This window comes from Arvicanthis niloticus, chromosome 3, assembly GCF_011762505.2.
Source record: "Arvicanthis niloticus isolate mArvNil1 chromosome 3, mArvNil1.pat.X, whole genome shotgun sequence".
Classification (NCBI taxonomy): domain Eukaryota; kingdom Metazoa; phylum Chordata; class Mammalia; order Rodentia; family Muridae; genus Arvicanthis; species Arvicanthis niloticus.
The window spans coordinates 72,907,572-73,039,671 of NC_047660.1; the positions used below are offsets into that span (position 1 = coordinate 72,907,572).

A 132,100-nucleotide genomic window follows, 5' to 3' on the forward strand; every position below is an offset into this window, starting at 1 on the left:
AATAAATAAATGGAGGCTAGTTGTTAGGGCTGGAGGGATGGCACTGCTTTTGCAGAGAACACGAGTTCAGTTCCAAGCAGTCACACTGAGTGGCTCATAAACAACTATAACTGCAGAGTCCTCTCCTGACCTGTGTGGGAACTCACACTCACATGTGTAACACCCCCCCACAACATGCACAATTTATAAATAAATTTTAAAAGGTGTAATTTTTTATTTTAAAAATATGTGTGTGTGTCTCTCTCTCTCTCTCTCTCTCTCTCTCTCTCTCTCTCTCTCTCTCTCTCTGTGTGTGTGTGTGTGTGTGTGTGTGTGTGTCTGTACATGAGTGTAGCTACTCTGGCAGGCAGAAGAGAGTGTAGAATTCCTTGGGGCTGGAGTTACAGGGTGTAAGGTGACCAACATAGATGATAGGAACTAGACTTGGGTCCTCTCCGGGAGCAGTACTCACTGTTTCTGCTCTCTATCTTCCTATTTACCTTTAAATTGATTCCATGGTCATGGCTTTCCTAGTTCTTGCCCCTTGGAAGACTGTTGATTGGTATAATCAGTTAATCTTTGCACCTTATATTTCTAACCAATATCCTTACAGAATTTGTGTTCTAGTGTACAGAAGGTTCAGACTAAACTCCTGTGATACAGGGATTACAGCCATTCCAATGACACGGGGGCCAGGTAGACCTTCTTCAACAACTATAGCAGAATAGGGAGAGCCCTGTGGTTCCTCTCAAGCTGGAACACATCCATGAACATAAAGTCAGTGGTTGTAGGACATCAGATCATCACCCTTCAGCTCCATACCCCAAAAGATTTCTGGGACCAAAGCTCTCAGAACAAATTGAAGTAGCAGGATAAGGTAGAGTGTGAGGTCCAAAGTGCATTTTACAAAGGCTGAAAAATAAGCATACAAAAAAAAAAAAGCTTACTGCCAAAGAAGCGGGCTAGATACCTCAAGACTGAGGCTAAGTAGAACAGTCTGGAGTCACTGGCACAGGTTCAATGACACTGCATTTTCTGTAGGTGACTCACTATGGACTATACATAAGAGAGCATGTATAAGAAAGTCTACACTGTACAAACGATCTCCAAACCTGCACCACGTGACAAGAATGCCCGCAACTGTCCACCTACCCCTCACCCGCCCATGTGTGTACCCATCCTTTGTGCGCTGTTGCCATTGAATTTATAAACATATCTGTGCTTTAGCCCACTTCCTCCCTCAGGAATATAACCTTTCTTCATAAATTCTTTTGGTTTGCCTGCCTCTTTCTTCGTGTCTTCATCCAATTTGCTCCAGAAAACAAATTGGAAATCCCAGTGGGTGCTCACAGAATCCTGATATTAAAATAGCAATTTTCTGCTCAACAGATATCTTGAGAGGGAGAAGGAAGCATACTATTACAGGCAGGCTTGCTGAACAGGCTGGAGCCAAAGGCAGTCTCTAACCTCCAGCAGAATGACGAATTATAGCAATCTTGGCAAGCGCCATGCTTGCAGCTGGGCTCTGCATGAGCTGTGGACTACAGAGAGCTGAAAGCTGTAATAGTCAGCAATACTTGGAGTGGAGGTATCCGGGTTGCTAATTGAAGTCAGATTCATATGTTTGGACAGTCAGCGGAGCCGAGGGCAAGAGTCTTCAGTACTCTGTTACTGAAATAAAGAGGCTAACCAGCTTAACTCCTTGAGTGGACAGGTGTCATACCTCCACATGACAAATCTAAAGTTATCCTAAATCACTGTTTCTGGTTTGCCCCAACATTGCCCTCAGAGTTAGCTGAGAGGGAAGTCTACACTGAAAAATTGCCTAAGTCATATTAGCCTGAGGACATGTCAGTTCAGGACTGTTTGATTTAGTAACTGATGCAGGAGGGCCCAGCTTACTGTGGGTGGTGCTATCCCTAGGCAGGTGGGCATGAACTGAATAATAAAGCTAGCCAGGCATGATCCTAGGAGTGAGCCAACAAGCAGCATTCCTCGTGGTTTCTGCTTCAAGTTCCTGCCTTGATTCTCTCGATGTATTGTAACCTAGCCAAACAAACCCTTTCTTCCTCTTAATTCCTCTTAGTCATGTTTGTTGCAGAAACAAAATGAAACTAGAATATCCAATTCACAGACATGTGAGAACCCTGATTCCATGACTCAAAAGAACAAATTTTTAAATTATTGTTATTATTATTATTATTATTATTATTATTATTATTATTATTATATTACTGGTTTTGTGAGACAGGATCTCACTATGTAGCCCTGTCAATCCTAGAACTTGTTACGTAAACAAGACTGGCTTCAAACTCACAGAGATTCACTTGACTACCTCCAGACTACTGGGATTAAAGGCATGTCCCCCCACATGCCTGGTGAGAACAGATCATTTAGACTGAAACGTTTTGTTTTGTTTTGTTTTGTTTTGTTTTGTTTTGTTTTTCGAGACAGGGTTTCTCTGTGTAGCCCTGGCTGTCCTGGAACTCACTCTGTAGACCAGGCTGGCCTCGAACTCAGAAATCCGCCTGTCTTGCCTCCCAAGTGCTGGGATTAAAGGCGTGCGCCACCACCGCCCGGCTTAGACTGAAGCTTTTGAAGGCATAAAAATTAGAAACAAAATTCCTGCAGGACTTCTAACTTTAAGAAATGTATCTTCTTGGTGTGTTTGACTGCATAAATTTATTGGAAAGTGTATTCTAAAGTAAACCATTTACTGTACCTGCTATATAAGGCTTCAACTATGAGTAACCAAGATCCTGATTCAACTGACCCAAGCAATAAGGGATGATTATCCGAATTACCAGTGCATCTGTAAGGTTTTTAGTGTCTAAAAGACATCAACAAGAGTTCATGAGTTTCTCTGCTTTCTACCACACTGTATCAATCACAGCTTCAGGCTGACCCTTCTAAGGACTGGAAAGAGACCTCAGTGGTTAAGATCACTGGCTACTCTTTTAGAGGATCTAGGTTCAATCCCAGCACCCACAAGGCAGCTCACAACTATCTATAACATCAGTCTCATGGAATCCAGCTCCCTTTTCTGGCCCCCTGGGCAACAAACATGCACATGGCACAAATATAAATGCAGACAAAAAAACAAAAAAAAAAACAATGCACATAAAAATTAAATACAAAAAAATTTTCCAGTATTCATTGTCATTTAGTCATCATTGGTAATAAAGTCATTTCTTCGTTTTTGATTACCTTAGGATCAAGCATGACCTCTTCCCAGAACCACACAGCCACCTACTTCTTTATAGCTCACTGACGGAGAAAGTGACTATGTCCAACTCAAACAAACAACTATCAAAGTGAATGGGGCCAGTGTACGGAGGGTGTTTTGAGGCATGGCCACATGCTCTAGCCTAGGCACACCTGCAACTCACTATGGATCCCAGACTGCAATTCCAGGTATCGTTCTCTCTCGGGGTTTTATTGTTGTGAAGAAACACCATGGCCAAGGCAACTCTTATAAAGGCAAAAATTGGGGCTGGTTTACAGTTTCAGAGGTTTAGTTCAGTATCATCATGGTGGGAAGCACAGCAATGTGCAGGCAGACATGGTGCTGGAGGAGCTGAGGCATCCAGGAGACTCTCTTCTTGTAAGCAGCCAGGAGGATGCTCTCTTCTGCACTGGGCAGAGCTTGAGCACTAGGAGGAGACCTCAAATTCTGCCCCTACAGGGACACACTTCCTCTAAAAAGGCCACACCTCCTACTAGTGCCACTTCCCATGGGCCAAGAATATTCAAACCACCACACCCTCTACTTCCTCCTCCTCCCCGTTGTTGAGATTATAGATATGAACCGCCACCGCTGACTAAGATTCACCCTTAAACCATCCTTGTAAATTTTTATTAGCAGGGCTCATCTTTTCAGAGAGAATTCCTAGTACACTGCAGTAAAACCATATCCTTTGGACAGAGAATCTGTGTTTTCATTTTAAATAGGTGATGTTGGCACAGATGAAAAATGGAAGGACAGGGTCTTTACTGACTGTGACTGTGGTTCTAGGTTAGTCTAGGGATGCAGGATTCACAAAGTGAAGTTGGAGAAGGAGAACTGAAGTTTAAGAACTTGCAGGTGAACAGGGAACATTGCATTTGAAAAGAAGTGGAACCACCCAAGCCCTAGATGCACCACCATTAGTAAATTCCCCAACTTCCAAAGAAGGATTTCACTGTGTGGAATCATGTGGATGGAACAGAGTGAAATGATTTTGCATAATTCTTAGCTTCTACAGTAATGGAGTAGTGTGGTAATGCTACAGGTTTGTGCTGTGTGACAAAACTTTTCCTGGGGGCATGCAACACATATCTACTCAAGCTATATAGGGAACCCACAACAGACCAAAGTACAGATACCACTGTAGGGCAAAAGGTCCAAGCTCAGTTCAAGTTTGAAAGCTCACCAAAACCTACCAATGCCTGAGATAAAAACCATCAGTCCTTGAGCTTGAAAACCCAGCAATCCCTGAGCTCAAAATCCCACCAATCCCTGGGTCTGCATTGAGATCCCAATCCCTACTCTGGAAATCTTCACCTTGGAAAACTCTGCCCCCTAAAACCCTATATAAATCCTGCCTGTCAGTTTCCTGCTGCTTCTCATCCAAGCAGAGGCAGCCACCCTCTTGTGTCTCTCCCAATTCATCTCTTGTGTGAGGTTTGTTGTGCAGTGTGACTTTGTGGTATTCCCTGGTTCCCCACTGCTAGGATACCTTTCCCCTCAGAGCTGCAACACTTCCACTGGGGAAACGTTTCCCCCTTAGAGCTACACCACCAAAGTCCAATGTGAACCAATGAGTTTTCCTGGGGTTACTTACAGGAATATTGGTTAAGGGTTACTTACAGGAGCCGAAATGACTCAAAGACAGTTGCATCACCAAGGCCCACCCCAGCATGTCTAACAGTTCACAAAATTGGGAAACCTGGAACAAGCTCAAAAGGTTGCAGAGTGTCCTTTCCAAAGGGCTCTAGTCTTGACCTATTCCAGGCAGCTCAGCTGGTTTCTGCTTCTTCCAGGCAGCTAGGCTGGTCTTGGAGTCTTCTTTGCAGTTTTTCTCCTCTCAGAATACTCTTGGTTACCTTCCTTCATCTGAGAGAGACTCTCAGCTTTTAATGCTTACTCTGCTAGGGAGAGGGAGAGACCTAATGAGTCTGCTCAGTTTTAGGGACTTCCTAAAACTTTTTTGAGTTGTTTACCTACATTCCAGATAAACAAAATAGGAAACTATTATACAATAGTGTACCAGAAAAATTCTGAAGACTAGAGGCTTAGTGTCTTAGTTAGGGTTTTACTGCTGTGAAGAGACAGCATAATCATGGTAATTCTTACTAAAAACAAAACAAAGCAAAAAAAAAAAAAAAAACCATTTAATTGGAGTAACTTACAGTTTCAAAGGTTTAGTCTATTATCATCATGGCAGGAAGCGTGGCAGTGTGCATGCAGACACGGTGCTGAAGAAGGAGCTGAGAGTTCTACATCGTTATCTGCAAGCAGCAGGAGACTGTGTCCACACTGGGCATGGACATAGCTTGAGCTTAGCCTGAGCATCAGAGACCTCAAAGCCTGCCCCACAGTGGCATACTGTTTCCAACAAGGCCACATCTACTCGAACAAGGCCACCCCTCCTAATAGTTCCACTTCAAGTGGGTCAAATATTCAAACACATGAGTCTATGGGGCCATTCCTACTCAGACCACCACACTTAGCCTGTAAAGTGTCTGCTGCACAAACATGGGGACCCTAGTTCAGATCCCCAGCATGCATTTTAAAAGCAGGGCATACTCATATACATCAGTAACTTCAGCACAAGGAGGCAGAGATAGGCAGATGCCCAAAGCTGACTGGTCAGGCAGTCTAGTCAATCTGTGAGCGCTGGGTTCTTCAAGAGACCCTATCTCAAAAGATAAAGTAAAAAGTGATCAGTGAAGACAGCTGACATCCACTTTGGCCTCTATATACACACATACATAAAATGCACTCACACGCTCACGCGCACACACACATATATACTGGTGCTAGTATGTCACACACACACAGACACACACACACACACACACACACACACACACACACACACACACACACACACACGCTGGTGCTAGTATGTGACTAGACTAGGGTGATACACTGAGCATTCCAGGCTCCTAGCAGCCTTGCCAACAAAAGGAGGCAGGCAGCAGTAACAAAGAGGAAGTATTAGAACTTCTCTAACACTGGAGGGCCTTCCAGAAGCTTCCTGTCTGCCTCCTTCCTTCCCCAGCCCATGAGGTGTGGTTTCCGGAGCTTCACCAATGTCTAGAATCAGTCTTTCCTCTTCTGTTTCTGCCACTCCCTCTGCATGCTTTATAGCAACAGAGAGCAAGGGATTCCATGGCCATCCCAGAGCTGCCCAACTGGATAGTCTTGTGCTCCTACAAGGGTCAAGGATTCCATCAGGGGTGAGACCTTGCTGCTCTCTGCATGAGGAATGAACTGAAGGGGAAGCTTGGAGAGTTGGACAGGAAGCCAGTTGTGCAGTTGTCTGGGCTCTTCCTACCACAAAGCAAGAGTACTGCAGTGGTCTTCCAGTGCAGTTTTCCTATGCCAGTATTCCCTTCACCCCAGTCTGTTACATTTCAAGGTCTTAGATACTTTTGTTTTTAAGGAGAAAGGATGAAAGCCTTAAGACATTTGCAAGATCCTATTCTTGGCACTGTATCACATTCTGGGGGAGGATGACCGTGGAGACAGGGTGGGGTGAGTTCAAAACGTTTCTAACATGTTCTGGCTCTGGGCCCAACATTGTTGAAGACTGCTCAGAGGAGACCCAGAGCACTTGGATTTGGGGCTTTAAGACTATCTTTGTTTAGATGTTCAAATTTGTTTAAATAGTTTCTCCAACAGAAACAAGGAAAGAACTTGAATAGAATTTTGCCCCCACAAAACAAATCCTTTCCCAAGCCTGGCCAACCAATTTACTCCAGCATGGTATTCTTATCTTTATTGAATGTTTATCCAAACAAGTAAAAGATGCAAAGTTCAGCTGAGATTTGTATCCTCTGGGTTTTTAACAGGAACTAGCAATTATCATTTTGTTTGCTGATACATTTTAAGTCTTGCATGTATCTTATCTCTTCTTCTTTTTAATGATCCTTTTGGGGGAAGGGAACAGGCTAAGTCCAGTATAAAGTCCAGGCTAGCTTCAAGCTTGGAGTCTTCCTGCATCAGCCTTCCACATGCTGGGATTGCACCCTGACCTCTGGTCTGGCTTTTGAAAGCCCTTTACCTTACATATGTGTTTCTCAAGCACCAGCAAGTAGTTGGAGGCTCAGTTGTCTGAGGAAGCTGTAGGGCAGGGATTCTTTTCTTTCTTTCTTTCTTTCTTTCTTTCTTTCTTTCTTTCTTTCTTTCTTTCAACAATTTATTTCATTTTATGTGTATTGGTGTTTGGTCTGCATGTATGTCTGTGAGATGTCAGATTCTGGAGTTACAGACACTGTTGAGCTGCCATATGGGTGCTGGGAATTGAACCCGGGTCCTCTGGAAGAGCAGTCAGTGCTCTTAACCACTGAGCCATCTCTCGAGCCCAAAAGCAGGGATTCTTAAACTTTCCTACATGCAAGCCTTTTCATTTGAGAAATTTTTACATGAATCTGGACATACAGGTAGATAAAATAGTAATACATGTCAAACATTTACTGATAATGAATCATAATTCATTTTAAAGTGATGCTTTGGTATTGTCACCACTTATTAAAGAAAAAAAACAAATTTGCATGTTAATGAGATAATATGCATATTTATACATAAAGAATTAAATCTTGGGTAAATATTTAATATTGTGGGCTATAGTATTTTTTATTATTTTTAAATTTTCAGAATTGATTGATTTTGACTTTATAATGCTAAGAAAACTGATTTAAATAAATACCTAGCAGACAGTGACAATGGTATATTTACTGCATTTTCAGAAATGGTTGGAAATTCATTGCATGATTGCTAGAGTTCATTGCATGTTTTTTCTTAAGAAAGTTAACTCAGCAATTCAAACAGCAATTTTTGAAACCAACCATTTCAGCATAATGAACCCCAGAGTTGTATGGGTTTGACATTTACGTGCTGAGGCGTAATAGTCAGATAACATTAAAAGTCTTTGTCTTCTGAAATGAGACCACTGTGTTGCTAGGCAAGCAGAGAACTATAGGGGAAGCTCTGTAGTTCATAACACACAATAGCCTTAGCTCTGGGCCCAAGCACTCACTGGACGCTCCTTAGTGTTGCCAGCATGACACATACACAGTACAAAGTGCTCAAATCTTTTATTGTTGCCAAACATTGGGTGATCGCCAGCTCAAGAAGCTGTGGTTTTAAATTTAAGAGCTGATGAGACACAGAGCTGGGATTTACGGGTAGGTGTCTGCTTCCAGCCTGGCAGTGTGCTCTGCTGAGGGTTTATTTGCTGAGGGGCTCTGGAAGGGAAAAGACTGTTTCATAGTGTTTGTGGTTCCCGTGATATCAATATCCCCACCATTGCTAATCTCAAGCTACCAACATGATTGCACTGAACAGACTTGTGAGGAAATGAACCAAATCTATTCTTTCTGGCATTAGCTCCCCAAGCTCACCTTGTATGTGCTAATGCCATCAAATACTCTGAGGAGCCTGGCACACTTGTCTTGTCACCTGACCCTCTGTTCTCTGGTACAGTCACTCCCACAGAGGTCCATCCCAGAATATCCATAGTGAGAACCCAGCCAGGCACTACCCTGGAGGTTTACATGGTGGGTCTAACTCGACTTGCCCATAACCATTTCAAGGAGACACTACTAATTTTCCTTACTTCATTAAAAGGGAATTTAGAGGTCCGGAGAGTTTAAATGGTTCGGTGAAGGTCACACAGAATACAAGTGAAGTGTGTCTAGACTAAGGCTAGACCAGACTCTTGCACCTTGCAGGTGACCTTTAAAGAAGGCAATGAGAAGTTAATGAAGACCGCAAAGAAGCAGTTTTAGTCAAGTGCTATGGGACAGATGTTGTTTTCCCTATATGATAACAAATATTGGTTACCTGTACTGGTGATAGCAAGCATTATAAACATCAGGATATTGGCTCTGTTTACATTTTTTTTTTTCAAATCTGAACTTTCCATGGATGTGGTGGTATACACCATTAATCCCAGCACTTGGGAGGGAAAGTCAAGTAGATCCCTGAGTTTGAGGCCATTGTGATCTACAGAGTAAGTTCTAAGACAGCCAGGGCTACACTGAGAAACCCTGTCTCAACAAAAGCCAAACCAAAATCAAAACCTAACCAAAACTCAAAATCAAACAAAATTTTAGACATTTTAATAAAGCAGTTCTGATGGAGAAACAGTTGTCTAGAACTGAGCCCACAGTCAGCTACCAAAAGTTTCATCTCTGAAAATATGTAATTTTGAGTCTGATGGTTAAAAAAGATGATAACTGAATTTATTATTTCTTAATTAATTAATTTTGAGACAGGGCTTCACTATGTAGCACTGGCTGTCCTGGAACTCACTATATAGATCACACTGACCTCAAACTCACAGAAATCCCCCTGCCTTTGCTTCTAACTGCTGGGATTAAAAGTATGCACTAGCATATCCAGTTTGTGATAACCAATTTTTGAAAAATATTTTTAGATTTATTTATCTTATTTTATGTGTATGAATGTTTTGCCTGTATGTGCATCACATGTGTGCTGGGTCCTGTGGGAGCCCAGAAGGGGGAGTCTAACCCACGGAAACTGGAGTTAGGGATGTTCTAAAACCAAAAGTGTTTTGTTTTTGTTTTGGTTTGGTTTTGTTTTGTTTTTTTTGTAGAACTTCCGTTTTATTTTTCCCAAAGCATCTTTCCTTCTGCCCTTATGAAAGAAACCACCTCTTTACATGGGCTTTGGTCAAGGTCGTGGTACAGGGCCAGCAGGTCTGAATCGTGGTGAGGGTGTTCGGTGTTTCCAGGCTTCATGAGATCGATTCCTGACGACCTTGCTATAAATGGCACAGCTCACACAGCAATGCAGCTTGACTTAAGCTTGGGAAGCATGTAAGCGTTGAAGACGCTTGCTTCAGATATGTCCCTGACAGCAGCAGCTTCTACAATGTTCCGAATGACAAACTTCTTAATGGCCTTATCCTTGGGCACGCACCAGGCTCAGTTCGTGCTGCAAATTGACTGCACATGACTGCGGCCCTTTTTGGCATGATTGTTGTTTCTTCTTTTTTTTGGTCATCTTGGAGCCAAGACTCGAAAGAGGACCACAAGTTTTCTTAACTGCTGAGCCACCTCCCCAGCCCCTACAGCTAATTTTTAAACAAAATTCATGGGCCTTAAAAGCATGTCTAGGGGCTGGGGAGATAGTTAAAACAATCTCCCCCCAACCAATAACTAAATAAATAAGAAAAAGAAAGGAAGGGAGGAAAGCAGGCAGGCATTCAGGCAGGCAGGCAGGCAGACAGACAGACAGACAGACAGACAGGTGTGATGGCCTGTGACTGAAGTTCCAGTACAGAAAAGATAGACCTTGGGGACTCATTGGCAGCCAGCAAGGCTATGAACTCTAGACCAGTGAGAGATCCTTTCTCGGGAGGGGTGTGGAGTTGGGAGGCAGGCTGGCAGTCAGGCACACATACAGTCACCACTCCCCCCCCCACACACACACACACAAAGACAAGGAAGGAAAGGCATGCCTGCAGTTTACAATAGAGGTGTGATGGTGCATTCCTGTAGCCACAGAACTTCAGAGGCTAAAGATGAGAGATAGAGTTTGAGGCTAGCCTAGGCTATATAGCAAGACCTTGTTTGTTTGTTTGTTTGTTTGTTAAAAAACAAGGGTGGGGAGGAAATGTGTCAACTAGTTGTTCCCACAGCACTGAGAGGCCCTGAGCTGCTCATGGGTCTGGCACTCCTGTCCCTCTTCAGCCTTTGATCAAGTTGTTTCTTCTGTTTCTTTGGCTTTTTGATTTCTTCTGACTTTACAAGTTTCAAAAGATGGACTAAATATTATTGCTCAGGCCTCTCTGAGGGTTCCTCACCTAGCATGGAATTGGGTGCACTCAGAAACAGGCCAGAGGAAGTCTTTCCCCTTTATAGCTTCACAGAAACCACAAGAACGCTTAGGTTAAGAACTACTGTTCAAGAAATCAAATCCTCCTCATTCTGCTCTGACCAGAAAGAATGCTGAGAAAGAAGAGCCTGGTTCTGCTTCCCTGTGGATGTGATAGAGTCTGAGACTTGCAAAAGACCTTAAGTCGCACACTTGTGTAAGAATTCCTTGGGTGCACTTACTATAAACAAAGGGTCCTTGGCACGGACAGAAGGCTGAACAGCTGCAGCTGCAAGAGATTTGCTTAGACAACCAAAAACATTAAATACTCTTGAGACAGGACAGAGAGAGAGAGAGAGAGAGAGAGAGAGAGAGAGAGAGAGAGAGAGAGAGAGAGAGAGAGAGGAAGAGGAAGAAGGAGGAAGAGGAGGAGGAGGAGAAAGAGGAGGAGGAGGAGGAGGGAGGGAGGAGGAAGGGAGGGAGGATGTCCATTTTCTTTCTACATCTGTTAGCCCTTCTAGGATTAAGTTTGCCTATCTATGGCTAAAAGGAACATTAAGCATGACTGGATTTTCCCTTTATTTCTTTCAAGTTAAGTAAACACCAGGGTCTGAGGTTAAGTCACTAGACATAAATCAAATAAATAAAAAAGAGGACACTGGTGGGACTTGATCTCCCCTGAGAATATTATACAAGCTAGTGGGAGTGACTGATGCAGAAAGAATTGCTTTTTAATGAGATTATTGTGGGTCCACATTGGAATCAGCTTGCTCAGTGTGGAAAGCCCAGGGAAGCAATAACAGAGTCGTATTTCTTGGTCGTCTTGTTCGCTCTCATGGTGCTTCAGCTATCCAGACCGAGTTTCCTGAGGCATCACCATGAAATCAACTGGACCTTGTTTCATGTCTCTGCAGAATTCAATTAATCACACGTTACTAAAATAACTGCCACATGCTCAAAGCATGAAATGTGTGATTTCATCATTTAGTAGCACAATAAATGTACAATTAACTGTGCCTATCTCTGCGTACAAGGAACCTTTTAAAATGTGACTGGATTTTCTCTTTATTTCTTTCAAGTTAAGCAAACACAGAGGTCTAAAGTTAAGATTACTAGACTATTCTTGTAGATTTAACCCCAAATTTTACTAGTATATGCTATTATTTTGGAACGTGGAACTGTCAAATTTTGACTTTTTAACTTAAAAATAGTAAATTTATGTTCTACTAGAAAATGGGATTATCACAAAGTCACCAGAGGAAAAAAATAGGTTGAATCTCTATGTTCTAATATAAAAAGTTATATGAGATTATTATGAAATGATCTTAAATGTTCTCAAGTAGTATATACAAAATGCCAGCATTAAAGAAAATACTTTTATAAGAAGTATATGCTACTGGGCCTAGAGTGAGGGCTCAGTGGTTAAGGGCACTTACTGTTCCTCCACAGAACCTAATTTCAGTTCCCAGCGGCCACATGGCAGCCCACTACTGTCTGTACCTTTAGTTTTGAGTGGTCTAACTTCCTCTTCTGATCTCCAGGTACACACATAAATACATGCGAGCAAAACAATTATACATGTAAACATAAATAGATAAATAAATAAATAAATAAACTCGTTCAAAAAGTATATGTTAGCATATAAAAAACCAGAGAATCTGTTAACAGTAGCTATAACCAGAAACTAAAGTGGTTATGGAAAATTTATATTTTCTATAAAATATTTCTATAGCATATTTTCATTGAGTTATTGTCTTGGTTTTTGTTTGTTTGTTTGTTTGTTTGGCTGGTTGGTTGTTTTGGTTTTTTTTGTTTTTGTTTTTGTTTTTGAGTTAGGATTTCTTTGTGCAGACCTGGCTGTTCTAGAAATAGCTCTGTAGACCAGGCTGGCCTCCAACTCAAAAAGATATACCTGCCTCTGCTTCTGGAGTGCTGAGATTAAAGAAGTGTACCACCACTACCTGGCTTTTATTTGTTTATTTAAGAAAGTGTCTCCTGAGCCAGTATGAACTCACTATTCAGCCCATGCTGGATTCAAACTCTTAATTCTTGGATCTCAGCTTCCCGAGTGCTGGTATTAAAGGCATGTGTTACCAATCTTGGCAATACATTATCTTTTTATTTTTAATAACAAGCTTGTATCATCTCTGAAATAAAATAATCATTATGTCAAACATCTGGATGTAGAGATAACAGTCATATAGTCTCAACATTAAATAATGATTAATTATTACAATTAGAACAATACAAGTTAAAATCACAATGTAATCCTGTCCCATACCAATCATCCAGATTGCACGACTGCGGGAAGATAAAGCAGTGAACACAGCAAATGCTGGAGCAGATGCAGCAAGAGCAAATCATTTACACACTACTGGAGGCGGCAAGCAGTACAGCCACTCGGGTTTGCAAGTGTTGTCAGTAAGCTAACCATAAACTTAGTAAAAAATAAAAAAAATAAAAATAAAAAAAACAGCAACTCCACTTCTAGGAAAAGGCAGACACTTATTTTCATACAAAAATCACACACAAATATTTGTAGCTGATTTATTCACAACCATTGGCATCTGGAAGCCGCTCTTGTCCTTCAACTCGTGAATGAGTGGATAGCTGTGACACTCCGGTGCGGTGCAACACTTGGCTGCAATAAAGTCAAATGCGCCATGCATATTTGCAACTCTACGAATGAAGGCCAAAGGCATGGTGCTAAGTGAAAGAAGTCAGACGTCAAAGACTCTATCTTCCCATTTACATGATGTGGTAAAAGCAACACTGATGGAGGGTTGGGGAACAGTCTGATGGCGGAGTACGAGGAAAGCGGAAGCCCTAGAGAAGTCATTAGGGATGAACCTGTCTGTGTCTCTTGACTGCAGTACTGCTCACATGTCTCTAAGCATCTGTCACTCTTGGAGATCTGTGCATCAAAATGAATATGACTGTATGTCAATCTAAAAATACTGTTTCAAAAAACGAAACATGCTATCAGAATATACTCAATTCATGTTTTCTTTTTAGAAATCTCTTCACAAGTGAGCTTTTGTTCTGTCATGCTGAGAATGGGATCCAAGGCCACGTGCATGCTGGGAAAGCTCTGCTGACCTGCTACATCGCCAGGCTCCTCACACCTCTGAACCTATCCCATGGCCTTGCTATGTCCAGTCAAGCGAAGCAGCCTTGAAACTGGATTGCTCTACTGAAACCAGAAGGATGGTCGAACTGTGATATTCTTGTTTCTTGAGGGAAGTCTGAGAGTTCACAGTTACAGTTCGGAAAACTCCATACAATTGCAGAATGGGTGAGGCAGAGATCAACACTTCATCAGAGAAGCCAGTCATCGTGAGCACACCCCACATTGTGGATAGTGTATGCCAAGTCTTAACAGCAACCCCTTTCATACCGGAAGAACCCCTTGCCTTGTTCATAGGTTAGTCAGATACTAAGTCAGATTGTCCAGTCATGTCTGACTTAAGTTCCCCAACTTCTTCCATGTACAAACACTGAATAAACAGGTGCTTTACAGCCAGGCAAGGTGCCTCTTGTCTGACAGGTTTCTGGACTGAATTCAGTGTATCTGCTTAAGCTCAGACATGTAACCCTACACTAGGCAGTATTAGAGTATCTGAGGATGATCTCCTCAGTTGTAAGCACTGTAAAGCTAACACTATTGTGTACATACACACACACACACACACTATATATATATATATACACACATATATATGATAACACATTATTATTATTATTCATTATTATTATCGTTATTATTTAGTAAAATAAAACCCTTGTTTTGGGTTGCTTTCCCTTTAAGTTTATGTGGAGAATAGAGGAACAGTAAGAATGAAGCCAGAGCAAGAAAAAGGGGGGAGGTGGAAGGGATCCTAGGTAACAATACAGAAGCAAGGAAAACAGAGAATAGGGAGGGGCCCCGAGGTCAGAGGGATGCAAACCAGACTGAAGCTGCAAAGCTAAACTTCTCTTTGTCACATCCATTTTTTCAGACTCTCTAAGGAAGAACCCTACTCTATACATATGGACTATTAAAGAGTCAGGCCTGAGAAATCAGGCCTCGCAAATAAGAGGCCCAAACAAGCTGCTCTGTGTAAATAAGCCTGCATAATGATTATGGTATATACTAGATTTTCTTAATGAAGTGGCCATTTCACATAACCTCTCACTCAAGGTCCAAGACAATAGGAACTATGGTTCCCAGGTGCTTCCTATTGTTCATGGTCTACCCTTGTAATAGACCACCTCTTTCTTCCTGCCAGGAGCCCAGCAGTTTGGAAGCTCCTGTTTTGCCCCTTTGAGTCTGTAATTGTTTACCATGGCTGCCAAAGGCTTCAAAAGGAGGTCTTTGTAAAGAACCACCATTCCAATGCATCAACTACAGCCACTGACTACCTGGGTGGCTCTGAGCCTGTCACCTGACCTCCCCACTAGGTTGCTGATGCAGATCTCTCTACAGTGTTGGAATGGATTATATAAAATAATACACATGAAAGTGTACATTAGAAATCATTAACTTGCCTAGCAGTGGTGGCTCACAACTTTAATTTCAACACTCAGGAGGCAGAGGCAGGTGGATCTTTGTTAGTTCAAGTCCAGCCTGGTCTACAGAGAGAGTTCTAGGATAGTCAGGGCTACACAGAGAGACCCTGAAAAAGGAAAAGAAATCACTAACACAGGGCTGGAGAGGTAATTCAGTAGTCAAGATCACTTACTGCTCTTGTAAAGCACAGGGGTTGGTTTCCCAGTACCTATATACACATGGCAGCCCATGCTTCTCTGTAACCACAGTTCCAGGGGATAGAATACTCTGTCTCTTCCGGCCTCCAAGGCCTCCAGGATTAAATGTGGTATACAGATATACATGCAGGCTAAAGACTCATACGTATAAAATAAAAAGTAAAGTCATAAATCACAAACTTCTCTGCCAATGCAAGGACTATGATAATTTCACAAGATTTTGAACTAAAATCTTTAGCAGAAGTATGTCTAAAGTGAGACAGCTGCTTCTGGGATGTGCTGAAACACTTTGACTCTTAGAAAGTGATTCTATCAAATGTGCCCACCTATGACGTTTTGCCAACTTTAACTCTCTCTATTTCTCCAGATACTCTGAAAGAGCAGAAACCACCTGACCCCACACTGACCCTGCCTTCTGTTCTTCATAATGGTCACAGACTGGCCTCTGTCCTTTCTTCTCCCAGGCTGTACAATTATTATTTGAAATAGACATGTGGGGGTCTGAATATTTGGCCCAAGGGACATGGCACTATTAGGAGGTGTAGCCTGAGCTATACTAGGATGTAAAGCTCCCAGTTACTGTTCCAGCACTGTTTCCTGTTTGCTTCTGTTTGCCACGAGGATACGTATTGATTTTCTAAAACTGTAAGCAAGCCCCCAATTAAATGTTTTCTTTTACAAGAGTTGCTTTAGTTGTGGTGTCTCCTCATAGCAATAGAATAGTGACTAAGACAGGATTTATTTGACTTACAATTTCAGGTAACAGTCCATCATTGCAGGAAAATCATAGAGGTAGGAATTTGAAGCAGATGGTTGGAAAATATCCACAGTCAAGAGTAAAGAGAACATACATGCATGGATCCTTACTTGGAAGCTTTCTTTGCTTCTATATATAGTTTAGGGCCCAGCCTTGGGAATGGTGCTGCTCACAGTGGCTGGGACTTCCTACTAAGCATTCAAACATATGAGCCTATGGGAGTCATTCTCATTCAAACCACCACAATCCCTTCTTCCCTAAATTGCCCTTTGGCAGCATATGTTATGACAGTAATGCAAATAAGACTAGAACAGAAATTGGTAGCAAGAGTAAGATAGTTGCTGGGTGCTGAGATTTAAAAAAAAATAATAATAATCAAGATACCCACCACCTCCAAAATATGCCTGTAATTCATCATGATCTAAATAATTCTTAATCAAGACTGTCTTCCCAGGTGATTCTATGTTGTGAAAAACTGACAGTCAAAATAGCCAACACAATGACCAAAACAAAAAGGAAAGCAGCCTTGGAACACAGCCCCCTTTTTAATCACTGAGAAGGTGAGAACTCACTACTTAGCCCAGGATAACCTTGACAATAGTATTTCAGTAGGAAGAGACGTGCAGAGTGTGTGACATGAACAGTCTACCACCAGCGAGTGATACCATCCGTATCAGTGGAACCAGGCTCTGTGGGGTTTGGGGTGCTTCAATGCCGCTCTTCATTTAGTATTTTAGATTGTGGTGTAATGTCTGGTGCTCATGCTTGGAGGAATTCTGAGAATTCTGAACTTTGCAGTCATTCTGGATGGCTTACAACCCTGTTTCCTGCTGCCGGATTAATGAGAAATAGCTATGTTTATGAGTGAGGTCGCTTTTGAGGCCATTCAGATTCTCGTTTAGCTACTGCTGGCTGTTTAGCTGAGCAAGCCACCTAAAATTTCCAAATCTCAATTTTCTTATCCATAAGATGCAATGAAGATTGCAAATTCATTGCAAAGTTTATTATGTAATAAATTTTTAACTAACTATGACAACATCATCAACAAATCTAGATTGCAGGCTTTTAACGTGCATGTTGTCAGATTTCCTCAGGCTACAGAATTTATTTAAAGTCTTCTAATTCTAAGAAGTATGTCCAGTTGAGAGAGCATAATTCCAACTTCATGAAAATAGGGGACACAAGAACATTCCTTTACAGGCTGGCAGAATTGGAGGTTCAGCTGATGCCCATGTTTTTGAGGGAGGTCACTGGCCAGATAGCTTGGGCTTGGATTTGGTTTTCACTCTTGCTGAGTGGGTTCTTATAAGTCAGGTAATCCCTCTCCACTCCATTTCTTTGTCTGAAAATGGGGCATATTCACTGGATGGACAAAACAGTGGAAAGAGTCCCCAGCCTGAGCCCTCCTCGTTGTAGATGGCTCAGTTAAGGCTTGCTATTGTTATTACTGGCTTCAGGAACATTGTTCTGACTCAAGTATCAATTTCTAGAGGAAGTGCTGGTGGCCAACAGATCACATGCAACAGAAACAGGTGGTTTGATTTGGTGAAAAGCAGGGCATATCTAGGAAAACGGTACAAAGAAAGCCAAAGACAACTGGAAACATGGCTGCTTTCATTACCCAAAGGAGATAGCTCACACTGATGTTACTTTTGGGCCACCACCCAACTCATCAGAAGTCCACCAGCCCTTATTTACAGAACACTGGGTTAGGGCAGCTATGAAAGTTAAAGGAAGTGGAAAGTAGAACCTCCGAGAAACATTCTGTCTTGAGGACATAGAGACTGATACAATGTAATTAAGTATAATTTGTGTGTGGGTTTGCCTGTTGGTTTTTTTTTTTTTTAACCCCAGTCCCATTTATTTCTAGTAACAATCAAGAATGTAACAAGAATGCAAAGAATCAGGGAGTGGATTATCCAGGAAAAAGTGTGGGAGTTAGGAAAGCCTTCCTAGTAGTATTTTTTCCTATTCATGTCAGCAAGGGTTTACCGAACAGCCCTGTGTACCGGGTCTGTGCTGTGAAAAATAAGATAAAGAGATACCATGTGTCTCTGACCAGGCAGAGTCAGCAAGGAATCATTTGTAAAGCTTTCTCTTGCCCTATGAGCAGAGAAACAAGCATTCTTAAGTGGTGGCGTAAGGTAGATAAGAGCACAGGAGAGAGATGGGGGGGAGGGGGGAGAGACAGAGAGACAGGGAGAGACAGAGACAGACAGAGAGACAGAGACAGAGAAACAGTCAGAGACAAAGTGAGTCAAAGGTGTACCATTACGTGAAAACTACATTCCAAGCCCTGTAGCCTGTAGAAATGACAGACTTAACTAGAGAAATGGATAGTTTAGGTGAAAGGCTAAGGCAGATATGCCCATGTATTAGGCATGCAGAAAGAGCAGGTTCTTTGTAACGTCTGCAGGTGGGTTGGCAAGAAGCAGCATCCACTGAGGTGTACCAGGGTCCAGCTGTTTTTGTGGATGAGGTACTAGATAGAAACAGTTCAGTATTCTGAGGCTGTAAGGCTGGAAAGAACTGAATATAACAGATGAGATACAGAACTGAAGGATAGCATCAGCTTTCCGGGAAGGTGGGGAAGCTCTACCCAAGCATGCAAGACAGAGATATGTCATAGACTTGTTTAAATTTTATGGACAGCACAAGTTTAGGGGTAGAGTGTATTAGTAAGACATGGGAATTTCTACATGTAAGAGTAGCTTAAGCCAGCAGGGGTGTGTTTTCTCTCAAGGCAAGGGAAGGGGTGGTGACAGGCAGTCAGTGACTGAGTCAGATACTATGCTCTCTGAAGTTTAGCATTGTCATGCTTTGCTCTTATAGAGACCATTTCACCATAAGAAGATGGTTGGTTGAGCATAGCACATTGCAATTGTATTTAAGGATACAAGACTGAGATATAAGTCAACAGTTCCTTTATCATCAATGATAAAGGTCCTTCCAGAGACCAACAGCCAGTCAGGTAGATCCCATCTCCAATGGCCACCATTGATTGTAAGAGAAGCTAAGCAAGCAATAAGTCTCCTCTATACAAGGTTTGGGCATGGGAAACTGGGAATAAACAATGAGTAAGTTAAGCTACCATTTCTTCTACCAAGGGAGCAGGTGACATATGATGAGGACCTGTGGCAGGCTAATGGTAAAACAAAACAAAACAGAACAAAAAATGGGTGGCTATTGCCTTTAGAAGAAACTTGGAACTTAGAAACTCTGATCTAGTTCTTGATGTGGAGTCAGGGGTCAACTCAGGGAAAGCTCAGCAAAGGGTTGGGTGTAAGTTCAAAAGCCAAAGGCTCAGGGCTGAGTCTAAGGCTATAGCTGGGAAGAGGGACCAGTAGATGAGTCTGGACACTTCAGGGTGGCATGGATCGGAAAGTGCAGCAGGCCACCATAATGACATGCTTTTAGAGAGTAGAGGCAGAAGACAAAAACAGGAAACTCTAGAAGGAGATGGCCGGAGAAGTCAAGGGAGCAGAGAATTTCTAGAAAGAGGCTCCAGAAGGGCCATAAATACCAAAGAGGTAAAAGACTGGAGAATACATGGAGAATTTTGTCACATGATTTCATAGCTGTGGTCTATGTTCATATGTAGTCTATTGGTGGAGATGGGACAACCCGATTTCCTGTAGTGTAAAGGAAGGCAGGTGGTTAGTTCAAACTCCTTCTCAGTAGAGGCTCTAAAAACCCAGAGGAAGAAAAAGCAGTGCAATAGCAAGTAGAGAAAAAATTAATGGCTTGTTTGGGGTATATTTAGAGGTTAGGACACAGGCCAATAGAAAGGGAAGGGTTGGAGACACAGGAGAGACTCTTGTAGGAAAGAGGAATTCCAGCATCTTCCCTTATCCACAGCTTTGTATTTTATTGTTTCCGTTATTCATGGTCAACTAACTGCAGTCCCAAAATTTCTAGAAATAAATAATGCATACGTTTTTAATGAATCTTATTAAAGCATCTTGTTATAATTGTTCTATTTTGTTATTGTCTTTAGGATTTACTTTTATTATTATTTTTAACTACGTGTAGGTATGATTGTCTGTATGTCTCTGGTCTCCACATTTCCTGGAGCTAGAATAACGGTCATGAGCTGCATAAAGTGGGTCCTGAGTACCAAACAGATGCTCTGAAAGAGCAGCAAATTCTGTTAACTGCTGCGCGGTCTCTGGCCCCTTCTGCTGTACCTAATGAACAACTCAATGCTTTCCTAGGGGTGCATACGAAAAGTCGTAACACACAGTTTCAGACATCCAAGGGATGTGTTCTGCCATGCAGGAGGTGGCAACTGTAATCACGACTGCCTGACCAATTTCAGTTTATCTGTTAGTGTGGTGGCCACCATTCCCAGCTGTGTTGTTGCACTTTGAATCTGAACGATATGAAGTTTCTAAGTCCAAAGGGAAAAAGAGGAAGGCTGTTGGCAAAGAATCTGAATGTCCACCATATCAACTCTCTCTGTATTTAAAATCATAGAAAACCTACGTGTTCAGTAACACAGATGACAAGACTGCAAGATTCACAGTTTATACACTGTACATTTTGCATCAAATACGATCTTATGAATAGTAAGCAGAACTATCTCAGGCTCAACATAATTCTACTTGAGCCTCAGTCTGGTAAGACATGTTAATTTGCCCAATTCTATTTTTTCACAGGCCAACACACCAACCTTGAAACATAATGGATAATAAAGTTATGCAAAGAATCCCTGAGCACTGGGCTGCCCATAGACTGTGCTCATCTGACTATGCATGGAGCACGCTCTTGAGTACTTGCATCTATCTGCACACTGAGGAACAGATGTGCTTTCATTTTCCTAAGCAAAATAACAGGAAGTATCATCATTCTTGAGGTCATGGCATTCATAACAGCAATGTGTGGAGACTCACTTGAGATCTACTGGGAAGGGATGGTGTCTGGTACAGTCCCTAGCTTGAGAGGATAAAATAATTTCACTTCTCAAACTGTGTTCAGTCTACTGTAAGAACCCAACCCAAGAGGGCTAAACACTTCTGTAGTCCTTTACAACTTCAGCTTGAAAGGGGCCTCTGCCTCTTCAGCCAGCTGAGCAGGTCATGGAAATTCTATTCTTGCAAATGGAACTATGGGTATCGGAGAAGCATTTCTTCCCTCTGACTAGTGAAATAGCTATGACAGAAATGTTCTTTTCCCCAAGACACTTTCAAAGTGTCTCCTTTAAAGGTGACATTTTAAGGGAGAAGCCTCTCTTTTGGTGCTATGGAGTTGTTTAAAAATAAATTAGAATAAAAGCTCCAAGGAATGTGTGTTCAAGCACAGCTGTAATTCAGGGAAACAAGACTTCACTTCAGCCATCTCTCTGCTGGATCCACTTCCACTTCTGCTTACACTGGAATCAAAGCTAGTACTATCTTCATTTTCTAAGCCAGTTGGCCTGTTTTGCTGATGACTGCATGATATGTAAGAGCCTTGTGGTTATGCTTCATTTTCTGAACCTAATTGTGAGCCTGTAAGGTCGAGGTCATGAAAGCCCTCATATCTTACCTGCCAGGGTAAGCTTGCAGGAACATTGCATGAATGAATGAGAAACTGATGAAAACTGGAGACCAGTAGTGGGTGGGTTGCTAAGCAGCCTGGTAAAGCAGATTACAAATTAGGTCTGATTAGTAGAAAAGGTGATGGAGAAGAATGTTGTTCCGGGCCAGCAGAGCTGGGTCCTAGTCCCAGGGTGGCTTGCTTGGCTTCACTCATTCAACAAATACTCCTTGAATTTCTAGGCATCTTGACAGGTTCAGAATAAGACAAAATTTCTTCTCCCAAAACATACTGATGGTGGCTAATCAGATCACAGAAGGGATGTGGGAAGAGATACCACCATGGTAAGCGTGGGGCATGTGCTGAACAAGAAGAGGCTTCTAAATCAGGCTGTTTTCCAGGAAAGATTTCTGAAGACTATTGCTTCATGTCTTGAGGGATGCAAAGGGTCATTTATAGACTGGTTGGAAAACTTACCCACCATAGGGAAGGGGACTAGTGTGTGTGAGTTATTCTGCATCATGAAATATAGGAGGTGGCATTTGAGAGCCGATAGCACAGCCAGAGATGAATCGAGAGAAGTAACCTAAGTTACTTTGGAAAGTAAAAATGCCATTAAATCAGTAGGATTTTTGGTTGAGGGTAGACATTTAGAGATTAGACAAAACTGGGTTTAAGGACAAGCTCTGATGCACACCAGTCATGTGGCAATAATCACTTAAAAAAATAATAAAACCAAAACACTCTCTCCAAGCTTTGAGTCCTTAGCACAGTGTGCTGCTGATTGGTTATCTATTGCTGTCCAGCAAATCCTCTCAAATGAAATGTCTTAAGAGAACATACATTTAGTAACTCGAAGGGTCATTATGGATTAGGAATCTGGTATGGCTTAACTGAGGCCTTTGCTTCAAGGGTCTATCATATGGCTGCAACCAGAGTCAACCAGGGCTGTGGAGCTATCTCAAGCCTCCACAAGCTCGCTTACACGACTTTTGGAAGAATTTGGTTCCAGAGGCTGTCTGGAGTTCTTTACTATGCATTGCCCTCCTGATGCAGTCTATGGCTTCCTCAGAGCCATCGGAGATACAGTGTTGGCTGGCAAGACAGAAAAGCCACTGAAGTGAATTTACATCACTATGGCCCCATTCTGTTGGTTACAATCCACAGGCTAGACCACCTTTGGGGTGGGGTGGGGGCTTATACCAGGGTGGGAACACTAGGAAATCAGGTTGTGGGGATTCCATCTTGGAGTTTGGTTTGCCACTAACTTGTAGGACAGACCCAGTCAACTTTAGCTACAATTGTTATGCTGAATGGAGATTCTGATCCAGTGGAGGAATTTAGGGTGGATGAAAGAGTAACATAAGGTGACCTTGAACAAGTCAAATCACCTCACGTCTTTGAGACACCATTTTGTTCCCAGCAAAATGTAAACATTTGGTCCCAAGGGAAAAAACGAGAAAAAATATGTGCAAACTTGAGTTTATTTTTTATAAGAGCAAACATACCACTCTCCAGCTACTGGGAGCAAACTGCTTTGGGCCTTTTTTGTTGTGTTGATTCGGAGTCTTTCAGTCTGGTGTCTTCAAGGATTTTAGTATTTGGCCCCTTGAATCTTTAAGAATTACATACCTGGGATAAACACAAAGAGAAAGCTGTTTTTGAGACTCCTTTTAAAGTATCTAAGTTTTTTTTGTTTTTTTTTTTTCTAAACAACCTTTGCTTCTAAGGCGCCTGTGGGGGGTGGGCCGAGCCAAGAGAAAACAGACTGTACGTGGGAAATTTCACGCTCCTGATAATAAAATGGTAATAAAATCTCATCCGGCTTCCGAGGCTTCGCAGAGGGGATGTTTATGGTGGAGGGGGTTCCCCAACACTGGCGCAGCTGCTTTCCAGGTTGTGAGGTTTTCCCGTCCTGCAGGGCAGTTCGGGTTACCGATTCTGTGGCCTCCTGCTAGGGCAGTTCCTAAACTACCAGGCTTTGGGAGGAACAGTCAGTCGTCCCGCCCCGGCGCCTGGCCGCCTCACTCCAGGCTCCAATTCAAGGGGGTTACACAAAGTGAGATTCACCGCTCTCTAGGGTGGTTTTCCCCAGGGAAGGCAAACAGCTGGGGAGGACCTTTCAGAGGGTGGCAGTGTCCTTCCAAAGGTTAGTCAGCGCTTAGGGATAGAATTTGGGAGTCATCTTTTCACAAAGGCATGCTTCTCAGCAGGAAATCTGGGTGGGGCGGAGCAGCCCCCGGATGGAGACAAAGCTCCTTTGATTCTTTATCCGAAGGCCAGGCCTTTAGCATGAAGGGTACCCCGACCCCAGGGCAGGGCGCGAACTCCAGTGTGTAATCTTATTACCCTCCCTCGCACTGGCAACCCGGCGCACACAGTCACTCCAACCCAGAGCTGCACGCGCGCGGAGGGTCTTTCCAGCCCTTGAGGTTATCTCCTGCAGCATCGTAGCCCATACTGGAGAGTTGGGGATAGCCTAGGAGTAGTCAGGACAGCCCAGACCAGACCCGGCCAACAGCATCACCTTCCCAGCCCGGCAGCTCCAGCAAACTACAGCAGTCTTAGAAAACCTAATGAGAACCAGATGTAGTGGCCGCTGGCGAACTTTCTCAGAGTCGCTGATTGGTCAATGGCCGAGAGCTGTAGCCAATCAGCGTGCTGGGCGGGCCCGCATTGCGGACCAGAGGTCCAAGTTGGAGTCTGGCGGGCAGTGTGGCCCGCAGGGACTCGAGGAGTAGAGGGCAGAGCCTAGGAGGAATGAGCATGTCTCAGGACCCGACAGCCGGGTGGCTGGCACCGCCATCGCTGCTATCGCTGCTGCTGTTGCTGCTGTCTCGAGTCGGGGCTCTGCGTACTGACGAGCTCTTTCCTTACGGGGAGTCCTGGGGAGACCAGCTGCTGCCAGAGGGCGACGACGAAAGCTCAGCAGCTGTGAGGCTGGCAATACCCCTGCGCTTCTACGATGCCCAGTTCAGCAACCTCTACGTAAGTTCAGCTCCCGGAGGTGCGCGGCTGGCTGGGTGTGGGACTCGTAGCTTCTTCCCAGGGTGTGGAACAACTAACCTCCATGTTTAACTGTGGTCCCCGCTGGGGACCAGGCTTAGCAGCGGCGCTGCAGCTTCTTGATCCCTGCTGTGGAGGAATAAGGATCACTTCAAGGGAGAGCTGGAACCGTGCCCCTCTACTTTGACATCCTAGGCAGGAAGATGAAGTTGAGGCTGCCAGTGGGGTTTGCATTTAGGGCGGTGGGAGGCTGTGCACGTCGGCAGAGCTATCTTAAGGACGTGCAGTAGTGGAGAAAGTTGGACGGGTTCGAGAGCGGCCGCACCTGTGGGTCGCAGTGCACTGGAGGGGTGAGGTAGGAGCAGGACGGTAGTTGAAGTTGATCTTGTTACCCTGGATGTGTCTCAACCTGAGAGGAAGGGGGAGTCTTCTGGACTCGAGTAGAACTCTTTTCTCCGAGGGACGGTAGGTGCTTACGACTGGATTATGGTGGCTTGAGAGACCACCACTATTTTGTCCTTTTAAAAATGTTTGGGGTGGGGGCGGGATTCACGTGCCACCTCGTGCATGTGAAGATCAGAGAACCAGTTTTTATTTCCACCTTGTGTCGGGTCCTAGAACTCAAGTCGTCAGGTTTGACGACAAAGTGCCCTTACCTGCTGAACTGTCTCACCGCCCCGTGGTCTTATTGTAGGTGGGCACCAACGGCATCATCTCCACCCAGGACTTCCCCAGGGAGACACAATATGTAGATGATGATTTTCCTACGGACTTCCCAGCCATCGCCCCGTTCCTGGCTGACATAGACACTAGTCACAGCAGGGGCCGGATCCTGTACCGCGAGGACACCTCCCAGGCTGTGCTGAGTCTGGCTGCCCGCTACGTGCACACAGGGTTCCCGCTGTCCGGGTCCAGCTTTACCCCCACCCACGCCTTCCTGGCCACCTGGGAGCACGTGGGCGCCTACGAGGAGGTCAGGCGCGGGGCTGCGCCATCGGGAGAGGTAAGTAAGGGATACCCTGCAGCTGAACAAATTGAAGAAATGGGTTTGAATTTTGAGTGGGAACTAAGGCATTGACTAGGAGTTCTTCTCATCCGGCGTTGAACCGGATGAAACCAGTGCTTAGGCAGCTTGTGAGTGAAGTCTATTGTCTCAGGGAGCATTCTAAGGCTCCCTAACTACTAAGTCAGCAAAGGAAATCGCTTAGTGAATTGAGGGACTAAGGCTCAGACCCTGGGGGGAACTTAAGACACCTTACATGAATTTCTGGAGCCACCTATAAGTACACAAGTATTTCTAATGATATGTTCATTGAAGGAAAAAATGGAAAATTCAGGAAATTTAAAAGGGAACAACTTCTTATTTTCCTACCACCGTTTTTTTGGGTTTTTTTTTTTTTTTTGGTTTTTTTTTTTTTTTTTTGTTTTGTTTTTTGTTTTTTTTTTGTTTTTTTTTTTTTATGAGCTGGGCGTGGTGGCACATGCTTTTGATTCCATCAAAGGCAGAGGCAAACGGATCTCTGTGAGTTCAAGGCCAGCCTGGTCTTCAAAGTGCCTTCCAGGACAGTTAGAATACACAGAGAAACCCTGTCTCGACAAACCATAAATAATCCATATTTTATATGTACATTTTCAGTTATTTCTTTAGCATATTGTTGCCATTAACAATGGTGTGTTCACAGTGCCCATATTACTGCTTCACTTGCTTGTTCTGCTGAATAGTATACTCTTGTCAGTGTGTTTCTTTAATGTTCATAACAACCGTATAAGATCTCACCCAATGCATTTATGACCCTTCCTAGTGGTTATTAAGGTTGCGTCTGTGTTTTTATTATAATCAGTACTATGAAACGCTTTTAGGCTTTTATTTTATTCATATGTGTGTCTCTCCGTGTGTCTGCTGATGTTGGTAGGGCCACAAGAGGGCTTGGATTCCTTGAAGCTGGAGTTGAAGTTGTTACCAATAGGCAGTTGTGAGTGGCTTGACTGACCATGGGTACAGGGATTTGAGCTAACATGCTCAAAGGACTACGCGTCCTTAACTGTGGACTTCTCCAGCACCTCTCCAGAGCCAGAGCTTTTTAAAGAGTCAAATCATTGCACAGCCTTAGCTGACATCAGGAAAGTGGAAGGATGCCATGCACTTCTTAGTGAGCTCCTTGTAGCTTTCGCCACATTGCCTTTGTAACAGTTTATATACTTCTGTCTGCAGGAGACTGTTTTGTAGTCTCCCTGGAGAAAGCACCAACAACTCCTGGCTTTGGTCTTAGCAACATGTGAAGTGGGCATGGGTTGGTCAGGGTAGATCACCTCATTCCTGGTGTAAGTAGAGACAGATTCCTCTTGTGAAATTCCACCTGGGTGTAAAATGGCATAGACCAGGAGCAAACCATGTTTGCTTTAACTCCTAGTGTTTCTTAGTTACAGAAGTGATGTCTTTTCTACAAGGTTTAGAGCTTGCCCATTGCCCCTGTTACTGACACTGGCTGTGCTTGTTCTGTGTTCTTAAAGGCAGAGGCATGTTTTCTTATGCACCAGCAGAGATCTAGAAATAACATCATTTGAAGTTATGGTTTCTTACTTGACAGGTTAACATCATTTTGCTCACTAACTAGCCTTGTATTGCATGGGTTTAACATCTCAATTAACAGTTCCACAGAACACCTTCAACTCAAACACTGTGCCTCCTTCGTGCAGGCCGGTCATCTAGAGGGCTAAAGAAGACAGTCCCCACTGTTAGGTTTCATTCATTCATACATTATTTTTTAGACACTTATCTAAAATCATGTATAACAAGCTTATAATAGAAAACAGAATAAACTTTTCTAATATAAGCAACTAGTATTGAACTTCTTATATTTCTATTTTCATATAGTCTTTTTAAAAGTTTTCATTTATGAGTGAGAGTGTGTGCGTGCACATGCGTGCACATGCATGTGGGGACCAGAGGTCATCTTTAAATGTCTTTGCTTGGGAGCCATTTTGTCTTTCATGATCTCTCTGGTACCTGGGGCTTCCCAGTTAGGCTAGGCTTGTTGGCCAGGGATCTGCTTTTTTCTCTCCAGAGCCGAGATTACAAGTGTACTGCGTGCCCCGCTTTCATATGGGTGCTGTGGACCAAACTCAGGACTTCATGAATGCACAGCAAGCACTTCATTAACTGTGCTGCCTTCCCAGCTTCTCTTGTAATCTTAAAAAACAAAACAGAAAGCCACACATGTCATAGTCATAGATATACATATCTCTCAATTTATACATAGTTGATATATATTAATTCAGAAACCATTTTATACAATCTCCTTATATCTGTACTGAAATAGACCTTGAATGGACTGCTCTTACCCTGAAAGTCCTCATTTATATGTAGTAGGGACATCATTGATAAACTTGTGGTAATATGATAGGCTCTTTACCTGGAGCTTCCTCCAAACCCTTCCTGTTTTAAGGATTCCATTTGGATAGGTTTCAGTGAGCAAGCAAAGTTAGTTCCTGCAAGATAGAAAGCAGAGAACTGGTCAGCCTGTGCTCTGGAGTTTATTGGTACTGAGGCATGGCACGCTCTGTATCATTCAGAAGAGTGGGGGTGATAGGGGATCTAAGGTGGGAAGGCTCCAGGCAGATCGAGGCTGTCCCCTCTGAGGAGTGTAGATTGGGTTCTCACACAGTGTGCAGCCTTAAAAGATGTGAAGTGGGAGGTCTAACTTTTCTTGTTCCTTTTTTTCCCTTCTGACACCCCCCACTCTGTCTCATTCTGTCCTCATAAATCCCAGGTTGGCTTCAAACTCCTCATAATGATGATCTTGAATCTGATGCTTTTGCCCCACTCTCACCTGTGCGCTGAGATAATGGGTGTGCAGCGTCACACCCTACGCAGTTGATGGGGATTGAACCCAGAGGGAGTTAAGTGCATGCTGAGCAGCCAGGTGCTCTACTAGCTGAGCCACGACCCAGCCTGAGCACTGTCATTCTGGTGACATTCATTAGTAAGGGACGAAGGGCAAACTGTTTAGACAGTTGTTAAATTGTCTGTTTGTTCACACCATCAAACTCTCTTTTTAGATTTTTAAAAATTGTTTTTTATGAGTATGGGTCTTACGGCTGCATGTGCCTTGTGCTCTATGGCATGCAGTGCTCAGGGAGTCCAGAAGAGGGCACCAGATCCCCCAGACGGGATTACCTACTGGTGTGAGCTATCATGTGAGTGCTGGGAATTGAACACAGGTCCTCTGGAAGGAGAGCCAGTGATCTTAACCAGGAAGCCATCTCTCTGTCCCCTCTTCTTACCTTCTTTCAGGAGTATTTAATACTGTCTTCCAACACAGTCCCACAGGGTAAGTGTAATAATTACCGTTTATATCACAGAAGAGAAAATAACTTCCAAATCTGATTTAAGTGAGGCAAAGGTATCTTAGAAGACCCAGCTTTCCCCTTTCTTACGTTCCTGCAAGACTCATTTTCTATGCACGAATCATGTAAGTAGTTGTAATAATAATAGTTGTGCTTTTTCTGAAGTTTTTCAATAAATGAGGTTAGCGGTTTAGTGTTCGCTGAGGCTCTAGTGCCAGGACAGTTCTTGGAGCCATATTCAGAGGAGGTGTGAACTGGGGTGAAGTTGCTGTGAGGGACCCTTCTGATGCCACTGTCACTTTGAAATTAGTGTTCTGCTGCTGTCAAGGAGAGTTCAGCTAGCCAGGCGGTGGTGGCGCATGCCTTTAATCCCAGCACTTGGGAGGCAGAGGCAGGTGGATTTCTGAGTTCGAGGCCAGCCTGGTCTACAGAGTAAGTTCCAGGTCAGCCAAGGCTATACAGAGAAACCCTGTCTCGAAAAACAAACAAACAAACAAACAAACAAACAAACAAACAAACAAAAGGAGAGTTCAGCTGAATTGGCCTCTTGCAACAGGGAAAAAAAAAAAAAAGAATTAGAGCAAGAAGCATTTGCACTGAGGCTCTGGGGTCTTGAGGCTGTAGTGGGTCCCAAGTGTATTAGTGCTTATTTGACATGAAGGTTGCAGCCCCAGAGAGATGAATTACTTACTAGGATTCTCCTTTCATCAGCAATGTTCTTCCACAGTTTCTCCTTTGGGGGGGGGGGGTGTCTGCACATGCATTCACACTTGCACACACTCACATTTGTGTGGAGGTGCATGTGTGCATGTGTCTGCAGACCAGAGGACAACCTTGAGTGTCATTCCTTAGCACCTAAGTGCCTAAGGAATTTTTTAATAATAATTTTTTAATAAATAAATAATTTTTAAAAAATATTTATTTATTTGCTGTGTGTATGTGTACATGCTATGACTCTGTGGTGGTCACAGAATAACTCTGAGGTTGTTCATGTCTCTTCCACTCCCTCTTTGTGGGGTCTGGGAATTGAACTCTGGTCGTCAGGCTTACGTGGTAAGCGCCTTTAACCTGCTGAGAGCTCTCTCCAGCTCTCAAATTATTTTCAGGCACATCTCCCTCTGATCCAGTACTTAGCAGCTAAGCTAGAATTGCAGGTTGATAAGGTGTCCAGGGCTGCCTTCCTAGTTATGGGACTACAGACCTGGGAATAACACTATGACTGTTTTGTAAACTAAGTCTTTCATGACTGAGCAACATTCAAAGGCCCAGTAATTTTCTCATTATCCCTTCAAAGTACTCATGAAGTTTGTAACAAGGTAGAAAACACTTGCAGCAGTGGTCTTGGAAGACATGAGCCCTCTTCATTTTCTAAGCTGTAGAAAGAGGTGACAGTACTGACTTGACAGAGTTGACATAGGAATTGACCAAGGCAATGTTTTGTTCCTGACATGTAAGGAACTATGGTAGAACTCCTTTATGTAAGGGTTTGGTTGTTTCATTTCATTTTATTTTCTGTGTGTGTATGCATATTTATGTATCTGTATGTTTACATGCTGCATGTGAATATGCATGTGTATGATATGTGTGCAAATGATATGTTCATGTTGTATATGAAGTTGTGTGTGCATGTTTATGATGTATATGTGTGTCTGAGTATGTGCATTATGTGTGTGTTTGCATATGTGTATGAATATGTATGTGTATGATGTGTGTGTCTGTGGATGGTATGTATGATGTGTGTATGTGCATGGTGTGTGTGCATGTGTGTGTCTGTATGGTGTGTTTATGTGCATATGGTGTGTGTGGTATTTATGTATGTGCATACTGCACTGAGGCCATGTGTGTGTATGATGTATACATTGGGTGTGTGCATACATGTGTGTATGACATGTAAGTATGTGGTTTTGTATGATTTATGTTTGCACACAGCATGGTGCACATGTAGAGCTTGGGAGAAGAGCCTTCTGGAACCAGTTCTCTCCTTTTATATGGGTTCCTGGAATTGAACTCAGATTTCAAGGCAAGGGCTTTATTTACCTGCTGAGCCTCGTCTGGCTCTCTCTATAAGGACTCTTTAAATGGAGGGTTTTCTGGATCACTTTTTAATCTTTGTTTATCTTTTCTTTTTTTTTTTAATTGGGGAATGAGGTGGGGAAAATTCTGTAGCTTTCTTGTCTTTTTAACTTTTCCATCTAGATCATTCTTCAGGTATTGCCATAGGCTGAGTGGGCTTCAGGATTTATTCCATCCGATGAGGGTTTGTGTACAGGGTGTGTTTTCAGTTACTCTTATGGAAGGATACTTCGAAAGCCCTGGGATTGAGCTCTTGCTTTGATAGATTTTTTTTTTTTTAAGGTAGATTTTGGCACACATTAATCTCCTTTGCCTGGAGGATTCTGTGATTTCTACATAGTTTTCGTACATCTGGTGTAGTAATTTTAATATTAGTTACTGGAAAGTTGACATCAGAGGAATAACATCTTCACAGTGTAAAATGCTTCTGCTGCTCTTTATTCTCTCCATGATTCACATTGGGTGTGATGGAGTGTTCTACCTGGCATGCAAGAATGTCATGGTACAACTGCATTAAAAAAAAAAATGAACAAATAAAGTATTTGTTTATTTTATTAATCTGAGATTTCTTAATCTGTCACTTCATAGAGCAAAAAGGTTATGGCTGGAAGATCTGGGTACAGTTTTGTTGCTCTCTGTGTTTTTGGTTTTAGGGGAGGGCTGTTGTACTCTCATTGGTGGGGAGGGTGTTATCAAGAACTGAGTTATGCGGTATGTTGAATGTTTTTGTTGATGAGGAATTTCTTTTGGGTTGGAAAGGACCACAGGAATGGGACCTGAGAATGAGTGGCAGGAGAGCTTGCCTTAGGCTGGGCTGCTTCCTGGGAAAAGGATGGAAACATTGTATCTGTAGTGGAGAAGCAGAGAAAGATGGGTGTTGGTTCTAAGCTTGCTTTCTCCTTTGTATGCATTCCAGGATGGACCCCAGGGAATGACGCTGTCTATATTTAGGGTGGGTCTTCTTCCCTCCTTAATTAAGGTAATCAAGATACTTTCTCGAGACATGCTCAGTGGCTGTTTCCTAGATGGTTTTAGACACTGTTACATTGACAGTCAATAGTATCCATCACAGTTGGTCCCTGGATACTTTAACATGGGATGGTGGGTGTTGAGTTGGTACAAAGATGACAGTTGTTGATTAAGAACTTTGGATTTAGCTGGAGCTTTCTAATTTATGGAGTTAGAGTCCACAGAAAGGGTGTGTGTATAATTTACCACATGTCAGTGAAGACAAAGAGAATAGAGAATAACTAGATACATGAAAATGGGTTGAAGAAAACTGCTAAGGTGTTCTTGAAGACTACATCTGAAGAAGGATACACTATGCGATTGTGCAAGTATTGGGCATTTTTCTTAACTCTGCAGTAAGAAGGTGAATATGGAACACCGAGAATGCCAGTGTCCCCACAGGAAAGAATGACACCCAGAGTGGAGGTTGCTGTTCACACCAAGTGTGTGAGGCCAGAACCGGTGGCCTTATAACTCCAGAAAATGTGTCCTTAAGGAAGACATAATCTCAAACGTTGTCCTCCTGCTCGCTGATGTTTTACTGTGGTCAGATGGTATGTTTTAGTTTGGTCCCCTGACGGCCAGTGTCCTATCAACACTGGAAGGCCATGTTTTGTATCTAGAAAGAGCATGCAGGCTCCTCTGTGGTTTCTTCGAAGGCTTCTGGTTTTCTGTCTGAACAGGAAACTGGAGACCATGTAGCTAGGCAGCTCTGGCCTGACCCTTTCTGTACTGCCCTCCACCCTGTGGAGGGCCCTCTCCTCTCTGGCATCCCTGGGAAGGGAGCCAGTGACTCTCATACAGGGTTGGCAGTCCATCTGAGGGCTTCCCTTCAGAACCCGTGTGGAGGGCTATTGGAAAGCTTGTCTCTGGGGATGCGAAGGGCCTTTCCCTTTGGAAACCAGTCAGAGTGTGTGTGTGAGGAGGGGCCCTTCAGGACCTATGGAGTGGCCTCTCAGCCGTTCTCCGTGGAAGTCTGTAGCCCTGACAAGGGGTCTGTTCATGTGTGGACAGCTTTCGAGCAGCTCAACGCCTTTGGAGTGTACTTTGGCATCATAAACTATATTAAAAGAAGCTTTTGTTGTTTTTTTTTTCCTCAGCTATTTGCCTATTTTAGTGGAGACAAGAAAATTAAACACTTGCCATTTGTAATGAGTGCTTCTCCAAAAGGTGACACAGAAAACACACTGAACAAATGAGGCACTAAATGTGCAGAGCCAGGCTTTCCCATCACAGCCTCCACACTTCTCCCCAGACCTCCTCCCCATCACCTTCCAATCTCCACATGGAGACAGCCCTTATCATATGGAATTTCTCTAAATTTAGAACCTTGGTTCTCCCTTATCTTGGGATGTTGATTGTGGCTGCAACGCCAGGAGCCTCCACAGTTGGTTATTTAAGGATGGGATTCTTAGTTCCACTTTTTATCTCCCTCGATGAACTTTGTTGTGACTGAAATAAAACTCTGGCAGCCACTGGCCACACCCTGACTGATGACGTGTTCTGCCTGGACCTGAGTTGGAAACTTAGAGGCTCTGACCATTCTGGGGAGGGTCAAGCTTTGCTGATGAGATGGTTGAGGACTACAGCTGTAACAAAGAAGCAGGTAGGGACTGAATACTTGACCCTTTTTAAAACAAGGAAGCTACGCAGACTTTCCCTGTTAGAGAATACAGTGGAGCTGCATAGTTTTGATTTTTTTTTTCTTGAAACCATATTAACACCTGCATTTCTTTGTCCTATTACCTGACTCTCAAAGCTATACTTTAGCATTATATGTCAGAAAGGTAAAATTAAGATTTGAGATGTTCTAGAACAAGGCAGAAAAAAAAAAAAAAAAAACCACAAGGACACATCCGTTCCTTGTATTCAATTTTGAGGTTCTCCCTGTATCTAGTTTGCCTTGTTTAGCAAAATGGAGAGGTAATTATACCAATATGGTTTTTTTTCTTAAAAATTGTCTTCCCAGTTCTCTATTAAATCATAAAGCATCTATGATCTAGTGAGAAAAGCCAACTACTGAGTCTAAGACAGTGGAGCCTCCCTTAACTGATTCTTTGGTGGAAGAAGGTAGTAAAGGCGGAAAAGATCCCTTTGAAATTGAGTAAATGAAATACCAAGAAGTAATTTCAGAGTCACCAGGGTGTTAATTCAGGCTCCATCACTCTCCTCTGTCCTCTTTGGCTCCTGCGGTGTTTATCTTCATTCATTGGCTGCCATTGTGACGCCACCCCACCCCCACTCTGATGTTCTGGACACCCTCCTTTCTCTGTGGCCTCTGTCACCATGCCTGTCCCCAGTCACTCTTCTAAAATTCCAGTCCTGGCTGTTTCCCTCTCCTATAATTCGGGCTCTTGGGGCATAGTCACTGACCTTGGCTCCTTCATACCTGCAGCTTCAAACATAATTGGCTTAGCAGGTACTTGGCCCTGATGAGTTAATATTAATATGAATTAATATGGGTTAGTGAGTGGAGTTCAAAGCCAAACCAGGCAACTAACATGAGCTGAATGCATATGGGAAGCCAGCAAAGTGGGTGCTGGAGGATGGAAGGGGTTCCATAGGAAATCACAGTACTCAGCCCCCAGGAGGCAGTGCTTGCTGGTTAGGATTTTCTTAGTGCAGTGAAATATAAACACAGCATCAAAGCACATAGTAGGACTGGGGACCCTTAAACACTGTGTTGAAGGCATAGTGGAACTGAGCCTGGGAAGGGAGATTAGGTCAGAGCATGTGCCCTTGAATGGCTTGCTTGGTAGAGTTCAGATGACAGACTATTGCAGGGCATGAGCTGTGGGGCTGGCTGGCTGGCTGGCTGCCACCACTACTCATTGTCCAACCTTAAGCAAGCCCCTGGTCTATTTCTTCATCTGCAGCGTGACAAGATAACTTGTGTTGTAAAGAGATTGAAAAGGAAAGGGAGTTTGGCTGTGAGATCGTAAGGAGGCCTTTCTGACCAGCCGCTTTCTGACTGAGTGTTGCCTGCAGTGGGCATTAGATGGATGGATGGATGGATGGATGGATACATGTATGCGTGCATGGATACATGGATGGGTGATGCACTGATGGATGCGTGGTTGGGTGGGTCGATGGATGGATGGATGCATGGATGGATGCATGCATGGATGCATGGATGATCCATATGAGAGATGCTGAGACACAAGATTACAAACCAGGACTGAGGTTATAGGAATGGGCAAGTTAATTTTGTTCCATGTTCAGAACACTCAAAAGAATTTGGACTGGAGACACTTACAACCTTAACCATTTTACATACACTCTGTTATTATGTTAATTGGTACATTTATACAATATCTTTCAGTATATCCAACTCTTCCCTCTTCCATTTCTTCTGTCCACACAATTTAATGTCCTTTATTTGTTCTGATAACCCCTTGAGTACAGTGAGGCCTATTGGGGCACAGGTGAGGGGGCCATCACTGCAGCAGAGTCCACCCACTAGGGACCACACCCTAAAGAAGACTCTCTCCCTCCAGCAGCCATCAACTGTCAGCATCTTCTCAGCTGCAGGTGGGAGCTTCTGTGCCCTCCCCCATCCGTGCTGGAATCTGAGTGGTTTGCTCGTCTGCTGGTCGCCACAGCTGCTGAGCCACAGCTGCTATGAGCCACTTTATGAGTAAGCAGCCATGTCATGTGCACAAGACATTGTTTTGACACCATTCCTTCTGACCTCTGGCTCTTATACTCTTTCCAGTATTCCCTGAGCCTCGAGGGAAGTAGATACAAGTGGGAGCATCTGTGGCTGAGCTCTCCACCGATAGTTTGTTCTCTGTTCTTGGACTAGTTATGAATGTGTGTATTAACATCCATCTACTGTACGAAGGTGCTCCCCCAGTGACCACCGAGAGCTGCGCTAATCTATGAGTTTATAACTGGTATGGTTTGATACTATATATCCATTTAACAAAGTAATAGTCTTGGCTCACCCCCCCCAAGCCCCCCAGGGCTTATGAGCCTCTCTGCCATGTTTCTTGGCCAGATTTACAGTACCAGGCAGAAGTTTCCTTTTGTAGAGCAGGCCTTAAATCCACCCAGAAAGTGATGGATGATCCTCATAACATTCCTGCCACTTAGGGCACCCATCAGTACATCTTGCCAGGGATTTTGTTATGTAGCCCTGAGCAATCACAATGGGGTGAGACTGTAGCCTGCATCCCATCTTCTGGCATCATGAAAGGTAGCTGGCAGGGGTGGAAGCTTCCCAGCAAGGATCGTGCGTGCGTGCGTGTGTTCGCACGTGTGTGTGTGTGTGTGCGCGCGCGCGCGCGTGCGCACGTGCCTGTGTATGTGAATGCATGAATGCATGAATGTGTGTCTGTGTGTGATTTCTCCAATTCCTTTGACCTACATGTGTGGTGTCATCAGCTATAGGATCGTACCGTCACATTTTGATGGGTAGCTCTGAGCAATGACAACTGACAACTTTGGTATTGTCATCTCTGTGACATTTTTGACTAACAACTTGAGGGCAAGGTGTCCTACACCTGGCTCTGGGCTTTCTGAGAACTTGTGGCCAGTGCGAGGAGCGTTATCCCCTATGTAAGCCAGTTCCCTTTAAATGTTGTATGTTGGCAAGTAGTTTTCATATGGCTTTCTTTTTTTTTTTTTAATGGACATTTTGCCTGCATGTCTTGTCTGTGTGAGGCTGTCAGAAGCCCTGGAACTGGAGTTAAAGGCATGTGTGAGCTACCATGGCCATGTAGGTGCTGGGAATTGAACCCAGGACCCCTGGAAGAGCAGCCGGTGCCCTTAGCTATTCATCTCTCCAGCCTTTCAGATGGCTTTTTCAAACATCCTTAGTGTTAGTTAATCCTTCCTCATCCTCTCCTCTTCCTGCAGTTCTAAAGTTTTTAAACTAGTGTTTTATTGATGCATTATTTAACTGTTGATCTAAATTGATAGAAGAGGTTAAAATAATAACTCACATAGCTTACAAAATTATGTTTGGAATTTGAAGAGGGAATTCTAAAGGAGATTGTATTCAAAACCAATGTGGGGAAATCTTAAAAAGGATCACCTTGTCTGTGCTCTGTTTTTCTTGTTTATTTGTTTGTTTAAGAATGTCTGCAATTCCTTTTTGTCCACAGCTGAACACTTTCCAGGCTGTTCTGGCATCTGATGAATCTGATACCTACGCCCTCTTTCTCTATCCTGCCAATGGCCTTCAGTTCTTTGGAACCCGCCCCAAAGAGTCCTACAATGTCCAGCTGCAGCTTCCCGCTAGGGTGGGCTTCTGCCGAGGGGAAGCAGATGACCTGAAGAGAGAAGCGCTGTATTTCAGCCTGACTAACACTGAGCAGTCTGTGAAGAATCTCTACCAGTAAGTCATGTGGAGTGTGTGCCTGTGCTATGCTACTGGAAGGACAATTTAGGAAGGACAGGATCTCAAGTGACCAGAGACCATTTGATAATAAGCTTTGGTGGCTTCTAAGAAAGGCACTGGCTCAAAATCAGGAGCTAAGCTGGACCCTGGTGCTTCAGGCTCTCCAAGATATAAAAGATCCTTTATTTTTCCTGCACTGTCAGTCAGGCATAGAAACCAGAACCAGCAGCGATTATATGTGTTTTTGCAGAACCACTAGGGCTTGCTATGAAAAACATTGTTCTTGGAGCTACATAAAAATATCCAGTAATAACTGCGTCAGTGGAGGCTTTTCAGGTTAATGATTTCTCGAAAGGAGTCATCATGATTTAGTCTTTCAAACAGGTATTGTTGAGGATTAAATTATGAGTAATATAATTGGAGGAAGGGAATAGATGAGGCTTTTAGAATTTTCAGGATTTCTCCAGGCATCATCACCTGAAATCATGCTGATTGGTTTGTCCACAGAGTTGCCAGAGACAAATCTATTTCTTAGTCTCCCCAGAGGCTTATTCTGCCAGTGCAGCAATAGGCTATTTGGTTATAGGTTGTTTGCATGCATCTCTTGTGCTTATCAACTAGATCATGGGAAGATAGAGTGACTCAGCAAAAATTTATTGATCACTTTCTGCAAAGCATTGTGATACAACGCTCCAAAGCACAAAAACAGGGGTGGTATCTTATACAGAGTAGATAGACTGATTCTCACTCGGATTTCATGTTTTTCTATTGTTTGTATTTTGTTTCATGTTGTCAGTCACTCTGGTCATGTCTCATGCTGCTCCCATCTGGCAATTCTGATATTTCTGGAGCATCAAAGGAGGAAGTGAAGGAAGAACCGGACTGGGTGGATGGCAGTGTGTGTGTCTGTGTGCATGTGCATACATGTGTGTGACACACATGTGTGAAGGCCTTTATGGTTCTAGTAGGGAAACACAACTGCTTCTGCTCACAAAATTTGTTCAAACACACAGGCATACGTGTACACATGCATGTACACACATACACACACACACACACACACACACACACACACACACACCAGCTTCCTATGGCCGTGCAAATGCCAATTGTCATTCTAAAATTCTGTGATTCATGGTCCTTCTTTCCAGGTGCTGTTGATGTCCAGGGACTGTGCTTTAAAAAATGGTTGAATTTCAAGCACTCAGCCCTCCTTCCAAGGGCTCTATGTACAAGTGTCCTCTCCTGTTCCGTGCTGGGTGTCTGTCAGTCTCCTCGCCCACTGTTAGTCTAGGCTCTGGAACAAACTGAGCTACATGCCGTCTCTCCTTTCTCCTCTTATCTCCATTCAGGAGCTTAAGGACTCTCACTCCCTAGGTTGTACATAGAGCCCTTGGAAGGAGGGCTAAGTGCTTGAAATACTATGATTTTTAAGACACAGGCGCGCGCGCGTGCACACACACACACACACACACTGCCATCCACCTGCTCCGGGTCTTCCTTCATTTTCTCCTTTAATGCTTTTCAGAAATATCAGAATTGCCAGAGAGGAGCAGCGTGAGATGTGACCAGAGTAACTGACAGATATGTTGTACCTCACGCTTAATAAGATGAAACAAAATACAACAGAATAACATGAAATGCAAAAGACAACAGAATAACATGAAATGCAAGTCAGAATTCTCCTACCACTACTTTGAGTGACAGCTGTGTTACCTCCCCTTTCAGAGTGGGGCCTGCCTGCCATTCAGTGTTGCCTTGCTTACCGCTGTCTCCTAGGCCTCTTTCCTCAACATTCTGTCAGTATTGTCAGTATTGTACGGGGTTCAAGCATTGCATCATATGCCCAGCGTTATGAGGACATTTGTGAACTAAAGTAGCTCGGGATGGTGGTCCTAGCTCTCTCTGGATGCTCTGCTCTACATCCCCAGGGAGGAGATCATTTTCCTAGTCCTGGAATGTCTTCCTCAAACAAAGGTCATACATTATTCATGTTTGCAGGGGCTTGTGAAGTGTATGCACGTTCAGGGAGAGAGTAGTAATTAGGTAGGTATTACCCGCAGGGCCTGCGCTGGGCCTTTAATGTGGGATTTCTCATGTTCTTCCTAAGAACGCAGGCAGGAAGGCATGGCCGTCCAGTTTTATAATCTAGTTTTCCTTTCTAGGAGACAAATTCTTGCTATCAGTAAGCATTGCAAACGACCTCAGAGTGGAGGGGAAACTGATTGCTCAGATTTTCATCAGGCACTGCAGCGAACGCCAGGATATTGATTTATGTCTCATTAAAAGGCATTTATTTGGCTTTATTCTTCCATAATTTGTATTTTCCTACTCTTTGAAGCTTTTATAGCTGTCCACTTCTAAACTCAAGAGGTTTCCCAGCTGCAGCACCCCTGCTGTGGGGGTGGGCTCAGGCTCCAGGGCCTCCTCTTACTGATTGGTTTCAGTTTTAAAATTACATTTACTGTGCAGGATTGGGGGTTGGGGCAGCTGGGGGTGTGTCTGGGTCACAGAGCAGTTTGTGGGAATTCGTGCTCTCCCCTCACCATGTGGATTCTGGGTCTAGCTCTAAGCTCTTGTAGATAAGTGGGTTTCCCTGCTGTTTATCAGCCTGGAGTTTTGTTTTCTGTAGTGTGTTTTATCTGCAACCTTAATTTCTATAAGCATACCAAGTGAGGGCAGGAGATGAAGCTCTAGAATATCTGCCCTGTGGCCGGACATAAAGCCCAGAGTTTTCTCCTCAGTACCACATACGCAGGGCACAATGCCTCATACCAGTATTTGAGAGGTGGAGGCAGGAGGAAGAGAAGCTTAAGGTTATCCTGAGCTACATGAGATTGTGTCTCAAAAAAATAAAAAGGAACCACAGCAAGCAAATATAGCAAATCACAGAAAGGATGGAGGTTTGCATTCTGTATCCTAAGTGAACTGTAGCAGAAGCTGCCCTCTGCTTTCTGTTGCTGTGGTAAAGCACTGACCTGACTTGGGGAGGAAGGGGTTTATTTGGTTTAAGGATCCTGGGTCACAGTGCCTTAGGGGAGCCAAGGCAGGAACTCAGGCAGGACAGAAACCTGGAGGGAGGCAGGAACTGGAGCAGAAGCCACAGAGGAACATTATTATTGGCTTGGTTCCCATGTCTTCCTCAGCCTGATTTCTTACACAGCCGGAGATGGTGCCCTAGGATGGTGCCACCCACAGTGGGCTGCTCTTCCTCCCATCAACCATTAACCAAGAAAATGCCCCGTTTCCCCTCCCCACCGCCAGACTTGCCTTCAGGTCTGCGTGATTGAGGTGATATCTTAATCAAAATTCCCTCTTCCCAGATACGTCTAGGTTTGCATCAAGTTGACAAAATCCAGCCAGTGCAGCAGCAGCAGTGTCACGCATACACTTGGCTGCAGGTAGTGGGCTGTGGACAGTGCACTGGATGAGAGAGAGAAAGAGAACTGAAGAAAACCTCAGCTGTTTTAAAAACATCATTGCAATAGAAACCTAGACTAGAATGATGAATACTTGCCCCAGTGAACAAAGGTCTCTTGTTATATGGCTCTATGAATTTTAAAGCTTCTTATTAGCCATTCGTTCTTATTCTTCATTGTTGACTTTTGAGGAGATTCCATAGTGTGGGAGAATTTGAGCATGGTATTTAGTGCAAACACAGGATTGGTGTCATTGGCCAGTTCCAGCTTTCCAGAGCTTTATTAACTCCAGCTTTCTCTTAGGGTTAGGAGCCTTACACATAGCTGTCCCCTTCACAATGTGCCATTGACATTGAAATAGTGGGTCACTGAGCTGTCGAGGGTGCCACATGCTCGCAATCCCAGCAGAAGATCTTAGGTTTGGGTATTGCTGGGACTTAGCTAGTGAGACTCCTCAGAAGAAAGAGATTCTTGGGAACTGAGAGGGGTTCATGGCCTGCTCTACAGATGAGCCTCGTCTTGGTTAATAGATTTGTATCTCACCCACGTTGAGCAAAAAATTGTTTTAGACGTGGACATTAAGAAGTACTGATATGGGCTGGAGAGATGGCTCAGCGGTTAGGAGCACTGACTGCTTTTCTAGGGGTCTTGAATTCAGTTCCCAGCAACCATATGGTGGCTCACAACCATCTATAATGGGATTCAATGCCCTCTTCTGGTGTGTCTGAAGACAATGCACTCACATAAATAAATAAATAAATAAATAAATAAATAAAATCTTAACAAAACAAAACAAAATACTGACATATCTATCATCCTCTGTCATTAATGGATTAGTCCATGTGAATCACAGTGCATGCAGATGTTTGAAACACAAGTCTTGTTAGCATGAAATTCGTGCTCTGACTCTGCCAGCTATTGGCTCTATGATCTTAGGATTAGCTAATCTCTCTAAACCAACTTTGTCTCACTAAGATTGAGCATAGCTACCACCCTTCCCTTGCAGGGCGCAGGGAAGACTGTCAAGCACTGGTGTGGGCTAGGCCAGACCAAAGCATGTAGAAATCAGTATTATTTAAGTGTTTAAAGAATTGTAAGCTTCTTGAATATGATTTACGTTTTCACTCATGTAGAGAACACACATAATATTCTTGAATTCCGTGCTCGCAGACAGCCAGGTTCTTGACAGAACATTTGGTTTGAGCTTCTGGAGCTGACATATAGCCTGATGGTTTAGTGTTCCACATACAATGCCAGCAAAAGGCAGCTTATAGCAAAATTCCAGGATGGTAGTTATCTCAGTTACCTAGAAGGTTTGCTTCTGTTTCACATAGCAGGGAAAATTCGACTTTGGTCTTTGTAGTCTTTTGGTTTCAAAACAAATTCTGAAGGAGGATGAATGGACTGGTTACAATCAGCTCTTTTCCTTTGTTCTTAGGCTAAGCAACTTGGGGATTCCTGGAGCGTGGGCTTTTCACATTGGCAGCAGGTTCGCCCTGGACAATGTCAGGCCAGCCAATGTTGGAGGCGACCTTTCCACAGCTCGCTCCTCAGCGCCTGAGCACTCCTTCAACCGTGCCGCAGCCCTGGAGAGCTATACTGAGGACAGTTTTGATTATTACGATGAGAATGAAGAGGATGTTGAATACCCACCAATTGAACCAGGGGAGGCCCTGGAAGGCCACAGCAGAATTGATGTGTCTTTCAATTCAAAGGCTGGTCCAGGCCTTGTGGACAGAGGCACCTCATCTCCAGATTCGGATCATGCTTCTCCTTTGCCACACCCAGAACCTGGTAACTGGCCCTCCTACCGGGAAACAGAATCGGCTTCTTTGGACCCTCAAACCAAACAGGGGCCACCTGTGGGAGAGGTAGAGGTCCTGGATTTCAAGGACCCAGCAGAGCTTTTGGATCAGATGGGTACCAGAACTCCAGCTCCTCCAGAAGCAGAGGCAGCTTTCCTGACTCCAGTCAAGGAAGACCTTGGGAGCACAAACACCCAGTCCTATCCGGAGGCAGGGCCAGTGCCTTCAGAGCCAAATGTTCCTGTCCCTCCTCTGGAAGGAGGAGTCCTTCCTAATTACCCCATGTCTGGTCACGTGCCACCCCTGAGTGGAGGGAGGTATGTGGTAGGACTGGAGGATCACGTTGGTTCTAATGATCAGGGTAAGTGCATTAAAAAAACTGGGCATTTGAGGTTTTATTTAAAGAAAATGTTGCAGAGTTGACAGACTAGACATGGTCAATCACCTGTGCTAATCACTGAACCAGGCAGGCTGGGGCAGGCTGGGGCAGGCTGGGGCAGGCTGGGGCAGGCTGGGGCAGGCTGGGGCAGGCTGGGGCAGGCTGGGGCAGGCTGGGGTAGGCTGGGGCAGGCTGGGGCAGGCTGAGACCAAAGGATCATCTAGGTTTCTGACTAGCTGGGGCTATATAGAGAATTCTAGAATGAAACTTCTTCCAAAACAAAACAAAAAATACAGCTATAGTTTTCTTGTGAGTGAATAGGTGAAAAGTTTAGCAAGCAGATTGGAACTGATTTTTTTTTCCTCCTTGTGTTTAAGGAGATAAATTCCCTTTTGCCAAGTACATCTTGGCAGAAGAGTTCTTCTTGGAGCCTCCTGGCCATCAATAATGTGTTCTAAAAAAACTAGGCCTCATGGAATGGGGAAAGAACTGGGTCATTTGTGCCAGCTCTCCTCCCAAGTGTAATGAAATATTCCAGTTTGCAAGTTCACGGAAGGAGAGCCATTTCAAGGCTTCATAGGCATTACAGGATGGAGGGTATAGCCATTTAGCTTTGACGATGGTGAGTTAGTTTTGCAGATTTAGGCAAACATGCTGAAGAGTCTGCCGGGAGAGAACATTGTAGACACCTGTGTCTGCTGTTATTTCTGGTTCTCGTCCCCACAGCTGTGGCTTTCATCTCCCCAGAACCTTATCCTCATTCTGTGACTATAGCTGGCGAAAGGTTGGGGAATGCCCAGAGGGGACAACTTTTTATCCACACTGATAGGCTGGGAAATTGGCCCTAGCTTCATTCCCCCTGTTCTAGGGCCTGCTCACTGATCTCTGCCGGGAGAGAAGGGTCAGAGGTCACGGCTCTCTCCACAGAGTTTCAGCTTTACAGTTTTTCTGTCAGTGTTTTGACAAAAACATTAACCTAGCAAAGAGGACCTTCTGGTTCTGCTGGGACATTTCCTGCAGGTTCAGGAGTTGTTTGGAGAAATACTTTAGGAGGGAAAAAAACACTTTGTGTTTAACAGCGCATAGAGTTAGGGAAGGAGCGTTGGTATGAAGTTTGAGTCTTGGCCATATTGAGACAACTTATTTCACCAAGTCTCTGAGTTTCTATAAATGTATTGCCAGGATTTAATGTGAATATATGTGACGTTCTGTGTGCTTACATTAGTCGGTTCTTTAAAAGAGAATAGCGGCCATCGTTACTAATCTTTAGAGGGCTTAAAACATAGGAAACAGGGTGGAGGATGAGTAGAGTGAACAGCTAGGCTGAAAACAGGAAAGCTGAAAACAAAAAGACTCATTAAAAAGCTTTTGCCTCTTGGCTCATTTCTCCTTGATGAAGTCTGATGAGTTGTTTCTATAAACCCAAAGCCATGGACTTTTTTTTTTTTTTTAAAGTTCTAGAACTTTCAGATCCTTCTAACAATCTCCAAAATTTTCAGTGTGGATTCTTTCTATGTAAAGAGATTTAAAGGCATGAATCAAAGGTTTTTCTCAAAAGGGATTGGTACAGATGTGTTTCCGAGTGATCTTTTGTTGGGGTTGTATTTTCCTGGCCCAAGAAGAGTGCACAGTTATCAAAAAGTGGATCTGTGTATAGTTGGCTGCAACCTGAATAGCTGGATATGGCCCAGCACAAAACTGTAAGCTCACTTAAAACATTCTGAGATTTTTCTTTTGTAACTCAGTCATGGTTCTTGAAGCATGAATTTTGTAGATGACAATGTGTCATAGTGTCATCTATGGTTGTGTGTGGCTGTTTAAGAGCTCAGAAAGGCCTTAAATGGAACTGGCCACTGGGAACTGAGGGTAACGGCATAACCCTGGAGGGGCATGAACTGTGGTATTTATCAGCTGCCAAATGTAGCCAATACTGACATCGAAATGCCAGAATGTTTATGAAAAAAAACATTCAGGGGGAGATTATCCAACTGGGAGCTTTTAAGTCTCAGAGAGAAAAAAATACTTTTAAATTTTATTTAAAAAATATTTGTGTGTGTGTATGTGTGCAAGTTCATGTGTGCGAAAGCCTAGCACTTAAGATAGAATGTTTGTGAGCTGTGTAAAGCATAGAAGCATGCAGTTGTTATTATTTATGTTCAGAGGAAACACTAGTGTCCTGGAGGCTTATCCGGCAGCTGTGGGCTTACTCTGGGTAGCTGGAGACATGGGGGTGACTGAGACCTGCAAACTCAGAGTAGGAAGTCCCCGGCTTCTGGGAGCAGATGGACTTGAGCTCCCCCACAGCTCTGTGTGTAGTTTGAGGAGAGATGCTGTTTGAACCTTATTGTCTGAATAGAGAATACCATTCCCAATACATCTTAGCTTCCCCTTTAAGCATGTTGTATTCAGTTTGCTGACTCAGGGAATTAGGATTTTGTTAAAGGCTCAGAAAACTCCCCCCCCCCTTTTTTAGTATTGTTTTTATTAGGGGGTGCGTGTGCATGTGTGTGCATATATGTGTTTGTGTGCAGGTGCACTCATGTGGAGGATAGAGGACAACCTTGAGTGTCACCTTAGGGATGCCATCTTTACATCTTGCTGGCTTAGAATTTACTTGCCAAGTAGTCTAGACTGGTGGCTAGAAAGTCCTAGGGAACTAACTGCCTCTCTTGTTTTTTGTTTTTTGTTGTTGTTGTTTTTAACATGAGTTCTGGGAATCAATCTCTGGTCCTAATACTTGAAAACAAGTTCTTTACTGACTGACCCACCTCCACAGTCCTACAGGTTATGTATTTATGTATTTATTTACTTTTGAGGCGGAGTCTCACTGTGCAGTCCTAGCTTTCTTGGAACTTGCTATGTTGACTGGGCTGTCCTCACACTCACGGAGATCCACCTGCCTTTAGTTTCCTGAGTGCTGGGATTAAAGGCGTACACCACTATGCTTGTTCAATTACAGAGTTTTTTCCCCAAAAATTCCTGATTCTTTTCGAATTATGTCTACATCAGGCACATCTAGGTTCTGGCCTTGTATCATCTGCTTAACTCTGCTTTCATAACTCATTGAGCCAGCAATGAGCCAGCAATACAGCGGATGTGTGAGCATCCTCTCTCTGGGGTGACTTGTACTTTCCATTGTTGTCAAGCCAAGAAATCACCCAAGCACGGGCATGCTTCTCTCTGAGACACTGAGGGGAAAGTTTCTTGAGCTGCATTGTATATTCTGGTGCTCTAAGCAGGAACTCTGCTTTAGATTCTATTACCTTGGTTGGTGCTCAGAATTCACTGGAAGGAGATAGTGTTAGCCTTCCTAGTTGAAGGCTGAAAATGGGTAGTGTCTTGCTGAGTAAGAGGCAGACATGCTTGCAACAAGGTCAGAGACTCCATGGGGCTACATCTGTGTTGGTGGCTGCAGTCATAGAAGTCTTACTGAAGGAGGGGTGCTTCAAGTAGGTCTTGGGGATCTGAATCTAAGGCATTAAAGGGGGAGAGTGTGAGAACATTCTGGACAGGTAGGTACAGAGATAGAAATGGAACCAGGATAGGGGTGAGTTAAGGAGTTGCCATAGACGTTTTAGCTGGTAGAGACCAGAGACTGCCTGTGTTGGTGGACAAGCACTGGGACTGACTAATGGGATTTTAGGGTGCTCTTGAACCTGCTGATGCCCTTCTACGTGAACCTCAATATGATTTCCTTTGACAATGTGAACTAGAAGGGCGGGTACCTGGGCCCCAGATACCTTATGGGTTCTGCCCCATGGAGGGGCCTTCTTCTTTTTGTTTGGAAGTCATCCTGGAAGAGGCTGGGCCCTTCTCTCCTTCTGGCCTCCAGAGGGGTTACACAAGTGTCCTGCTCACTGGAGGCCATTCTAGGAAAAACTCCAGCATGCCGTGCACTCAGCCCAGACCTGCTGGCCCCAAAGCCTGTCTGTGACTAGAGGCTTCCCTACCTGTGATCACACCTGTGTGCAGAAAGTCCCTGGTAGGTCTTGTCCCTTGTCCATAAGGTAAGATAGAGCCTGTTAGTGTCCTGACAGCTAATGTAAGTCTGATTGGTTTGCCACCGGCATTGCCACACACCTGGTATATCCATAAAAAATGGCCATGCAGACTGGGAGGGAAGGCATGCCACTGCTGTTTGTTACAAAGTAAATACGGTATTTCTACATAATCTATCATTCTGGGAGGTGAAACATTTGGGGGTGGGAGGATGGGGAATCTGCCCTGCAGTGAAAACATTGGTTCTTGTTCTTAAGGGAGCTGTCAGTGTTGTTAAAGGCAAAGTCTGCCCAAGCTGCTATGGATCAGGTGCAGGAAACCCTGTGTCTTCCTGTGATGTGCACAGTGGAACCTCCTTGCCTCCGAGGCAGCCAATGGCTGAAGAAAAGTGCTTAAGCCTTTGCACAAAACAAGGTAGAAGGATGGGTCAGAGCAAGTCCGGAGGAGAATTTCCTATTTTTGTTAAAGGAGAAGGCTTATGTACCCTGGCAGCACCCCTGCTTGGTTCCTGTATATATTTCTACCTCATTTTTCTTTCTATTACAGATACGAGTTTTTAAAAACATTAAATGGAGAAAAGAAGTGAGATTTAAAAACAAAACAAAACAAACAAACAAACAAACCCCTAAGATGCCCTTTGCAGCTGTCTGACCTCAGATGTCGAGTGTATGGCAAATTGAGCTCATTCAACCTGGCAGCCTCTGCCCACTGCCGGCCCAAGCTCGGCTGTGTAGCATTTTACCCATCTGTAGTTCTGTGGAGGCAGAAGCACAGATTCCTGGCATTCATTCCCATAGAGAGTTGAGAAGGAAGTGGTAGTTTTAAGCTGGGCCTCAGAGTTAATCTTTTTAACAATTGTCTCAGCGTTCCTAACATACTGACCCTCCCTGTGAAGGTGCCATGCTGAGGGTGGGCTTTGCTATGGAGTTTCCAGAAGTATCCCTCAGCAGTTGTCATCTGTGTCTCAGCCAATCATCTGTGAGCCTACCCTGCACACAAGGCAGCCGCTTCACGAACCTTCTGGTTTCCCACACTAAGACTTGTCTCCACTCTGTTCCCCTCCTCACACCTCACATTGTCTCTTCTGCCTCCAGAGCCTCCCACACATCTTTCTTATGCTCGTCAGTAGCACTTCTTACTGCCACGGCCCCAGCTCACTGAGCTCAGCCAGTTTTGTTTACTGACTGCTGCCCAAGAGAACACAAGCTTCAGAGCAGCTGTTTGCCTGACTCAGTAAATACTTGTTCAACTGTTGGATGAATGAGAGAAAGAAAAGCCGCACAAGGTGTTTCCTTTCCCTGACACGTTTCCATTTTAGGTGTAGGGGGTACAAGTGTACGTGTAGGAGGGTATGGGTGAAGGTTAAGAGGAGGCACATCTTCCTTAACCCAGGGCTGCTGCGTGACTGGGAAAGATGTGCGCTTGGTTCGAGTTCCATTCTCAAAACATAAATTTCCATAAAAAGCTGAGGAGGGTCTCAGGTTAGCTTGCCAGTAAGGAGTTCATTCGCTGTGGTTAGAGTTGGAGTCTTATCATAAGGAATCCTCTTATCATTTTTCATTCTGGTTTCTTATTAACTTAGAGCACTTTCCTGGGACTGAGAGATGGTCACCATGCCTGATGACCTGGGACCCTATAGGGTGGTGGGGGGAGGGAGCGAGTGCAAAAGAGCAAGCAAGCTGATTCTCATGGGTTAGTCTCTGGTCGCCACACACACACACAGACACACCTCACCACACAGACACACACAGACAGACAGACAGACACACACACACATTAAGTATTAAAATAGCCCTTTTGCATTTGTAGTCTTGTGTGAGCTACTGGACAGTGTCTGTGACTCATGTGATGATCACATCTAGTGTTTTAGTTGAGTTAACCTAACTCTTCTGCCTCTGGTCCCCTCTCCATCCCACTCTTCATTTCCTGATAAGGCTTAAAGTACAATCTCGGACAGTACAGTCTTCACAAAATAACAAAACAGCAAAATCCATCTATCCCTCCCTTAACTTGCAAGCCAAGCTGTGTATGGAAACCTGTTTTTTTTGTTTGTTTGTTTGATAACAGACATAACTGAAAGTGACTCCCCTGTCACCTGCATTGGACTGCCTTTGTGCCCTAGTGCCAGAAGGGAGGTGAAGAGACAAAGACTCTGGCTGTGTGTGTTGGGGACTTCTGAGGCCAGGGAGTGCAGGTGGCACTTGCCTGTGGTCTCACGGAGCAGAGAGGCTGAAGATGGCCCAGCTTGTGACCTTCTGAAGTGCCTCCTGTGCTGACTCAGGAGCACACCTGTACACGTGCACCTGTCTTACTCAGGAGCACACCTGTACACGTGCACCTGTGCTGACTCAGGAGCACACCTGTACACGTGCACCTGTCAGACTCAGGAGCACACCTGTACACGTGCACCTGTGCTGACTCAGGAGCACACCTGTACACGTGCACCTGTGCTGACTCAGGGGCACACCTGTACACGTGCAACTGTGCTGACTCAGGAGCACACCTGTACACGTGCACCTGTGCTGACTCAGGAGCACACCTGTACACGTGCACCTGTGCTGACTCAGGAGCACACCTGTACACGTGCACCTGTGCTGACTCAGGAGCACACCTGTACACGTGCACCTGTGCTGACTCAGGAGCACACCTGTACACGTGCACCTGTGCTGACTCAGGAGCACACTTGTACACGTGCACCTGTGCTGACTCAGGAGCACACCTGTACACGTGCACCTGTGCTGACTCAGGAGCACACCTGTACACGTGCACCTGTGCTGACTCAGGAGCACACCTGTACACGTGCACCTGTGCTGACTCAGGAGCACACCTGTACACGTGCACCTGTCTTACTCAGGAGCACACCTGTACACGTGCACCTGTGCTGACTCAGGAGCACACCTGTACATGGGCACCTGTGCTGACTCAGGAGCACACCTGTACACGGGCACCTGTGCTGACTCAGGAGCACACCTGTACACGTGCACCTGTGCTGACTCAGGAGCACACCTGTACACGGGCACCTGTGCTGACTCAGGAGCACACCTGTACACGGGCACCTGTGCTGACTCAGGAGCACACCTGTACACGGGCACCTGTGCTGACTCAGGAGCACACCTGTACACGTGCACCTGTGCTGACTCAGGAGCACACCTGTACACGGGCACCTGTGCTGACTCAGGAGCACACCTGTACACGGGCACCTGTGCTGACTCAGGAGCACACCTGTACACGTGCACCTGTGCTGACTCAGGAGCACACCTGTACACGGGCACCTGTGCTGACTCAGGAGCACACCTGTACACGGGCACCTGTGCTGACTCAGGAGCACACCTGTACACATGCACCTGTGCTGACTCAGGAGCACACCTGTACATGGGCACCTGTGCTGACTCAGGAGCACACCTGTACACGTGCACCTGTCAGACTCAGGAGCACACCTGTACACGTGCACCTGTGCTGACTCAGGAGCACACCTGTACACGTGCACCTGTCAGACTCAGGAGCACACCTGTACACGTGCACCTGTGCTGACTCAGGAGCACACCTGTACATGGGCACCTGTGCTGACTCAGGAGCACACCTGTACACGTGCACCTGTCAGACTCAGGAGCACACCTGTACACGTGCACCTGTGCTGACTCAGGAGCACACCTGTACATGGGCACCTGTGCTGACTCAGGAGCACACCTGTACACGTGCACCTGTCAGACTCAGGAGCACACCTGTACACATGCACCTGTGCTGACTCAGGAGCACACCTGTACATGGGCACCTGTGCTGACTCAGGAGCACACCTGTACACGTGCACCTGTCAGACTCAGGAGCACACCTGTACATGGGCACCTGTCTGATCTGGGAAACTCAGCCCTTTGACACACCTGCATTACACTCACAGCTTAGATAAGGGGCATAGCTTAGTGACAAAGAGCAGCCAGTATGCAGGAGGCCCTGGGATTCATCCCAAACCAACCAGTCAGTCTCTCAGTCTCTCAGTCAGTCTCTCTCTCTCTCTCTCTCTCTCTCTCTCTCTGTCTCTCTCTGTCTCTCTCTTACACACTCCCCATTCCTAAACCAATAACAATAAGTAGTTTTCTTCATAGAAAAGCCTGTGATATTCTTGTCATGATCCATTCTGCCATGTTTTTGCAGTAAGTTTTGTCATTTTTCTATTTAAAAAAAAGAAGTTAATACCTGTCACTCTCTTGTTAAAAAAAAAAAAGTTGAGTTATGATTAATTTTCTGCTTCTATCAAGCTGGGGTCACTCAGGGGAATCACTGACTCCATTTTGACAGTTCAGTTTTTCTCTTTAACCAAGGTGTTCTGTCCTGATGACCCCCTCGCTCAGCTGCCGAAGGAATGCTCATGCTGCTCTCAGCACTTCTCAATGAGTATTTTACTTTTAATGCCTGTCTGTGTTTGGGAAAAGAGCACACGAGTGTAGATTCAAAAGTAGGCCAGAAGAGGGCAGTATATCCTGTGGAGCTGGAGATTTCCAGTGATTGTGATGCCACCCATAGGAGTTCTGGGAATTGAACTTGGGTCCTTACTGCTCCTCACTGCTGAGCCATCTCTAGCCCCTTCACCACTTCTTACCTGTGTGTTTTCTCTCAATCTGCTGTGCTGCCAACACTGTTAGTTGTTAACCTTTAGTTGTAACCCTTAGTGGTAGTTGGATACCCCTGGGAGTATTAAAGATGTGGAACCTCAGAGATTAGCCCCATTGCTTGCTGCTCTCATGACTCCTTCAGGTGAATCACCTTAATCCTTTGCCTCTGTTTCTTTATCTGGTAAACAGATTCAAAGTAGGGCTTTCTACCCCCAGCTCTGGTGCGAATGGAGGGTCAATGTTAAAGCTATGCCAATCCTGTTTAAATGTTAGCTCTGTAACTGTGTTTGCTGATGCAAATGTTTGTCCCAGCCACATTGTTACACATCGGGAGCCAGCTCTTCTTATTGTCTTGGTTTTTGTTCTTGCCTGGAATACTCTCAGTAAATACTGAGTCTTCATTTTCTTCCAGCCTGGCCTGTTCCTTGTTTTCAGACAGCCCTGGAAGGCCACCACGGCCCTTTTTTTCCCCTTTGAGTGGCCAAAGCTGACACTCTGGTCAGCATCAGCGGCTAGAATGCATGAAAACCCCTTGCTCTCCCTGTTTGATCTAAATTCTCTAGGTGTCTCTAGCCTACTCTGACTTCTGGGGCAATGGGAGCAGAGCATGCACAGCCACCCTGCCTCCTGGTGGCCCTGGTTGGGATTGGGGTATTGCCCCGCATCCTAGCAAAAAGCACTCTCCTGCCTGTGCTGTGACCCAGCTTTCAGGCACACTTTGGCCATTTCGTCTATAGAGGGTAACACGATGACATTGCGTTCTTCCTCTCTCTGTTCCTTCTCTTGAACAAATACCTCTATTGAATGGGAAGAGGATGAGGGAGATTTGGGGATCGCGCTTACTCTGGCTCAGAGTGGTTTTGTGGTGATTCTGTGACTATGGACTAGGTTGTTTTTATTGCATGAAAATCATACTCACGCTGGGAAGGACAAAGCCTGCAAAGCTCCGTAACCCTATTCCTTGGTCTTCTCTCTTCCCTCTCCAGTCCTGCATTTGACGGCAAGTGTGTGTACATCCTTTAAGTTTGGGCTCCTTAAGAGTTAGACCCTGGTTCTTAGCTCCCCTTTTGGCTTCTTCTCAAAAGGTTACTCTTACATTGAGTCATACAAAATTGCTATTTTTTTTAACCTCACCAGTTGTGATTTCATAAAGCTAGTGAGGCGCTCTTATGGTTTGCCTGCAGGGCTGCCCCCAGGCCCCTGTGAGGCAGCCACTCAGCTCACTGCCGTTATAATAAGACCCAGTTGGCTGCGATGGTCTGAGCGGCTTGCCAGAAAATATAAAGTTAATCCCTCAGGCTGAATGTTACTCCTGTCTTTGCAGCATCAAATCTATTTGTTTATTACAGTCCAAGATGACTTGTGATGTCTGGCGAAGCTTGGTAGCAACAGTGCTGGAATCCTTTGGCCTTTCTAATGCTCCTTTGCTTTATTCTGCAGTCTTCACGTACAATGGCGCCAACCGGGAAACCTGCGAACACAGCCATGGCCAGTGCTCCCGGCATGCCTTCTGCACCGACTACACCAGTGGCTTTTGCTGCCACTGCCAGTCTAAGTTTTACGGAAACGGGAAGCACTGCCTGCCAGAAGGTGATTGACAGTCTGGGGTGGCTATGTGTATATTGTTGACACCTGCCTGTTTCTATCTAGTTAGTGTGGGTTCCTCCTGGTGGTCCTTACATCTCTGCTGCCTGAATCCCAGCACCAGTGACTTGCAAGGGTTCAGAGGATGGCTGAGTGATAACTAGGTTTGGACTGATTTCCCAATTTGAGAATGGCTTGAAATGTTTCCATTTTGCCGTCTTTCTAACTTGGTTAGAGCTAAAGGGCCGGGCAAAGAAGGGGAATGGAAGAGATTAGACAGAACTGGGTCGTAAGTGAAGAATTGGTTATTGAAGGACTTGTTAAGCTCAATGTCATTCATACCTACAAATGTAACACTGTTGAAACAGGAGAAGCAGGAGGCTCGAGGGTTGAAGGCTAGCCTTGGATTTCATTGTAAATTTCAGCATGAATCCTCAGTTGGCATCCGTAGAGAGCTTATTTCAAGAAAACCAAAATCATCAGTGACAACGATAATAGTAAAGCAATGTTTCCAAAGAGTGAGCCTGAGGTGCGGTCAGGAGAGAGTTCATCTGTGCACGCCTGTCCCCGCCCTGAGATGGCCAAGGCTGAAAGGATTGCTTTTGTCTTTCAGGGGCCCCTCACCGAGTAAATGGGAAAGTGAGTGGCCACCTCCGAGTGGGTCACACTCCTGTGCACTTCACTGACGTGGATCTACACGCTTACATCGTGGGCAATGATGGCAGAGCCTACACTGCCATCAGCCATATCCCACAGCCGGCAGCCCAGGCCCTGCTCCCTGTCCTGCCCATCGGAGGCCTGTTTGGCTGGCTCTTTGCTTTGGAGAAGCCAGGCTCTGAGAATGGCTTCAGCCTCACAGGTGAGCAGAGCTCAGGTCTGGCAAACAGGGATTCAGAAGTAGTACCTGAGCAACCTCTGCAGATGATTTTATTTCTGGAGAAATATGCTTGGATCCCAGGCTGTTGGAGGTTTTGAATTACAGAGGTTTTGCTGTATATTCAAAGCTTTCTGGTCTTATAGAAACGTAATGGTTTAATGACTGGTAAATTCCTATTGTCTACTATCATCCCTCAGCACGGAAGTATCAAGTTAGTGTAATGTTGGAACATTCTCTGTTAATATGCTAGATTTTAAAGAGGATGGGGCGGAATTGAGAAGGGGAATTGAGAGTCTTTGAGACCTTCAGGAGATCAGGGGTTCTACAGTTTCTAAAACTGAGCTCGGGCATGGCATACTCTCCTTAGGTACTGTGTCCAGCAGAGACTGGGGAGAGGACATGTACACTCATGATTAGCTATTTGAACCCATGCCTCTTAAGTGATAGGCAAGTGCTCTGCCACCCAAGCCCCAGCCAGTCCTCAGAATGACTTAAACAAGAGTTCTTGTCACCCACTTGCTGAGTTTCTATCTCTTGCAGGTGCTACCTTTGTCCATGATGTGGAAGTTACTTTTTATCCTGGAGATGAGAGGGTTCGTATCACTCAAACTGCCGAGGGGCTTGACCCAGAGAACTATCTAAGCATGAAGACCAACATTGAAGGCCAGGTGCCCTTCATCCCCGCAAATTTCACAGCCCACATTACTCCGTACAAAGAGTTTTATCATCACAGGGACTCAGGTATGTGTGTTTCCACAGCTGTAAAGTGGACATGGCCTCTCAAGAGAGTGACAAGGGTCAGGTTAAACAAGTAGCCACATGAAGTGTCCCAAACTGCATGGAACACAAAGTGAGGTTGATACAATTTTGTTCTTGTTTTTAGGAAGTATATATAGTTAATATTTTATATGTGTGTATATATAAAATATATAGGTGATCAGAGTGCTGACTTCTGTCCACAAGAATGTCAGTATATTTGCACATTATTTTTTGATAGCAATAACTGATAAGATACTACCCTCTTGGTCATGAGTTATAGTAATTATTAGAATTTATGATTGTCTCTGTTTCAGCTGATGGTTTTAGTTTGCTTTATGAGTCACAGAAAGATGTTTTCCAGTGTTCTGAAACAAAGCTGACATTTGAACTCAACATATAGATCAATTCACATCCTGAATTTGTCATTTAAAGTCTATGGGGAAAAAAAATCATTGGAAAGTCTATTTTCTCATTTTTTTTTTTGGCAAAAGAATAAAAGCATACTTTCTGATGTTGATAAGTTGCATAAGATATAATTAGCTGTATAAAGTGTGTCCAGCCTGCCCTGTCTCAGGGTAGCTATGAATATAGCCCAGCACATTTGCAGATGATAGTGTCATGTCAGAATGTCAGAAGGTTGGAGACACCTATACACAGTATTAGCTGCATGTAAGGTACTCCAGTGATCATGATTGTCATTTTGCAGTTGGTGTGCCCCAGCTTCCAGCCTGAGAGCTGGGTACATGGAAAAGGCTGGAACACAGACCTTAACTGTGTTCAGAATATACTGGGGCCAGTCTTGGTGCAAGTCTCAAGAAGAGTAACCTTTTGCTTTGCCTTTCCCTAAGTCTTGCTGGCTTATCAAAGCTATGGGGGTGGGTTGAGAGGCTATTTCCTTTGTGGAATGTGGCTCAAATCTTGAGAGATGTAGAGATGGATTGTCTTGAGTTCCAGTCAGAGATCTACCACATCCCAGATTACTCACCTAAACTCTGTGGTCTCTGCACACACAGTCAGTGGCCGTCCTACGTGGCTATGAAGAGCATATGTGTGTGTGTGTGTGTACTGGCAGCTTTCACACACCAGGACATCATGACACTTGTTTCTAGTGTGTGATGACATCCACCACACTTGTACTCCCTTCTCAGCAGCATGTCTTTGTGTCCTCTCAGCTTCCATGAGGTTCTAGTTCTTTCCTTGCACGCTTCCTGTAGAAACTCTGAGAGTTCTCAAGGGAACCCGCTCCCAGGACTGGGGTAGAAAACTGTAGGAAAATACGCCAAACATGAACATGTTTCTTTTTAGTATCTTAAAATTTTACCAGTGTGCCTGTAAAATATTTATTACAGTCGTGACATCCTCCAGTTCCAGAAGTTTCTCTCTCACTTCTGGTTCTGTCAACCAAACGTGGTCCTACCACATCGACCAGAACATCACTTACAAGGCATGCAGGCACGCCCCCAGACACCTGGCCATCCCTGCCACCCAGCAGCTGACTGTGGACCGGGCCTTTGCTTTGTACAGTGAAGATGAAGGTGTGCTGAGGTTTGCTGTAACCAATCAGATTGGCCCTGTTGAAGGTATGTATCTCATTTTGTTAAGAAAAAAAAAAATCATGTCCTTTCTTAGAAGCCTTAGAACAGGTCTGGGGTGAGTAAAATTTGGTGAGTGCCAGAGAGAAAAGCCAGTGAGGCTGTCCTGGCCTGCAGGTGTAGACAGGCAGATGTACAACATGGAGAACACAGTCCCTGCCAAAGGTCACACACATGTATAGAGCATGAACCTGTAGGCTGGGTGGTACCAGTCAGGCTTCTCCCCAGAGCTGGGCAGATGGACGGAGGCAGACCCCTGAAGCTCATTGGCTGGCCAGTATAACTGAATTAGTGAGCTCTGAGAACAGCTGTGGGCAGCAGTGCTCGTTCTTCATCCAAGTCCAAACCCTGGATCCCAAGAGGTGGCATGAGAGACCCAACCGTCAAGAGTTGTCCTCTGACCTCCACATGCACTGTGGTGTGAACATGCCTACCATGGCATGTGAGTCTCTTCATATACAAACTCACAGTAAATTTTTAGAAATTAAGGTGGAGATTAACAATCATGGAAGACACCTGATACTGACCTCTGGTTTCCACATGTGCATGCATACATACACGTAAATACATGTATACTATACCATAGACACACAGTGTAATACTTGTGTCTTGGAACTTTTTATACACACACACACACACACACACACACACACACACACACACACACATATACATATATGCACATACATATATAACTACCTATATATACACACACAAGTGAGAATATGGTCTAGGTAAAGACTTTATGTTGATTTGGTATTACTTCCCAAATTGTTTTATTGATCTATCTATTATCTATCAGAAATCACCTGGCTCATTTGATTCTAAAACAGACATTCCAAGAACCCATAGTAGCTAATAAGAGCATCTTGGATCTACTGCCCAAATGCAAAAGAATGAAGTAGGGCCCCTGTCTCACCTCACACATAAACAAAACTCAACTCAAAATGGATCAAAGACCTAAATGTAAGGGCTAAACTTTTACATTTACTAAAGACTTTTTCTCCAGATGGCCATACTATTTGGAGAAGTTCCAGAATTTCCAGATGGGCACTAGCTGGAAGAAGTAGATCATGGGGTCATGACCTCATGGGTTATATCATGTCCTGTCTGCCACATACCACCATCATGATCTGCCTTGCCAGAGTCAGAAGCAACAGAGTCAGTCTGTACACTGAAACCCAAGCTAGAATAAACCTGTTCTTTCTGAATTTCTTTATTTTGAGACAGTGATGATAACACTAACAAAGCAACATTCTTCATAATAGTCAACAAGTAGAAGCATGTAGATGATCACTAACCAATGCACACACAAAACAGTCCTAAACCCACACAGTAGAGTAATACTCAGCCATGAAAAGGAGTAAAGTACTCATATGTGCTACAGCATCAGTGGAGTGTGATGACATCACGCTAAGTGAAAGAAGTCGGCAACAAAGGAGAGCAGAGCACATGATTCCATGTACATAGAGTGTCCACACATAGGCAACACCCAGAGTAACAAAGTAGACCAATGGTTGCTCATGGACAAGAGGGAATACACCAAGGGACAGTCACTTAGGGGTGCAGGGTTTCTTAGGGTGATGAGTGTTTTTGGAACTGATCATCACAGTGATGGTGCAGCCCTGACTGTAGTGAAATCATTGTTTTGTCCTGCAAATGAGTGGATTGTATGTCACAGGTATTTCATCTCATCTGTAGGAAACTGGCGGAAGCAACTCAGTGGTTCACATTTCACTGGCCCTTAACCCCACCTGACAGGAACGTTCTGTGGCCATCAGCAGTAGAACACAGCAGAACGTTATGTGGAAGCCAGTCTCAGTTGGCTGCAGACTGGGTGATTCCAACTCTGAAACACTGGAGAAGGGAGAACTGTAGAGATGGTATAAAGAGCAGTGATGGGCAGGGTGGAGAGGAGGATGGATGGAAGAGCAGGACCTTCTAGGTCTAGGTCTGTGAAGCCACAGTGCACCAAACTCTGATGGAGGGTCTGCACTTTTACACATGTGTTATTCAGAACCTGAATGCTTGCACACAGAGTGAACCCTGATAGTTTTAAAAGATTTTTATACTTTCATGTGCGCGCGCGCGCGTGTGTGTGTGTGTGTGTGTGTGTGTGTGTGTGTGAGAGAGAGAGAGAGAGAGAGAGAGAGAGAGAGAGAGAGAGAGAGAGAGAGAGAGAGTGAGTGTGTGTGTGTGTACAGGTGCCCGGGTAGGCCAGAAACAAAGATTCACTGGAGCTGGAGTTCTGGCAGCTGACATGGGTGACATGGGTGTTGGGAACCAAACTTCAGTCTTCTGGAAGAGCGAGCAGCAAGGGCTTTTAACCACTGAGCTATTTCTCCAGTCCAAGCCCTATTATTATTAAATTATATTTAAGTTTGTTTTTAAAATGAATATACAAAGTAATAGGTTTCATTATGGGTTTTCATACAGATTTTTGAGTTATCTTTCTCTCCTATTCCCCTTTCCTGTCTCTCTACCTTGCTGCCCACTTATCCCCTTCCCCAAGAGTGGATTTCATTCTTTGATGAATATATATATTCCCCAGTGAGGAAGAGAAGCCCGTGGCCCTTGCTGTTCTCCAACCGCAGTCCTCTGTCCCAGGCAGTTGTTTGTCATATTGTCAGAGAACAGAACATGCCGCTTGTCCTCCCTCACCAGGGATCAGAGGGCCATTCAGTGAAGCCCAGTGATGGCTCCTTTAAGGAAACCTTTCTTCTCTTTTTAAGTGAGTCAGTGAGTTAGTTCCAGCTCTTCTGTCAGGGAGTCACTAGTTTAAGTGGTGGAATATGAAACAGCTTAAGAAGGACATGGCTGTCCTTGGCTTACAGTGTGAGGAAAGCTAGCAGGCCCAGAGATGATGAATAGTGAAGTGGTTTTAGGAACATTTTCTCAAGATGTTACTGGAAGCTACACTTAGTGGCTGCATGCAGAAGGGCTCACTGAAATGGCTGCTTTTTAAATTTTCTGTAGTTTTTCTTAATAAGGAGCTTTGCCGTTCCCCTCTGCACTGGATTCTGAATTATATAACTAGCTCTATAACTGTGTTGTCTGTTAAATCAGTATTGTGTAATTATGGATGTGCTTATTGACGTAAATATGGTAGTGCAGGTCACCTCTGGTCTGGCTTCTAAAATTCTCTTTTTATTTTAATGCCTAGCGGGGAGACAGACTCTGACAAACACATGCACTCATTAATCTTTTCTGGAATTCACTGTGGTCAAATCTGGATGCTGAGAAGGGATACCTAAGGCTAAGCACTGGTATTTATAAAGTATTTTGAAGATGACTGTTCCCTTCGGAAGATATTCTAAAATGAGGAAATAACTGGGGAGAGCGAGGTTCTTGTCTTGCATGGGCCTGGTGTGAAGCTGTGACCCTGTTCTTAGTTAAAATCTGGCCAGAGACTGGTTTCAGGAACTCTGTCTGCATGCCCACATTAACTGAACACTGCCACTCCAATGCTGGGTTCTCGTCCCTTGGCAAACAGATCCAGAAGAAGGCATTCCCAGGATGGCTGGCAGCCCTTTTTCCCCTCTTTTGGTCTGGCAGAGATTTCATTATGTTAGCCAACATTGAGGTGAACTAGGGATAGACCCGTAGTCAACCTCATACTCAGGCCCCATTTGGGGAACTGAAAATGAATGTTCTGGCGTAGGAATGCACTGTGCTGCTTCTGATAGAGTGGATGGCAGGAGTTTACTAGGAAGGGGAGGTATCTCAGCTGTGGCATTTCACTTTACAGCAGACTGTTGTTGAAGAAAATCAGAAGAATCTTAACTTGGGCAGTAGGATAGTAAAAGTACTAGGGAGACATCGAGAGTCCTGAAGGACTCGGGGAAGCTGTCCCTCTGAAGTAGGCTGTGGTAACTAGCAATTGAGGTAACCCGCAGCTACTTTGCACAGGTCTCAGCTGTAGAAGGTGGCTGGGGGGTCATGGGTAAGATAGACATGACAGAGAATCCTGGCGCTAAGTGCAGGCAGAGGTCCTGCCAGGGTGTGTCTACAGATGCTAGGATTCTGGCTTCTAACAGTGAGAGAACTATTGCACAGGGAACAGGTGGGGTGTCTAGGGGTGGGTACGAACCTGCCCTCCAAGACAGGGTTCAGTCACAGACTTAAGAGGCAGAGGCCCCGTTAGATCATGCACAGAGTGGTATGGTAGCAGGAGTGGCTCAGTGCAGAGAGGGACAGTTGTACACGGGGCTCCTGAAGCTCTCTGTATCCAAGATTACAGTTCCCCAGACTGAGAACAAAGAGCTGCCACACTGAGGAGGAAGGAGCTCACAGTCCCTCAGGACAGCCGGTGGAAACACCAGCCCTGGAAGTATATTATGCTCAATTTTAAAGAGCAAATCCAGGAGATAGCAAACAATGCCATTTGGATTTTGCACTGAGGAGTCAGAAGGGAGTCACTGGGCATCTGAGCTTCATCCTGTTACCTATGCCTTTGGGTTAGCTAGCTAACTTTATGAGGTTCCTCTGATGACAGCTGCAGCAGAGTGGTGGGCAGCCTGGGCCCTGGCCTGGGGCTGTTTGGATTTTTATCTTCTGACCCTACCTACTTCTGACCATAACCTTAGGCAAACTCCTTGCCTGTGTGCCGCACAGAGAACAAAGGTAGGCTTTGCTACTGGCTGCTGTCTGCATACGTGATCATGCAGATTTCACGGGACTGGATAAGGAGGGTTTCCAACACTGCTGAGGAGATGCTGAAGGATTCTCAACTACAACTTGTATGACACTCTAGAAGTTATTTAGACATGGATTTACATGTAGGCAGTGGGAAGCTCGCTCTTTCTTTCTTTCTTCCTTCCTTCCTTCCTTCCTTCCTTCCTTCCTTCCTTCCTTTCTTTCATTCTTTCTTTCTTTCTGCTTTTATTTAGTTACTTTGTTGAATTTGATTTTTTTATTGGATTTTTTATTTATATTTCAAATGTTACCCCCTTTTCCAGGTTCCCCTCCCAAAACCCCTATTTCCCCTCCTCTGCTTCTATGAGGGTGTACCCCCACCCACCCACTCCCACCTCCCCACCCTCAAATTCCCCTATACTGGGGCATTGGAGCCTTCACAGGACCAGGGCCTCTCCTCCCATTGATGCCCAACAAAGGCCATCTTCTGCTACTTATGCAGCTGGAGCCACGGGTCCCTCTATGTGTGCTCCTTGGTTGGTGGATTAGTCCCTGGGAGCTCTGGGGGATCTGGTTGGTTGATATTATTGTTCTTCCTATGGGATTTCAAACCCTGTCAGCTGCTTCTGTCCTTTCTCTAACCCCTCCATTGGAGACCCCATTGGGGACCCTGTGCTCAGTCCAATGGTTGGCTGCGAGCATCTGCCTCTGTATTTGTCAGGCTCTGGCAGAGCCTCTCAGGAGACAGCTATATCAGGCTCCTGTCAGCATGCACTTCTTGGCATCCACAATAGTGTCTGGGTTTGGTGACTGTGTATGGAATGGATCCCCAGGTGGGGCAGTCTTTGGATAGCCTTTCCTTCAGTCTCTGCTCCACACCTTGTCTCCTTATTTGCTCCCGTGAGTATTTTGTTCCCCTTTCTAAGAAGGACCAAAGCACCCACACTTTGGTCTTCCTTCTTGAACTTCATGTAGTCTGAATTGTATCTTTGGTATTTCGAGCTTTTGGACTAATATCCACTTATCAATGAATGCATAGCATGTGTGTTCTTTTGTGATTGGGTTAACTCACTCAGGATGACATTTTCTAGCTCCATCCATTTGCCTAAGAATTTCATGAATTCATTGTTTTTAATAGCTGAGTAGTACTCCATTGTGTAAATGTACTACATTTTCTGTATCCATTCCACTGTTGAAGGAAATCTGGGTTCTTTCCAGCTTCTGGTTATTATATATAAGGCTGCTATGAACACAGTGGAGCATGTGCCCTTGTTATATGTTGGAGCATCTTTTGGGTATATGCCCAGGAGTGGTATAGCTGGGCCCTCAGGTAATACTAAATCCAATTTTCTGAGGAACCGTGACTCATTTCCTCAGTGGTTGTACCAGCTTGCAATCCCACCAACAATGGAGGAGTGTTCCTCTTTTTCCACATCCTCGCCAGCATCTGCTGTCACCTGAGTTTTTGATCTTAGCCATTCTGACTGGTGTGAAGTGGAATCTCAGGGTTGTTTTGATTTGCATTTCTCTGATGACTAAGGATGTTGAACATTTCTTTAGGTGCTTCTCAGCCATTGAGTTTCCTCAGTTGAGAATTCTTTGTTTAGCTGTGTACCCCATTTTTAATAGGGCTATTTGGTTCTCTGGAGTCTTAACTTCTTGAGTTCTTTGTATATATTGAATATTAGCCCTCTATTGTATGTAGGATTGGTAAAGATCTTTTCCCAATCTGTTGGTTGCAGTTTTGTCCTATTGGCAGTGTCCTTTGCCTTACAGCAGAAGCTTTGCAATTTTTTGAGGTTCCATTTGTTGATTCTTGATCCCAGAGCATAAGTCATTGGTGTTCCATTCAGGAAATTTTCCCTGTGCCCATGTGTTCGAGGCTCTTCCCCACTTTCTTTCTTTTTTGGTTTTTTCGAGACAGGGTTTCTCTATATAGCCTTGGCTGTCCTGGAACTCACTTGGTAGACCAGGCTGGCCTCGAACTCAGAAATCCGCCTGTCTCTGCCTCCCAAGTGCTGGGATTAAAGGCGTGCGCCACCACCGCCCGGCATTTCCCCACTTTCTCCTCTGTTAGTTTCAGTGTATTTGGTTTTATGTGGAGGTCCTTTATCCACTTGGACTTGAGCTTTGTACAAGGAGATAAGAATGGGTCAATTTGCATTCTTCTACATGCTGACCTCCAATTGAACCAGCACTATTTGTTGAAAATTCTGTCTTTTTTCTACTGGATGGTTTTAGCTCCTTTGTCAAAGATCAAGTGACCATAAGTGTGTGGTCTAATTTCTGGGTCTTCAATCCTATTCCACTGATCTTCCTGCCTGTCTCTGTACCAATACCATGCAGTTTTTATCACGATTGCTCTCTAATACAGCTTAAGTTCAGGGATGGTGATTCCCCCAGCAGTTTTTTTATTGTTGAGAATAGTTTTTGCTATCCTGGGTTTTTGGTTATTTCAAATGAATTTGAGAATTGCTCTTTCTATCTCTATGAAGAACTGAGTTGGAATTTTAATGGGGATTGTATTGAATCTGTAGATTGCTTTTGGCAAGATGGCCATTTTTATTATATTAATCCTGCCAATCCATGAGTATGGGAGGTCTTTCTTCTGAGATCTTCTTCAATTTCTTTTTTTAGAGACTTGAAGTTCTTGTCATACAGATCTTTCACTTGCCTGGTGAGATTCACACCAAGGTATTTTATATTATTTGTGAGTATTGTGAAGGGTGTCATTTCCCTAATTTCTTTCTCAGCCTGTTTATTCTTGGAGTAGAGGAAGGCTAATGATTTGTTTGAGTTAATTTTATATCCAGCCACTTTGCTGAAGTTGTTTATAAGGTTTAGGAGTTCTCTGGTGGGAGTTTTGGGGTGGGAAGCTATTTCGGTTTATTTGGTTGTGTCTTAGTTTGGGTTTTCCTGCTGTGAACAGACACCATGAGCAAGGCAACTCTTATAAAAACATTTAGTTGCTGCCGGTTTACAGGTTCAGAGATTTAGTCCAGTATCATCAAGGCAGGAGCATGACAGCATCCAGGCAGGGATGGTACAGGAGGAACTGAGAGTTCTACATCTTCATCTGAAGGCTGAGGGTCTTTAAGCCCACACCCACAGTGACAAACCTACTCAAACAGGGCCACACCTAATAGTGCCACTCCCTGGACCAAGCATAAACAAACCATCACAGGTTGTATCTTTACAAAGAAAATTTTGGGGCCCCAAAGATAACCCAAGATGGCTCAATGGGAAATGAGCTTGCCATATGTACTAATTTGCTTTCTGTTACTGTGATAAACTCCATGACCAAAACCTTCATTTTATAGATTACAGTCCATCATGAGGGGAAGTCGGGGCAGGAACTCATGGCAGGAACAAGAGGTAGAAGCTGAAGCAGAAGCCATGGAGGGGTGTTGTTTGTTCCTCCTGGCCTGCCCAGTTTGCTTTATTAACATCCCAGGACCACCCCCCCCCCAGAGCTAATACCACCCCCCAGAGCTGATATCACCCCCCCAGAGCTGATATCACCCCCCAGAGCTGATGCCACCCCGGGGAGCTGATGATACCACCCACTGTCAGCCGAGCCTTTTCCCATCCATCATTAATCAAGCAAATGTGCCACAGACTTGCCTGTAGGCCAGTCTGACGGAGGAGGCATTTTCTCAAATGAGAGTTTTTAGTTAGATGACCTTAGTGTGTGACAAGTTGATAAAAATCTAACCAGTGACCAGAGGGCAATTCCTGAAACCCACATAAGTGTGGAAGGAGTGAACACACTCCTCGGAGCTGCCCTCTGATCTCTACAAGTACACTAAGTACACTGTGGCATTCGAGGGTGCACATGTGTGTGTGTATGTACACAAAATTACATATATAATAGTTTTTAACTTTTAAAATGACTTAGAATTTCAAATTTATCCTCCTGATATAGATAGCTGATAATAGAGAAACATTCCAATCGCCAGTAAGATACAGAAGTGTCAACGGTAGTAGAAACTTTGTGTGTGTGTGTGTGTGTGTGTGTGTGTGTGTGTGTCTGTGTCTGTGTCTGTCTGTCTGTCTGTTATGTGCATGCAGTGATCTGAGGCATTACAAGCTTGAACCAAGGTCTGTTTGGATGACTTATTGTCATGTCTAGTGTTTTAAGCACTAACATGCTAGCCTTCTCAGCTATAGCACATATGAGCCCTTGAGCTAGGAACCTTCCTAAAATTGAAATTATGACTGTGGGAGAGAGCCTGAGACCCTGCGAGGTTTTAGATTTTTTTTTTTTTTTGGTTTTTGGTTTTTGGTTTTTTTGAGATAGGGTTTCTCTGTGTAGCCCCTGTCTATCCTGGAACTCACTCTGTAGACCAAGAGGTTTTAGATTTAATCCACAGAAAGAAACAGTGAGATTGAAGTGAGGGACTGACAAACTTAGAGCCACAAGTTTGGGGGTTGAGTCTGTGCCAACACACTTGCTGACTCTGGATTCAAGTAATCTATCCCATGTCTCTTATTCACCTTTCTTATGGGAACAGAAGTCTAGCACAGAGTCATCGTGAGAGCCCAGGAGATGCTTGAGGCCTTCTTGCCCGGAAGCAAAGCTACTGAAAGCCAGACCCTGCTCTGCAGAGTAGGCACGAGGAACCTGTTAAATTAACATTAAGATATAAGTAGTCCACCTTAGCTTTGAATTCATAGAATAGCAAAGACGCCCGTCTCCTTCCTTTCTCCCATGTTCTCTCTGTGACAGTCACTCTGCCTTTTTCTGTTTCCTGTGCATAGTGGACTCAGCCCCTGCTGCAGTGAATCCTTGCTATGACGGGAGCCACACCTGTGACACAACAGCAAGGTGCCACCCGGGGACAGGTGTAGACTACACCTGCGAGTGCACGCCTGGGTTCCAGGGTGATGGACGGAGCTGTGTGGGTGAGAGACATGTTTTCTGTTTCTGTCACGTAGCTCTGGTTTTCACCTTGCCCTTTCCTGCATCACAGCCTATGGAGGACAAGAACCTGTGGTCTTTGTGGTCATCCTTGGGCAATGATTTTAGCCTCAGTTAATCTGGATACCATTATATGAGAGCTAAGGCAGAGTCTGACTAGATTTGGGAAGATAGTTTAGTGGTGGGTATTGGGTTAGAGCTATAGAAAGAAACTGCCTTATGAAAATAAAATTGTTTTACTTTTTTAAAGAATTTCTAAAATATTCAAAAATTATCTTCATATGGCTAAACTGGAAATTTTTTAAATTTTTTTTCTTATTTCTGATGAACTGCTACTTGGGTTTTTGCCTAGTGTCGAAAACTCTAGAATGTCTATACTTTTCATTTGCCAACCATTATTCCCACGAAAGCATCAGAGTGCTGGGGAAATTAAGTCATTGGACCTTCATGCCTGGAACACTGTGTCTCATCAGTGCTTTCTGATCTCATTTTTGCCTAGATGTCAATGAATGTGCCACTGGCTTCCACCGCTGTGGCCCCAATTCTGTGTGTGTGAACTTGGTGGGAAGCTACAGGTGTGAATGCCGTAGTGGCTATGAATTTGCAGATGATCAGCACACTTGTATCTGTGAGTACCAGAATCCTTTTTTCCTTTAGCTAAGAGGCTGCTGAATCCTACCTTGTGATTCACCTACATCTCTGCTGTACCTGCTGTACAGAGGCTCTGACGTGTGGCTTTTCTGAAGTATGCAGCCAGCCCTCTGCTTGCTGTTCAGCTCGGTCCTGTCACAATGACACATCACCATTGGGTTTTCCCCATCTAGGCATTATATTGAGTTACCGGAGGATGTTCTCATTTGGGATTCTGGGGTCACATGACCAGACAGTGACCAGTAACACCCCAGCTCTAGAAAGAATTCATGTTGAAAGGTGCCTGACTCATGTGAGGAGCCAAAGACACCTGATCCACAATAAATAAGCCCTCTATGAATGGATCCGAAAGATCTAGAATTCCAAATTTATCCCACTGGTGGAGCTGATAATAAGCACACATTTCAGTCTCCAGTAAGATGACAGAGTAGCAATGGTATTGGGAACTGTATGGGGTGTGTCTGCCTATCTGTCAGATATGTGCACTGCTCTGGGAAATTACAAGCTGTAACCTGGATCTGTTTTGATGACTTACTGTCATGCCTAATATTTTAAACACAAACACACACATCTCAACTCTAATAGGCGAATGAACCTTGAGCTAGAAAATTGAGATTCTGACTGATACAGGCCCTGAGATGCTACAGTCCTTAAGTTCCACAGGTGTGCTGATGCTGTTAGTCTGTGCGCACGGCGATGAAAAGAAAGACTCTCTCTCTCTCTCTCTCTCTCTCTCTCTCTCTCTCTCTCTCTCTCACACACACACACACACACACACACACACACACACACACACACACACGTTTAAACTCTCACTTTCTTTTCAGTGATCGCCCCACCTCCCAACCCTTGCCTTGATGGCAGTCACACCTGTGCCCCTGAGGGGCAGGCCCGGTGCATTCACCATGGAGGCAGTTCATTCAGCTGTGCCTGCCTGCCAGGCTTTGTTGGCACTGGGCATCAGTGTTCTGGTGAGTACCTGTGGGTAAGTCTTGACTCTGCATGGTCCCTTTAGGTATACATCCTCATAGAAACACAGCTTCTCCCCTCCTGTGACTCAGTCAGCCTTGGGACTGCTGAAAGAGAGCAGGTATCTTTGGAGTCAGAAAGGGAGCCCAAGAGTGTTCTTTTGGTGCCAGACTGGTGAACACCCATGGTTATCCTGGATGTTGGTATCAGCTTAGAAACCTTCTGTTCCTTGGAGCTAGTGTAGGCTGGAGGGACTCATACCTATAGTTCTTTCTAAATTCTCCCACCTTCATCAAACACCTGGTGAGAAGGGCTGTTATGTTGGTTAACTTGGTTGGTTGGTTGGTTGGTTGATTGGTGACAGGGTCTGGTTTCCCTGTGTAGTCCAGCTGGCTTGAAATTCAAAGAGTTTCACTTGCTTCTGCTTCAAGTATCAAAGGGGCATGTCATCAAACCTGGCAGTTTTTATTGTGAACTTGTCATGACCTTGATTTATCTGGGAAGAGAGAGCCTCAATTGAGAAACTGCCTCAATCAGCTTTGCCTGTGGGCCTTCTCTTGATCCCTAACTGATGTAGGAGAGCCCTGTACTGGGGGTACTCCTGGGCAGTATAAGAAAGCCAGCTAAGCTTGAGCCCAAGCGTGAGCCAGGAGAGCAAGCATTGATCTGCAGCACTGAGCCTCCATGGTCTCTGCTCCAGTTCCTGTTTTGAGTTACTGTGATGGGTTGTGGTCTGGAAGTGAAAGCGGTAAAATGAATTTTCCTAAACTGCCTTTGCTAAGTGTTTTATCTCAGCAACAGAAAAGCAAAGTAGAACAAGGACTGGGGTGAAGGGCCATGCTGTGGACATTGGTCATGAAGGTCCAGGGAATTCAAAGCTGTCCTAGCACATTGTCTCGGAAGGCCCAGGTATGAGGTGGCAAAGGAGAAAAGATTACCTTTTAAATTTTTATTTCCAAAGGAGGCCCTTTTCCATTCCAAATGCTTTCTAACTCTTATTTTCTCATGGTTTTCTCTTACAGTGACCAAGTTTCAGTTTTGTCATATACTGTAGTCTATTTAGACAATTTAGAAGCTTCCCTGAATAACCTTTATGTTGATGGATTCTTCAGTTTCCTAAACATTCACACTGTTGAGTATGAGTCTGACCTTTAAACAGTTTCACAAGGCCCACTTTCCTGCCCTCTGTGGGTCAGGAGTCTGGCCATGATTGAGCAGGTGCTAAGTCTTAGGATCTCTAGTAAGGCTTAAGACAAGAGTCACCACTTAGTATGGACAGGTGTCAGGACTGTTGGACACGGAGCCTCTGTTCTGTCATAGCATGCTGTGCCCTTTAGTTTCTTGTCATGTGGGCCTCTCGTGAGACAAGGCCATTTAGTCACAAGACAGCTTGCTTTATTACGGCCTGCCAGAAAGATGGAAGTCATCATCACAGAGATGCTTTCAGTATTGTTTTACTGTATTTGCTATGATTGTAAATGTGCCTAAGGAGAGGACTGATAGAGGTTATGCCTATCGTGAGACGGGTCACTGAGGTCCATCTTGGGAGGTCCCTAACAAACCACAACCACGTTTGGTAACCAGGCTTCTGAGAGGGGCCATTTTCCTAAAGATTCTACATGATGGTCTATCCTAATCATGAAAGTCACTTGTAGAATAAACCTACAACACGTTAGATGTGTGTGTGTGCATTTCTATTTAGAGGTGTTTTGTAGCACTTGAGTCTGTGAGTGGAGGATTCTTGCTAAGAGGCTCTGTGCTTTGGGAACCGTGCAGTCTGGAGGCACACAAGTTTCTCTCCATCAGATGAAAAGAGGATGTGTGGGTTTTCCTCCAACAATACTTTGTTGGAAACCAGGCGCCCATGAAAGGCGTCCTTGGATTCGGGTTCTCAGTCTGGTTTAAGTCATCAGCAGGAGGCTTTGATTTGAAAGGAGTCAAGTCTTCTCCACCTTCCCTCCAATGAAGCAGTTTCTGCCCTCTACTAGTGTGAGCTGGAAATTCCCAGACATGTTGTAGTTAAGAATCTGGGTGACTTTGCAGGAAGAACAGATTGTCTTGGAGTTCCAGGTGTGAGTTAAGGATATCAGGGTCTGTTCTATTTTTGTTCAGGGAGCAGATGAATGGTAGAGACGTTATTCTCAGGATTTCGGTGCTCAGAGACACTAGGTGAAGCATGGACAGGAGGGTATGGACATAGAAGTAACAGTGTTTACTACTGTCACTGTTGCCATGATTACAGGTCCCAAGGGAGATCACCACATGCCACGCAAACAAGAACAGCAGACATTTATGTGTGATGGACAATTAGGGAGCAGAGAGAAGGCAAGGGCGTATGGACCAAAAGCATAGGGTTCTGGGTAGTTTAAAGGTTAGTTAGCACTAGAGAATTAAAACAAGGAAAGCAAGTTAGTCATTCAGTGGTTGAATTTGCTTCCTGCTGCTTCTGTTCAGAATGGGGCCAGGAAAGGATGTCAAAGATCCAAAGCATGAGATACAAGTGGAAAGTTCCAGACATGTTTTTCTAACAGATTCTTGAGTGTAATGGATGAATGGTGGAGGCCTTGATCGTGCTGGAATCTCAATGCCTTTTTTCTGTTGCCTTTGTGACAACGGACTGTCCTGGTCCTCTCAGTCCTTCTGTCCTGACCTGACCCGAGTCTTCCATCAGCCCCTGAACATCATCCTGCCCACTAGTTAACAGTTATTGGCATCCTCGTATCAGTGGGGATTAAAAAGATAGTTTCTGCCTTGAGAAGAGGCCAAAGTTCTTCCCCGTCTTCTGTCTGGACACTTGGTGTCCTGGGAAGTGAGCTCTGACTCTCTGCAAACCCCATGGTGTTTGTGCTCCTGAGGAGATGTGGAGCCAGCTCTGAGCTCAGGCCCTGGATCCACTGACTGACCGACCTCTAGCTGTTCATCATGGGGGCCTCAAAGATGGAGTCGGATTGCAGTTCTGGGAGTCTGTAGTTCTCCAACATGGGGGTCAGGAATTCCTCGGATGTGATGTATTAAACTTCTTCAAGGGTTTTGTCCTACTTGCTGGTCATTCCTGCCAACTATTGCCTGCTGTAACCATGAAGAATGTAACAGCAGGGGAGAGGGGCCATTTCAGGTTTGGTCAGAATCCTTAGGTGAAGGCTTTAATAACACCAGAGATTTGACAACCTTGGGGAATCCCCTCTCCCTTAGTTAAAAAATAGCCCGAGAAAGGGCTCCCTGGGGTCCTGCAGTTTGCTGTGTGGTCAGGAATTCCTGCTTCCTGCCATTGCTTGGGGTTCCTGTCGCCAATAGAAGTACTTATAGGGTATGCTCTGTCATAGCTGGAATTTCCTGAATTTGGTTGACAGTTCATTTTTATAGCTTTGCCTCCTCAGTCAGTTTTGGAGTCCTCCAGGCCCAGCCAGCTCCCCACTCAGCCGTGCCCTGGAGCTGGCCTTTGAAGAGACAGGATATGTTACTAGGATAAAATGACAGTTCTTTAGTAACTGAGTTGCTATCTAGGAGGCTCACTAAACAACTCCCTACTTAATCTTGGGAGGTGAAGATAACCAGAAAAGGCAGTTTGCTTGCCCAGGGAGAGTCACTCTGGGTGGAATTAAGCTTGCTTTGTTGAGCATTCAGGGGTTTTTGGACTCAACAGCACTGTGTTCTCCAAAGGCAAAGGATAAGCAGATGCTCCCTAGATGGGTATAAGGGAATGGAATGCCTGTGTGTAAGGAGCAGTAGCCTGCCAGCTGAGAAAACGCCTGAGTTGTAGGAGGAGCTTTTGGAGAATGGGGGCTTGGTAGAGTCTGTCCCTGATCCCATTCAGATCTGACCCTGGTTAGAAAGTTGCACTTTCCAAGCTGGTGTGTGCCTGCCGTGGCCATACCAAATAGGCCAGCTCCTTTTCCTGTAGTAGGTTTCCAGCTATCACCTTGTCACATGGGTTGTGGTCTTCTCTCTTCACACTTCCATTTGCTGTTGTGGGTGTGACCCATGCTTTGTTTTGGTTTTGGTCAAGCGGAGGTCTAGAAGTCAACCCCCCCCCCCGTTTTTCCTTCAGCATTTCTGCTTGAGAGAGTTTCTTGGGGGTTTTAAGTGTGGGGTGGGGGAAGAGGTGACTGCCACTGATAAAGCATGGGCTAACTTTAATAGGTAAGATAAAAGGCACATCAATTGGCTTTTGCTCCAGCTGTTCATCTTGCAGTGTTGAGTACGATTATAGAAATCCTCAGAGAGGCTCATGCAGAGTGCAGGGGCCTGGGCTGTTTATCTGTGGCCAATGAGTTCAGACTCTTATGTGCATGTGTTGTTTCAAATGTGCCAGTAACATTTTTCTCTTTGTACAAGTGAAAAGTAAGTTTCTGTAAAGCCGTCTATGGTTGGAGGTTTTAGACAGCACTTTGATCAGGCAAGGATCAGTTTCCTTCTAAACTGAAAATGTGTTTGGGGCTTCATCTAACACCTGTACCTCTACAGGAATATAAAGGAAGAGGATGCCAAACAAAGAAGGAAAAACTATTGTTTCCTATATTTATCTTTTTTTTATAATGTCACTGACAGGAAATTAATGATTTACAGTATAGGTTAGTAGTTGAAAGGAAATAACTTCTAGAATTCACAGTAGCCAAAGACACCCCAGAGGTACACAGCAGGATATTTTTCTCTGAGTAACTACGCCCAGATTAGATTAGCGCTCTGTCTGAGCATTTGTCTCGTTTGTTAGCTCACATGTTCCTGGATTTGTTTTTTTTTTTTCTCAGTTGAGGTTACAATTACTGTGCTGAAACACCTACCAAAAGCAACTTCCAGAGGAAAGGGTTTATTTCACTCACAGTTCATGTAGCAGTATCATCAAAAGCAATGAGAACTGGACCTCATGCAGGGATGGAACCTGGAGGCAGGAGCTGATGCAGAGGCTGTGGAGGGCGCTGCTTACTGGCTTGCTCAGCCTGCTTTCTTATAGAACCCAGCATCACCAGCCCAAGGAAGGCACCACTCCACCCACAAGGGGCTGGGTCCTCCCCCATTGATCACTACTTAAGAAAATACCCTGTAGAGGCATTTTCTCAGTTGAGCCTCCCTCCCTCCTCTTTTATGTCTCTGACTTGAGTCAAGTTGACATAAAGCTGCCAGTGCGTGTTTTTTTGATTTGTTTGTTGTTGTGCTTACTGTTTGACATTACCTCAGACCCAAGGATGTTCTAAGGCTCATAACTTATTGAGCCATATGCACTCTGACCATGTAGTCACACAGCTGTTTGTGATGGAGTCATGGTCTTCCTTCCTTCCTTCCTTCCTTCCTTTCCTTGCTTCTCTGTACCCGTCCCTGACCTCTGCAGATGTTGATGAATGTGCGGAAAACAGATGTCATGAGGCAGCTATCTGCTACAACACCCCTGGGTCCTTCTCCTGCCGTTGCCAGCCTGGGTATCACGGTGATGGGTTTCACTGCACCTCTGGTAAGTGATGAAGACTTGATTAAACTCGGGTATCTCCCAGCTCCTTCCCTCTTATTTTCCTACCTGCCCAAGATGGAACCTGATCTGAGGCCTGGAAGGGGGGACTTTCCAAACTCTGGATTCTCCTCAGTAGACTCCTGATGTCCACTTGCTGCTAGTTGGTGTGTGAGCTCCCTGGAGTCTATCATTCACCCTGTGGCTGCTCTGGTTCACCACCCAATTGATCTGCTTTGCTGAGTATTGTTTGGAAAAACCATTGAAGAGAAGCTTATTCAGTAGGAGCCTCATGCATTAGGAGCCAGAAGTCAGTACTTGTGATGACTTCCTTCATGGAGCTTGGCTAACATATGGCAATGTGGCTGCTATTGACCTGGGCTTCTCAGACTCAGACTCTGGGTCCCAAAGAATGGATGGAGTTAATTTGTCCTCAAGGTCTCCCAGAATGCTGGCCAGTTTATTCTTCATTTTGCCCACATGTCAGCTAGCCCCCAAGGCTGAGGAACAAACTGGGCTAGCTTACATTTATTTTCATGTAGGGATGTACAGGGCAAATGGAAGGAATTCATAATAACTAGTTAGTGTCTTACTGTTTTTCAGTGTCATGGTAACTTTCAATTGTATGGAAGAAATGTTCAGTACAGAAGACTTTATGGGGGAGCTGGTTAGTGTGGATGGTTTGCAGTACCTCTTATTTCTCCTTTATGTCTCCCTCAGACACGGTTCCAGGAGATTCCATCTCAGGACTGAAGCCCTGTGAATATCAACAGCGCTATGCCCAGGCACAGCATGCCTACCCTGGGTCACGGATTCACATCCCCCAGTGTGATGACCAGGGAAACTTTGTGCCCCTGCAGTGCCATGGCAGCACTGGCTTCTGCTGGTGTGTGGACCAAAATGGCCACGAAGTCCCTGGCACCCAGACTCCACCTGGCTCCACCCCGCCCCATTGTGGACCACCTCCAGGTGAGCCTTCTGGCCCCCCCCCCCCAAATGCCTTATGCCCGCTTGGAGGCCTGGAGTCAAGGAACAGAATGGCTTTGGCAGTGGGTGGTTTATAACCCAGCTCTGACTCTGCAGACATGGGTCTGACTGGCTACTATTTTTTCATAGCTTTTTTCCTCCAAAGAACACTTGGATGACATAGACACACCCATGTGCATGTTAATGTCATAGGAACATCTAGATACATAGGTGACGTGCAGGATCCTTTATGCATTGGTCTCCCGCTGTATAGATCCTTGTTGAGTTGTGACTGAAAGTGGAGTGTCTGAGTCAGGCTGTGGCCAACTGTGAGAGGTTTTCCCAGCAGAGCGTTTTATCTAAAAGCAAGACTCCTTTCTAGGTAACCACGTTTCTAGGAAGCAGTCTGAAGGCTGTGCTAATGTTAGTGGGTAAATTAGGTATGAAACTTGGAGGGGATCCTTTGAGCTTCCTTTAAGTCCAATGATCTCGTCCCTTTCTACGCAGTCCCATGTGGTCTTGGGAAACCCTTCTTTTCACAGCTGCTTTCATAGGACGTATAGGAACCCATCCATCTGATCTGAGGTATTGGTGGCAAACATGGCCACTATCTGCCTTCTTTGCGCCAAGGTGCTAAGAGCATGGTGGGTAGAGTCTCACTGGCAGTGTGAGCAGCAGGCAGCTTACACTGGGTAGCTTTCCAGCCTCTTGCTGAATTAATTATTCAGAATTGGGCAACACATGCTGCTGCTTCAGCCCAAATACTTCCTGATCTGGGAGCTAGTATCCAAAGAGCCACTTTCTAACTTATAAAATAAAATAAATTATATATATATATAACACAAAAACCTTACAAGCCACTAATCTCAGCTTTTAATGTGTGAGGGAAACTGCTGGACAATTTCCAGCAGTTTCGATTCTTTAACATTCGTAACTTTAGTGTTTCTAAGATTCATGTATATAAAAGTTAGGGGCATGGGTCTGGGAAGAATTGGGGGAGGGAAGGTGAATATGATTAAAACAGAATGTACAAGATTCTCAGAAAATAAAACTAAAGATTCACATAAGTAAACTGGTAACGAATTGTTCCACGCTGATTTATGGGCCCTACGCCTCATCCCCCACCTCCCACCCCACCCCCTGTTGCTTCTTTGGGGTAAAAAAAAATTCTGCAGGCCTTAAATAGAAATCCTGATTTGGTCATGGCTCCTTTCAAAAGCCTCAGTTCTCTGTCAGAGGTTTGAGAATCAGTGATTTAGTGAGGCCTGTGGAGGGTGGCTCAGCATTCTATTAAGCTGATTAAAATAACATGTGCTAAGGATAGCGACTCGGGCACATTCCTTTGTGCAGACATCTCATGGCCAACACTTCTTCCCTGGCACTGCTTGGCCCCGCCTGCCATCTCTTACTAGTCTCATTTGCATAACCAGGTCAGTTGGATGGAGGCTAGCATACTCTGCACTCAAGATTGTTTGAACCTAAGCAATCAGAAGCAGGAACGAAGCAAGCCCATGATTGAATAACGTAGCTTAAAGCAGCGAGAGATGAGAAGGGTCCCTACCTGTGAGTGATTTGAGCCCCAGTTGACTTGCTGTGTGTTTGCATCCGTCCAGACACATACCCATGTTGGGTGGTTCCCCAGAAACAGGAGTGGCTCTTGGGGGGTGTTCAGTGTGGAATGGGCTGTTGGTGGTTTTCCCAGCATACACCACTGTGAAGTAGATGGTGAGTATTTGAGGGGGTAGCAGTCCCCTCTCCAGTCTTGGAACACTTTGGGCTGAGCAGGGCAGAGTCTTGCCTTTGTCTCCTTTGCTTCCTGTTTGGTCATGAGCTAAAGCAGCCTGAGGGTCAGCCACTTCCTAAACCTGTGAGTCTTGATTGAGCTTGCTGAGTTTGAGATGGGGACTTTATTGGTATCTCAGAGGACTGGTCCCTCCAGCCCAGTTGTGATGCCCCCAGCTTTGTTCTTTAAAGTGTCTGGAGGGTTTTGAGCAGAAGAATGTACTAAGATGCCCTGGGTTTTGAATGCGCCATTGTGGCTGTTGGCTGAGTGCACTGGTTTGGTGGAGTGAAGACATGGGAAGGTGGGAACAGCAAAGCCAGTGCAAAGGCTGTTGCCATGGGCTCTGTGTAAGATTATGCCTTGGGTTTAAATGCCCTGTTGTAGCTGCTGGCTGAGTATACACTGGTTTGGTGAGGAAAGGTGGAAGGAAAAAAGCCAGCCAGAAGGCTGTTGCCATGATCTGGGTGTGAGAGGATTCCTGTAACCAGGACTACGCACAGGAGAAGTGGCAAGAAGTCAAGACAGTCTGTTGTGTTTGTTTGTTTGTTATTGTTGTTCTTTGGTTTTGGTTTGTTTTTGAGACAAGGTCTCACTGTGTAGCCCTAACTATCCTGGAACTCACTATGTGACTAGGCTGGCCTTGAACTCACAGAGATGTACCTGCCTCTGCTTCTTGAGTGCTGGATTAAGGTCATGCACTACTATGTTCACCTCTAGTCAGAACGTGTTTGGAGATAAAACTGATGAGACTTTTTTGACCTGAGATGTGAGGAGTGAGAGAAAGGGGCGTTGGGGTGATTTCATCTGAGCAATGGGAAATGCAAGTGCCCTGTGGTGGAACTAAAGACGCAAGGAGCAAGTCTGAGAGAAAGCAGAAGCCTAGCTTGTACTTTTGTGCTGAGATTTCAGTTAGGCATCCAGATGGCAGCAAGGAGATAATTGGCTGTGTGATTCTGCAGAGTATAGGCTTTGAGTTGTCATGATTAAAACAGAGCCAGAAATGCCTTTAGTTATGCTCTGTGGGCTGTCCAGCCTCAATGAAAAAGTGATTTCAACAGCTGACCGTGGAGCCTTTGCAGACCCATCCTCTTGTGAAGGGCAGAGCCTCCCTCCGTGCGTGGCCTGGGGCAGCAGCCTGGTGGGGGTGGGGGTCGGGGTGGGGTGGAGAAGACTGGTGTACATCAGAAGCCATCAGGTCTTTCTTTAATCATGGTGTGAACCAGAAGCCTGAGGCTCTGAGGAGGGTTGGGGGTGTGGAGTCCTAGAGAAATCAGGACAGTATTGTGGCAGAAGACTAGAGCTTGGAGGAAAGGTTCGGCTTTGAGATAGTTCCAGCAATATTGATGGCAGTGAATGGCAGTGAATTCTCGAAATGGGACAGTCCAAGAAGCAGTTCCCTGTTGCTCAGTGCTGCCTCTGCTGTGCCAGATACAGTGTCCCGTCACTCTTGCAAGGATCCTTGTAACTGGCCAGTGAAACCGAGGGCTACCTACAGCTCAGCATGGTCCCAGGGCTACTTACAGCTCAACGTGGTCTTCAGCTTTTTTCTAGGACACATAGGTCGGCCCGGAGATGACTCTTTTAGGAAGAACTTGAGACAAGTAGGAAAGAGTTGCTTTAAAGTGTCACATGGGTCATTGAGTCTTCGGAGAGTCTGAACAGTGTTCTGTCATCAGAGGAGCCCTGGGCAAGTGACCAAATGTCCATGTACATCTCTGCTGGCCTGAATGAGGTCTGTGGATGAGCTTGTCTCTTTGTTCTTGTCTGATGTGGCCGGGCCTCCATGGCAGGTCCTCCCAGCCTTGGGAGATAGAAGCATCAAGGAACATCAGGGTGATTTCTTTTCTGGGTTCCCATGGGAACTTCTGAGAATACATGTGCTTCTTTAAAGGGCCCAGTGTCCAGGGTCACGGCTAAGGCCTTGTGACTGGACAGAGGACAAGGAAGGCCAGGAGATGACAAGTTGGGACCTGGAACTGTACTGATCTTGATTGGCCACCCAAGTTTTGTTTCCCCATCTTAGAGCCCACCCAGAGGCCTCGGACTGTCTGTGAGCGCTGGAGGGAAAGCCTGCTGGAACACTATGGGGGCACACCCAGGGACGACCAATATGTGCCCCAGTGTGACGACCTGGGCCACTTCATCCCCCTGCAGTGCCATGGGAAGAGCGATTTCTGTTGGTGTGTGGACAAGGATGGCAGAGAGCTGCAGGGCACACGCTCACAGCCAGGCACCATGCCTGCATGTAAGCATGGGAAGGCCCAGGCTCTCCTTTGTGTCATTGAGGGCTTACTGTTGGGGTTTTCCTTTCTGAGGTGGGCAGTGTAGGGAGGAAAGGGTTACCAAGTCTGATGAATAAAGTCACCTCATCAATATGCTGGGTTGACTTATCATCAGGCTATCTCAGGATCCCAATCTGGATTCAACACTGGCTGTGCCACGAGTAGTCCCTGCTATAAGAATATAACACTCATCTCAGGCCAGAGTGTGACTATTTTGCCCCCCCCCAGCCATGGGTGAAAGGGAACAGTACCACCCTAGGGCCCCAGTGAACATTTGGCTGCCGTACCACATCCTAAAACTCTGCACTTTGTTTGGGGGCTAGTTATGTTTATCTCCTGAGTAAATGGCAAAAATTTGAATAATTAATCTTCCGCGGGTGGGAGGCTAAAAACCAGTATTTCTTTTAACTATGTTCCATGAAGAACTGGGCAGTTTTGGAGGTTCTCATGTGCAAAAGTAACCTTCCTTCCTTTCCATACCTTCCCACAAACAGGCCTACCCACCGTTGCTCCACCCGTGGTGCGGCCCACACCCCGGCCTGATGTGACTCCTCCGTCTGTGGGCACTTTCCTGCTCTATGCCCAGGGCCAGCAGATTGGCCACTTGCCCCTCAATGGCAGCAGGCTTCAGAAGGATGCAGCCAGGACCCTGCTCTCATTGCATGTAAACTGGGTTTCTCCAGGGGGGTGCTGGGCTCCACGAGAAGGGTGTGGCTTGGGATGAAGGTGAGCCTGCAGGCTAGGTAGGCATGTGGGTTTGTGAGCCTGGAGGGACCTGTGCTTTGTGGTTTTCACAGGGAAGTGCAGTGCAGTGTAGGGAATCCTGGCATGCTTCTGGGCTTCCGTCTGCTGTAGTGGGGCTCTGTTGCTGGAAATCATGTCTGACCCCTTTTAGCCAACATATCCTGAGGGTGTCATGGAAGTTCAGATAGCCAAAGAATTTCAGAGCCATTGGCTGTTTATGGGAAAGATCATTGTTACCTCGGGTTTCTGTTCAGGCCACAGACATTTGGAAGTCAAAAAACAAAGCAAAGCCAGGAGGTGGTCATTTGAGATGGTAGAGTAGAAATCAGGACGGCTCGTCAGGCTGCCCCTTTCATTTTTATTATGTCACTTTGACTCACTTCTGTCCCAGCACTCTGCCTGGTCCGTTGTACAGCTTTGGGGAATATATGCTGCCTATGCAACCCCAGCCCCACCTCTGGGCATGCTTATCTCTTGAGTTAGCAAGGCACTTCCATGTGGAAGGAGGGATTTCTTCTCTGAAGTGGGGACAAGAGAGACACTGATAGCTACCATGAAAGCTGGTCTGACCCTCTGTCTTCAGTGGACACTGGGCAGACTTTCATACAGGCAGAGTTCTCTCTGTTTACCTCTGTTAATGAACTACTGTTTCCAAGAAAGCTTCAAAGCAGCCAGTATAGGATGAAAAGATGGTCTTTTTCTTCGAGATTCACAGCTCTGTCCCTGATCTCACTTTATAAGAATGTACTGCTTGATCAGTTTCCCTGTGCTAACCATCTTGTGTGCTAGCCACACCAGATGGCTTGAGTACATTTCTGAACATGTTGTGACCTTCATACCAAGAAGCTTGGCTTATGAATCCCGTGAGTCCCTGGGCTCCTCGCCACCTGTATGAATGTGTGCCCTTGCCTCAGATGGAGGAACTTTCAAGTTTAATTTTCAAATAAAAGCACCATTGACCTTAGGTCCCCCTATAAATGCTAGCTTTTGTACAGGAGCCAAATTCTTCACACAGTGTCTCATGGTGACTACTTTGGGCCAAGCCCCAGGAGGCTTTCCTAGGCAAGGACTGGTGTGGCCTGTGTTGAATTTCATGTCTGCTGGGTTTTCACAGCAAGAAACTGGGTTAGAAGTGGAAAGAAGCAAGCCTGTGTGGATTTCAAGCAGGAACGTCACAGATTCAGGGTTTTGAATAAGACTGTCATTCATCGGGAAGGAAAGGGAGAAACTGTACCAGCCAAAGGCTGGTGACCACAGTCCTTCCAAATTGTTAAATTACAGGCTGTCTTGTGTGCCACACAACTGAATGCTTATATTAAGAGGCAGAGGCCATTACACCTTGGGTTGGGGAGGATTCCAGTCTATTCACCCAGTAGGGAAAATTTTATTGGCACGTGTTGTCAGGTTTTAGAAAGGCTCTTTGAGAAAGCGCCAGTAACACTTGGAAGCATTCATCTTTTGCACCCTTAAATGTTAGACTTACTTAGTGGCATGCTCCTCTCATCAGTGAAAAGGCTGATTTTTCTCCTGAGACGATCGTATTCACAGCCAGTGCTGATAGTACTGGAGGAGCTTACTGTCTGGAGATTGCCAGTGGGGCTCTTCATAACTGTTGTACTGACTGTCATGTCGGAGACAGTGAGAGCATAGAGGTTAAGTAGCTGAGCCTAGCTCTGACCTGAGGGAGGAGTCTCTACCTGTCCACTGCCTCGAACCACCACAGCACAGGTTGTTCACAGTAATGCTGTGTAGCCATGAACTTAAGGTTGGGGATTCAAGGAATCCTAATCCTTCTGATGTCACCATTGGTCCTCAAAGGGCTCCATAGTTGTGGGGATTGACTATGACTGCCGGGAGAGGATGGTCTACTGGACAGACGTTGCCGGTCGGACCATCAGCCGTGCCAGCTTGGAGGCAGGAGCCGAACCCGAGACCATCATTACCTCAGGTCAGCAGCTTCTTCCCATGGACACTTGTTGTTTTACTACCATTGGCCTGCTTCATCCTGGTTTCTCCTGTTCTCATCTAAAGGAAAGGTTAAATTCTGCGCAAATTATTTTTAAGCTTTACAAGCCTTGTCCCTCTGCAAACAAGTGCATTTATACGTGACGAACAGAAAGGTGGCTTTAGGGTGAGATGGACTGCCTTCAAAGGAGTGGTTTGAAGTAAGACTGCAGGGTCTGGCAGTTTATCTTGCCTGTCCTTAGCACGACGGTGCCATCAGGGCAGCAAGGTCCAGCACAGAAGAGACTGGATATGGTTAAAAAGGCCGTAGAAGATCCATTCCTCTTAGCCTTGTTCTGGGGAGTAAGGCTTTTATGCTCGCGTCTGTAAGCTGTCCAGCAGACGTGGAACTTGAGTTCACCGTTTACACTGACCGATGCTCCTGTCTTGCCTTTATTTCTAGGTTTGATAAGCCCCGAAGGACTTGCCATTGACCACTACCGTAGAACAATGTACTGGACAGATAGTGGCCTGGATAAGATAGAGCGGGCCGCACTGGATGGTTCCGAGCGTAAGGTCCTCTTCCACACAGATCTGGTGAATCCACGAGCCATCACTGTGGATCCAATCCGAGGGTTAGCTGGTTTGCTTTGTTCTCTCATTTCACTTGTAGGGCTATTTTGGAGCCCCTGGCTCTTATGTCTGCCATGGGAAGGTCTAGGTAGACCAGAATAAAAACTCAAATACAGTAATTCACCAGATATGTTGACATGCTGCTGTGTGTCAAGCACTCTTGTAGGCAAAATCAGGGTTTTTTTTTTTTTTTTTTTTTGGAGCTTGCATTGTATGTGGCAGGAAGTAAGATGGCATTCAGTAAGAGTGTTAGTTAGCTTGGTATGTGATGTGGCACCCTAAGAATCCAGGCCCCATTATGAGAGGATCCAGAGGCTGTCTGGATCAGATGATCATTAGGAAATGGTCATCTTGGAAAATGATGGGTGTACAGGAGGGAGGGAGTAGTTTCCTTCAGCAGTACCTTGAGAACGCCTTGTTAAAAACACAGCAGGGTTTTGTTTGTTTGTTTTTGTTTATTTTCTGGATGGAGAGTATACAAAGTCCAGATAAAAATGTTCTCTCTGTGACAACTGCTAAGGCTGTCAACTGGGGTGTCCAGGCCTGGGTCACGGGTCCCCAGGATTATTGGGATACAGCTTCCACAAACACAGTTATAGAAGGTTCTTCCTGAAGGTAGAACTTCCTGAAGTTCTACACGTGAAGGTTCCTCAGGGACTGAACAATGGTGCCTTCCTTGTTCAGTCATTATGCTCCAAGATCTAGAGTCTAGAGGACAATGTCACACCAGTGCACGTGCATGTAACGTGAGCTCTCACAACCTCTCAGGGTTAGCCACTCACCTCCGAGGATACTGCTCACTGTGTGGATCTCGGCCTACCACAAAGTGGAAACTGATTTCGGGCTCTTACTGCCGCCCACAAGGAGTGATGTCCACAGCAGAGGAAACTCTGTTTCCCTTTGCTGGGGTTCCCTGTGGTTCAACCAACAGATATCTATAGCTTTCATGGAAGTCTCACTGTTTCTGCTCTGTAACCCTGTTTGCATATGTAGAACTTATATCCAATTAATGAGATCCTGCTTTCTGAGTATTGTGTACGCTAGGTCAGAGTGTCCAGGTCATTGCCAGGTGTAGGATAGTGAAGTTTCCCTTTCAGCACTCAGTGTTTTCCCAGGAAACTCTCTTCTATCCCTCCCAGTTCTTTATAACAGGTCCCATAGCTTCTACCACAAGACTTTTTCTAACAAAGACATTTCTTTGGATTCTAGGCCCAAGATCTAATTCAAGATTTCAACAAATTAAGGGTTTCTGGGCAACTGCATCAGGTGTGAGAGGCAAGGATCTAGACAGTTAATAGATAATGACTTCCCACACAGTTATGATTGTCAGAAAGCCCTGGCAGCCCTAGACAACATTATTGCTGTGAGTGAGGTAATGTCAAAAGTGGCAACCAAGGTACTGGTCAGGCAAGACCAGTATGATCCAGACTTTCTGTGAAAAAAGGTCCCTTTCCAGGCTCTCCTGTGGACTGCTGGCAGGCCTCAGGCTATTGTTGGCCATTGGGCAAGAGGTAGCTTGCTGTATAAAATCCAGCTTCCCCTGGGGAGCAAGAAAAGGCACTGGACAGAAGCCAGTTTAAAAAAAAAACTAATAGTGAAAGTGATTTTATGACTTCTGCCATACCATTCACCAGGAGCAAGACACCAAACTCAGCCAAATGGAAGGAAGTTAAGGCTGTGAATACCAGGAGGTGGCGAGCAGTGGTGACCAGTGTGGTTGCTGCATAGCTGTCCTTTTAGGGTGTGTGGGGGGGAGGGGCGACGCTGGAGGTTAAATGCTAAACAAGAGCCCTGCTGTTGTTCATAACAGTCTTGAAATTTATCCACAGCAACTTGTACTGGACAGACTGGAATCGAGAAGCTCCTAAAATTGAAACATCATCTTTAGATGGTGAAAACAGAAGAATTCTGATCAACAAAGATATTGGATTACCCAATGGATTAACCTTTGACCCCTTCTCCAAACTGCTCTGCTGGGCAGATGCAGGTAATACTGGTGAGGTGGAGAAAGATAAGCCTCCCTTACAGCAAGCATTGTGGGCACCATGGGATGTCACTACAAACCGTATTTGCCCATCTTTTAGATCTTTTGGTTTAAATTTCTGTCAGCACAGAACATACCAGATCTGTAAGCTTTAAAAGAATATTTTACAGTGATTTTTACAGTAAATTTTCTGGGGCTCAAGGAGGAGGCTGGACTGTGTAGCATGTCTGTCCTGACCCCTGACCCCACTGAACACCTGGAAACTTTTACGTTTGAAGTATTGGCTGCTGTTGACACTTGGATGCGCTGAAGTTAGTCTCTCTTCTGGGCATTATTATAGTTTAACTCTGTAAGACGTTTATCACTTGGTGTACTATGATCCTTTGACAAATGCTGTGAGAAGATTCCTCCTTCAGGAATGCATTTGGTTAACACCAGGGTTATCTATTCTGTAGTGTGCTTTGCATTACCAAAAAACCTTAAAGATACTGTGTGTTTATCTCATTCTAGAAAGTTCTCAAATTTAATATATACAGCTGGGCATTTTTACAATCCAGTTGTCTGAATATTACATTTTTAAAAGTTATTTCAAATTTAGACTTCTTTATAAGAAATATGGAATTTGAAATTCTTGAATTCTTTTTCAAAAAGTCTAAGTATTACTATGTAAAAATAACCACTACTATTTTCCGTTTTTCTTATACCTAGACTTTATAAATTAATATTTTGACCAATCTGGATGTTATGTTTTTAACTTAACAAATTTAGGCTTAAAATTATAAAAATCCTTATCTTTAATGCCCCACTTGGAAAGACACTGCCAGATTTCAATATATTAGATTCTCCCACAAAAAGATTGAAGTTTGAACCTTAAAACTGAGCAGGATTTACAGTGGGTAATGTGGACTTCAATGGGCGTAAAATGCCCCATGTTTAAATTCTGCGTCTGATCCCATGAGGACTCTGGCACCTCATTTTTAGCAGTGGTTTGCTTGGGGCAGGAAGGGAACTCATTTTCCCTCTTGGATGTCTTAAAAGGAACCAAAAAACTGGAGTGTACACTACCTGATGGAACTGGACGGCGTGTCATCCAGAACCACCTCAATTACCCCTTCAGCATCATCAGCTATGCAGATCATTTCTACCACACAGACTGGCGGAGGTGAGTGCGCTGCAGCAGCCTGGCAGGGCAGCGGGTTCTGGAGAGCATGCTGTGTTTTCACAGACAGCAGCTATGGTTGGAAGCCCTATTGGACTTTGTCTGTTAGTAGACACCAGTTTTGCAGTGTATGACTTGAAATCATCCCTGCATTTCACCTCCAAGTTTAATGGTGGTGTTTGCAGGCAGCATGAAATTGAAGATATTTGGTAATAAACTACTTAAAGCTTTTAAATATGTTCTTAGAGAATGAGTAGTTTTAAGTGGTACAAAGTTTTAAGCTGATTTTCCTTTTTAAAAACACCAATAAGCAGGACATGTTGGCGCCTACCTTTAATCCCAGCACTAGAGAAGCAGAAGCCAGGGGAATCTCTTGAGTTTGAGGTGTGCCTGGTCTACACAGCCAGGGCCACACAGAGGAATCCTGTCTTGAAAAACATAGTAATAGTAATATCAATAATAATAATAAACTGTCTACCTTAAAGACACTTCAAAACAGAACACAGGTATATGTCTGAATCCTTTTCCCCTTCCTACAATTTTCACAAGACCTACGGCATTACTCTACCCCATGGTGGGCCTAGACAGGATCGGGAACTGATTTAACCATTCCTATGGCCACAGAACATTAAATACAGTCTGTGTCCTGTCCCAGGGTTTTGACTTATAGAAGGGCCAGGGAGAGGCAACAGTAGTTTGCATTTCCTGGAAGTTCCTAGGTGATAGTGGTGGAGGGGCTACATTCAGAATCACTGGTAGAGACAAATTGAGCCAAAACTCATTTAGCTGAAATGCTTTTTAATGTATTGACTGCCCAATGTATTTAATGTATTGACTACTGAAACTTTACCTTATGACTGACCACATATGAATCCCTCTTCCTTCTTTTACTAGGGATGGTGTTATATCAGTGAATAAAGACAGTGGCCAGTTTACTGATGAGTATCTCCCTGAGCAGCGGTCTCACCTCTATGGGATCACTGCAGTCTACCCCTACTGTCCAACAGGTGAGTCCCCCAAGTACATCACCATGCTTCCTTGGACCAGTGGGTAGAGGAGGGCTGTGGTAACTGTCCGCACTGCCCTCCTTAACTAATGAAATCTTCACTGCTCCACTCCTCTCACAGGAAGAAAATGAACATTAAATGTATGGGAGGATTTCAAGTTTACAAGAATCTGGATCTGAGAACATTGCTACAAAGGCAAAGACAGTGAAAGGAATTGGCCATTATGAGCTCTTGGCACACAAAATGAGCATTTTCAGTGCGGCAAGACTCAAATATATTTTGTGAAATGTATACCTCAATCTTTACTACTGTATTTTTAAAAACAAAGGTTATCACAAGTTTAAAATAGAATTTTAATCATTGTTTATTAAATCAACTTTTGTAAACGGTTATTTAAAAGGCCAAATTCATTCAACAAAGAACCAACTAGAGCAAAGACACTAAATCTGATTTTTGTCTGCCATGGAGTCTACCTGGCCAAGAAAAGTAAAGCAAACAAATGGTTATGAAGACTTACTCCTAAAGCCCACTGAGACCCCTGTCAGGCAGACCACGGGGTCGACCCAGAGACCCCTGTCAGGCAGACCACGGGGTTGGCCCAGCCTATTTATACAGCTCGGTGAAGTCCTCAGACTTTATTTATACTAAAGGTGCTGGAAAGATTCCCCAAAGTGCCTCTACAGAAGCATCCCTCAAGTATTCTGTGTAAAACACCAAAGATAGAGCAGTTCTTAAATTTTCTATATAGTGCCAATAAAATATTTTAAAGCTTTCTCGTGGTCTAAATAACTATATTGTCTCCAGGACAAAGTTAAGGGTTGGGGTGAGTCTCTAACCATAAAGGACACAACAGAACAAAACAGCCTTTTACTTCCCCAACTTTATTAAAGAAAAAAAGCTGTGGTGGTCAATCTCTAGAACACGGTCAGTCTCCTGGGATTCTCCCTTGAAAGTGTGATAACGGATCCCCGAGCACATGCCGGGAACGGGTCCCATCACTAAGCAGGTGAGACGCTGACACCCTCACGTGCTCATCTTCCAACTTTGCCCAGTCTGTGGTCTGTCTTTGGATCAGCAATGATGGCCTGAACGGCTACTATGGCTTCATTAATCTTCGTCTGTAGCTCTCTGAGTTCTTCTATGTGCAGCAGCCGCAGGATCTGAGCAGCTTCATTAAGAACTGCATCTGTCACAAGACAAGAACATTGCATCTGTCTGTATGGTTGCTGTGCTTCTGGCCACCCACTTACACCCACTTACAGCAAGTCCCTCAAAATAGCTTGACTTCTTCAAAATAACTTACCGCCTGTGTCAAAGCCAAGAATATGTTTGTCTAAAGCAACAGGTAAGCCCTTTAAAACAAAACAAAACAAGACTATTTAGTTAAGGCTCAACTTTTCTCACTTGAAACTAAAGACCAGCTGGCTATTTGGTTTAGGGACTATTACGACTTACAATGAGCTAGCTTTCCAGCCACCAGGAAAGAGTTCTCTTCAAAGCCCATCCAACCTTTTAAACTAGGACCATAGAGACTTATTGCAACAGTGCTTAGTGTGGCTAAGGAAGGAGGGCTGCTGGCTAAGCAAGTGCTGTGCACATCAGATTACAAGTGACACTATGAAGTCTACAAATGTATCTGAAACAGAATTTTTTCAGCCAGCTTGTTTACCAGATTATCTATATGTATGTTAATGTTTTATTACAGAAGTTACTTTTAGTTAGGGCTGATCACTCTTCACAATATACAAAAAGGCCAGGAAGTCTGGGCTTTCTGCTGAAATTAGCAGTGATTAGCCACTGCTAAATTCTTGCCTAATTTACTAACATGGTCCACCGAGGCTCACACACCGGGGACTAATAACTCAGATAAACAGAAATTCAGAGAACAAAGTGAAGAGTAGACTTGTAGTTGAGTGGCTTTATCTGTCACCTGGCGCCACAGACCACCAAGGAACAGCTATCCTTGAGATCCACAGTGTCCCTCAGTCAGGAATGGCTACAAAGAATAGTAATCTGAAGTTACAAACTACAGCAATGAAAAGCTATTCTACTTTGCAAACAGAAGCAGAGAGCTCTGGTTCAGCACTGTTCAGCACTGCGTCCAAACCAAAGGCATCATTTTTGGTGAATGAATGACTATTATGCCAGAACAATCTGCTGCTTGTTCTGTAGTGTGGGTGAGATAAGCTCATCTTTGATCCCATTTCCAGTGGCCAATTCATACACAATTAAGCTAGTAAGGACCCTTAGTAGAAAGCAGAGTGTGTTTCAGAGGTGCCTACACTTGCATCAGCAGCCCTTCATCACTACTGGACTTACTAAAGGGTCAGAGGACAAAGGGCACTGGAGGACTTGAGGGAGAGGGAAGAAAAGGAGTCCTCAGAATGCTGGCTATTCGCAAAGCAAGTCACTGCAACATCTGTGTAGTAAAGAAACCATTATTGATAACCACAGCTGCTCCTGCTGCTCCTCCTTACCCAAGAACATTCTCGGCATTGGGGCAATTTAATTTTTCCTTTGTTCCTTTTTTTTTTTTTTTTTTTTTTTTTTTTAAATTTTACCCCCAGAGTCCAGGCTGGCTTTGAAATCACAGAGACCTCCTGCCTAGTCTAGTACTAGGATTAAATGCTTGTATCTCCACACCTGGCATTTTCAGGGATATCTGTATTGATGGCATGGTTAAAAATATTCAGCAGTAGTCTTCAAGGGGAGGTGGCCATGACATACTGAGCAAAAGGAGATAAATTACAAAGAATCACAAGTGTGAATATGAGATCTAGATTTAACATGAAAGTAGTAATTACGTGTGTGCTGCCTTTTTCTACCATGTATCCAACAATCCAACACATTGCACAAGGCTCAGTGCCTTGGCACTTGCCTCAGTTTACACAGTGAATGGACTAGTAGATTCTCTAGAATGTGAAATGTGGTCAGACATGAAATTTACTGCTCACCCATTTGTCTGAACTTCATTTATTGAATACACTGAGTTTACTTAAGAGTCAAATTCAATTCACATATAAGTCAGCTATCTTTTCTCCTTTGTTCCAACAGAATGGGCTTCTTTTGTGTGTGTGTGTGTGTGGGGGCAGGGGGTGCGAAATGCAGGGTTCTCTATGTAGTCCTGGCTGTCCCAAAACTCACTATGTATACCAGCTGGCTTCTAATTCCTGAGGTCTGCCTGGCTCTGACCCCAGAGAGCTGGGATTTAAAATGTGTGCCACCATACCCAGCTCAGAATATGTAAATAACAAGTTTAAATGCATGCAATACCAGAAGGAATTTCCATTAACTGGCTTAGAATCTTAGAAACACACGTACCTCTTTTGTTTGATTTGCTTTAGCAACTGCATCCTGTGTTAGACGTTCCTGAACCAAAATGCGAATTGCCTAGGAAATCCAATAAAGACCAAGCTTACTATTTTGCCAAATCACTGATACAAATGTCCATCCCTGCCCCTGGGACCCACGCTCTAATGCACACAAAGCAAGCACTGTACCACTGAAGTACATCAGCCCTTAATATGCTCACTTCTATGCCTAGCAAACCTAGGATACCCTCCATATAGTACCATGACTATTTGAATGCCTACCAGGATAATTATGTATCTAACCTAGGACTTTACAAAGCTTTTTGATATAGCTACTGTATGTGTAAGTACTCCTGGGTTTCAAAGTTTGGTAAAGGTAACCCCAAAGATCCTGCATTATCTATTTCTCCTCTATCTTAGTTTATGATTGAAACTGACGTGGGACTGTCCCTAGGAAATATCTGCATACTAGATTGAGCAAAACATAAAACTCTGAGAGAGCTGAATTTCACTAATAACAACTTGACGTCTTTGGCATCCAAGCTGGGTGAGAAAAATCCATCTGGATTCAACATGAATATTCTACTAAGCTAAGAACACTACTTCTGTTGTTAAAATTATCCACGTAACCCATACAATTCTAATAAGAAGGTTAAATTATAACCCCTTCTGGGTCGAGGAAGTTTATTCTATTTATTATGAAGCAGTTTACAGTAAGCTTCACTCTGGATCTGCAAAGCCATTCTCTAGCAGTCCGAGGCCACTGTCTGCATCCCCCTGCCCCACCCCACTGCACATTCACAGCACGCACGTTTATGAAATGTTTTCCTTTGTCAAAATTAAGAAGTTCTTTCAGACAGCTATATTCCTTGATGTAGAGTTATAAATTGCATGGTTTATCTAGAAAGGAAAGATACTAAAGATGAGAGCATATGTTTACTAAAGAGGTTTTGTTGTGTGGCTAAACTCACCATTAGTGATTTGGCATTTCCCCCTTCCTTAACAGACTGAACTATCAACAAAGCAGAGTTGGCTTGGATGTTCATTATCTTCTAGATCTGTTTCCTAATAAAACTTTTTCTGTAGGTGTGAGGTGTGTACAAGGTCAAATGCAAATTTGTGCATATGGGTGTGTATGCACATGGGTATAAAGACACATATGGGTGTGTACGCAAGGAGTGTGGAGATTAAAGGTTGGCACTGGGTGTCTACCCAGTTGCTCTCTACTTTTTCTCTAATTAGCCCTTTTCTGCAGAATTAGGTATTTGTTAAAAATACAATGAGGGCAGTGATGAGTATGACATGGCTCACGTTGACTTGGCTGTCTCGCCAGCATGCCCAGGGATCCAGGTGCCTACCCTACCAGCACTGGGCTCAGAATTGTCACTGTGTTTGGTTTTTATGTGGGTGTTGAGTTCCAAACCCAGGTCTTTAGGCTTAACCCTTTACCAGCTGAGCCAGCTCCCTAGGCCTCAGTTTTGTTGATTTTAGTATTTCTCAGCATGATCATTAATAGGATTGAGTGAAATTTTATCTCTGCAAAGACAAAACACATTGGTGTATATACAGTTAATGTTCAGATACCAACTCACTGCTGGATAATGTGAAACATAAAATAATGATGTGTGTGCTCTAGGTCCCAGAGTCTTCTGAATTTCTATTCATCAGCCCATTATAAACTTAAGTAAAACCAGCTAGCATACAGAAAAGTGAAGATTTTTCTACATGTGTGGCTTTTGTCAAGAATAAAAATGGGCAGCTTACCTTAAGCATTACCAGGTAGTCATCATGACGCTGAATCTGAAGGAGGTTAGCCAGAGCCATGACACCAGCCTTAAAATCAGGATTATTTACTATAAAAGATTAAAAGTGAATAAGCAAAAACCAGCTCTACAAACAGCCTAATTGTGTCTGCACACACGCGCTTAGAGAAGCAGCAACTGTCTAGGACTGACTCATCTTTGGTCTGCTGCTGCACTGGAGGAAAGACATAAAGCAAGTACTGCGTGTCTACAGTTAGGAGAAAGCCTCCTTACTAACCATACCAGCCACACTGAGGAACTTCATAAACGACTAACTCAACTCACAGTAAGTTTGCCCTGGAGCAGTCTGCAAGGCCCACTTATGGACACTGTTTAATTGTTTAATGTTTCTTCCCAAAGCTATTAATTTTAGTACAGATGCAATCAATGGGTAGTTTCCTAGTGCTTGCCTGTGCACAGGAGCTCTGGAGTATGCAAGCTCATTCCCTCTGAAGAACAGCTTACTGCAGGTCACAATGAATCAGTCGGGAAAGCTTATTTAACACACTAGACTCTAGGTAACTGCCATAATCTTCAGGCTTTAAAAGGAAACTGCTAAAAGGACATGAGGGACTTGTAATAATGAAACATTTTACCATTTGTCACTAGATTTAAAAAAAATTATATTGCCAGGAAGGTGACCAATGAGTGTCACAATGAACAAGAAATCAAAATCCAAATTACCTGAAGCAAAACCCACCAGTTCTTTTAACATTCAAATATTCTGTGTTGAGAGGATGGGGGCGAGAAAGAAGGCCCACTGCAGCGGACAGTCTCAAACAGGAGAAGCTGCTGTGCACTCCTGTCAGGCATGCACTAGGTCATACAGCCTGCCTTCTACGAGTGAAAAGCAGTTACAAAACCAGGGCTGCCACCTGTGTGCACCACACTCACCGTCCAAGTTGATCAATGGCTCTGCATTTTTAGCTGCGTTGTCAGTATTTTTCTTGTTATCGGGTACTAAATCCTTGTACTTTTCAGCTATAAAAAAACAAGCAACAAGGTAAAATAACTGCAACTTAAAATTAAGATGATATTGCTTATTTACTGAATTTAGCCAGATTATGACATCCACTCAAAATTATACTTCACTACACAAAAACTTCAAAAAAAGATAATGTAACTTTTTGATTAAGCTGAAATCCTTACTGCAACACTTGACACAAGGTTCTTCTCAGTCATGTATCTGGGATAAGGTTTGATGTACCACAGGCTAGCCCTGACCTTTGACCCTCCTCCTGTACTTCCCAACTGTTTGGATTACAGGGATAAACTTCTCTAAAAATAATTCAACAGCTAAAGATTAGAAAATAAATTCTTTTAGACCTTTCTCTTAAATTTGGGACTGAAGAACAGGTGCAAAGGGGAGGCACATGGCAGAAGAGGGGCGACAGGACACAAGTATGAGCTACCTAGGAGTTACACAGAAGCAGGGCATGGTGGCAATGCATCCCTAATCCCAGATATAGAAGCCAAACAAGAGGAGCACAAGTCACAGGCCTGCCTGAGCCACAATCAAATCCAAGGACAACGGGCAACTTGTCAAAAACCTATCTCAAGTTTTTTAAAAAAAAAAAAAAAAAAGTTAAGAAAAGAGTATTGGGTAGACACTAAAAAAGTTCTCTTAAATCTTTTTAATATGTAAAATACTGAGTTCAATACAAAAGTCAAAATATCTTAAAATGTATCATACACAGATTTAAAATGTCATGGAAATTAAAAACTTTGAAGGTATGTTGTTTTCACTTGAAAAATATTTTAAAAGAAGTGATGAATAAACTTAATGCCAAAAATGGCGTCTCAGATCTTGGTATAAGAAAGCTCTTTGTACTGTTATAATTTTTCTATCAACCTAAAGTTTTTAAAAGTAGTGAAATTTAAATAGGATTTTAATAACATTAATTGGCATATGAATAAAAGTTTTCTTAAGTAATGGAAGGGCACACAAAAACTCTCAATGATTTCAACAAATTTATTTAACAGCAAGAACACCAGCGCCTCCTGCAGGTTAAAGGCAGCACTGCTGCCTTAATCAGCTCCTGCGATGCTGAAATTGAATATTAAACAAAGCATGCTGTCTAGCTGAGATTTGCAATATACTTTTATACTATTTATCTTTCAACTTTTCCCAATATAAAAATCCCCATGTAATGTATAAGCTTTTATTAAAGCCACACTATCTGAGAAATGAATGCATATGCTAATGAAAGCATTGTGCTGGGATACAGCATGATGTCATGAGGAAAGCTGAGGAGGACAGCCAGGAATCCGCTTGGGAGCACTTGCAGATTAGCCTTGATAAGGTCCAGGATCCCAGGATACTCTGCTGCAAATAACCCCACCCACAGTTGCTACCAACTCAGAGCAGAAAACAGAAAGAACCCCACTAAAGGCCCCAAATATCAGCAAGCTGATGTCCCATACATTCCATTATGGAAAGAAACCACAGGGTTGCTTGCTTTGTTCCTTCAAACAAAACTGAAAGGTGTTTTTATGAAAATGGGAAAGTGACAATGCTTTAGATTAGAAGATACAACTGGAGCTGGTCTTTAGAAAGAAGCTTCATTCTAAAATGCATTTCAGAAAGTTAACCAGAGGACATGCAGCTGACAACAGGGTGGCACCACCTGATACTAGAAGGTGACAGGAGCTGAAGCAGAGCAGCAGCAGGAGAAACAGAGGTGACACAACAGACTTGGACAGAGACTAATAGAAATGAGATGGGCAGGGCAGAGAAGATACACATATCAGACAGGTTTCAAGAGCATACATCTAGCACCTGAAAGTGACAGCACCGTGAAGGAAAAACATGAACCCAAGGATGGAAGTGAAGCAAGATACTCAGCCTAAAGCTGAGGTGTCTAATGAAAGGAAGCAGTGTAATGAGTCACCTTTTCCGTTGGCACCAAGTGAATAGAAGAATGTCAATAGCTAAGGAAGATTAAACATAACACATACATGTAGGCTGTCATAATACATACATGTAGGCTGTCATAATACATACATGTAGGCTGTCATAATACATACATGTAGGCTGTCATAATACATACATGTAGGCTGTCATAATACATACATGTAGGCTGTCATAACACATACATGTAGGCCTACGCTGTCTTAATGTGCACTGGCATTAGTGCACCAGTATGTTTCTATCTCCTGTGAAACAGCTGCTGCAACTGTGAAACACAGTTGCACCCCATGGGCTCTGAGGCTGGCAGCAGCGTCAATGGCATAGTTGCAGACTGTGGAAGCTGGCAAATTAACCAAGTAATGTTCTTTTGTTAGGGTACTCTATTAATCTTTTCCAGAAAACAACTTCCAAATTCTAAAAGAAAAATGTAATCATCAAAGACAAAATAAAGTATGTTTCACTTTGCACAAAACATACCGTTATCTCCATATTCAAGTCTAACAGCTAAGCCAAGAAGCCAGTCAATTGCTTCTTGCCGATCCTGAATCTTGAAAGGACAGTTAACATCTCTGAGATACTGTGAAGGGAAGGAGGAGAAAAAATCTATTTCATTATCACATAGTCACAGAACACAGAACAGCAGACTGACAGAGGCCTTAATTTAGAGCTTTAAGAATTTCTTCCAAGCTGGCCCTGAGTCCCAGATACCCAGGAGTGGCCTGGAACTCCTGATTCTCTCCCCTCTACCTTCCCAGTGCTAGGATTTCAATGTGCACCACTACATCTATCATTATTAAACCTTTGGTGTAACTATGTAGCTCAGAAGAAAATGCTTAAAAGTACCATTTTAAGGAAAACAATGAAATATTCCCTTTAAAAAAAATGTTTGTACTTGGAGATCCCAGGTAGGTCAACAGGATACAAGAATAATCTCATTTAGACAAGGAAACTGCATCCTAGAAAAATCTGATACTCCACACTGGCTATACCACTTAGATCTGGGACCAGAACCTCAGCTTTAATTCCAAGTCCCAGTGCACAGGGCAATTAGATAAAAAGTGCAACTTTTAAGGACAATTCATTTAATTATTGTAACTATCATTCATATGCAAATGTCATGCACAAATGCTTAATAGGACGAGCCATGGACCATGTGTATGGGGTAGAGCCAAGTCCTTTAGGCAAATGAGCTGATCCTCCAGTCTCTCAGGAGCTGAAAGTTGATTCTAGCAACAAAGCTTTCAGTGAACACTTCAAGGATAATTTATAAACTAATACGTTTTAGTCAAAATTCATTTTCTAACCAAAAACTCTATTTCTTAAAAAAAAAAAAAAAACAAGTCTCATTCATAAGATTTGGCCACAATCAAAAAAAATGCTTGTGAGTACTGAGAGCATTTTAACAATAACAATTAACAACTTAAAATCTATATTAATTACCAAGTAGATGTTTCCAAAGATACTTTAAACTACTTTTCTGATAGTATTTGGGTGACTTATGATTCATGTTTATCTTACTATTCATCTGGATCTTTTAAATAAGCAATTGTCTCTAATCTGCATATTTTTTCATTTGCACCTTTACTTGGAGAAATGGCTGCAGAGGCCAAGTGAACCAACAGAAAACACTAGCACTGTATTTTAAGACCTTTAAAAGCCCACTGAAAACTGAAAAAAAATTAAGGGTAAACAAAGATAAACCACTTGAAGTAGCTGCAGTGGCAAGAAGCATAAGCCTTGGTATGGGTAAACATTTATGGGAACAGGCCTATCAGGTAAATGGCTCATGAACAAGAACACAGAGATAGACAGCTGCCACTGTCATTTCCATTTGCTGACGACACTGTAATGACATAATGCAGTTTTCATTGAGTTTGGAAACGACTCTTCCTAAAAAAAAAAAAATATTACTGAAATTAAAATAAATCAATGTGAAACAATTCTAGTCACAAAAAAAAAAAAAAAAATACAGAGAGCTTTTTTTTAAGAAAAATTTCTATCAAATATAGGGACACCTGTACCTTACCTATAAGAATAAACATGATGACAGTTTCAAGTTTTCAGGCACACCAATTATGTCTTTTAATGGATATTGTGGTAGGTTGAAGGAGAATGGCCCCATGGCTCATATATTTGAATGTTTGGTCCACAGTTGGTGGAACTGGTTTGAGAAGGATTAGGAGATGTGGCCTTGCTGGAGGAGATATGTCACTGAAGGTGGGCTTTGAGGTTCCAAAGTCTACCCTCATCCCATATTTTTTCACTTTCCATGATTCCCAGTTAGCTTTCCGACTCATACTTGCAGATAAGGATGTGGGTTCTCAGCTATGGCTCCAATGCTATACCTACCTGCTGATGCCACACTCCACACATGATGGTCATGGACTCATCCTCTGAAACTGCAGGCAAGTCCCAAAGTAAATGCTTTCTTTTATAAGTTGCTTTAGTCATGGTATCTCTTTATAGCAATAGAAATGTGACTAAGACAAGCACTCAAAAAGCATATTGCTGCATTTTTGTATCTAACTGCATTTTTGTATCTAATATAACTAAAGCTCCAAGTGATGTGCTGTGCTCTTCTGGCCTCTGTGAATACTCAACATACATACAAACACACACATACACACATACAAATTATGTAGACAATCCTATTAAGGAATGACGTGCCATTTAAAAAATGTTTTTAACCTAAATACTAAAAGCTTGGTAGGAGATAATATAATTTGCTTTAAAAATCAAAACAGCAAATTTTGAAACCATTAAATTAGCTTTACTTATACTATTATATCTTAAAAGAACACAGGAATTTTCAATTCAACCTCACACAACTTTTACCAAAGTTCTCTGTGCTTCTTTTTACTTCCTGTTTCATTACCTTTTCAAAGAATTTGGGCCAATCACTGCTGTGGATGTTTCTCAAGTTACCTCTGTCTTCAATCTTGTAGTGTCTGATTTTCTGGTCCTCAAGCCAAACAATAAAGTTTCTAAATTCTGTTTCATCTGCAACAAAACGTCATATATCAAACCACTAGAAGCCCTGGTGATCCTTGGTGGCTTTCTAACCTGCAAACACTACGTTAACTGACCCCCCAAGAGAAGTAAGCAAGAGCTCAAAGTGCAGACTGTAAAGCTATACATAGATCACTGCAATACACTCAAATTCTGGTTAAGCCTCAGAAAACTGGATACTCTTTCTAAGCTTCAGATTCTTCAGATACAAGATGAGAAAAACGGGACTTACTTCGTGGGGTTGTTTTGAGTATTAAATGAATTAAACATGCATAGAACAGTGTTTCCTGTGTACTCTGGTTCCTTTAAGAGTTTAAGGGGGATTGGGCAGGTAAAAACTTTGAAGCAAGCCAATAGAATAAAATAAACAAGAGATAAAGGATTAAAACACCCTGAATACAAATATTGAAAACTGAAAGCTAGGAGACAGAGTACAGTTACTAGGATGCATTTGCTTCCTTAAGATTTTTTCCACCCCCAAAATCCTCAGAAAAGAACCTAATTTTACACGTCAGAGAACTGAGGTCTCAAACTCCAATTTCGGCTCTATGGCTACTCAGCAAACCTTGAGTCAAAAGCCAAGTACAAAACCACGACAGACCCTGATATGCTTCTAGAGACCAAACGCTGCCACCCCGTCCTATACAGCGGAATGAGGCCCTGGTCCCCGCCTCACTCCCAGTCTCCCTCTGACCCGCAGGACTTTAGTCTCTCTTTTCTGAACCGTCCCACTCTCCTGGCAGCCGGCCACCAACTTTCTGCGAGCCCCAAAGGGCATCCTCAGCCCCTTCCCCTACCCAGCAGGTGCCCGCTGAGCCGCCCCGGGGCCGGGAAGCGTGCTGAGCGCCGCGGGGCAGCGGCTGCCGGGTACGGGTCCGGGCGGGCTGGGGAGGCGCCGTCGCCGATTCCCGCGGCTGCCACCCACCTTTGCAGTTGAAGCCTGAGGGGTTGTGGTAATCCAGGGCCGTGAGCTTGCGTCGGAACATGGTCCCCGCTGCTCGCGCTGGCCGCCCGGGCCTCTGCCGGGACCGGAGAAGCGAGGTGAAGCGGGCGGCACAGGAACCGGCGACGCGGCGAGGGGGCGGGGCAGTGACCGACGCTCCGACGGACGGCGGACGGAGCCAATCGCGGCTTAGGATCGCCCGTAGTAGGCAAGCGCTTGCCAATCACCGCTGCTGCTGAGGAGGCGGGGCCACGTCGGGGCACGTCGACGCTCAAATAAACTTTATTGTCAGCTTCCTAGTTGTACAATGGACCGAAAGCAAGTCTTAAGCCGCGATTCGTGGATCTAACTCCTTTATTGCAACAAAAGGCAAAAGCAAAACCCAAAACCAAATATAAAAAAGATGATGTCTGTACGCTTTCTTCAATAAGCTATAGCTCTTATTGACTCAAGAGTTGCTGTTTAATATTTTGAGCGTATTAATTGCTCCTCTTTGAACGCTGGTAATACAAAGATCAAAAAGAAAGGTCCGTGCAGGATATTCTTTCAGACTAGTTGGAGTAATGCACAGATTATATACAACCCCTATGCCATATTTCAGTTTGTCGCCAAGCAGGGAAGACAGAAACCGGAAACCGGCCTTTCCTTCTCCCCAAAACTCACAGTCATTATCTTCAGTGGGCCCCTAATTCCTGCCACCTCTTCTCTCGCATCCTTTCTTGCCTTTATTGATCTATTTCCTGACTGTATAACGCGACTGATTAGCTAAAGCGCCCATTTAAAACTTTCTTCTTATCTTTTAGCAAAGCTGTCGGTGCTTGTGATCTGAGCTGCATGTTTCCAGGTTTTTGGCCTCTTATCCAAATTTGCAAAAGCAAAATAGATTTTTTTTTTTTTTTTTTTTTTTTTTTTTTTAGCAACGCTATAGTGCAAAGTTACAGAATGACAGCAGGCAACGTGAGCAAGAGTACCAAGTACCTCAGGCTACAGCTTGGGTCTCTTTGCACAGGTCAAGAGAAAGGAGGGGGCTGGTTGCTAATGTGGATGATCCTTTATTTTAATTGATAGATCCGATTATATGATCTTTTCAATACTGCTCATGTCCTTTCCCATAATGCATCTGGCTTAAATCGTATGCACAGGCATATGATAGTAAATAAGAGATTCTTCTTAAAAGGTTATTAGAGGACATAATTTCCCCTTACTTGTGCCTGTACCCCAATTGACCCTTCTAATCTTTATAACTCCATACATTGGGAATGTACTTGAAAAAAGATTGTTTAAGTGTGATGGGTACTAGGGGTTAAGAAACATTATTATTTAGAGGTGGAAGTACATATAATCTGGGGAGGTTAGGTGAGTTCCGAGGTGCTAGGTAAATTGTTTGGAGAATAGTTTGGGGTGGGGTGCATGGGGTGCATGTGTGTGTGTGTGTGTGTATGTGTGTCTTACAGGTTAAGGAACAAGGCTGCCAAGTGCATTATTGTAAGAGGGGGTATGTAAATAACTCAGAAACAAATTGGGGTTCCAAACTAACCTCTCTCCTATGCTTGCCTGCCTCTGTAGTTGCTCATTGTGCTCTAGAGATAATCAAGTGTTCTTACTGAATTTAAGATCCTTCCCATTCTTATTGCAAGTTGTTTTCCAGATAGAGAGCAGTGATGACCGAGAGAGACTGGCTGTCTACTTTGATTCCATTTAAAAGGCCAAAAAGGGAGGGTGGGAGGGACAAAAAAGAGAAAGTGGCTTGAAGATAGTGAGGAGTTCACTCACAGTCGAAATGATAGCTTATTTTGCTGGAAGCAGATGCACAAAGGCAAGAAATGAACAACAATAGGGCCGAGAGAGAAGCACTTACGGAAGCTGGAGGGCGGTGGTGACAGCTGGCAAGAAGGTGGACAAAGGCAGGCGCTCTATCAAGAAAGGCCTTTTGTGGCAAGCTGAGGGGCACTACTGAAGCTCTTGGAGCTAAGCCAACTATACATTTCATTTTAGTCCATGAACGGGTAATTAAACACTGTTTGCATCTGTGGGGCATACAAATGAAAAAGCTGCAGTGTCTAATTTCAGGAAGTTTAAATGTAATAGTCAACACAGATGCTTAGATTAGATGCTTCTAGTCTGGAGCCAGAAAGTGACACGTGCATAATGAGAAGCTTTAAGTGTGCCACAAGGCTTGTGTGCAGTTCTAACTGGGCCCTTGGAGACAATTCATATTTTCCCAATTAGGTTGCATACCAAGTGAATCAAGAAAAGCAAGGCCAGGTGCTGGAGAGATGGCTCAGCAGTTAAGAACACTGCCTGCTCTTCCAGAGGTCCTGAGTTCAATTCCCAGCAACCACATGGTGGCTCACAAGCATCGGTTATGGGATCCAATGCCCTCTTCTGAAGGCATTTTGTCTGAAGACAGCTACAGTGTACTTATATAAATGAAAGAAAAAAGGAAGAAATAAAGAAAGACAGGACAAGGGGTTTTGCAACCAAAACTTACTATGGTTCATCTTAATTGAATAATTCATGAAATTTTAGCCAAAAAAAAAGAAAAAAAAACCTCTTTGAAGAAAAAAATAAACATTTTTACATAGTGGTAGATAGTACATTTCTTTAAAAAAAAAAAAAAAAAGGTTCACTTTTCATGTGTATTGTGTAAGCCTGTGTGAGTTTAAGTATGCCACATGCATGCAAGAGTCTGCAAAGGCCAGAAAAGGGCAGGGGTTCCCTTGGAATAGAAGTTACAGGTAGCTGTGAGCTACTATGTGGGTGCTTGGAACTGAACTCACAACCTCAGCAAGAACAGCAAGTGTTCTCAACTGCTTAGCCATCTCTTCACCCCCATAGCACATTTCTTAAAAGGACACAGTTTGTACCATTAGTTTTCTGAAATTGACACTTCAAAACAAAACTATAAGTTTTTTGTTTCCTCTCTATGTCTGTTTCAAGTTCCCACACTGGCAGCTGGTCATCAGGCCTGGCCACTGCAGGGGGTAGGGGGTCAGAGGAAGATTCATAGACAATGCTGAAGGGAAGTGAGCAGGGGATAACGCTAGTCATAGAGGAGACCCATAACATTATAAATATGTAATATTTTATATTTAAAATACTATTTGTCTTTTTGTTTCTTCTAAATTTGAAGGAACCTTTCTTAGTTACCGTTCTATTGTATGACCAAGACAACTGTTATAAAAGAGAGTGATTAATGTGAGCTTGTTTACAGTTTTAGAAGAATCAGGCAGAGAGACACTAGGCTTGGCTTGGGTTTTTGAAACCTCAAAGCCCACCCCCAGTGACAAACCTCTTTTAAACAAGAACACCCCCCTATCTTTCCAAACAGCTAATCAACTGGGGGCTTAAACATGCAGATATATGAGCCTATGGGGTGAGGGTGGGAGACCGTCATTCAAACCACCACAGGGCCTTTGAAGTAGAAGATATACAACCTCATTTCTAAAGATGAATTCCAATCTCAACATCTTTAAACAAAGTTCTATTTCAACACATCCCTGTCCATTTGCTTACTGGTTGCCTTGGCTGCATTGGAGAACAAGTTGAATAACAAAATCTAAAGTATCTTCAAGGTATGTAGGGGTTCAGTCTCATGGGGATGGCAATATCAGCATCATTAAAGACAACTCATATTAAGTAAGATAACCATCACAGGTACAAAGTTCACATTAAAGCTTGTTGAATTCTCTTTTTTCCTTCCCCTCCCTCTCTCCCTCCCTCCCTCCCTCCCTCCCTCCCTCCCTCCCTCCCTCCCTCCCTCCCTCCTTCCTTCCTTCCTTCCTTCCTTCCTTCCTTCCTTCCTTCCTTCCTTCCTTCCCTGGACAGGAACTCACTATGTAGACCAAGCTGGCCTTGAACTCACAGAGATCCATCTACCTCTGCCTCCTAAATGCTGGGATTAAAGATGTTGACCACTACATCCAGCTTAACCTGTCGAATTTTTAAAGCCACCAAATTCACTAAATCTTTGTTCAGTTATTTTTCCAAAGACTGAGCAAAACAAGTTGGTAACATTTAGAAACATCTACAACAGCCTCTATATTACATACAACAATGCTTTATATTCTGATAAATATTGCCAATTGCTCACCTTAGGAAATCAGATTTTTCTTAAGTTGTGTACTGCAGAGAGGTCCCTCTTCTTCAGGGAGCTTCCTGAGCATCATCTCCTTCTGAGACCCTTTCTTTTATATCTGAAGGGACTCCAAGAAACTGAAGAACATCTAAGTAGAACTACATTTTATTGTGGAAATGGAATATGCATGACTAGGAATTCTCATCACACAAAAAGCATAAACCATCCATCTCCCATGTTCAATTCTACAAAAGAAAACAGATGCACAGTAGAGACTGGTCATTCCAGAAAAAGTCTTGTGTGGAGTTACCAGTTTTGCAGATATATGAGCCTATAACTCTCTTCAGTGACTGAACCAGTCACAATGGAAGTGCTCCTAAGCCGAGGACAGACTCCAGAGAGACTCCAAACAAATGGTCCACAGAATCAGTGGGACTTTCCATAGGGTGAGAAGAAGACAGTGGAGATACATCAAGCTGTGTCCTTGAGTGAAGCTATGAATAGAGACAATAGTGCTGGTGAAAGGGAGCCCATGTGTGGCAGCTGAGGGAATCAGGTATAGGACCCATGATTTTGAGGTAATGGCACTGTAGACCAACATCCCCACTGAGAGGTCAGGAGTGAACATGAGTGAAGGGACAAGACTAGAGATGTCCCAGTAGGAAGCTGTAGTTGCAACTGTTTAGATGTGGGCCACATCAGAGCAGGGAGAGGACAGAGGGCTGAGCATGTCTTAGAAGACAGCATTCATGTCCAAGTGGAGTGAGAGGAAGTGTGGTGGAGTATGGGAAGATATGATTGGAAGTACAGAGAGAACTAGGTACATGTAGTATCCCAGAAAGTGGAGATGGCCTGGAGGGCATAGTTGAAGGTGCAGAAATGAAGGTGGAATTTCTATGAAGTCTTCCAACTATCAAGGAAGCCACTTCTAAAGATGCAAAAGCAGGCAATGAATGATACAGAGATAAGCACATCCCATAACCCCAACCAACAGGCAGCCAGCCTTCTCTGGCCCTCTTTACACACCGCCTGTGCACATTCCTTTTCTCTTTTCCCTTTTCCCTAGCACTGGGGGGAGCTCCCTAGGCAGATTCCCTAGCTCTGAGGCCAGCAAAGGTTTGGCTATTTCTTTTGTTTTGAATTCTGAGAACAGGCCTTTCTCCCAGAGGCTAGCAGTTAGGTAGGGGAAGCTACTGCTCATTGGTAGTGTGGAGAGGTCCAGCTCCCCAGAGAACCTCTGACTAGAGACAGGATTCTGGCAGCTGAGCTCTACATTCAGGCTTAGTTTGGAGTGAGGTTTCCTGGAACTGCTTCCTGTGAACCCAGCTGTAGGCTTCAGAAGATAGTGAACCCCTGCAGTTCTGCCCTGGCTCTTAGACCCGTGGACAATGAGTGCAAGTGAGTACAGGTATACACATGTGTGAAAGGCCGTGAAGGTCAGAGGTTGGTGTCCCCTATCTTCCTCAGTCACTTTCCATTTTAGTTTTTGAGAGTCTTTCACTAGCCAGAGCTTCGGATATCAGATCTTTTGGATGTTTTAAATATTTGCATATTCAAAAGCGGTACCTTGGGATGGAATCAAGCTTAAACAATTCATTCCTGTTTCAATACATACATGCCTTGTGCTCACAGCCTGAAGTTAATGTTGCACAGTGTCTTTAGAACATCTGCATTTTTACTGCTACCTGATCTGTGGGACTAGGTATAGAGTTTCCCAGTAGTGTGATGTCAAGTTAGTGTTCCAAAAGTTTCAGATTTTTGAGTGTTGCTTTTGGGTTAGAGATTCCTCACCCACAGTGAAAGAAAGATCAAGGAGGCCCTGGGTGTCGTGGCCTCGATTCGGTGTTCAACAGAAAGCCACTGAAGGTTTGGGGGTTGGTAAATTGTGACTTGAATTATGATATCCTTACGGAGGAGAATGGAGCTGGTAGGGATTGAGTGAGGAGCTGGAAGGTGGGTCAGGGGTCTTGCTGTGGTACGTGAGGGTCAGGGAGGATGTGAGCTTTGAGCATCAAGTAGAGCAGCTTAATGTATGCAGAGGGGTGTGTGTGTGTGTGTGTGTGTGTGTGTGTGTGTGTGTGTGTTTCACACCTCTTTCTTGTCAGTATTCCTAGACAGGTGTGTGTGTTCTCCTTCACATCTCTCTCTTCTCGGCATTCTTAGAATGCTATCTGGATAATGTGGTTTTGTTTTGTTTTTTTTTTCTTTTTCTTTGCGTTTTCCAAGACAGAGTTTTTCTGTGTAGCCCTAGCTATCCCGGAACTCACTCTGCGGATCAGGTTATCCGCAAACTCAGATATCCACCTGCATCTCCCTCCTCAGTGCTGGGGTTAAAGGTGTTCTGCTACCACCACCTGGCTTGGATACATTTTCAATACAGAAAAATAAAGCATAAGGCTGAAAGAAAACATCAGAAAAGGAAGTGTGGCTACTGACAGTCCACAGTTTTACCCTAGGAGCCATTGCTGTAAGACAGATTCATTGCACTTCACATAGATTTTTTCCTGCCTGGGTGTCGTAGCTCACATCTGTAATCCCAGCACTCAGGAGACAGGGACAGGAGGATTGACACAGGTTTGAGATCCTCAGAGAAATCCAAACAAAACATAGCTCCAGAGTAAGAATCTCTCTCTCAAACAAAACAAAACTAAACAATCCCCCAAAACAACAACACAAAACGACAATAACAGATTTTTCGATTGTCCAGTGAGACATTGACCCAGATTCTTCTCCTTAACACAGAAAAAACACTGGGGGGGCTCTTTATAGTCTTGTCATCTAAAGTGGGAACTGTAAGCATACTCTTATGTTGGGGTTTAATCACAAGGCAGAGCACTGTTCTTTGGATTCCTAGCCACCTTGACGCTACGTCACTTTTTATTTTTCATGTTTGCTGGGTCATTCTATATCACATCAGCAAATAAGACCAGCCTCCTTTGACTTCTCCTATTAGTGTCTAGTACTCCACACTGTTCCCGGGTGTCAGAAATGCAGAGAACCAAGCGGCTCCCACTGTCTTCTTCCTTTGCCACTTTAATCACATAGCTTCCCAGAAGGTGTTGGAGAAACCTGAAGTCTGATCTGATTGGTCCCACTAATGACTGCTTAGGACTAAATAATTCAAATTGCTAATGAGGGTTTGAGTGATTTCCCCACCAAGCCCAACTTTCTGGCAGCTGCAGTCTTGATAGCTAGCAGAATAGAGCACACATCTCCAGTGCTCCTGCTTTTGCTATCAATTCTTCACAGCTGAGAAACTGTGGAACTTAGTTTTCAAGAGAGTATAGATGTATCATTAGCTATATGTGAGTCTGTGGCCAGCTTGGGTTATACAAGAGTCTGTTCCAATAAAACAAAAACCAACCCTCCCCCCAAAATCTATCCAAACAGGATAGATTTGAGAGTAGGCCACCTTTGATGATGTCCTGGGAGAATGAATGTAGGTCTTGCCTGCTTGTTCACTCAAACCATTGCTGGAGAGCATGAGAGAACAGTCCACAGTGCTGAGCTGGATTTCTAAGCTGGACTTTCTCTCTACACATAGCCACGGGCTTAAGTCACCTTAGCATCATGATACTCCATTCTTGGTATCTTTTCTATTGATTGCAAGTAAATTTGGGGGAAATTCTGAAATGCCAAGAGGCCAGGGGAAGGTATTGGAGTCTGCATGGTTCAGAGGCAGTCTGCATGATACTTTGGTATCGATTGGAACATTTTTCCTTCTATCTAGTCCATGGTTGTTGGGGTACAGGTCACTGTCACACAGGAACATGGCACTGCTCCTACGCCATTCAGGTAATAGGATTTCAGGACCTGTGGTCTCCAGGGCCAGGAGACATTGCTCCCTGTGACATGTGACATGGAGGAGCTGAGAGCCCCATGCCGATTGCCTTAAAGATCACACATTGCCTAAAGAACACACTTGTGTTTTTGTTTGATCTGAGCTGGTAGGGGAAACAAATCCTAAAAATTAGAATCTGTATTCATAACTCTGATTCCACACATTCTGCACCCCTTCCATCTTTTTCCATAATGGACATCCCCATAATACACGGTCAGCTTCAATCTGCCATTGCAAGTGTATTCCAGCTCTGTATAACCTCTCACATTGCATGGAGCAAGAGTTCCTATTTCCTCACCATGGTGCTGCTCAGACCATCTATGATGAGGGACCAGCTTTAAACTAGCCAATCTGCCACAGATCAAAAATTTGTAAAACACAGAAGTCCCTTTTTATCCATGGAGGATACATTCCACCCCTTTCCCCCAATCCTCCCCCCATAGATAGATCTTTGAACACTCCTGCTTGTGCACGCACACACATGTACACTCACACACACACATACACTCACACCCACACCGACACTCTCACACTGTGCAACTCACATATACACTTCAATTTATTTATTATCATTATTGTTATTGTTGTTATTGTATTTATGTATATGATAATGGAGGCATTTACATGCTAGGGCTCATGCATGGAGGTCAGAAGACATCTTTCTGGAGTCATTTCTCTCCTTCCTCCTTTAAATGGGTCCTGAGGATTAAATTCAGGTTATCAGGCTTGAATGGCAAACACCCTTACCTGTGAGAGCCATCTTGCTTGCCCTATATGTTTTTCTGAATGCACTACATCCTTGTCACATGGTACCAAAATTATTCTGTCCAGATTCTGTGCCCTGGATCTCCTTTGCTCATTACACTAGCTCTGTGGGGACATCATTAAGTTGAATAAGGATTATTTGAATACAAGCACTGTGATAGCCAATTGTTGATCTGATAGCCAAGGTAGTTACTAATTAAGGGGCTGGTAGTGTACATAACATGGATAGACTGAGTAAAGAGATCTGGGATGAGTCACAGGGGACAGAGAACACTGTGAGACAATCACACTGCTTAGAAACATATGCATTTAAAAGTGATGAATTGCTTATTTCTGGAATTTTTCATTTAACATTGTCAAATCACATTTGAGTGTATATAATTGAAACGTCAGAAAAAGAAACTATAGATAAAGGGAATGGTGGGGCTGAGTGGGATGGAGAAACTGAAATATAAAATATAAAACTAAAAATGGAAATAAAACACACACACACATACAGGTCCAACTTTATGCTAGTTTTAAATGAAATAAATTGGCTCAATTAAGTCACCACAAGATTCTATTTGACGCTGTCAGTTTCTGTACTGTTCTTATCATGGAGGGGTATGGCCCTAAAAGACCCCCAGATATCTCTACTTCTGTGTTTGCTTGTGCCGTTCCCATCACAGTTCAGCCTCTCTTCCTTCCTCACCTTTGTTATCATACTTACCCTCCATACAGCTCTGGAAGTGTCATGGCTCTTTCAATGCTGCTTTGGTTAGGAGGCATCCTTCCTTACCCTCTTACTGGCTATGCTGGAGCCCATGGTCAACCCTCATCCTTTTGGTAACCTATTATGATCACTCTTTACTTGGGTTACTATACTCCTTCCTGATACCACCGGCCTGTGCTAGACACTTTCCCATGTGATACCCACACAATGTCTTATGGATAGTGTGATGATTCAGTCTAACTGATAACTTGACACTGAAAGACCCCCGAGGAGGGGAGACCCTCACTCGAGTCTTGGGATATCACAGCCACCCAATAACTCACAAGACACCAATCTTGATGCAATCAGCAAGAGGTATATTTTGGGATCAGTTGACTGAGGCCGAGACTCATAACCCATGCAGGGGCAGAGGAGTGTTGACCCTGAGGCAGGGGAGTACAGGGTATATAAAGGAAAAACCCCACAAACATGGGGGGTGAGGGGGAAACCAGGGAAACATAACATAAAAACAGTGGAAAGTCCCAAAAAGTCCCAACCCATAATTTAGTGAGGGTCATGCAGAAAACATCTTGTACACTTATCTTTTGTAAGAATGTAACCTTGCCCAACCATTTATCTTGTGGTCAGCTAGTTCCTGGGACCACCCAGATGACTTGCATCTTTCTTTGTGGTCAGGAATGTGGCTCCATGCTTTGGGCCTTCCCCACTCACAGGTGGGTTCTCTACCCTGAGATTTGAGGAATGTTAATCAGCCTCTCATTTTCTTTCCTGAATGTTAATCCAGCAAGTGTCCTCTGACTCAGGAGTAATGTACTCCTCCTGAAATGTAGAATGTATCCCCCAGTCAGTGAAGACCTAAAATCTCACATTTAGTTCTGCTTTCTTTGTGGAACCAGTGAACCGGCCTGCATTTTTTTTTTTTTTCTCAAGTCTAGGGGTCATAAAAACTTTCTATACTTTTCATAAGTTTTCTATATCTTTCATTTTTCCCACTTCTTCTAATGGATAGTTTTAATCATAAACTATGATTTCTGTATCACCATAACAATCTAAAATCACCCAAGAAGAGCGTCTCAGTGAGTGATGGTCTGGATCAGGGTACCCTTGTCTACATTGTCTTGATTACATTACTTGAATTAGGAAGTCTCTCCCAGTGTGGCCAGCAGCATTTCAGGGGCTATTTCTTGAACAGAATAAGAGTAGAGAAAGTGAGTTGAGCAGAAGCATGTACACATTTGTCCCCTCTCTGCTCTGGAGTGTGGATGTGATGAGTCATTTGGGGATATACTTTTCCCAGTTAAGCCGCTTTGGTCAGGATATTTCATTACAGCAACAGGAAATGACATTAAGTCATGTAGCAAATGTACAAGCTCAAAGCTGCTCAATTGATTTTTTTCTTTTTCAATGCAGAAGCTCAAGGGTACCATTGAACTCTATTCTGAGTTCCACTCTACAAATCCACACTAATTTAGCTGGAAGACTTGAGCTGTATACTATAAAGAACCTCCTACACTCAGCTCTACTTACTGTTGCCAAGGGAAACCACCTGAATATCTTACCCTAATACAAGTGAATGGCTCATGTGCATTTTGAGCAAGCACACAGAATGTTCTAGGGTTAGAATCCATGTTTGGATGTAGTGTTCCTTCACACCAAACTTGAAATTTTCTGGTTGTTTTTCTAGCTTAAAAATTAGAACTTTGGTCAACAGAGTGAGTTCCAGGACAGCCAGGGCTATACAGAGAAACTCTGTCTCAGAAAAAAAAAAATTAGAACTTGGGCTGGAGAGATGGCTCAGAGGTTGAGAGCACTGACTGTTCTTCCAGAGGTCCACACTACACTGAACAAGGACCCAGACCTGCAGCTCCCTCAGCTGCATTTCCCTGCACCTACATGACAACTATCTCTCTGTCTTCTGTACCTCTCAGGCCTGATGTCTCTCTTCCTTCCCTGACAGGGCAGTAATATCTCTCCCTCCTCCTTGGTTCCTTGCTTTGGAACCCCAAAAGTCTGGCCTCTGTCTCCCTGCCCAACTATTGGCAGCCAGCAACTTTATTTACCAGTCACAACCATGTAGGGGCAGGGTTCCCTGAGTGAAGATTCTTGAGCAATTTGGGGGACCAGATTAACATAATACAAGCAGCATTTGACCAAATCCACAACATCTCCCTCCCCAGTTCCTTTTGTCTGTTGTCTAAACACCTTCAGAGCATTCCTCTTCCTCTGGGAAGCTGCCCAAGCTCCTCAGCCTGGACCCCATCACACACTCCAGTCAAACCTGGTCTGCCCTTCCACTTTGCTTATTATTGTGAGCATTAGTTAATTGGGTACTTTCCCATTAAAGGCTAACCCCACTGACAGAAAGGAGCTTCCTTCCCAAGTTGCTTAAGTCATGGCTTTATCATAGCCATAGAAATCCTAACTAAGTCAATGTCTAAGGACCTCCAGGTCTGCATCCATTTACACCCTTCCTAGTCTCATATTGTATTGTCTCATCTCATCTCAATACTGATGAGATAATAGAGGTAGGACATGTGGGACTGCACTACAAGACAGGCTTAAGAACTGGTAAGGTGCTAGGAGGCAGAGGCAGGCAGCTTTATGAGTTTGAGGCCAGCCTGGTCTACAGAGTGAGCTCCAGGATAGCCAGGGCTACACAGAGAAAACCTGTCTTGAAAACCCAAAAAAAACAAAACAAAACAAAAAAAAACCCAAACCAAAACAACAACAGAAAACAGACAACAACAAAAAACAGAACAAACAAACAAACAAACAAACAAAAAACCTGGTAAGGTTGAATGAGCTCAAATCCGGGGGGTGAGGGGTAGGGGTTGGGGAGTATCTCCAAGATTTGACAGCAGTAGTGGAGCCATTCCCTCTCTCCCTGTTTTTGCACCTGCTCTGAAACTTGTAACCACAACACCCCACTGTGAGGACCATGGACACTCATCTCAGAGAACATCTCAGAGAACTGCTTCATTTAGGATCTCTGTGGGGAAGGCCGTCTAAAGAGCCGTGACTAAAACTCCTGAGGAAGACTTTCTTCTCTCCAGCCCCTCCCGTACTCTCAGCCTTCACTCCCAATCAGACCTTATTTGGCTCATCCCATGCTCGGCCTCCCCCTATCTGCCTTGTGTGCAGGCTCCCGAAGGAAGGCAAAAGGTGAACTCCTGTTTTCTTAATCGAGGCTTCCTTCTTACTTGTTTATGGTATGATTTGGTGCTGGATAGAAACCCAGGCCTCAGATACTCTACCCATTGAGCTATACCCCAGTTATTCTCACCCTCACTTTATTTGCATATTTAACTAATATTACTAATTTGTATAGCTCAAATTTCCCTATATTCACTTTTTTTTTTTTTTAGTTTTGTTTTCTTTGTTTTTGAGACTGTTTCACCACGTATCCCTACCTGGTGCACAGCTTTATAGGGAGATCAAGCTGGCCTTGCACTTACAGAGACTTGCCTGCCTCTGTCTCCCAGGCATTTAAAAGCATGCACTACCATACCTAGCTATGTCTACATTTCATCTGCATGAATACTTAATATGTTTGTTTAAATTAGCTCTTTTATTTATACCTACTTACCTATATGCCAAATAATAGTCTCAAAATTCTGAGTTTTATGCAGCTACTACTTTGCACAGAATCTGAAGATACATGGACAGCTGACATAAGATTCAGCTGTGTGACAATGGTTCTCAATTTGGGGGTTGCAACTCTTTTGGCAACCCTCTATCTCCAAAAAAAAATTACATTATGGTTTGTAACAGTAGCAAAATTACAGTTATGAAGTAGCAAAGAAAATAACTTTATGGCAGGGGGTCGTCACAATATGAGGAGCTGTAGTAAAGAGTCACATCATTGGGAAGGTTGAGAACCATTGGGCCATGGCATGCACCTTGTCCTTTGCAGGTGTCAGAAACCCATGGTACCTGGAACAGCAGCCTTAGAACTGCCAGGAGCCCATCAGAACCACACATTTTCAAGTTGGGTGGGGTGCTATACTCCTGTAATCCCAGCACACAGGAGGCTGAGGCAGAAGGATTGTGAGCTTAATGTTAGCTTGGGCAACAAAACCAAACTCTGTCTGAAAAAAACAAGTGAAGAAGTACCCACTCTCCAGTCTCTACCACACCTCAGACTTGCTGATTGAAACCCAGGCCACAGGCCTAAGAATGGCTACCACAAGCTGGGTGAGTTTCCCATTGAAATGACTAAGGTAACATTACCCTGTTCTGACTCCATTTTGTGTGTGCTTAGACAGTTCTTAGCCCTTTACACTCCTTCCCACAAAAGTCATGTCTACCTTGACAACATGTTTGAGATCTCCACGGCCTTGACTATGGACCAGATGTGTTAACCAAAATAATTGGCCAGTTATGTCCGAAATACCTACTATCCTCTGCCAAGAAGAAATTTTTCAAGGTTACTCTGACCTTCATCTAACTGGTGTATCTGTGTAGTTTTACCTTTAAAAACTGTATCCCTGAGCTTAGGCACCAAAAGACTTTTTGAAGGCTCAAGCCCCTCTTTGGTCTAGACATTAATAAAAAGGACTTAAAATTATTGTCTATCAGTATGGTTGTCTATAAGTATCTCATGTAGATAATAACATTTGGAGGTCACATGAGATTTCCCACCCTCTGCTGCATGAGACTCAGCCCTGCTCCTGGCCTTCCTGGTGCAGGAGAGGCTTGGGGGGGGGGGGGGGTTATCCTCGGGAGCATTCCAGGACCCCACGCCTCTCATTGAGTCTAGAGAGGTCCGGAGTGTTCCCAACACCAAAAGAGTCCTTCTGTCATTGGTAGGAGGTGAGTCTGTATACTGAATTGGGATTTGTTTAATTGATTTCTTGATTTTGCTGTGGTGTTTTTGTTTCGTCCCAAAAGGTATCTGACTAATTGACCAATTGGTAAAAATTTTGTGGCTTTTCCCGTATTCTGCCAGGAGATGGCACCCTCTGCCGATGTTAGCTGCTTGTCTTTTGATTTGCACCCCAGTGCTTCTCTCACCCAGGCCCTACAGTTGAGGATCTGTCCCCAGCCCTGGCCTGATTCATATGACAATGTCCCTGGGACCTGGGAAGCTTGATTTGCTGTGGGCTCCGGGGAGAGTGCGGGATGGAGCCCTCCGCTCCTCTTGGCTCTGCGCAGAGCCTGGGCCTGGGAGGGTAGCCTTGGTGCTCCCGCGCAGGGCGGTGGCTGCTCCCGGTCTACTGCCCGGCTTCGGAGGCACCTTTGGCTTCTCAACTTGAGGGCCCTCCATGCCCTATACTGGATTTAGGTATGGCCTCTTTTTCTGTCACTTTAGACGCTGCTCCCTCAAGAGGCAGGGGGCAGTGGTTTAAAAGAAGGACGTCACCGTTTCCTTGATCTATACTCCTTTCTCTACTTCAGATCTGCATAACTGGAAGACCCAGAGCCCCTTTTTCTGATAATCCCAAGCCTCCAACTCTCTCCTGGAATCTGTCCCCTGCACGTTTCCCTACCTGGAATGTTTGTCAGTAATTACTTCAAAGGAAAGGGTTTACATGGGCATAGATCTGAACTGAGATAAAGAGAGGCTTTTTTGGCCTTAGTTGCTGGTACAGATGCTTTTTAAAAACTACTCGATTTGAGGCAGTGTTTCCATCCAAATGCCCCGATTGGGACCCCAATACGTTTGCAGGTTTGTCAGGCTGTGGACACTTGTCACCAGAATCTTCTGACTGGAATTCAGAATGCAGCTTGCAACCACTAATTTGTCTAAAACTAATGAGGTTTTTCTGGGCCCAGAAGAGTCTCCTGGGGCATTACTCAGGAGTGGGAGAGTCCTTCGATCTTACATCTCTTTTGATTCATTAGCTCCGAAAAAATGCTAGGGCATTAAATTTGGCTTTTGTCCCTCAGTCAGCTCTGGACATCCATAAGAAAAATTCCAAAATCTAGAGGGCTTTTCAGGGATGAATACTTTTTAGTTTATCAAGGTACCCCCATAAAGTTAATAGCTGAGACTACAGGACAGGCAAGATGCCTTGGCTGCTGATGAACTATAGGAAGTCAAGCAAGGTTTATGCTGACTGCGTTCCAGTCAGCTCACTCTGAGCCCCTAGGGCTCATACTATACTGTTTTGTAGCCAAGGGAATGATCCTTAAACAAACAAACAAACAAACAAACAAAAAGCAAATTTACCAATATAATGATGCCAATACAGGGAGCCACAGGCACCATAAGGACAATCACCTGAAAGCTGAACAGCTCTGGTCTGAAAACAGGTTTTGCAGTGGTCTCAGACTGCTCTTTCTCTCTTCTGGGCAGAGGTATGTTGCAGTAAATCTCCAACCCAAACAAGCCTGTGCAAGGAAAACACAACTCAACTAATATGAATACAAGCTGCACGCCTAGATCGGGCAGACCTACCACTACACTGTTCTATTCCCCAGCTATGAGATCCCTTATCACTTGCGGTTTCTCCAGGCCACGTGCTTCTCCTCCATCTTCCTTCCACCTCTTCCTCTTCCTCTCTTTCTCTCTCTCATCCTTTATCTCCTCCTCTCCTCACAACTTTTTTGCCCCCCCCTCCTCTTTTCCACTGCCCAATCACTGGCTCTAGCCTTTATTTTCCAAGTTAAAATAGGGAGAAGGTTCACAAGAAGTCACCTGAGAATGCGAGTCACTCCTCATCCCAGGCAGCCCCTCTTGGGGAAGCTGAATTAGCATCAAAATACAAACAGCACCAGGGCAACCCATAAAAGAAGTATTATTTTAAAATTAGACACCACTGTGATACCTAAAGAAAATCCATGTTTATGCTAAGGCATCCATTTTGGTGCCTAATAGCTGTTTTTACCTGACTCAAGTTTCTAGAAGATAAAATTCTTAGGCATCTTGATTCCCTAACTCTCACCCAGAAATGTACAGCCATGACAATCTGCTTGTCATGATATGACTAATTGCTGGTTTTGATTTTTATAACCTGCTCATACAGACATTCAAGGACTATTCTAAAGTCACCATGACCATCTAATCTTGACAGAGAGGAAAAGCTCTCGTGTGTTTCATCTTTAAAAGACCTCCCTTCACCTGCCTCTGGGTAGCATGTCTCTGATTTGGGGCAAAGACTGCAGGTGACCTTGCTAGTGGCTTTAATAAATTTGATTAATTAAAATGTGAATTGAGCCTAGGGATCTTTTCTGAGTGTTCTTGAACTCCATAACACCATCATCACCTTTACTCCTCAGGAAACTCAAACTTTCTATATCCCTGCCTACTACCAACTCAGCTGAACTGTTGCTCTCTGTCTGAAGAATATCTTCTAGTTCTCCCAGATGCCACAACAGACCCAGGGACCTGCTCCAGGATTTGCAACAACAATTTCCTAGAATACAGGTTGAGAGAAGTCTTCCTGGCATGACACCACACCACCCACCAGTTCTGGTAAGTCTCTTCACTACAGCCACACCAGTGAGGGTCTGGTGATATCTCTGGAACCAAAAAGCTAGACTGTAAATTGCTCCCTATATCAAGAGGCTGTTTGAATGTAATTACCTTACCCCATGGCCGTCAGCTTGGAATCTGCCTTTCCTGCCTGTGCATAAACCAGGGACCTCAGGTTATCAGCCAGTTCAGAATCTCCAGGAAGAAATAATGGACAGAAACAATGTCTCTTACAGTTCCAAATCTCACCAGACCACTAGGTCTATATAGCCTTAGGCCTTAAGAATGCTTACTTTTCTATTCCCCTGGTACCAGATAGCCAGCCCATGTTTGCCTTTGAATGGTCTGATCTAATGTGTAATGAGACTAGCAAGATAACATGGACATGACTACCTAAAGAGTTCAAACTACACTATATTGGGGAAGCATTACAAAAAGACTTAACAGGATTCCTCCGGGTGCCACAACACAGTTCAACTCTGCTACAGTATGTAGATGATATTCTATTGGCAGCAGCCAACACTGCCATCTGTTTGAAAAATCATAAAGGACTTGCTCCAACTGCTCCAGACATTTCATCTCCAAGAAAAAGACTTGTGCTGCCAAACAAAATCTCCTATCTGGCATATAAGACTACTCAAGGTAGGAGAACGCTCAGCACCACCCAGAATGAATCCATGACCCCCAAACCAAAAAGCAAGTAAGAGAATTCCTGGGCACAGTAGATACTTCAGGCTCTGGATTCTTGGGTTAGATGAAATAGCCCAGACCCTGTATTTTGTCACTGGAGAGATCAGCCTTTGAAGCAGACTGAAACAGAGGAACAAGCATTTTGGGAACTAACACAAACTCTAACCCAAACTCCAACTTTAACTACCAGTGATCACTAAACCATTCCACCTTTTTATTCATGAGACTCAAAGGATTTTTGACTCAGATCCTGGCACCCTGGCTAAGGCCTGTAATATATCTGTCCAAGTGTCTGGATATGATGGTCTCTGGTTGGCCATTTTGATTGCATGGCATAGCTGCAACTGCTACACAAGTAAGGGAAACTGACAAGCTCACCTTGAGCCAGAACCTGACTTTAACAGCTCCCCATGCTGCAGAAGCCTTCTCAAAGGAACAAATGACTAGTGGGTGTCAAGTACCCTTATCAGTCAATACCAGAGCCTATTGCTTGATCAGCTCCACCTCACTTTTGCTGTGGTATAGCCTCAACCTTGTGCCATTGATGTCTGATGACAACCCTGAGATCCTCCTCCCAGACTCTGGGAACTTGCTGGACATATGTCAGGCTAGCCACCCAGACCCCTGAAACACTCCTCTACTTGAGGCAGAGGCCTACTGGTAGCTGAAGGAAAAGACTGTTAAAAATGAAGAAGAAATTGTTGCTTTCTTTAAAACAATCTGACTCCCCAAGGAGGCAGCTGTTATCTATTGCAGGGTGTATCAAACAGGTAACACACTTGAAGCCCAAAGAAATCAGAGGGAAGATGAGGCAGCCCAATTAGCAGCAGAGATTTCTGCAGAACCTCCTTCTGATTTGCCCATTACTTTTCCTGATCCCCAGATCTTACCCCCATCCATCTACTTCCAGGAAGAAAGGAACAGGGACCATTCCTAGGAACACTAAACAGGTTACAACTGGAGCATAGGTCTTACCAGACTGAATTATTATCTTCCAGGTACCAGATTCTGCATCTCTGAAAGATAGCTGCTCAGGGTGTCTCTAAATATCTCTCCTGCACACAAGTTAACCCAATGCAAAGACCAAAGGATTTCCCACCACTCCTCTGAAGGGGCTAGCCCCTGGTAAGAAATGGCAAGTTGATTTCACGGAGATGAAGGCTTCTCAAATCAGATATAATTACTGTTAATGTTTGTGAATTCCTTCTCAGAATGAATAAAAGCCTTTGCTACCTGGAGGGAAGTAGCTCTGACAATGGTCAAGACTCTTTTGCATGTGGTTTTTCTTACATTCAGGCTGCCCCCATCTATTGGATCAGATAATGGATCTGTCTTCACTTTTCCCATAGCTCAAGTGGTCAGTATGTCCTTAAATGTAATCTAGGAGTTCCACTGCTCCTACCAACCTCAGACGGGTTAAACTCAGGAACTGCACTAGTAAGTCCATTTCTCTAATTAATTTTGGAAACCAATGAAAATTGCTCCAACCTACTACCTCTGGCTCTTTTTAGGACAAGATGGATCTCCTACAAAGCAGAATTCACCCACTGTGAGATTATGTTTGGAAGGCCATTCATTTCCTTGTTGCCCTATTTAAGAGTTCCTATCATTGATATCAGTCTCTTTTCAAGTCTCTCCAAAATTGCAGTCTATTCTAAGGTTGGAGACATCTTTCCAGATCCTTCTGCAGTGCCTCATCATTCATTCTGACCCAGGGACCAAGTGTACATTAAGAAGTTTCAGAAAAATGGACTGACACCTATCTGGAGAGGACTTCATACTGTCATCCTGACAACATCAGCTATAATCATAGTGGATGGATATCTGCTTGGATTCACCACTCCCTTGCCAAGCTTGTTCCAGACCAGGACCAGAAATAGACTGTCTCACTTGGACCAGATCCATTCAGGCTAAGACTCTCTCACAATAGAACACATGATTGGTTATATACAGCTCCCTGCCTTCTGCCTCTTGTAATACTAGTCTCACAGTTACTCTTAACTCAGAACCTTATTTGGCTCCCACAGGAACTTGATTGCCTGTTTCATGGGTCTCACATGCTGTATGGCCTCAGAACATCTGCATAATAATCCAGTGTTAAGTATTGTTGTATGTGAATTTTTATTTATGACCAGAGGGGCCCCACCTTTTATTCCCTATTGGACAGGAGAGCTTTTCCTCTCCTTGTTCCAATGATGGTAGAAATGACTGCATTTCTACCTGCTGCCTTGAGTTCTACAGCCCTAACTGAGGGAAATAGGCCTACAACAGAGAAGTTATCAGATAGAAGCAGACCTCAGGCACCTTCAGTTCTCCCTCTATATGCTCCATGTCCATCTAGAGTCTCCGGCAGAAGTATCTCCCCATACCAGTTAGGCTTAGACTCGGTTTTCATGTCCCAAAGAGGGCTTTACATGACAGTGGGAGAGGCTTGCTGTTTCTATGTTAACAAATCATGAGTTATCAAAGAGACTTTACAGAAAGTTAAAAATGATTTAGATAAAAGACAATAGAAGTATAGATTAGTTTCTGGTACCATAAAATGTTGAATTAAAATCATGGTTCACAAGCTTCCTCACTGGCCTGGCTGGTCCCTTATGCCTTCATTTTATAAGACCTACTGTATGTGTATAATTTAAATTACCTTCATTAAGTTAATGATTCTCAAGACTCAGTATTTACTCCTTAGCCAAGATCAAAGATTTAAAAATAACTTTTTAAAAACTGGGGGAGTGAAATGACCAAGGTAGCACCATTCTGTCCTGATTCCATGTTGTGTCTGCTTAGACAGTTCTCCACTCGCTAGACTCCTTCCCACTACAGTCATGCCTGCCTAGACAATATGTTTGAGATTTCCATGACATCAACTACAGGGCAGATACATTAACCAGAATAATTGGCGAGTTGCGTCTAAAATACTCACTGTTCTCTGCCAGGAATGAACATTTCAAGGTTACCCTGAACCTTCTCTAACTGATGTATCTTTGTGAGGTTTGCCTTTTAAAATTCTGTATCCCTAAATTTAGGCACAAAGATACTTTTTGAAGGCTCATGCCTGCTCTTGGTCTGGCCATCAAGAAAAAAAAAAACTTAAAACTTTTCATTGGCCAACTCAGTGCGGCTGTCAGTAACTACCCCAAGTGAATCATTACACCGATGACCTCTCCACCAGGAATTCCCAGCTCAAGTTCCTTCTTGGGCCTCTGCTCTCCCCTGTCTCCCTTCAGGATCATAGATTCATTCTTGTTCAACAGCTGTGCCGTGAGCCCCAGCACAGGCATTGGCTTGCCTTGCCTTCAGGGCCAGCTGGATCCCTGGGGAGGCAGCCTTCATTTGTAATAATTTCTTTTCCCCCACTTCTACCGTTTCCCAACCTTTCAGGCATTGAGTTGATTAAATCCAGAGCAAGAAATAGGCCAGATCTTCTGTTCCACAAAAACTAATTACCTTCCCGGTCCCTTGTTCTTTACTGAGTTGGTTGTCTTTCTATTTTTCTCTGGGGCACATTCTTGCTGTTGGCATCTGTCAGGTGGTTTGGGTCCCCAGATGTCAGCACAGGTTTATGTCCTGAGACCGTTGTCCCTGTGTTGGCGGAGAGAGAAGCTACAGAACTCAGCCAGTCAGCTCTGCTCAGCCTCTGACACAGTGACTGCCTTTAGTTCTATTCATGATTTATACACTCTAATTCGGTGGGGGTTACACCTGTTCTGTGACGTTTTCTTACTACCTGCAGAGAGGCCAGAGCCGATATGTGCAAACCTACTTACTCCTTGTCACTTCCTGTTTCAGCTAATGGAACCAAAGTCTAGTGCATCATCAGACTAGAAACTGTTTCTCTTCTCTGTATTCAGTGGCTTTGGTCACAATCTAAGGAGAAGGGTTTAGGTGTCAAGTTGAGGGGGAGTGGGCTTGTATTGGTGACTTTGAGTTGTTATCTTTTGTTGGACTGAGAAGCACCTAGGAGATAAGAAAAACCCAGGTGTATCTGGGAGAGTGTTTGCACAGAGGATCAACTAAAGGCATGTCACCTACCCTGAGAATGAGTGCATCATCCTACAGGTTTGGGACCCCAATAGAATTAAATGGAGCACAGAAGAAAATTAGGACATGAAGAATTGTTTTCTCCCTTTCTTCTAGCTAGCTGTTATGATGGGAGCTGATATGAAGTTTGTGACCTCTGGGGAAAGACTATGGACTAAATTCAATTATAATTAAATGAGTTATTGATTAGCTGCTATCAGGATGAACAATCTCTAAGTCAAATTTGAGATTTACATGAAGGAGGGGTATGGGAATTGATAAGGTGTGGTCTTTTGCTATGTGCTATAATGCTAAATACTGGCCCTCAAAGCCTGGTTGCCACCAGGAATGAGAGAATATGCATGTAGATCCAAGTGATGCTATGTAACCTTAGCCCCCAAGGTGTCCCTGATTGTTGAATAAAGATGCCTATAGCCTATAGTTGAGCAGAAGAGAGATAGGCAGAGTGGTTGGTTCCTGGACTTGGGGTCTGAGAAGAGACCCTGAGGAAGAGGAGGAAGGCAGAAAGTGGGGGAAAAAAAAAACACCATGGTGTAGAAATCTTGAAAATATGGCCATGAGGACTGACTAATTGGAATTAAGAGCTGCCCAGATGGAACATGCCAAGTTATAACTCAGGGTTATTGATGGGAAAATAGATTTAATAGCTTAAAGGGTAGCTATCTGCCCAGTTCTAGTGCTGATTAAAGCTTATCATAAATATAAAAGTTGTGTTGTCTTTTATCTGGGAACTGAATGATCAGCGTGTAGTAGGAAAGCTCTGACTGGGATTAAATTCTACAACAGGGAATAATGTTTAAAGAGGAAAAACACATGAAGACCTTCAATATGTAAGCAAGTAAAAACTTCTGTTCACTAAATTAAGTAATTAAGGCAACTCAAAATAGTCTTTGGATATCTGCATAAGCAAGTTACAGAAGCAAAAAGCAGTTAGTCATAACAAGTAGATAGTCATGGCTATACATTTTTGGATAGGGGGAGGTCACTAAATCAGTTACAAGAAACTTATCTTCCAGGGACTGGAGTCAGAGAAAAATGGCTTTTGAACACCAGGATATCATACAATGGATACTGGAGGGGAAAGGGTACATCTTCTTTAGCCATAACATTTCCCACCATCTCTAAATGATATGAATCAAAATCATTGGTTCATATTTATGTAGGGATGAAGTTTAATATTTTAATTCTCATCCAATCAGATCTCAGCCCCCTTACATCTTCAGTAACCCTTTTTGTAATTCTCTAAATTTAACAGGTATTTGTAATACTGAAGGTGCCTAGAGGCCAGTACGAGCTTTGATATGCTGAGACAGCCATTTATTTCTTTTGACAGTGATATAAAAATGTCTCCTTTGGTAGAGGGAAACTGGTTTTCTTTGGACCTACCATTCCAGGCTTTTGTTAATGATAAAGGATGTTGTAGTCTCCTCAGTAACTGCTTCTTAGCTAAACTACGACGCCATTGTCAGGCCAAGAAAGGCTGGAGTGATGGACACAGGTCTGGAGGGGAAAGGGTACACCTGGTTTGCTTTCCAGGTTTTGTTGGATCATCTGAGGCTAGTGAACTATGGGTAGCTTCAGAACAGTCTGGAATGCTGGTCCAAAGCTGGGGCTCAAGCTGGTAGGAAATTTTGTCAGAAGCATTTGGCTTACATTGGCTTCAAGTCCAGGACTTGCTAGTTTTGAAGGACCACCTGAGGCTGGTATGTTTGGAGTAGCGTGCAGTCTTTGGTTGACTGGAAATCTACTGGAACAATAATATGAACTAGGAATAGAAGTTAAAGTTTAGGAACTTAAAGGAAAAACTGCTCTTTGGAAATTTTAGGCCCATTATCCTGGTAGTTGGGGGGGTGGAGGAGTCCTGGGATTAGGAGAGAAAGACAGAGAGAGATCCTATCCTCAGGGATAGGCATGTTGGGGAACTTAGGTCGTACTTATCTGAAGCTCATTAGCTCTGTGAGAGGTGGACCCAAGTCTTATGACTCCCACAATTCCCTGAAGCTTACTTTTTTTTTTTTTTTTTTTAGTTTACAAAAAGAGATAAAAGTTTTAGCTAATGGCATTACCACTGTTTGTAATCTGTACTCAAGTCTGCAGTGTAGGAAAATCAGCTAACAGGTAAGACAGCCAGAGTAGACTCACACCTTTGAGTCATCGCAAAAGCTATGGCCTTGGGTTAAAACATTTTTTCTGTTGTCAGAGATGTTTTTAGCTCAATGAGAAGCACCCTTAAGTTTATATTTAGAAAACAACCAAAGGAAAAATAAAATCTTGAGCTTGTGACTGAATAGTAAGCTCTACCAACTTATGAGAACTCCACTGACCAACACTAACACTCTGAACTTCTGAAGTCTTAGTAAAACAATAACATAGAAGGGAGAAAGAAATCGGAAATATTTTCTATTTTCATATACCTTAAATCTTCTCCTTAAATGGTTACGATTTGCATTTACATCCTTTAACTCATTTTCTTACACCCTCGGGAACTTACTTAAGTGTTCACTTTCTCAGAGCTTTATACTCCTTAAAACACTTCTTCAGACACTCAGAACGTGTATAGACTTTTAACCTTTTTTTTTTTTAAATCTAATCAGTTATCAGAAACATGAGTTGTTATTACTGAGAGTGGTCATTACAAAACAAGTTCTTTTAAATAAAGGAACAGTAAAAAGTTGCATCTGGAACCTGTTTATCCTTTAATATGAAGACTGTTAGCAAGACAAACCTGCCTGCCTTTCTCAGCAGGAGATCTAGTAGCTGGAGAAACAGCAAGCCTGATTTTATGAATGTGAACTAAGGTGACTTGGGGGAAGGAGCTGTTTGCCTGTTGCTATTAAACTAACAAAGCTCAGTTAACCTAGCCTCAATGCCATCAGAGATCTGAGAAGAATAAATTATAGCAGGAGGTATAATCCAAAAGGCCTATGTACCAGTTAAGATGGCAGAGACTTGTCCATTACCTAGACAGTCACTCCACCAGCTCCAGTGGTGATCCACTGGGGGCAGAGGTCCCAGGACAGCTTCAGTCTTTGGCTGCCAGGCCCAGAAGATCTGAGAGGTTTTCCTGTGGGGAAGGTTCTTGGGAGACTGACCTCACCTTGTTTAGGCAAAGTGAGGTGATCAACTCTCCAGTGTCGCTTGTACACAGTTTGGGTTGGGTCTTGGTGGCCAATAAAACATTTAAGCAGTTTAACCCAGTGGTTAGTGTTGCCATAATCCTGGTAGAGTCATTGTGCCCCCTTCTTTGGAGACCCTGGGGTCACTGCTAGGAGCTGGGCTCTGCCTTTCATAGTAAGCTTTTTCCATTAAACATTTTAAATGCAATATTCAGTAGATCTCTGAGAAGTTTGACGACATTACCTACTAAGTCTATGTGAGCTAAACAAGCTTTGTTTTTAGTTACTTGCTTTAAGTTTAATACAGGTTAAATAAAGGCTTGTGCCTGAAAATGAATTACAATTGACTTAGCATGATTACAAGCACAGTTTTGAGCACATTAAAGAATGTGATCATTTATAAGATGACTGAATGTTAACTTCCATGTCTCAATTATGCTTAATAGTTTATAAGAAGTTAGCAGCTTTAATAAGATTAGGAATTTACTGTTTTACTCATGTTAAGTTTTAGCCTTAGAAATTATAATTTTTGAATTGGAGCTGTCTTAGAATCAAAATGAAACGTAAGTCATAAATGTAGCCCATGGAGAGACTGAGAATATTGAAAACTATAAATGTAAATTATAGAGAGATCAGAAAGCTTATTTTGTTGGTTTTTTTTTTATTCTTTTATACTACACCATTACAGACTATTATACTTTCTTGTATGACTCAGTTTATCCAAATAGTTAAGGCTTAATGAAGTTAGCAAAGACAAAGAGGCTAGACATATATCTTTGAGTTATTGTTAATCTGAACTTATAAACCATATTAGGAATTTATAGACCTTATTTATCAAATATATTTTATTTGTTAAATATATATTGTTTTTTTATTTAAAGTTTTCAGGACAAAATTTATCATAAAAAACCTATCCTAGTCCAAAATATCTTGGGGACCTGCTGCTGTCTCCTTAGTCTAAAAAGTTGCCCAGAGTTGATTTCAAGTTACATGTAAGCATGTATAGATTTTTAATTATTAACCTTTTTGTTACAAGTTTTAAGCTAAATTTTTTGCTTGGAATTTATAGGTCCTCCCCGCCCCCACCTTGCAATGGTTTTACAGATCCTGAGAAAGAAAGTGTATGTTTTAGCAAGAGTTTCAGTATTATCCATTATCTTGAATGAGGGAACAATTTTGCAAGCAGGAACCAAGAAGGGTGTTGAAGCCAAAGAGCTGGACATCTGCAATTGCATTTAGCCATCCTAATTGTTGTATAATTTTTTTTAATTAAAATAATATGAGACATAAGAGAGACTGATTTCTCTGCTGGTGAAATGAGCCACTTCAAGTCAAATTAAAATATGTATAAACTCAGGTTTATTAGGAAACTGCTCTTGGGCAAGTTCACTGGCCTCCAAGAACTGAGGCCCGGGAGGGTGCCAAGAGGAGGGAGAGAGGAGAGGGGGAAGAGAAAGAAAGTGACAGAGGGGAGACCAAAATGTCTGGATTATATAGGGAAGAGATTCTGGGGTGGGGGTTGGGGTGGACAAGCATCCCAGCCCTTGGACTGGAGAGTTCAGGGTTGGAGACAGGGTGTTCCAAGTAGGGATTGAGGGATGCTGGGAGAACCTGGAGGTCAGGCCTGCTTTGATATATAAAATATGCACCTCAGCCCCTTATCCTGGGTCTGAAATCCAACAGTAACACATACATTTACCATTTGATGTAAGTATTCTTTTTCTAAGGAGGTGTTAGATAATATCTGGAGCCTTTACACAGTACATATGACAACAGCCTTTCCATCGTTGCATAGGTAGACTTCATCCTAATTTTTAGTTTTTTAGCATGTATACCCTAGTTTCTCCAAAAAACCTTGAGGCTTCATGCAGTTAGGGCCTAACTGCACATAACCAACTGGAAGAAGTGTCTGGAGGTGCAGGTAAAGGTCAATGACCTTGCCCATCTCCTTCCTTTGAAAGAATATTAACTTTTAACAAGTTCATCTCTGATTACTTTTATTGTTTTATGCTGTTCTGGGGTTATTATTGGGCGGTTGTAGACAGAAGATTTTATTTTATTTTATTTTATTTTATTTTATTTTATTTTATTTTATAACCAGTTTGTGTGTCTGCAGATGGAGGCAGATAACCTGGGAATCCTAATAAGTATTTTTTTTATCTTATAAAGCCATTAAGTTGTAAAATAAGCATCTATAACCTAGAGGACATCAAATAGAAACCTATAAAAACCAGACATCTATAGGAACTCTGAAAATGTTGACAGCAGGTTGTTTTTATTTACTTTATGGATTTTTATCTTACATGTTGTTAACCATAGTCAATCAGCTTATGAATTTTAAGGTACAGAGAATTTATATTTTAGCTGTTTTAAGGCATATACATAGTCTTTTCTTGGGCTGTTTTGTTTTCTCTCTTTATCCTAGAGTCAAATGGCCTTCTGACCTAGGGCATTTGGAGTAATGTTTAAAACAACAATGCTTCAGAAGAGAGAGGCCATGTCTCAACTTCAGAGCCAGCTTTTTAATAAAATAGAACAGCATAAAACAATATATTAACCATACCCAAATGACACCTAATCCTTGTATAACCAAATCCAGTGATCAGAAGAGACCAGAGCTAACAGAATACAAAGAAAGCTTTAAGGTAAGAAATTGTGGGTGCAGGCCAGCTGCAGCCACAGAGGGCAGCAGGCAGTGATACAGAGGGCTTATGGTGCCCATCAGGATTATACACCGGGGTGCCTAGATCACCCCAGCAGGGGAGTGGCTGTAGCCAGAGCTTCATGGTCACAGACAGGAGCCAGCTGGGGAAAACCTACAAAAATATATCCTTTAGAAGCAGAGTTAGGAAAAAGGATTTCAAATGGGAGGGTATAAGAACATACCTGATGTAACTGTGGGACTTTAATAGCAGGTTCCTGCAAGCCAATGAGAGGGACAGAGCAAGCTTCAGTGGGGAGCTAGTGTAGAGGCAGCAGGAATAGTCTATCCCAGAGGATATTCAGCTGTGCTCAGTTTGATTTCTACCTCTGCAACAAAACTTGAAAACATAAATCCAACAGACAACAGAGAACAGAAAAAGGCAGTACAACAACACAATCAGAAAAAAAAAAAAAGATGAACTCAGATATATGGTGACCATCTTCATGTATATGTTAAAACCAAAAGGACAGTAGAGTGTCTTTCCATCCCAGAGACCAGGTCTATAATCTTGTTAGATCTTGCCTTTTGTCTCTCCAAATGTCTGGACTCTAAAACAGAACAAAACAACTCACTGATAGGTTCAAGCTTTAGAAGCACATTTTTATTTTCAATTTACAAATTGGGGCAGTTGCAGTTTGGGATCCTAGGGGCCTATCAAGTCCACTTTGGGCTTGCTCCCCTGGCGCCTATCCCAGATCCCTGACCCTGAGTCTGAGGTCTCCCAGGGATCTCGCTGGGGTTTCCAAACATCACAGAGTTTGTGACCCCTGGGAAAAAGACCATAAAATTAATTCAACTATAATTTAAAAATTTATTGACTAGCTGTTAGAAGGACAAACAGTCTCTGAGTCAAATTTGAGATTGCTGTGAAGGATGGGTATGCAGAAGACCTTCGACATCTATGTAAACAAGTAAAAACTGTTCTGTTCTGCTAAAGTAAGTGGTTAAGGCAACTCAAAACAATCTTTGTGTGTTTGCATAAGCAAGTTGCAGAAGCAAAAAAGCAGTTAGTCATATCATAACAAGTAGATAGTCATGGCTGTCCATTTCTGGGTGGGTGGTCATTGAATTAGGGTTACTGGGAACTTATCTTTCTGGGACTGGAGTCAGAGACAAATGGCTGGTGAGTACCAAGATGGATGCTTAGCATAAAATGGAGCTTCAATAGCCATAACAGAGTCATTTTGGTGGCCCAAGCTTTCCCCACCACGATCAAAACCTTTGAAAATGTGAACCAAATAAACCTTTCTCTTATAAACTGTTACGACAGGCATTTTGTCATAGCAATACAGTCTGACTAATACAGCCACTAAGGCACAGTGACTCACCTTTCCATCCACAAAGCCAGTCATTGGTCACTGTTAGCTCAAGCAAAACTTCCCATCTGTTAGCCTTTTTTAGCATCTACTTATCACCACGTAGCTGGGGTGAAATTCTAAGTACCAAGGCAAATCTTGACACTTTTTAGGGGCTCAGTGGTGCCCCTGGAGTGAAGTAGTCTGGACAGTCTTGCCAGGTAAAACAAACTACAAATTTTGTTTTATCGCAGAAACGTATGGGATGTTTCTGAGGAGACAAGTATTTGGTACAAAGGACATTTATTTGCTCCAGAGGGACAAAGGGCAGCAAATAAGAGACAGAGGATAGGGGAGAAGAGGAAAGGAACAAGAAATTCGGGGGCTGGGGAGGAAGAAGGAGTATTTGCCTGAGAGAGACAAAGGACTGCCTCTGGATAAAGAGGAGACAGATGTGGCCCATAGGCAAATGGCAGTTTGTAAAGGTAAAAGGGGAAATCCCATGTTAACATGAGGTGTTTAATTTTGACTGGGCATGTTAATTGGAACAACCAAAAGGGGACTTTTGATCTGGACTTCAATATTTTGATAGCTGGCCCATGGTAGTCAGCCTCAGGAAGAAGTGGCCAAATAAGGGAATAGACCTTGGTGGCTGGCTTTAGGAATGTAATCTAATGCTTTGTTTTGTTTTGTTTGTTTTGTTTAAAAAGGCAGAGGGAATGGGGAAGGGCAAGGTCTGCCAGAGCCATGCTTGCCACACTTGGGCTGGCCAGAGTTCCTTCAATCTGTTTCTTTAAGTCACCAACAAACAGTTAGTTTATACTTCTAGATCTATGACCTTGTTGTTTCCAACAGTCATGCATATTATACCACAGTCCTTATCCAGTTCCAACCAGGCCTCCTTCAACCACATTAGAAGGGCTGCTTACAACCTCACAAGCCTTAATAAAGCAAACATTACTCTGCTTCTACCTGCACATGACCATCCTTCCCAAGGCTGTGAGCAGCAAGATCAGCTCTGTGTCATTGGCAAGGTGTTTTGGGAGCTGTGTTTGGGAAGCCGTTGCTTGACAAAGCTTCTCCAGCTTCTCTTTGACTTGCTGCTCTTTCGTATTCAAAGGGAGTGTTGTTCCCTCACTGGTTCCTACAGGGGAGATGCTGTAAGAGGCTACAGCTCTTGGGGAAGCATTGTCACCCAAAGTGAAGTAACTTCATTTAAATTATTTATGTGTATATACAATATACTTATCTATCATATATGAACTTTAGACATAAATAATACACAAATATAAAATAACATGGTGTTCTAACCCCATGGCCAGGCATGGAAAGTTTCCCTTTCAGTTGTTGGTCAGGGAATTCCAAGAGACACCGTCCCCAAACCATATGGTGTATTGTCTTAACTCATAACCCTTAGTTACTAGCTTGAAGTTGAAGGTAAGATCTCATTGCTGAAGGTACCACATATTTCAGACACAGAACTATGTCTTTCATAGTATGAGAAGGTGCTATGCAAGCAGGCAAGAGAGAGGAACAATCAATAATCCTACCAAGGTGGGGTGGGGGAGGTGAGGTGGGGTGGAGGGGTGGGGACATCTTCTTGGAGATGGGGGCAGGGGAAGAAGGAATGGGATGAGGAACTGTCAGAGGGTGGACTGGGAAGGGGATAATGAGTGGACTGTAAAAAAACGATTAAAGATAATAAATTAAAAAAAAAGAAAAGAAAGAAAGAAATGTCCTTTTGAGAACAGGTCAGTAGAGGGAGCTTGTAAGAAAACATTTCTGTCTGGGAGCTGGAAAATTCCCACTGAGGAGACTCCGTGATTTTAATTATTATAATTAATGGTAAATTCAAGCAGACTTCCACAGGACACAAACCAGAACAGCCACAGATTGACGGAGATGCCAAGTGCAGGAAGCCCAGTGGAGAGCCTTCCCAAAGTGCTGTTCAAGCTTAGAGTTCCAGGCCTCATTTCCATTACATAATTCAAAAATCTGTGGGATTTAGGGCGTGCAATGTTTAGGTTCTTCAGAGCTATCTAGGCTTTCTGAGAAGTTGTTCCTAAGTAGAAAGTCATGAAATGAAGAAGCTGCCTTTCTCTGGCCTTTAGCTTTCTTGCAACTTGAAGACAGGCGGCACAAGAATGTGGCACCCATGGGTGAAGTTGTATTCTAAGGAAAACATAGAAACTGCGATTTGGATGCCAAGTTATTTCCATATGTCAAAACTTGTTTGATACATATTTTTAATTAAGTCTATCTATCTATCTATCTATCTATCTATCTATCTATCTATCTATCTATCTGTTATTGTTGTTCTCGGGGTTTCTCTGTGTAGCCCTGGCTGGCCTAGAGCTCATTCTGTAGACCAGGCTGGCCTCAAAAGCAGAGATCTGCATACCTCTGTCCCCTTGAGTGCTGGGATTAAAGGCATGTACCACCACTGTCCTGTTCTTTTGAGAATATTTAATCATTAAAGTGAAAGCATTCTTAGTTTGTACACTACAAACCCCAGGTGAGCTTGGCTATGGCTTTGGTTTGTTAACTTCTGATCTGAGCCAACACTTAGCCCAACCTCCGAACTTCGTCTGCAGCGTCTGTGTTTCTCTTCAGGAATACTTGTATAAATATTTTCTTCCTGTGCCCATGTACACATAGTCACTTTAAAAACAAACAAAACCCCAAACAGCAACAGCAAAACAAACAAAACCAAAAATCAATCAATCAAACAAACAAACAAAAAAACACATTTCTTTGAGCACCCCAGAAAGAGAGGCAGATGGATCTCTGTGAGTTGGAGGTCAGCCTGGTCTACATAGTGAGATCCAGTACCGTTAGGGCTGTGTAGAGAGACTATGTCTCAAAGAATAAAACAAAGGATCAAAAAGAAAAACAAATCTCTTTAAGGTGCCACTGTGTATAGCTGAGCAGAGATAGCTTTTATAAACTGGGGCTGAGGAGCTGGAGCGATGACTCATTGCTCCCCCAAAAGATCTAGGGTTCAGCTCCCAGCACCCATGTGACAACTCACAACCCTTTGTAACTCCAGTTCCAGGGAGATCTGACACCCCTTTCTGGCCTCTGCCAACACTGCTCACACATGATTCACACTCACACGTGCAGGCAAAACACTCATGTGTATAAACTGGAATCCAGGTTGGGATTAATAGAACAGTGATTCTCAAAGTAAGCAGAGGTAACTGCTCCCCTGGCATGAATAACTGTAGGATGCACTTCCGGTGTAGCACGCCCTCTGGTGTCCTGGTGCAGAACTAAGGGAGGAAGAGAAGATGCTGTTTGAGGCATTGGGATTTGAATCCAAACCTAGCCTTGCTGATGGAGGTTTTGTACAAGTGACTCAACTTCTCTAGCTTGTTTATCACACTGCAAGGAAAGACTATCTGATGGGGCTTTATGGAGGCTGTCAAGAGCCCAAAGCATAAGATAGATACATTAGAAACCGTCACCCTGACAAAGTACCTGACAGAAACTGTGGAAAGCAGGGAGGACCTATTTTTGCTTATATTTGCAGAAAATTGAGCCCCCAGTATGCTATGTTGGTTCTGTGGCTAGCTAATGGAAGCCTGTTCAAGCAGTTTCTTGCTTCCTGGTGGACAGGAAGCAGAAAGCCAATCTAGGCAGAAACAGGTATCGCCTTCAAAGACAGTCTCTCAGTGACCTACTTCCCAGGCCTGCCAAAGTTTCCACATCCTTCCAAAATGGTGTCACTAGGGACCAACTGTTCAACCATGGGCCTATTGGGATATTTCATATTAAAATCTTCAAGTAGGCACTTAATCCATGAAAATTTTTAGTATCAAGAGATAGAGGGATACCCCAAGAAATGCCCATGTATGGAACAGGATAGGGGCTATGGATTAGAATGAAACCAGAAGATCTTAAGATAGAGTGTATACTAGCACCTCCCCTCTCTCAGGTTTATAACTGGAGGCTTTAATATAAAACAGTCAGAAGTGCCTTAACCCTGATGGTGACACACCACTGTCATTTATAAACATCACACAGAACTATGCAGTCTGGTTACAGACAAATGGTTAAATCACAAAACCCTTACAATGCTTTAAGCAAGTTTATCATTCTGTGTTGGGCCTTATTCATCACTTTCCTTGGCTGCATGTAGCCCATGGGGCCACACGTTGTACACTCATGGCTCCCAGATTCCCTAGTTCTGACTGTAGGAGCTCTCTACCTTTGCTTGCCTTTAAGCTATTTGCTAGCCTCCAATGTAGGCCACTGATAACGAGGTGAAAGGCTCTTTCTTTAGCTGTACAACTGAATCAAGCCCCCCAAAAGCTCAGCTGATTGTTTCTTCTTTATGAACAAATCCAGTTTTGCATCCCTTTGCAGATTCATCAGTATTCCAAATCTATAAATGTCTCTGCCTCTAACTTTGATTTTGAGCTCATTATGACATCTGCTTAATTTTCTTATTAATAATGAGTTAAATAAAATCTTTGATATGTGTTCTTTTAACACTTATGTCAGTCATAATTTTTTGGCATGGAAATTATCCCTTAATTTCCTGCTTAATTATGAACTTGAAATCAGAAATGTTTTCCTAGAAAGCCTTTAACAACATCCTAGGAGACAGTCCAACACATTTCCCCTTTCTCTCTTAATCATCTTCTCTTTTAGCTGGGCATAATGGTGCATGCCTTTAATCCCAGCACTCGGGAGGCAGGGCCATGGGGATCTCTGTTAGTTCAGGCCAGCCAGATCTGCATAATGAGTTCCAAGACAGAGCTATATAGTGAGGTCCTGTGTCTTAGTTTGAGTTTTATTGCTGTGAAGAGACACCATGACCATGAAAACTCTTATAAAGGAGAACATTTCATTGGAGCTGGCTTACAGTTTCAGGTAATGAGTCCATTATCATCATGGTGGGAAGCACATCAGCATCCAAGCAGACATGGTGCTAGTGGAGCCAAGAGTTCTACATCTTGACCCACATGATACAGAAAGAGACTGTGCCACACTGGCGTAGCTTGAATATAGGAGACCTCAAAGCCCTCCCTAACAATGACATACTTTCTCCAACAAGGCCATGCCTACTCCAACAAGACCACACCTCCTAATATTGCCACCCCCTATCACCAAGCATTCAAACGCATGAGTCTATGGGAGTCATATATATTCAAATCACTACATTCCACTTTCTGGTCCTCATAGGCTTGTAGCCATAACATAATGCAAAACACATTTAGCCCAACTTCAAAAGTCCCCATGGTTTATCACAGTCTCAATATTGTTTAAAAGTCCAAAGTTCAAAGTCTGTTTTGATTCATGCAATCTCTTAACTGTAATTCCCTATAAAATAAAAAAAAATAAAAAAAATAAAAAAACCAGACCACATACTTTAAACATATAATGGCATAGGTTATATGTTACCATTCCAGATGTAGGGAAAGGAGCATAGTGAAGAAACACTGGACAAAAGCAAGACTAAACACCAGCTGGGCAAACTCCAAACTCTTTATC

At 43.8% G+C, this 132,100-nt stretch overlaps 2 protein-coding genes, 1 long non-coding RNA gene and 1 pseudogene across 3 annotated transcripts; 1 reads left to right on the forward strand and 3 right to left on the reverse strand.

Annotated features, from left to right (window-relative positions):
- Positions 1–9,868: 9,868 nt before the first annotated feature.
- Positions 9,869–10,203, reverse strand: LOC117706111 (small ribosomal subunit protein eS26 pseudogene; annotated as a pseudogene).
- A 14,540-nt stretch (positions 10,204–24,743) lies between these two features.
- Nid2 (nidogen 2) lies at positions 24,744–86,739 on the forward strand. The gene is made up of 21 exons (XM_034497404.2): positions 24,744–25,037; positions 25,750–26,058; positions 37,592–37,824; positions 42,685–43,412; positions 53,477–53,626; positions 54,234–54,479; positions 55,038–55,238; positions 56,606–56,836; positions 66,245–66,388; positions 66,904–67,032; positions 67,883–68,026; positions 73,351–73,470; positions 74,185–74,433; positions 78,237–78,458; positions 78,990–79,159; positions 81,058–81,187; positions 81,647–81,818; positions 83,646–83,803; positions 84,839–84,962; positions 85,854–85,966; positions 86,087–86,739. The coding sequence occupies exons 1-21, from the start codon at positions 24,810–24,812 to the stop codon at positions 86,095–86,097; spliced, it is 4,212 nt and encodes a 1,403-aa protein (XP_034353295.1). The 5' UTR covers positions 24,744–24,809; the 3' UTR covers positions 86,098–86,739.
- An 89-nt stretch (positions 86,740–86,828) lies between these two features.
- Rtraf (RNA transcription, translation and transport factor) lies at positions 86,829–98,095 on the reverse strand. Its single transcript, XM_034497407.2, has 8 exons — positions 97,925–98,095; positions 96,866–96,990; positions 94,468–94,567; positions 91,974–92,060; positions 91,042–91,130; positions 89,288–89,356; positions 87,270–87,318; positions 86,829–87,152 (listed from the first exon to the last, which is right to left on the reverse strand). Exons 1-8 carry the CDS (start codon positions 97,983–97,985, stop codon positions 86,998–87,000), a joined length of 735 nt encoding a protein of 244 aa, XP_034353298.1. The 5' UTR covers positions 97,986–98,095; the 3' UTR covers positions 86,829–86,997.
- On the reverse strand, positions 95,314–96,859 carry LOC143441745 (uncharacterized). The gene is made up of 2 exons (XR_013109406.1): positions 96,340–96,859; positions 95,314–95,880 (listed from the first exon to the last, which is right to left on the reverse strand). It is a non-coding gene; the product is annotated as an uncharacterized LOC143441745 (long non-coding RNA).
- Positions 98,096–132,100: the final 34,005 nt, after the last annotated feature.

What these genes read in the sequence shown, in the direction of transcription:
- Nid2 (XM_034497404.2), top strand. Translation starts at nt 24,810, where the DNA reads ATGAGCATGTCTCAGGACCCGACAGCCGGGTGGCTGGCACCGCCATCG. An exon ending in TCAGATTGGCCCTGTTGAAG is followed by an intron (nt 56,837 to 66,244) that starts GTATGTATCTCA and finishes TCCTGTGCATAG; the next exon opens with TGGACTCAGCCCCTGCTGCA. An exon ending in ACTGTGGATCCAATCCGAGG is followed by an intron (nt 81,819 to 83,645) that starts GTTAGCTGGTTT and finishes ATTTATCCACAG; the next exon opens with CAACTTGTACTGGACAGACT.
- Rtraf (XM_034497407.2), bottom strand. Translation starts at nt 97,985, where the DNA reads ATGTTCCGACGCAAGCTCACGGCCCTGGATTACCACAACCCCTCAGGC. An exon ending in CTCAGGCTTCAACTGCAAAG is followed by an intron (nt 96,991 to 97,924) that starts GTGGGTGGCAGC and finishes GTTTTGTTGCAG; the next exon opens with ATGAAACAGAATTTAGAAAC. An exon ending in ACTTGAATATGGAGATAACG is followed by an intron (nt 92,061 to 94,467) that starts GTATGTTTTGTG and finishes GTTTTTTTATAG; the next exon opens with CTGAAAAGTACAAGGATTTA.